Here is a 144,179-nt window from a genome sequence, read left to right as displayed (position 1 = left end):
CTGTTTTTATTTCATTGTACTCACCACATTGCAACCCGTCTGAAAGGATTATGAAAGAAATCAATAAGCTTTGCAGACTTTATTGTCACAGAAAGCATCAGCATTGGGACAGATATTTACACTTATTTCAAAACGTGCTGAATGAAATGCCTCACGACTCCACTGCTTTACCACCTACTCTTGTACTGAAGAATGAAGAACCACCGAACAGAATCAGAGAGCTTGTACCTTTCCCGAATACACGTAATCTTCGACACAAAGACATAATTGATTTGGCTCTTAAAAATATAAAATCTGCAGCAGACAAAAGGAGAAAACTACACGGTAAAGCAAATGCAAAGAAATTGTATATTGGTCAGAAAGTTCTCATTAAAGCTCATTCATTGTCACATAAGAAGAAACACTTGAGTCACAAATTCTTTCTAGTTTACAATGGACCTTACAGAATCCGACGTATACCACATGATAATTGCGTTGAAGTTGAAACTCTGCGTACTAGGAAGAGTAAAGGTTTACACCACATTTCTCATGTAAAACCATTTATTGACAGATAATCTGCCTTTTAACTTTGTCTTTGCCATAAAACTTTTCGCTTCACATTACTTAAATGCTTTGTCAGACTTAAGAAACTGTTAACATACAACAATGTTTGAAGTACAATATCCAGTCTAGAACCTAGGGAACATTTTAAACAGAAATTACGAATGCATTGTTATAGTGAACAGACGACACAGTATTGTATTTGTACATTCTTGCTTGTTTGTTGCACGATTACGTAACGACTATAAGGCTCACATACTTAGAACATTTACCAGTACTGCTAATGAGATTTTAAGGCAACATTTTGGTTGACCTGAAAATGTATTCTGGATTTAAAGTACTTTCTGTGAGATACCAGATGACACAGTGTTAGTTTATGTGACAGTTACACGATTTTATCACGACGCTACTAATGAGTGACAATTTACAATGTTGCTTTTGCAGTGTTTCTGTTTTATATCCGCACAGTTTTTCTGAATTTCTTCTGGAAAGCAAAACATGTTTTAGTAGTAAGCTACAATGTGAGGCCCTTTTCTTAGCACAACAATACTTTACAGTATAGTATTTTCTTGATCATAGTAATGTGCATAATAATTATGATATCTATACACAAAGCATTTCACTTTCGTTTCTGATGGGGTAAGTACATTGACTTCTGCAGAACTTAGCTTTCGGAGGACGATAATTACGACACTTCCACAGAATTATCTTACAGCAAGACGCACATTTAGCGCTACAGGACACGCATTTGAGAGATTTTGTACTTAAAACATTTATTTTTAAAGATTTTTTAATTACAAAGAAAGTTTTCCGTGATATATTTCATTTCATTGCTGTAATCTGTAACACCTGAGGGTATAATTACATAAATCCTCAGGGGGGTACACGCCTACTTTGTGTACCATGTGTGTGGCAACCACAAGGAACCCTAGCTAATATGGTATTTCCTTATACGACTTTACACATCGGTACCATATTTCTCTAACACACAAATTACACAGCTATCTGATCATTTAACTGAGAGATAAACATTTTTTTATTACATCAGTGACAGATGTTTACGCAATACACAGTTGGGTAACTTTATACTTATGAAACTGTATTTTGTCTGTGCATTGTAAACTGTTCATATTTTTTCGGAACCATTGTGATACTATGAGAGCTTTGAATGATGTATTTGGTAAAGGGATTATGATTTTTAAAGTACGTTTGAGGCAGATGACACTTTTGACATGAGCAGAGAATTTTTTTAATTATTGGAGGAAGTTACGACGATTTTAAGATTTGACTGAAGTGTTATGAGGTTATTTTTACGACGACGATGTGTATTATGCTGCTGAGGTATGTTTATGATTAATAGGCTGAGGCTATACGAGTTATTTGAATATGCTTCATATTTATAATGACGAAATATTGACGAGTGTCGATGGATACGTATATGTGTAATAAGGTAAGGAGTAATGAATAGTGGGTAGGGACTCTTGACTTGTGAAACAGGATGTTGGAAACCAAAGTGACCACCTGCACGTAATGCGTCGCGGGCACCCAGCTGTGTCAGACGCCTGGAGAAAAAGCCATTATTGCGAGCCCTTTTCAGCGGCACAGGTAGAAAAAAAAAGAAAGGGAAGGCCATTGTCCGCGCTACTGACATCTCCTTGTTGAAAGCATACTGTGGAGCTCGTAATTTATGATATTTACTGAAATGCCTAATGAAACGATGAGAAACATTTCACAGCTATTGCCTTGCTAGTTAAGAAAAATGCCATATGGCTTGCTTAATGTATTTATTTACACATTTTGTTTAATATCAAGTTTCTAGCTGCACTGCAGCATTGGTTAAAATAAAATTTAATATATGTACCAATATAAATATTTTATGCCTACAGATCCAGTAAATAATTTTATGATCTATCCAAAACAAATGAGGGAGCACAAAAAAAAAAAAAACATTTCCCTTCACAGGAATTGCATAAATATTTTTTTTACGATTTGGTAACTTATCTACTAGCGTAAGTTTTTGTGATGCATCACTCTAATGTTAAGATGTGACATAGGTATTAGACATGGCCATTTTAGTGTAATATTTTTTCTGCTTGCGCTATGTCATGTTTAGGTATAAGTTGCTGCTGTTTGCCAGGCATAGTGTTATTGAATTTGACTTTTGCTCATTTATGCTGCTAGCTTTGCCAATTTGCATTTTTTGCATTGCTGTTGGTGTTGATTTGTTATGTGATGCTGCATTGCCTCGTCCCTTAGTTTAGCATCTGAGCTCAGTAGATTTAAGTTAGCTTAAGAGGGGGTAGCCTCTAAGAGAATGAGTTGCGATGAATTGGAAGAAATGCATTGAGAAAACAGGTTTAGGTAGGATTTTCTTGGAAATAAATGATGAGGTAAGATAATGGAAAATAAAAATGAGGTAAGAAATGTGTGAACATATAAACACAGAAAGCATGCTTAGTTAGAATTTTTTTTGGTGGAAACAAAGGATGAAATAAGAGGAAAGATATATGAAGTTTTGGGTTGGACTGCAGTACCAAATGTTACACTGAAAACGAACCCTGTCCTTTCCTATTGGTGTTATCCCACTATGTGTGTGTGTACCCTTGTGTATTTGTTTTCTTCCTGTCTCTGTGTAGTTTCATAGAATTTTTTCTTCTTTTAATATTAAGCTACATTCACTATGATGAGGAATACTGTTATCCTCGAATATAATTGGCATTAATAATATGTTATTTACTTTGTAAAGATGTTAGACATTAATTCCGTTCTGTTTAATGCTCATGTGTGAAGTTGATGTTTCGAAAGTTATTCTGATCTTTTATGTATTTACTAATGTCATAATTCCTGGAACACTGATGTATATGTTATATCGATTCTTTTGTAAAGCCTGTAATACAATTGTTATCAATATTGTTATGTTCTTTAATGATGTATTTTGTACCTTTGTTATTGTATTCTTCTGTTATAAAATTGTAATTGTCACCAGTTCATGATATTAGTAACTTGTAAGTTCCATTTCACTGCACACATTTCTGTTGGTCATAGTATATGGACAATATGTGAGAAGTAGGGACTGATAGTGTTTGCACGTGTGTTGGTAATTCAGCAAGGGACTGGATAACGGCATTGCTGGTTCTAAGGACATGTCAAACAAATTTTTTGTGAGTGGACAAGTGGTGGTTTATGGACTTGCTATATTCTCCGCAAGAATCTTCGATGGTGATTGTGCACCTGCACAGTCGCAACGGATGGCTGCTGGCCGTCTCTACAAGGACTCCAGTGGGTCTGCACCTCTGGTGGCCCACCAATACCATTATCTCTACAAGGACTACAGTGGGTCTGCATCTATGATGACCTACCAACGCCATTATTTCTACAAGGACTGCAGTGGGTCTGCACCTCTGGTGGCCCACCAATACCGTAATCTCTACCAGGACTCCAGTGGGTCTGCTCTGTGATGACCTACCTACCAATATTCTTCCAAACTTCGAATGACTCTGCAGTGGGTTTGCTCTGTTGTGGCCCATTACCTGTCTGCATGTCGAGAGTCAGCACTGTCTTTCCGTTGGAAGGTCAACACTACTTCTTCAAGACTGCATGGAAATCCACTACTTCTATGTGCATTTTCTTTTACTGCTTGGACTTTGAGAAAAGCTCTGCATTTTTACTGTGATGAACAATGTGGACTGTCTTTATGGACTGTGAGAAATTTCGATCTTTTGACCAACATAATATTAATAAGTGTGTGCATTTTATATCTTTGTTACTGTAATTGTGAAAAATTTTTGTCAAATCTGTATTGGCCAGTGCCCAACACCATTTGTAAAAATTTTTGTGGGGAGCATGGGGGCTATGTAAGTAGGCTGTTTATGTTTTCTCTATGTAAGTAGGCTGTTTATGTTTTCTCTATGTAAGTAGGCTGTTTATGTTTTCTCTATGTAAGTAGGCTGTTTAGGATTTCTTATTGGTAACGCCACCTCTGTATGACAATCACTGGCTGTGCTGTGGGCAGTCTGTGTCTGCTTTGCATTGTTGTAATACTCGCCATTGTAGTGTTAGGCAGCTGGCTGTGAACAGCGGGTAGCGTTGCGCAGTTGGAGGTGAGCCGCCAGCAGTGGTGGATGTGGGGAGAGAGATGGCGGAGGTTTCTAATTTGTCATGAACTGATATATATATTATGACTTGTGATGATATTAAGGTAAATACATTGTTTGCTCTCTATTAATATCTTTCATTTGCTAACTATCCCTATCAGTAGTTAGTGCCTTCAGTAGTTTGAATCTTCTATTTAGCTGGCAGTAGTGGCGCTCGCTGTACTGCAGTAGCTTGAGCAGCGAAGATTTTTGTGAGGTAAGTGATTTGTGAAAGGTATAGTTTAATGTTTGTCAGAGCCATTCTTTAGTAGGGAATTTTGAAAGTCAGATTGCGTTGCGCTAAAAATATTGTTTGTCAGGTTAAGCACAGTCCTGTAGAATTGTTCAAAGGGGAAGTTTCAATTAGAGCGCGCACGGAGGCTTTCAGACAGTCGTTCTTTCCGCGAACCATACGCGACTGGAACAGGAAAGGGAGGTAATGACAGTGGCACGTAAAGTGCCCTCCGCCACACACCGTTGGGTGGCTTGCGGAGTATAAATGTAGATGTAGATGTAGATGTGCCGTATCAAACGCTTTTCTGAAATCTAAAAATATGGAATCTGCCTGTAGCCCTTCATCCATAGTTCGCAGGATATCATGTGAGCAAAGGGTAAGCTGAATGTACAATGCGGCAGGAAGTATGCACGGCTGTACAGGCGCATTTTATTCGTAGCACTACAAATGTATTTTTATCAAAAGTTTCGTACAACAATGGCCAAATTAATATTGTAACTTTTGTTGGTATTAACAGGGAAATTCAAAATTTTTCTTCCCTTGTCACTTGCCGTCAGCATGTTAAAAACAGCAAATGATGTGCATCGGCCATAAATGGAACACGCTTTACTAAATGGGTTTGTAATAGTGAGCTGCAGAATTAAAGCGCGGACTGTGTAGAAATATTCCAAAAGCGCTTGGAGTGTTATCTTCCATAACACCCAAAATTAAATTTCAGTGGACGTACGCGGCGAACAACGGTAGCCGCAACGAAAATTCGCAGAGGTTAGCGGTTCAGGCGCGCTGAGAGGCAAATCTGTGTGCAGGCCAGTGGCTGCCACGGACGGCTTGGAACAGCCGTTATTTAAAGCAGAAGCACGGCTGCAGTCATCGAGACACTGCAGCAGGGCAACATTACGATTGCAACATCAACCCTGCTTTACTTCTTAAACTTGTAAACGTCCCGTTTGTTATATCGTCCTCTTTAGGGCAGGTTTTTCTACGCATATCACCAGTTATCAAAACTGCTGCGTCCCACTTACATTACTCTTCAGTTACGTGTTTTGTTTTTATTTCCAGAAGCACGCAGCGACGCCTGCGTAGCGTTAGACTGGCGCTACCGCGACTCTCATTTCTGCGAACTTTATTCTCTCCGTTTATCTTTGAAGGGAGCAGAAACTTGGACAGGCACAAAGTAAACACGAAACTTATAAAATTTTGGTCGCAATCTTCTGCGCCTTCTTTTGAATGTTTATAAAAACACTTTAGTCGGAATTAAAGTTCGCTGTTTATTTTGAGCTAAGGGACGTTATTGTGGTTTGAATATTACTCGTTCTTGAATATCTGCGTCGTTTCACGTCTGTCACAGTCCAAACTGCTTTTGTCCCCCAATACTATCTGAAAGTTTATGAAGCACTTGAAGGGATTCATATGGCAGTGAAGTTTGGAGCTATCTCAGTTGGAGTTTCTGGTGCGTAACAACAGCTGCGCTATTAAACTTGCATCCTGGACGTCTGTGAGTACGCTCGCCGTGATACGGCGAGAGTTCTATAAGCTACACTGGGACTTAAATAATTTCCGTGCTGGAATCACCCTCGACGGAAGCCTTGTTCGATCACTACAGAGCTTTACTAATTATTACAATGTTGGTATTGCCTCATTCTGACGTGGAAATCGTCAGCTATCAGTTCAGACAGTTAAAAGACGACCGATATTTCAGAGTGCTATTCAGTTCGCTTTGAGACCTTCTCAGACACTCAAAGCATTAACCAAGAACCGTACTGAACCCGAACCGCACGATGAAGCAGATACCGAAATATGTGTCTTCTGCTGGAAACATTGATATCTTCCGCTAAATTGCCAAACTTTCATACACTAGCCAGTAAAAGGTGCCCTTATTATAGATCGCAAATTGCCATGTGTCACTGTGACAGATCACTACAAAACGTCATTTAAAACGACGCGTTCGTTGAGACATATAAGAAAAAGAAAGGTATAAATTACGTCAACATTCCGGAATGAATATTTCACTCTTTAGCGTAGTGCACTGTTGAGAAACTTCGTAAAACTATGAGCGAAACCGCGTCTCAAAACCTAGCCTCTATGTTAAGGTGTAGTTCTAATGGTCGACTATGACAAGCAGTAAGGTTAACAGTACAACTACCAGCTCTACGCGAAAGAATCTGTCCGGAAGTTTTACTTGTGTGGAATTATTTCTTTCAGGAATGTCAGTACGTAACGGAAGACTGACAAGGACATAACGTACAAAAATGTGAGGAAACAAATCAACTGAATGGAAAATTACTTTCTTTCAGCTCAGGGCTATAAAACCGCTCCTATGGAATAAAAAATAATGAATTGGAACAAAAACTGCAGCCTTTCTTGCTCTGTGTAGCGCTTTTTGCCTAGAACTCTATCGTTCAGTTCTCTGAATTAGTCCGGCACTATAAATACTAACGTTCACCATGACGGACACGTATAACCTAAGCATGATGCGATGCTTCGTGTACTCCAGTAGTACCTTTAAACTATGTTGATATACAGAACGGTATGCAAAATTTTACTGGGAAAGTTTGGCAATGTATGGATCCTGATGCAAAACACGCTACCGTGAAGACTTGGGCTTGTCCACGCGTTCATTGTGGTCAAGAGTTCGTGCTTCTCATATAATTTTTGCTGTAGCCGTCACTCAGCATTCAGAGATATAATGAAAGGATTAAGCGTGGTGAGTAGTCTGGTGGTTCAGAGGTTTTTGAGGGACGACAAAGCTTGGGGAGGTGTATCGAGTGCTTGCAGGTGACAGGGCACAGTGCTCTGCCACGTTCAGATTGTTCAGAGTGTTTCAGAGAAAGAACTGCTTCAGCCTCGAGGAAGTTTTCCACACAGGTTGATAGACATCGCCCACTGATCCTGAAGATAACGTCACGACAGTGCGGAAACAGGTGAGCATAATGACTCCTGGTATAAGAATTATTAGGCGTGCATGTACTTGTGATACATGCTAGTCTAAAATAATGAAGGAACATTTATCTTTGTGAATGTCACATGTCACACTCGTTGACAGAGAATTGGATAGCACATTGTGCCTTTTAGTGGGTTGGGTTGTTTTTAGGGAAGAGACCAAACAGCTGGGTCATCGGTCTCATCGGATTAGGGAAGGAAGTCGGCCGTGCCCTTTCAATGGAACCATCCCGGCATTTGCCTGGTGAGATTTAGAGAAATCTCGGAAAACATAATCAGGATGGCCGGACGAGGGATTGAACCGTCGTCCTCCCGAATGCGAGTCCAGTGTGCTAACCATTGCGCCTCGCTCGGTGTGCCTTGTAGTGAAAAGAAAGGCTAAAGCAATTCGCGCCTAACGTACATCGGTGTGCGGATGAGCTTGTTGCAGGCGATAGAATGCTTTTCTTTCATTACGAGTCGGAATTGTTATAAGTGAAGAACTAACCTAAAATGGTGTGTCGGTTATGACAGTGAGAATTTTTTTTCTTTGACAGAGAAAATAGTATTTCTTATATGGTTGAGAGTGTTGAAACGCGTTGTCATCAACTATAAACAAATAATACCCTTCCTACGACCAAATTATTGGCCCATGAATGTCTCATCGAGACTTCTTTAACTACTATACCAGTTGGAATCTTCTCCCATATCTAGTTTTCTTAATTTCCGTAAAGAAATCAAAAACTCTTTGTATCTGTAATGACTTCGTTTTTAACACTTTCTCTCTAATTATTACAGAATTTCCACAATACTTTAGTTCCTATTCCAGTACTTATAATTACAAAAACGCGTTTACCCTGTACCTCACCCGGAATTTTTATTCTGGAAGGAAACTCTCTTTGAGCATGTGCAAATCGTTAAATTTCTGGCTGATGCGAATTTACTATACACGGGACAGTACTCTAATGCTTATATTATTCATTCGGTGGAATCTGAACACAAGATCAAGTACTAGTTTTTCGTCCCCCTAACTAGTCTGTTAAACTAAAAATTAAGAAAAATTGAAACTACAAGGACTTCATTTGTTCCCGTTTCTTAGGGAGGAGCGTTTGTCACTGCTCAGTGCGACATTTTATAAGCGACCCGACAGTGGCTGATGAAGAAAAGCCTACTGGACTCCTTACAGACAACTCTGCTCCAACCGCGTCACGCATCTGACTCATTCGTTTGCACGCTACTCACCTCACTTAACGCACCAAACGGTGTAGTAATGTCTTGTGTTGATTACCGTTTCTTCTGGTATGTTGTGTTACACTTGTAATACCAGTGATCGACAGGTTAATGTATAATCGGTTTAAGTTATCTGCTACTATTGTACACTAGTGTATCTGCATAGTCAAGATCTTTGATTGTGTAAATACTTATAATTAGTTAATTATTTTGGCGTTTTAAGAAACTATATTGTAACTGTACCTCTGGTTTTATACATAATACTCTGTGGACGTAATAATTTGTAAAAGCTCTATATATTTTAATGGTCTATAAGTAGGGGAGCTAAACGTAAAATCTGTAGCAACGCCCCGCCGCTACGGAAGTAGTTTGGCGAGACTGGAGAAGGTGGGCTTGGCGCTCAAGGCGCTTGATTCCTTTGTGGCGACTGCCATATTCGAGTTCTGACTGTGATACTGAGTGGTTAGCGGCAGCTCTGGGCAGCTGTTGTGGTAATGTAGAGGTATAAATTGAGGCAAGAAGAGCTTGTAAACATGTAAATTAGTCTGTGATAGAATGGAAAGTGAGCTATAGACCAAGGTATCATTACTGACCCTTTTTGGTTAAATTTACGACGCCAATAAAAGTTAAATCACAGCGTGGCTAACATCAGGAACCATGGTTGCTTTACCGCCAATTTTATAGCCACTGAAGTTTGCCACAATTAACACCACGATCAGCAGAACTGCATTTTAAATATGTACACCCAATGAAACATGTATTATGTACGGAATAACAACTTTTTGTGGAAATTTTAACTCACATCTGCACACCCGTGATTATGCCCAGTCACATTACTAGACAGGGTCCTTTCCAAGCGAATTAAATTCGAGTATGCCGGTTTCATTAAACAGAAAATCTTGGCAGTAAAACGTTTTGCAGTTTTTCTTAACTTTGTGGTGTATGAAGTTTGGTTAGTTTTCTGTACAGTAGTAAATGATTTATTCCATATAATTTTTCGTCTTAAAATTTCCTAAAGAGTGTTCATAAAGAAAGATTCCCATTAAATAAGAAGCTGTCATTAAAATAATCAACGAAAAAATATAAAGTGATTATAGCTGTCTGTAAGCAAAAGTTATAAAAAGACAGCAGTGTTATTTCACTCTCAATAGGTTTGTAAGCTGGGAATTGTTTGTCTCTTTGTATATGTTGTTTTAAAGTTATTTTTCAAGTTGGGTAGTCATTTACAAAGCCAGTTTGACTTGGAGTCCAATGAGAGGCTAGTTGCTAGGTGTCCTTGTTAACTGTTGAACTAATTTTGCATTATTCATTATACTTAAAGTTGTTACTAAAGTTATTTGCCATTTTCTTAATTTTATGTATTATTATTTACAATTGACTATGGTTCTTCAAACCATACCAGTTTAAGGGAGCCCATAAAATACTTAACTTTTGCGATAAATAAAAGTAAAGGCTCCTTCTGAACAAGTGTACCAATCAGTTCAATTATTTATTCTGTAACAAAAAATTTCTTATAAATAATGAATGTACTGCCGGTTTGTATAGAGTTGCTGCGTGTGGATGTATCTGAAATCGATTGTAAACAGTACTTTCAAATCATGATCGTTTTTTGATTGTTAAATAATATAATAGTAGTTCATGCCATTGCCAGTCAGACTTTATTAGTAGGTTCATATGCTCTCCTGCATTTGTTCATTATACTGAGCAGTAGTTCTTGCCAATAGTAAGTGTTATTGTGAGATAGCGTGTACTGCTGTATTTGCTGGCCATTCTGTGTTCTGCGTAAGGATTAGCTGTTGTGTTGTTTGCTTAGGCAAGTTGCTGTGTAATTTGAGAGTAACTGTGTTAGAAGAGATTGATTAGTGTATCAAGGGAGATTAGTTTTCTTAGGTGAAGTTTATGTCCGCTTCGCCATAAAACATGATACTGCATTGTGAAATTAGGCTGGCGACCGCGTGTAAATACACAACTGACCATTAAAATTGCTACACCAAGAAGAAATGCAGATGATAAACGGTTATTCATTGGACAAATATATTATACTAGAACTGACCGTGATTACATTTTCATGCAATTTGGGTGGATAGATCCTGAGAAATCAGTACCCAGAACAATCACCTCTAGCCGTAATAACGGCCCTGATACGCCTGAGCATTCAGTCAAACAGATCTTGGATGGCGTGTAACAGGTTCAGCTGCCCATGCAGCTTCAACACCACATCACAGTTCATCAAGAGTAGTGACTGGCGTATTGTGACGAGCCAGTTGCTCGGCCACCATTGACCAGACGTTTTCAACTGGTGAGAGATCTGGAGAATGTGCTGGCCAGGGCAGCAGTCGAACATTTTCTGTATCCAGAAAGGCCGGTAAAGGACCTGGAACATGCGGTCGTGCATTATCTTGCTGAAACGTAGGGTTTCGCAGAGATCGAATGAAGGGTAGAGCCACGGGTCGTAAGACATCTGAAATGTAACGTCCACTCTTCAAAGTGCCGTCAATGCGAACAAGAGGTGACCGAGACGTGTAACCATTGGCACCCCATACCATCACGCCAGGTGATACGCGAGTATGGCGATGAGGAATACAAGCTTCCAATGTGTGTTCATCGCGATGTGGCCAAACACGGATACGACCATCACGATGCTGTAAACACAACCTAGATTCATCTGAAAAAATGACGTTTTGCCATTCGTGCACCCAAGTTCGTCGTTGAGTACACCATCGCAGGCGCTCCTGTCTGTGATGCAGCGTCAAGGGTAACCGCAGCCATGGTCTCCAAGCTGATAGACCATGCTGCTGCAAAGGTCGTCGAACTGTTCGTGCAGCTGCTTGTTGCCTTGCAAATGTCCCCATCTGTTGATTCAGGGATCGAGACGTGGCTGCACGATCCGTTACAGCCATGCGGATAATATGCCTGTCATCTCGACTGCTAGTGATACGAGGCCGTTGGGATCCAGCACAGCGTTCCGTATTACCCTCCTGAACCCACCGATTCCATATTCTGCTAACAGTCATTGGATCTCGACCAACGCAAGCAGCAATGTCGCGATACGATAAACTGCAATCGCGATAGGCTACAATCCGACCTTTATCAAAGTCGGAAACGTGATGGTACGCATTTCTCCTCCTTACACGAGGCATCACAACAACGTTTCACCAGGCACCGCCGGTCAGATGCTGTTTGTGTATGAGAAATCGGTTGGAAACTTTCCTCATGTCAGCACGTTGTAGGTGTCGCCACCGGCGCCAACCCTGTGTGAATGCTCTGAAAAGCTAATCATTTGCATATCACAGCATCTTCTTCCTGTCGGTTAAATTTCATGTCTGTAGCACGTTATCTTCGTGGTGTAGCAATTTTAATGGCCAGTAGTGTGTAATCACAGTTTACTATCGTATTAGTAGAACATCAGTTCAAAACCAGTTTGCTGTGCCGTTGTTACTGTTTCAGTTGTTTCGCGATTACGAAATTATATTCCGATCCATTGTCAGTAGGTACAGTGACGGCCCTCACAGAAGGTTCGCATTATCGGTGATTGCTAATTTGGTAAGGGCCGGTAGTGTTACACGCTGTTCACTCACATTCATGCGACCATCTGTCAAAAGCCTGCGGACCGCTGCGAGACATGCAGGAAGAGAGTCAGTAAGGTTCTGGAAGGTAAGGAGAGGGGCCACCAGCACTAGGTCTCTGGGCTTAAGCCGTCGGCACACGGACCGTGCATCCGAACGTTGAGCGTTGAGCGTGCCGAGTTTCTGACGTCACAGCATGGAATAGCACGCTCGGGAGTCTTTCCGAACGTGCAGAGCAATATCTAGCATGTCAGATATTCTCAGCGTGCGTCTGAACGTTGACCAATGACATGGCACAACGCCACCTACGTCACACGCACGCCGTCTCCCTTCAGTACAGAGTTGTGACGCGCCATATTGGCATTCATTTCAAGCCTATAAGTATATATGCCGTTCCGAGCACCAGCAAATTGAGAATCACTGCAAAACTCATTGTTAACTGTGTGATTCGTTCCAATAAAATAATGAGAAACATCATATTCGCGGAAAAATAATTATTGTAACTTGCGTATAATGAGAGTAGGCTATTTGAAGGCAGCGACACACTGAAGATCCACCCAAAACGCATTGTTCTTGGTACAATGTGTTATAATTAAATTTCAGTTAGTAAAATATCTACGATTATAAAGTTTTTAGCAAGACGTAAGGTACTATTATTAGATACAGCAGATGTGATGTTGGTATAATGTAATGAATAGCATCATTGTATACTAATGAGGTTTTTTCTTTGGGGCGGTGGTTCGCGTCCTGACACGACAAATTTTTTTTTCCTAACATTCGCGTTTTTATTAGGTTCTGATACTTTATTATTAGTTAAATATAAGTATAGACTGTAATGTTTGATTTTATGTAAATACTAGTTCACCTTTTTTTGAGGGGTGACTTTGTTCGATTGGCTTAATCTAAAGGACAGCTGACGCTACTTGTATAAAGCTATTTTTTCTCCTTTTTCTTTTACGCTTCGTAATTGACATGTTGCAAAGATTCTGCTACTGGGTACGAACAGTGATCAAGTAAGACTGACCTTGGGGTTTCACTAAAATGTGGGAATGATGAAATAATGTTTATCTTATGCGGAAAGTATTCCAATTTTGTAACGCACTGCTTGTAATGGAACTTTTATAAGCCTCTGTCCTTATTGATTGGAGATGGTACTTTCCTTTTCGTGGATGATGGGGGAAATGTGCATTTTAATAGAGCTAACGTGGGAATTTTACGCGCCCGTTGAGTAAACAGTGTGATTAACGAACTAGAAAAATCCCTCAACTGTCGCTTAAGTGCGTTGCGATCGCGTATACCACGTTGGGGTCCACGTACCGTATGCACAAGTCGCATCATTCCTGAGCGTTCAGCAGCACGTTGAACTGGGCACGCTCAACGTTAGCGTTCGGCAGCACGGTCCGTGTGCCGACGGCTTTAGGATCCGTGGTGCGAACAGCCCGGTAGAGGCGGCCCCACAGATACTCGACTGGTTCTAAATCTGGGGACTCTGGTTGCCAGGAGGGTGCGCTAAAGTCATTCTGTTACTCTTCTAACTTCACTAACTAGCTTCGAACCACACGCGTCCACTGGTAGCCGTGTGCGACGTTGCATTGTCCTGCTGGTAGATGCCACCGTGCCGATCAAAAACAGGTGCCCAAGGATGTACATATAGAATGACGATATCACCCAGGGTATACCCTCCAGCGTGGACGATGCCAACGATTGTTCCAGCTGTTTGCTCCAGACGTTTCAGTCGGTAGACGCTAACGGCCTTGTTTTCGATGAAGCATAAAACATGATTCACTTGAAAAGTCAACCTTTCGCCACTCATGAACGTTTAGTTGCGGTGCTGGCGTGCAAATTCCAAACCACACAAATTAATAAGTGATGGTACTGATCCCCCCCATGGTACACAAAACGGGTCAGATCGTTGTTGCAGAAGCAACGAAAAAAGCAAGCCAAATTTAAAAGAACGCAAAATCCCCAATACTGGCAAAATTTTACAGAAGTTCGGAATATGGCACGTACTTCAATGCGAGATGCTTTTAATAGTTTCCACAATCTCGAAATATGGCAGAAAACCCAAACAGATTCTGGTCATACATAAAGCACACCAGTGGCAAGACATAATCAACACCGCGCGATAACAACGGTGAAGTCACTGATGACAGTGCCACTAAAGCAAAGTTATTGAACACGGTTTTCCGAAACTCCTTCATCAAAGAAGACGAAGTAAATATTCCTGGATTCCAATCAAGAACAACTGCCAAGATGAAAAACACAGAAGTAGATATCCTCGTTGTAGCAAAACAGCTTAAATCACTTAATAAAGGCAAGGCCTCCGGTCCAGATTGTATAACAGTCAGCTTGCTCTAAGAGTAGGCTGATAAAATAGCTCCTGGAAAATTGCTCAAGTCACACAAATACCCAAAAAGGGAAGTAGGAGTAAACCGCTGAATTACAGGCCTATATCACTAACGTCGATTTGCAGAAGAGTTTTAGAACATATGCTGTATTCGAATATTATGAAGTACCTGGAAGAAAACGATTTATTGACATATAGTCAGCACGGATTCAGAAAATATCGTTCCTGTGAAACACAGCTAGCTCTTTATACTCATGAAGTAATAAGTGCTATCAACAGGGGATGTCAAATTGATTCCATATTTTTAGATTTCCAGAAGGCTTTCCACACCGTTCCTCACAAGCGTCTTCTAACCAAACTGCGTGCCTACGGATTATCGCCTCAGTTTGTAACGCCGGAAATGCATATCCTCCTATTTCCATCTATTGTACTATTATTTTTTTCCTTGTTTTGTTACCTCAAGATATGACATTTCTGTCTCTTTATATATTGTAATTGCTTTACTGTTTGGATATATATATATATTTATGCACTTATGTCGATGTATAATTGGTTTGTTTCGTAAATATTATTTGTATTTTACGCTGGGTCTTGCCTAGGGAAAACTGCTATCGAACGATTACATCGATAGGTCGTGTGAAGAATCAAAGTGTGTAGGATCTTTGGTAGTGTTAACTCTGCCGCGTGGAGCGCGGGCAGAACAGTGAGAGTCTGGCGGGAGTAGCGAGTGGAGCAGGTGTTGTGTGACGCCCCCGCGAGTTGCCGCGCTTTCGGTGTTTGGCAGCATGTAATTGCGCTCGACTCGCGATGATAGTTCCTGACATGGTGTCGCGGACGGGAAGCATTAGCTGGCGCACATCAAGAGCCCGTTTCGCCTGGTGACCGTGTCGAGAAGAAGGCGCGCCAACATCCAGCTTCTGCAACAGCGACGGCCGACAATGAGTGACTGTCGCCACCTCCTCGATCGACGGCTTCAAACCTTCAATCAACCAACAAGGAAGACTAAAAGCACGTAAAGTTTCAGAACTGTATGGCAGACCTCAGCTTTTCAAATTGTTCCATTTGCCTCGCAAAATTACAGCAACTTAGCATGAACCTTTGTTGCTCATTGTCCCAATTGCATTGCCAAGCAGGGTCCCTTCCTTTTCCGAAATGAACCCGAGTGTCGTTGAAATTCAAACGCCAGCATTAAAATAATATGATTAGATTTCACTGCTTTAATTTCAAAGTTCAGTAGCTGGCTACAATATTTAGGTTACACGAGCACAAATTTAGAGTGCGAGTTTTGTTAGCATATTTTAGCTTACCTGTGACTGCAGCTCAGCTTGGTACGTACTAAATTTTACTATTGTTAATAGTTCAGAATCATTTAATTCAAGTTCAAAGTAAAATCTCTTGTTTCTAAATTGCGTAGAGTCAAGTTGCTTTTGAAATGATTGTTGAGGTAGTCCAAGACTAACCGTATTTTACTGGATTTCGATGTGCTTCAGAAAGAAAGCTCACTATTAACTTCAGTCACTAAATTAACTTTCGATTTTCCGGTTTCATTAATTCTTTTGCTAAATTACGTGTAGCGAAATTTATTACTTCTGACAAACTTTCAGTTTTCACACTACACGTGTCAACCTTCAGTTGCCACGCTTCTAGTGCTAATTATATGTATAATAACCTTTCTTTTTCAGTTATTATAGTAATTGTCCATAGGACTGGCGACCGTAATTTCCCCCAAATCTCAAATATCTAATTACCGCTAGTTGATTGTTAACGTAACGGCCGCACATTTACTTTCTTTATTAACTTTATCCCTATTTCAAAATTAATTTCCACCAGTTTCACTTGCATTTTTCCTTTCATTTAGATGTAACCCTTTCCTCCCTCTTTACCGACAGGTTAACTTCGGTGACGATTGCTTTTCCAAAATTCCCATTAGGTACACGCGGTTTCATTTTTCACTGTCATTAAGGTAGATAAGTGAGGGGGGAGGTTACACGTGGCGACCTGGTGACAGGACAATCTTCGGATTTGAGGTTGTTCTGGACACGAATTTTGTATGTTGCAAATCTCGTAACAAAGTACTGGTTACGTACAGGCCGTTACGTCAGCGAGAATAAGTAGTGGGAGTAATCCTAATTATATTTGAGATTTGGCAGTTATATTGAAAATTATTAAAATGAGTGAAGGCAACAATTGCCAAAATTTGGTAGACTTGGATACGGAACAATCGGTCGAACAGTGGGAAACGCGCACCGCGGAACCCATTGTTCAGGGGCAGGCGGCTAGCATGAAAGACGCGACCGCCGAAACGCAACAAAGAGCAGAAATGGAATTCCAAACTTTAGAAAATGTTTCGGAATCAGAAGTGAAAATCAAATCTGAATCCCTTGATGACGAATACGGGGGGACAATTAAAGAGGAAGCCGCTACGGAAGTAAAACCGGTAGTTTCCGGGAATTTAACTGATTAATTGAACGTTTTGATTAACGAAATCAAGAGTCAATCGGTCAAGCAAGAAGATCAGGCTGCCAAACAAGAAGCTCAGGCTGCCAAGCAAGAAGCTCAGTCTAAAAAATTTGAACGGATGCTAGACAATCAGAACAAAGCTATTAACGTTGTTATCAACAATGTTGGAGTTGTTAACACAAAAGTTGATACAATCAAAGAAGATATTGTTGTAATTAATACCGAAATCGGTAATCTTAAACAGGAAATGATAGGCGTTCAGGCGGAAATTGCGAGCATAAATACTCGTTTTGATTCCGAAATTAGCAGAATCGAGAAAAGTGTAGGAGACGCAGTTGCTCCGATCATCGAGAATAAGGTGACGGAACAAATTCAATTAGTGAGAAAAGAGGATCATCAGAAGGTGGAAACTTTAAAGGCTTTAGTATCCGAAGTAGATACCAAAGTGACGAAGCAGGCTAATACCTGCGAAGAGAAAAAGAGGGAAGTGGAAACGCTTGCGACAACCACTTGCCAAGTGATTACGAGGGTGTCGGAATTAGAAAGGAAACTTGACGAAAAACAGAGCTATGTGCCAATCTGTGCACATAGTTCGGAGTTGTTGACGAAAGAGGAGCGGTTCGACCCCTTGAAAAAAGGCGGTATACACCCGACGGATTTCATTAAAAATTGTGAAAGAGTTTTACCCAGATCATGGACTAATGAGAGAAAAATTAATGCGGTTATTGATGTGTTGGCTGGTGATGCCAAGCGTTGGGGCTTAAACCTCAACATTACGAACATGACTTTTGACGAGTTTAAAAATTTGTTTCTGGCTGAATACTGGTCAGAGCAAAAACAGCAAAGTGTCTGGCGCAAATTTGTCGTATCGAGGCCTTTCGATGCGAATTCGCGCGGCTCGATGAAGGAGTTTTGTGAGGGCTGGATCCGCAAGTTGGAATATTTGCGTGATCGCCGCTCGGAATCCGAAATAGTCTGGGAACTCTACAAGAAGCTTCCAGATGATACAAAACGATACGTAGGAAGCAATCACAGGACAATCAATGATTTCCTGGGAAGAGTTGAGGACGAGGACTATTGGCGCAGTAATCGCGACAGGGGTAGAGGCCGTGGTAACAACAACGGGTACCACAGCAACCACAACAACAATAACCATGGGAATAATGCATACCGCAACCATGGCAGCAATAACAATAATGGTTCGGACCGTAATAACAATCGGTACAATGCAAATAATAACAGGAATGACGGAAACCAGTATCATACCAACGTGATACGGGCTTCACAGAATAGTAATAACGCCAGAGGGTGTGATCAGCCGCCTCGGCAGCATCCGGGGAGCGTATCTGCTGGGACGAGACAGGGAAACCATTAGCCGCGCCGGCGAGGGGCCGACCGGGCGTGGAGAAATTTTGGCGGCCCAATAACAGGAGAAAACCCAGGTGTCGTCGTTATGAAAATTCCGTATGGAATAATCAACGGCGGGAGAGTGTGCCAGTATTAGGAGTAAGGAGTTCGCCCACAAGTAGTAGATCAGCTGTAGACACGGCAGTAGAAAATACATTCACTGTCAGTGAGAACAATTTAAGTAGTGTTCCGGAAATCGATTATAAAGTGGCAGCTGTAACATCCACAGTGGAACTGGAGATTGAGTTTAAGAATGATTCGCAAGTGTTGAAAGAAGATCAGATGTCGGATAAAACGTCCGTCATCGAGCGAGGGGATGCAGAGAGGGATGAGGTCTGGTTAAGGCAGTTCGGTCGCTTATACGACGAACTAAAAGATTATAGGGGCCTGTACGGGAGAAGTGTTTATGGGGAGCACGGGCAGGATTTGCCGCGTCTCGTCCCGCAGGAAGATAGTGATTGTGAAGTGATGGAAAGTTCTGGCCCTAACCGGCAGACTTTACTAGAAATAGTTGATGTTAACGGGGAGCACGAGCAAGATGCGTCGTGTTTCGTCCCGCAAGAGTTGGTTGTTGAAGTAGTAACGGAAAGTTCTGGCCCTAACCGGCAGACTTTACCGAAAGTTTCAGTGGTAGAAGTAGCCGACCCATCCGACGCAAACCTCCAGTTTAAACATTGCGAAAGTATTAAGGAGAAAGATTGCGAAAATTTTAGTGATAGCCGGACACGATTGGTAGAAAACCACGTAAATTACAGTGTGTATGAGGTTAGAGCTGACGTTATACGGTCAGACGATAACAGTGTGGGTTGCGCAGATCTAGAGGAAGTAATTGCAGATACTACTGGGCACATTTCTCCAGGTAGATTGGCAGATGAGATCAATCTGGCTAAAGAGGAATCAACGAAGGTGACAATTAGTGAATTGATAGCAAAGCAACACTCGCTAGTTGACGAGTTACACGAAAAGGTTTCGGTATTGGAGGCGAAGCTACAGACTATGCCTCAGGACAAACGTGTTGAAATTAAAACTGTATGTGAACAGAGGCTGAAAAAGCCGCCAGATAAACCGGATTTAGGATCAAAGCCAGATGGTTTATTCTGGAATGACCTGGATATAGACAAGGATTTACTGTGGGAAAATAAAGAAACAGTCGAGGACAAGTGTAGACAGATAGTAGTGTCTGCTAATATGCACGGCCTACAACTAAACGTGTTGATTGACACCGGTGCAGAATTGAGTGCTGTATCTGGAAAAATATTTCAGTTACTGAAAGACAGACCTGGCATCGTAGTTATGCCAGTAACAGGGGTGAAAATTATCAGTGCTACTGGGAAGGCCAGTAAACCGGTCACAAAACAGACTTTTGTCAACTTCGAGATATGTGGGGCACGATTTGAACAAGAGTTTGTCGTCGTGCCAAACTTAACTACGGAAGTAATTATCGGGTTAGATTGGCTATTAAAGTACCATGCAGTGATTAACTGCGAAAGCAAAACTTTGACATGTATGTCACTAGATAAAACAATGATAGTTTTGACGAGGCAGGAGACGGTGTGCATAGGCAATACCAGCCTATACACATTGTTAACTGGCCGGATGACATTGACGTAGGAATGAGTTTGAACTGCCGTAATGTGAGGAAGTTCGGCATTGACAAAAGTGTAGAAAGTGAATTGGAAGAGATAATCAAATTCCCTCCACGGATTGACATTAGTATTGGTGTGAAAAACGATCGTTTGCGAGAAGTAATGAAGCTAAAAGCCGATGCTCGCATACGTCGTAATGACGCTAAAGTGCGTTTTGCTAAGTTTGCAATCGGAGACTTAGTACTTGTAAAAGCTCATGAGAAATCGAGCGAGATAGACAATGAAATCTCTAAATTTAAGTTTGTTTATAATGGACCATTGTAGACCTGAAATTGTACCAACCAAGGATTGATTAGTACCACAGATAGGGTAATTTGTACAGTATGTAGATATAGAGTGTAAGATTTAAGGATGTGCCATGTGGCGATGCTTTTGCCTGACCTAGAGGTCATTAAAGAAGTTGTAATTAATAAGTAATTTATGTTGATTAAATGATTTAAAAGTTACTGAATATTAATCAATTTAAAAATCCAAGCTGCTAGTTTAAGTTTCCAGCTGAGTCACAGTAGATTAAGGAATGTAAATATGATTTTGTAAATAGCTGTAAGATTCCATAAATATGTGATTTACTAGTCATTGCCGATGTACTTAGACGCTGTTTTAAGTTTCAGGCTAGTACATGCGTGTGATGATGGACAGTGTTGAGTTATCCACTGTGATAGTATTAAGGGACTCCTTGAGATTACTCGGGAGTGAGTTTTTCCTAAAGAATTCAGTGAAACGGACGTTCTGGAAACGCCGTCACAAGGGCGAGTGAGATCAAGCGTGCCGCACACGCGGGCGCAACAATACTGGCGAGGCGAGCCGCTGTCGGCTCTTATGCCGCTGTTGGCTCTTGTGCCGCTGTCGGCATTCTTTGTACTTGCGAGTACGGAAGGCGGAATCGTTTTTCTTCCTGGACAGCTGAAAGAATTCTACTGTCAATATTTATGTTTTTTTCGATCTGATGTGTGTTATTTTCTTGTATAGCGTTTAATGGACTCCCATGACGAGAATATTAATTATGAAAGGGTTATGTAAAAATGTGTATTCTATGTAATTAATTATTAATTTGCGTATTTTGATCTACCTGTTTTTATGACCATGTACTCTGATTAATTTTGTAAATAGTATTCCATTTCATGATAGTGTTACGGATTTTGACGATTTTGGAATAGCTAAACCATTTTCTATATCTTCTATGAATTTTAATATGTTGTCAACCTGTTTTATTTTGTGCAAGATGACAGAGTGGAATAAGATTAGGAGTGTCTCCACTCAGTTATTATGGTCTAAAAATTGATTTATGATTAATTAGACGAATGCTAAATTTTGTTGATGTTTTGAGCATATGCATTTCCGCTGTTTCTTTTTTTTTTTGGACATTTTCTGAGTCTGTTTACGTTACACGAACATCCTCAGACAATGTGGGGCACGTGTAACGCCGGAAATGCATATCCTCCTATTTCCATCTATTGTACTATTATTTTTTTCCTTGTTTTGTTACCTCAAGATATGACATTTCTGTCTCTTTATATATTGTAATTGCTTTACTGTTTGGATATATATATATATATTTATGCACTTATGTCGATGTATAATTGGTTTGTTTCGTAAATATTATTTGTATTTTACGCTGGGTCTTGCCTAGGGAAAACTGCTATCGAACGATTACATCGATAGGTCGTGTGAAGAATCAAAGTGTGTAGGATCTTTGGTAGTGTTAACTCTGCCGCGTGGAGCGCGGGCAGAACAGTGAGAGTCTGGCGGGAGTAGCGAGTGGAGCAGGTGTTGTGTGACGCCCCCGCGAGTTGCCGCGCTTTCGGTGTTTGGCAGCATGTAATTGCGCTCGACTCGCGATGATAGTTCCTGACATGGTGTCGCGGACGGGAAGCATTAGCTGGCGCACATCAAGAGCCCGTTTCGCCTGGTGACCGTGTCGAGAAGAAGGCGCGCCAACATCCAGCTTCTGCAACAGCGACGGCCGACAATGAGTGACTGTCGCCACCTCCTCGATCGACGGCTTCAAACCTTCAATCAACCAACAAGGAAGACTAAAAGCACGTAAAGTTTCAGAACTGTATGGCAGACCTCAGCTTTTCAAATTGTTCCATTTGCCTCGCAAAATTACAGCAACTTAGCATGAACCTTTGTTGCTCATTGTCCCAATTGCATTGCCAAGCAGGGTCCCTTCCTTTTCCGAAATGAACCCGAGTGTCGTTGAAATTCAAACGCCAGCATTAAAATAATATGATTAGATTTCACTGCTTTAATTTCAAAGTTCAGTAGCTGGCTACAATATTTAGGTTACACGAGCACAAATTTAGAGTGCGAGTTTTGTTAGCATATTTTAGCTTACCTGTGACTGCAGCTCAGCTTGGTACGTACTAAATTTTACTATTGTTAATAGTTCAGAATCATTTAATTCAAGTTCAAAGTAAAATCTCTTGTTTCTAAATTGCGTAGAGTCAAGTTGCTTTTGAAATGATTGTTGAGGTAGTCCAAGACTAACCGTATTTTACTGGATTTCGATGTGCTTCAGAAAGAAAGCTCACTATTAACTTCAGTCACTAAATTAACTTTCGATTTTCCGGTTTCATTAATTCTTTTGCTAAATTACGTGTAGCGAAATTTATTACTTCTGACAAACTTTCAGTTTTCACACTACACGTGTCAACCTTCAGTTGCCACGCTTCTAGTGCTAATTATATGTATAATAACCTTTCTTTTTCAGTTATTATAGTAATTGTCCATAGGACTGGCGACCGTAATTTCCCCCAAATCTCAAATATCTAATTACCGCTAGTTGATTGTTAACGTAACGGCCGCACATTTACTTTCTTTATTAACTTTATCCCTATTTCAAAATTAATTTCCACCAGTTTCACTTGCATTTTTCCTTTCATTTAGATGTAACCCTTTCCTCCCTCTTTACCGACAGGTTAACTTCGGTGACGATTGCTTTTCCAAAATTCCCATTAGGTACACGCGGTTTCATTTTTCACTGTCATTAAGGTAGATAAGTGAGGGGGAGGGTTACAAGTTGTGCGACTGGATTCGTGATTTCCTGTCAGAAAGGTCACAGTTCGTAGTAATAGACGGAAAGTCATCGAGTTAAACAGAAGTAATATCCGGCGTTCCCCAAGGAAGTGCTATAGGCCCTCTATTGTTCCTGATCTATATTAACGACATAGGAGACAATCTGAGTAGCCGTCTTAGATTGTTTGCAGATGATGCTGTCATTTACCGTCTTGTAAAGTCATCAGATGATCAAAACGACTTGCAAAATGATTTAGGTAAGATATCTGTATGGTTCGAAAAGTGGCAATTGACCCTGAGTAAAGAAAATTGCGAAGTCATTCACATGAGTACTAAAACAAATCAGCTATATTTCGATTACGCGGTAAGTCACACAAATCTGAGGGCTGTAAATTCAACTAAATACTTAGGGATTAAAATTACAAATAACCTAAATTGGGTCGATGACGTAGATAATATTGTGGGTAGAGCAAACCAAAGACTGCGATTCATTGGCAGAACACTTAGAAGGTGCAACAGGTCTACTAAAGAGACTGCTTACACTACGCTTGTCCGCCATATTCTAGAGTACTGCTGTGCGGTGTGGGATTCGCATCAGGTGGGACTGGCGGATGACATCGAAAAAGTACTAAGAAGGGCAGCTCGTTTTGTATTATCGCGAAATAGGGGAGATAGTGCCACAGACAAGATACGTGAATTGGAGTGGCAATCATTAAAACAAAGGCGTTTTTCGTTGCGACGGGATTTTCTCATGAAATTTCAATCACCAGTCTTCTCCTCCGATTGCGAAAACATTCCGTTGGCACCCACCTACATAGGGAGAATTGATCATCATGATAAAATAAGAGAAATCAGGGTTCGCACGGAAAAATTTAAGTGCTCGTTTTTCCAGCGTGCCGTTCGAGAGCGGAACGGTAGAGAGACAGCATGAAGGTGGTTCACTGAACTCTCTGTCGGGCACTTTATTGTGAATAGCAGAGTAATCACGTAGATGTAGATGTAGATGTAGATTTGTCGCTGATGAGAAGCACTCAGCATGGCTGCATGAACCAGGTGCCTACCGCGGAGCCCCATACGTAACAACGTTTGCTGAAAAGTCGTTGAGGAGATGCTGCTGGTAGCTCGATTCATATGGGTGGTCAGTTGGTCAGTAGTTGCACGCCTATCCTTCTGTACGTATCTCTGCAACCGTCGTTCACCTCTCCCATCTGTGGCCCGTGGTTCAACATAGTGGACTCGGCGCCGGTTTTAGAAAGCGCCATTTTGCCATGCACAGTATACTTTAACCACGGCGGCACGAGAACAATTTACGAACTTCGCCGTTTATGGCATGCTTGCACCCTTCAATGATCATGCCCTTTCGGATGTCAGATAAACCGCTCCGTTTCCACACTACGACAACAGCTGTACTGTTTTCCGTGTACCACGACACGCATCATGTACCCTTGTTATGTTATGTTATGTTAACTGGGGACCTAGAAACGACGGAGAGGCTCCATCCCCGCCGCAGCCGCAGTGGTCCGCAACCCCACGACCACTACCGCACTCCACTTTACCCCTCCACAACCCAACAACAAACCCAGGGTTATTGTGCGCTACAATCTGTAACCGCGCGACCGCTACGGTCGCAGGTTCGAATCCTGCCTCGGGCATGGATGTGTGTGATGTTCTTAGGTTAGTTAGGTTTAAGTAATTCTAAGTTCTAGGGGAATGTTGACCTTAGATGTTAAGTCTCATAGTGCTCAGAGCCACTTGAACCATTTGAACCGGCGCTCCTTCCCGCCCGGAACAGCCGTGCGTTAGACCGCACGGCCAACCGGCCGGGCTCATATACCCATACTGGTAGGGCTGCCACCAGCCGTCTGTGAGTTGCTACTCTACATTGTCGCTGAACATCGGTGGCGGTCAAATTAATATGGCTGCAATAACCACGCTGACAGTCTTTTGTAGTGTTGCTTGTTACAAGGCGCAAATACGAAGTTTATGAAACATCGACGTTCGGAGTTTCATTACGACCTCAATATCCGTAAAATTAAAGTCGAGGCTACTGTCCTTGTTATTCACGATCATCGGACTCCAATACCGATATTCACATGCTTCACTAAAAATATTCGATACAGTAAAGTATCGTTGATATGCAAACAGTGTTATTTCATCAAATAAGAAAATGCAGTGTGTAAAAAATACTTCTTTGCAAAAGTCGGTGACAAATTCATCCTAGTTGATGACAATGCAAGAGCGCACCGTACTCTAGTAGTGTCTCAGTATCTTCAACGATGCAACATCTAGCGAATGCATTGGCCAGCACAGTCCCCAAACACGAATGCAATGGAGCACGCATGGGGGCTGTTGAAGGTGGCCACTGCACAGCTTTCGAACCCGTTTGACATTCTTCAGAACCTCACTGAAGCTGCCATTGAGGAGTGGCATCTTATAACCAAGATAAACATGATGGTCTCATGCAGAGTATGCCTCGCAGAGTGGAACAACGGCCAAGTCTCGTGGATAAGGCGCAGTAGCTGCCTGATGACGTTACGCCTAGCCAGGCGGGGCGGGCGGCAAACTCGCTGCAACTCGGAATTCATTACACAACCCCCCCCCCCCCCCCCCCCCACCGCCGCCGTTCCATCTGTGACTAACGTTTCTAATGAGATACCGTCATCTGTAGGTCAACAGCTACACTCGTTCTACACTCTGTGTCTCGCAGTTACAATCTCTTTCAGCACAAAATGCCACGTGAATGTCTCTCGGCGCCGGCCGAAGTGGCCGTGCGGTTCTAGGCGCTACAAGCTGGAACCGCGTGACCGCTACGGTCGCAGGTTCGAATCCTGCCTCGGGCATGGATGTGTGTGATGTCCTTAGGTTAGTTAGGTTTAAGTAGTTCTAAGTTCTAGGGGACTGATGACCACAGCAGTTAAGTCCCATAGTGCTCAGAGCCATTTGAATCATTTTTTGTCTCTCAGCGTCTAGGCGGTGCGGATCACACAGATCATGAAAAAAGGTCGGTCTTGTGGGCAGGGAAGGAAAACCAAACATTGTTAGCATGAAAAGAAAAAAAATGAAGTAAAATAAGTGTGAGCAGACAATATTGGTCCCTCAAATGGCCATAACTTTAGGTTTTCCTCGATTTCCTGAAGTCGGTTAGGGCCAACGCCGGGGTGGTTCCTTAGAAAGACCACAGCCGGTATCTCTCCCCGTCCTTTCCTAATCCAAGATTGTGATCCCTTTCTAAAACCGCGTCGACGGAGGGACGTGAAATGCTGTTTTCCATTTTTCTTTCTGTTTTAGTCGTCGCCGTTAAGAGACATCACGGCTAGAAATCAAGTTGGACGTCTTTCACTCACGGATCGAATCATTCGCTGCGCACGTATTGCTCGGCCGGGACATTCACAGTAATCTCTCTGCCGTCATGAACATACCGTAAATGAATTAATCATAGTCCGATAAAAAGAGAGGGAGACAAAAGAAGTGAAAACCGCCGGTGCAGAACGAGGTCCCAGAAAACAATTATTCACCCCCGACCAGTAATCAGCCGGCGGACATCTTTCATCGGCAGAATTTATCGTAATCAGAGCAGGGGTGAAGCGGAGCAGCGGGCAGCGTGGGCGGGCGCCAGCCATTGTTCCCCTCCCCCACCCGCCCCCATTAATGCGCGACTGCGCCGGCCCCTAAGCCTCTAAGTACTGCGCTGAGACTCCTTCTAAACACGACGCTCTCCTGTCTGCCTCCTGCTCCACTTGGAATACATTTTGTTCCGCTGAGCAAGATAAACTAGGAGGAAAACTTTAATCGTATGTTAGCTCCTCTAGTTTCGTTTGACTTAGCACATCACAGTTTTCTTGTGAAGGTTAACAAGGTTTCGGAGCCTCGAATATGTACTTCTCCCGTCGTCTAGGCGGATATTTGCTTGAAACAATCTTTGCTATTCGAAAGCACCGGAGGGAGATTAGTTTCACGCTGCGAGGACTAAATCTTAAGAGGTGAGCTGTTGTCTATGATTGGAAAGTGGAAAAGGAGACCGACTTCAGTTTAAGAGGGTAGATACAGTTATCGCACAGTAAAGTTAAGGTACATTCTAATTTTCGTTCCTCAAAAAATAGAAAAGATAATACCACGCAGTTCATTGTTTGAAGAGATATGTATACGGGCAACGAGAAAATTGTAGTTTGGATAAATATTTAGTCTTAATTAACAACTAAAATTGAAGCCTGTAACAATTTTGATTTACATAGTTTCTGTGATAACCTAGGATGTAACAAAGATTTTTGATTTATTCTCATTAGGTTTCATAGCTGTAGTACATGGGTGGAACATTCGCTAGCATCATCAAGTCATTACCAATGGAAATCGTTTTATCATAAACTGAGTTTCTTAACCACTTACCCGTGGTCTAGGGGTAGCGTCTTTGATTAATAATCAAAACGTCTTCGGTCCCGGGTTCGATCCCCGCCACTGCCCAAAATTTGATAAATAATCAGCATTGGCGGCCGAAGACTTCCGGCATAAGAAGTCAGCCTCATTCTGCCAACGGCCTTGTCAAAGAGGGCGGAGGAGCGGATAGAGGTTCAGGGCACTCTCTTGTCCTAGGGGCGGAAGAATCAGCAATGATCAACGACATGAGGATGCAGAAGGCAAGGGAAACCACTGCATTAAAGACACGTAACGTGTATCCACAGGACATGTGGCCTGTAATTGAAGAAGTGTCATGATGATCTCTCCATTGGCAAAAGATTCCGGAATAGTCCCCCATTCGGATCTCTGGGAGGGGACTGCCAAGAGGGAGGTTACCATGAGAAAAAGATTGAATAATCAACGAAAGGATAACGTTCTACGAGTCGGGGCGTGGAATGTCAGAAGCTTGAACGTGGTAGGGAAACTAGAAAATCTGAAATGGGAAATGCAAAGGCTCAATCTAGATATAGTAGGGGTCAGTGAAGTGGAAGGAAGACAAGGATTTCTGGTCAGATGAGTATCGGGTAATATCAACAGCAGCAGAAAATGGTATAACAGGTGTAGGATTCGTTATGAATAGGAAGGTAGGGCAGAGGGTGTGTTACTGTGAACAGTTCAGTGACCGGGTTGTTCTAATCAGAATCGACAGCAGACCAACACCGACAACGATAGTTCAGGTATACATGCCGACGTCGCAAGCTGAAGATGAACAGATAGAGAAAGTGTATAAGGATATTGAAAGTGTAATGCAGTATGTAAAGGGGGACGAAAATCTAATTGTCATGGGCGACTGGAATGCGGTTGTAGGGGAAGGAGTAGAAGAAAAGGTTACAGGAGAATATGGGCTTGGGACAAGGAATGAAAGAGGAGAAAGACTAATTGAGTTCTGTAACAAGTTTCAGCTAGTAATAGCGAATACCCTGTTCAAGAATCACAAGTGGAGCAGGTATACTTGGAAAATGCCGTGAGATACGGGAAGATTTCAATTAGATTACATCATAGTCAGACAGAGATTCCGAAATCGGATACTGGATTGTAAGGCGTACGCAGGAGCAGATATAGACTCAGATCACAATATGGTAGTGATGAAGAGTAGGCTGAAGTTCGAGACATTAGTCAGGAAGAATCAATACGCAAAGTAGTGGGATACGGAAGTACTAAGTAATGACGTTTGAAGTTCTCTAACGCTATAGATACAGCAATAAGGAATAGCACAGTAGGCAGTACAGTTGAAGAGGAATGGACATCTCTAAAAAGGGCCATCACAGAAGTTGGGAAGGAAAACATAGGTACAAAGAAGGTAGCTGCGAAGAAACCATGGGTAACAGAAGAAATACTTCAGTTGATTGATGAAAGGAGGAAGTACAAACATGTTCCGGGAAAATCAGGAATACAGAAATACAAGTCGCTGAGGAATGAAATAAATAGGAAGTGCAGGGAAGCTAAGACGAAATGGCTGCAGGAAAAATGCGAAGACATCGAAAAAGATACGATTGTCGGAAGGACAGATTCAGCATACAGGAAAGTCAAAACAACCTTTGGTGACATTAAAAGCAACGGTGGTAACATTAAGAGTGCAACGGGAATTCCACTGTTAAATGCAGAGGAGAGAGCAGATAGGTGGAAAGAATACATTGAAAGCCTCAATGAGGGTGAAGATTTGTCTGATGTGATAGAAGAAGAAACGGGAGTCGATTTAGAAGAGATAGGGGATCCAGTATTAGAATCGGAATTTAAAAGAGCTTTGTAGGACTTACAGTCAAATAAGGCAGAAGGGATGGACAACATTCCATCAGAATTTCTAAAATCATTGGGGGAAGTGGCAACAAAACGACTATTCACGTTGGTGTGTAGAATATATGAGTCTGGCGGTATACCATCTGACTTTCGGAAAAGTATCATGCACACAATTCCGAAGACGGCAAGAGCTGACAAGTGCGAGAATTATCGCACAATCAGCTTAACAGCTCATGCATCGAAGCTGCTTACAAGAATAATATACAGAAGAATGGAAAAGAAAATTGAGAATGCGCTAGGTGACGATCAGTTTGGCTTTAGGAAAAGTAAAGGGATGAGAGAGGAAATTCTGATGTTACGGGTAATAATGGAAGCAAGACTAAAGAAAAATCAAGACACATTCATAGGATTTGTCGACCTGGAAAAAGCGTTTGACAATATAAAATGGTGCAAGCTGTTGGAGATTCTGAAAAATGTAGGGGTAAGCTATAGGGAGAGACGGGTCATATACAATATGTACAACAACCAAGAGGGAGTAATAAGAGTGGACGATCAAGAACGAAGTGCTCGTATTAAGAAGGGTGTAAGACAAGGCTGTAGCCTTTCGCCCCTACTCTTCAATCTGTACATCGAGGAAGCAATGATGGAAATAAAAGAAAAGTTCAGGAGTGGAATTAAAATACAAGGTGAAAGGATACCAATGATACGATTCGCTGATGACATTGCTATCCTGACTGAACGTGAAGAAGAATTAAATGATCTGCTGAACGGAATGAACAGTCTAATGAGTACACAGTATGGTTTAGAGTAAATCGGAGAAAGACGAAGGTAATGAGAAGTAGTAGAAATGAGAACAGTGAGAAACTTAACATCAGGATTGATGGTCACGAAGTCAATGAAGTTAAGGAATTTTGCTACCGAGGCAGTAAAATAACCAATAACGGACGGAGCAAGGAGGACATCAAAAGCAGACTCGCTATGGCAAAAAAGGCATTTCTGGCCAAGATAAGTCTACTAATATCAAATACCGGCCTTATTTTGAGGAAGAAATTTCTGAGGATGTATGTCTGGAGTACAGCATTGTATGGTAGTGAAACATGGACTGTGGGAAAACCGGAACAGAAGAGAATCGAAGCATTTGAGATGTGGTGCTATAGACGAATGTTGAAAATTAGGTGGACTGATAAGGTAAGGAATGAGGAGGTTCTACGGAGAATCGGAGAGGAAAGGAATATGTGGAAAACACTGATAAGGAGAAGGGACAGGATGATAGGACATTTGCTAAGACATGAGGGAATGACTTCCATGGTACTAGAGGGAGATGTAGAGGGAAAAAACTGTAGAGGAAGACAGAGATTGGAATACGTCAAGCAAATATTTGAGGACGTAGGTTGTAAGTGCTACTCTGAGATGAAGAGGCTAGCACAGGAAAGGAATTCGTGGCAGGCCGCATCAAACCAGTTAGTAGACTGATGAAAAAAAAAAAAAAAAAAAAAAAAGCTACTACTTCTACCATATTTACAACCATCAAAAATTTGTAACTTAAAAGGTGTTCCGTTTTCTGCAGAATTTCTAGCGTATTTATTGGACCATTACAAGTGGGATATCCGACCAAAATTATAAAATGAGTCATGAGTTAAACGAAAAGGTACCAGGGAAACCATTTTGTAAGTATGCGTGGTGGAAAAATCAGCTTCGAAGTTTGAAAAATGATTTATTGTACGATAGGATGACTTATATGTACTAAGACTGTCCAGGCAAATGGTACACGCTTTGCTCTTCTTGCTTACTTGCTTCATTTTGTATTTTCAGCCTCCTTGTCGTTTTCCTTGCCTTTACTGTGGAAAATTTTGCTCGTTTTAGGAGGAGTACATACTCCCCACTTCATTGTGTTTTGCCCGTCAGATATTTTAGCGTCTCAACAACTTTTAACCTACCACCCATTGAATCATTAAAAGTAATACGACATCGGTATTCCCTAATTTCACTGCTTTTCTTCCAAAAAATGGCAGTATCTTTCATGTCTTCAACTTATGAGTTATTAGCCCTGACTGGTCAGTGCCACTTTGTAGCAATTCTGAACGTGTGGGGTGTTGCATTGTCCTGCTGGAATTACCCAAGTCCATCAGAATCCACGACGGACATGAATGGATGCAAATGATCAGACAGGATCTTACGTACGTTTCACCTGTCAGAGTCGTATCTAGGCGTATCAGGGGTCCCATATCACTCCAACTGCACACGCCCCACACCATTACAGAGCTTCCACCAGCTTGAACAGTCCCCTGCTGACATGCAGGGACCATGGATTCATAAGATTGTCCTCATACCCGTACACGTCCATCCGCTCGATACAATTTGAAACGAGACTTGTCCGACCATGCAACATGTTTCCAGTCATCAACAGTCGAAACCCGCGCAGAGTGACCGTGTGGTTTGAGGCGCCATATCACGGATTGCGCGGCCCCTCCCGCCGGAGGTTCGAGTCCTCCCTCGGGCATGGGTGAGTGTGTTGTTCTCAGCATAAGTTAGTTTAAGTTGGTTTAAGTAATGTGTAAGTCTAGGGACCGATGACCTTCGCAGTTTGGTTCCTCAGGAATTTACACACACAACAGTCCAATGTCGGTGTTGACGGGTCCAGGCGAGGCGTAAAGCTTTGTGTCGTGCTGTCATCAAGGGTACACGAGTGGGACTTCAGCTTGGAAAGCCCATATCGATTATGTGTCTTTGAATGGTTCGCACTTTAACACTTGTTGATGGCCCGACACTAAAATCTACAGCAATTTGCGGAAGGGTTGCACTTCTGTCGGGTTGAACGATTCTTTTGTCCTCGTTGGTCCCGTTCTTGCAAGATCTTTTTGCAGCCTCAGCGATGTCGGAGATTTGATGTTTTACCGGATCCGTGATATTCACCGTAACCTCGTGAAATGGTCGTACGGGAAAATCCCAACTTCATCGCTACCATGGAGATGCTGTGTCTCATCGCTCGTACGCCGACTATAACACCACGTTCACATTCACTTAAATCTTGATAACCTGCGATTGTTGCAGCAGTAACTGATCTGACAACTGTGTCAGACACTTGTTGTCTTATAGAGGTATTGCCGACTGAAGCGCCGTACTCTGCCTGTTTATGTCTCTGTATTTGAATACACGCACCTATACCAGTTTTTTTTGCGCCTCAGTATTTCGTTATTTGCTGTCCTTCCGAGTGTATAAATTTTTTTAACCAGAAATTTTTATCATCATCACAGAAAAGTATTAAAATTCCCTGGAATCTAATGTACGTAAACAGAATAGCAGGATCGAAAGAATTATCCCTTAACCGTTGGACTATTACCTAAGACGACAGGAACAAAGTATTCTTCAGAAGCAGGCTGGCTCAGTTGACGAAGGCTTACTCGAGAACCTCCACTAGTTTGAGGCAGCGGAATGTATCCTAGAGGAACTCGCTGAAACTACGGGTCTAAATAACTGTTTTGTATGGAAATGAACGTACAACACTGGGATATAAAGAGGCCAGGAGCATCTCATCAATTTCCCTGCAATAAATGATAAAAATTAAGTGAACTGTAAAAAGAGGAAATGGAAAATATTAGCAAGAGGAAAGGTCATAAATCTTTGGAAAACTCTTACTAAAAAATAAATGTGCTACTCAGTCGGTTTCAACGATATCCATAATTAGTTGGAGATAGTATGGGAGCAGTGCATGTGCAAAACGGATTCTAAATAGCGTTTCATGTAATAGCTGTGTAGAGATGAAACGATTAACTTACTACAAGAGAAGACAGAAAGACAGGCAGTTAAATGTTTAAAAAAATTCACTTCTCTTATCAAGTAGAAATTAGTTTAAAAGTCTGGTTCATGTTTGTTCCGACCCCTAAGAAAGTTTTGCAATTTTAAACTTGTAACGTAAGTGGTAACATGATTATAATTGACAGTCAGTCTGTCGTGTTACGTAATGTAGCTAACTCAAAGTGCCATGTGTGTGATCGTTCTATCCATTTATCTTATTTTTCCTGTTGCATACTTTAGCAAAAATAACAGCGCAGCTTGTTATCAGACGTAGTGCTACAGAAGGTGATACGCTGTTGCATTTCTCGGCTCAGATCTTAAGCGATTAAGGGTGGATCTATAAACGGAGTTGAATTGCAAATAGTGACTCATAAGCACTATATAATAAAAAGTATCAGGAGACCTATTAGTGGAGGTCAATACGGTGCCTTTAAGTAGGCTTGAACTCTACTGGGGACACTTTCAGTGGGGTGTCTGAATGCCTGTGGAGGAGTCGAAACCAAAGAAGGTAGCGGTGATGGACGCTGGAGTTTAGTGCGAAGTCGACGTTCTGCCCCATCCCACTGATATTCCACTGGGTTCAGGTCGAGACTCTGGGCTGGTTAGTCCATTTCAGGAATGTTTCTGTCCACAAACCATTGCCTTTGTATCGAGGTACGTCATGGCAGCACGGACAACATGAGCTCTTTCTTTATTATGTTGGAAGTTAAAGTCACGGAGACCTCGAAGATAGAACACAACCAACGGTCTTAACATGTCGGAAATGTAACGAAAGAGAAGTGATCTCGTTGTGTATCCTAAGGTTCCCCATATCGTAACGCAAGCGCTGGACTCTTATGTCGATGAAGAATGCAATTTGGCAAAGTATCTTCTCGTCGGACATCCACACACTCTTTCGTCCATCGTGACTGTTTTCGTAGAATCGGGATTCGTGCCCACACCTCGGTGCCGGCTTGGCTCACCTCATTTTGCTACACCGTCGAGAGGAACCATGCACCAGTCGTCGTCGTGCTGACAGCCCGTCGTGGTCCCAGCAGCCTCGCGCTATCTGTGTGGATAGTTATCTCGCTGCAAACATACCAATATCCTTACTGACGATACATAAAGGGCTGTATGATACTGCACAGCCGAGCGACTGTATGTGCTCTCGGACGCTAGTTGCGTAAGGGAGTAGAGCGTGGTCCCCTTAAACTCTACCGGATCCATAACTGCATCATTGTCATGGGATCCCCACTAACGCAAGCAAAAATATTTCAAATCGATAAACTGCACTCTGGATGGGCCACGATCCTGTCGTTGACGAATTCCGACACCTTCTGGTAGCCGCTCCTCCTCTTCACACGAGGTGTAACACGGTCTTCTCAAGAACAACCGACACTCAAAAGCAATGCTGCGTAATGTTTTTTTTATTTTCAGAATATATAGGATACTACTGACAGCAACATTTTGCAGTTGCGGTGAAATAATAAGCATTTATATGTCGATGAACTCATTATTACAAAACTAACAAAAAACTTAATATCTTAATAACAAACTAAAGTAGCTATAAAATCAAAATTAAAAATAGTGAACTAAAACGCAATATTAAAGAAAGCTTGGTTGAAGCTTATTGTTATACGGTCCAGTCACATTAACGTGATCACCTCCTGTGTTCGACGTCTACGTGCAGTAACCAATCACAGACTGCAGGTGGCAGCACTAGTAGTGGAGAGTACATAAAGCGTATCGCGGGGAAGCGGATAACAGTGTACTCGTTGTCTTAAAGCGGAAACGGAGCAATTAATCCGACGCCCATGATCATTGGTTTTCGGGCCAAGGCTGGAAGCATTTCCGAAACTGGTATGACTGTCAGCTGTAGGCGCACCGCCATGGTTAAGATGGACTGCGCATGGCACAATGCCACTATGCATAACAGACCCCGAGACAACTGTAGTGCACCACGGCCATAGATGACAGGGGGTGGCCGGCTGCCAGAAGAACCAAGGGGCTACTAACAGTGTCTCTACAATCATAGTTCAGCGAACGTTGCGTATTGGTCTCCGCGGCAGGAGCCTGGTTCATGCACCCATGGTGTCTGCAAGTCATCGGCGAAAAAGGCTGGAATCTGCACGCCAGTACCGCAGCTTGACGTCCACTGGGTGGCGGCAGGTGGTTTCAGATGAATCACGTTTTATGCTCCATCGGACAGATTGCCATGGCGTGTGCGGCGTGAAACGTCTGCAAGCAAACACCCTGCAACAATCGAGGGAGCGTTATGGTCTGATGTATGGTTTTTCATGGCATTCTCTGGCTGATCGCCCCATTCTTGAAGGGGCAATGAATCAACACAAGTATACATGTGCTCTTAGAGACCATGTACAAGCCTATATGGAGTTTGTAAACCTCACCACGATGCCGTCTACGAGCGGAACAATGCAACGTTTTATACGGATCGCTTTATCGTATTCTCCTGGCCAACAAACTCCCCAGATTTAACCCCAACCGAGAATTTGTGGGACCACCTCGATCGGGCTGTTCGCGGCATAGATGCTCAACCGAGGAATCTAGCGCAGCTGGCCTTGGCAGAGCTCCACATCCCTGTTGGTGCCTTGTAGAACCTCAATGACTCTCTTCCTGCACGCCTCGCAGCGGTCCACGCTGCAAATTGTGGTTGGTTAGGCTTTAGAAAGGTGTCATCGTTACCTATGGAGCTCAGTTCCTAAAGATGAAAAATAAAATACATGATAATAAAAATCTTTCTATTATTGTTTCTGTTTAGGAACCCAATTTGCCAGTTCGACGTTTGTTGTCTATCGCCTTCGTGGTGTTGCAGTTTTAGTGGCCAACAGTGCATGCTCTGTGCTGACCACTAAATTGAACGTATGGTAAATATTCCTAACGTTCGTCTAGCAGGGTTATATAGTGTGCAAACATATGGAATGGTTATGCGTAAGCACAGGCTTCCTCGGTCTTTGTCTTCTGTAATACGTTTCCGGGTATTTTCAGGGTATCTGACCATGTCGTTCTGGTATATCAATCAACGTTTCGATCACTGTTGGCAGCGGCCCTCGTCACATTGCTATAATAATGACCAATACAACAATTTGCAGACGCGATCACATACCCGCAAGATGCGATCACATACCGAGGAACATTTTATTCAAGGCTTCCTTCCTAAAATTTCCTACCATTTCCTTCATCACATCTTCGACGTACAAGTTAAGCATTAGACATTACAACCTTAATGAGACAATCACGTAAATTAGCTTTTTCACTTTTATTACTGACACTTAGTTGTTTTTTAATTACTAGTCCATCTCTGATGTAGACACTCAGTCTTCTCAAGATTTTGAATTGTTTTACACATTTTATTGTTCATTTCCCAAGTTATATTTTTTTGTTTTTGGTTTACTTACATTACGAAGAAATCGTGGTCGTTCTTTCTTTTTCCTTTCAGTATCGGGAGAAAAGTCAAACATTCTTTCTATGGTATCTTATTCGTAATTAAACCAAACTGATCTTCAGCCTAAGATACTGTTGGGCCGACGTTTCTTTCTTCTAAGGTGGCACTGTCTGTCAGCAGGAGAAGACTACTAGTGTTCTATGACCAAGTACTACCTGTGAGAGCCCTGAGTTTCACCAGGCTCGGGGAAGAGGACAAACATAACTCATCGTCCACTTTGATTCCACCAACTACAAAAAAATCTCTTACAAAACTCAAGTCACCTGCATTATAGATCTCTACAGTGTCTCTAAGCCTATCGAAAATATGTTATAAGTTGTAATTGGGCTGTGTTTAAGTAGATTTTTTCAACGGGATGAAATTTTCTTGTCCTGGAAACTGTTTCAAAATTATAGTATCATATCTCATAAACAATTGTACTCATTGAAATACTTTTTCTTTCGTTGATGGATCTTTTCAGACTTATCGCCTTGCGTTTGCTACGTGTAAGCTACAGAAGACGGTAGTTTTTGCAATTTGGTCAGTGCTTAACTCGTAATAGGTATGAAGTTTAAAGTCTCCATATTTAACAAAGACAACGTAATTTAACTTAGCATTAAGAAAACAGTCTTAATCGCGTTTTTTTTACGTGACTGGACATTGCACACCACACAGTCATCCTTATAAGGTGACGAGACTTTTCGATCGCGAAATGTGAATTCTCAATACCCCAAATGCACCAATTTTGTTTACTGACGAAGCCATCCAAATGAAAGTAGGCTTCGTCGCTAAACCAAACTATAGGCATGTGCATACTAATTCCCATCATTCCACGCAGCCATCCGTGCAGTTTGAACGTCCTAACGCAAACCGTTCAGAAGTTATGACGATTTTCTTTCATATAATTCAATAATTGTCAACCCTGTAGCTATTCAGTGTTAATATGCAGTAAGGCAAAACATGTAACAGATAGCGACTGGTAGTACGTGTGCCTGAACTCATTTGCCGTAGATTCTAAAATCTATTTAGCCGTTCCTCGCGAAATTAATATGAGTTGTGCTCCTTCTGCCCTCTCTACCCCAGCTGAGATCCCGTACACGCTCTTGCTATTGGGTTCAGTACTTCGGGTTTTTCATTAAGAAATTTTTTAAGTACATTATTACGCAAAAAAGGGACGGTGAAAGATTGAAAGTGAACGGGTCGCGGAAGTGGATGGCGAAATTATTTCTGAAGGTGAATGGGTTTGCCTTTGTCTAGCACTGAAGCAATGATGGACTTCGGCACTCCTTGGCAGCACGATCGCCGCTACTCAGGCCAGTAGATTTGTAAGACAACCGTAGACTGCCGTGGACCATTATAAGTAAGCGTAGACTGTCATAGTTTTCCTAGTAGCTTTCGTTACTTAAGATCGTATCCGTGTTATCAGTACACGAGGAGTGTTGCATACGTATCAGGTTGTACCTCATAACGGTTTCTTTACAATGCAGCCAGTGTCATACTAGATTCTTCTAAAAACTGGAAGCAGTAAACAGTCTAGAATCTGAGTGGAGATATATAAAAGGCCATATAACCTATGGAACTGTCTGTGACTAAATAATAAACTTGTCAATGTTTACTTCAGGTTTTATTCGAAAATTACTGATTTGTAATGTGAAACACAAGAATAAATAAAGAAAACAATACAGATGTATCATACAGCGCTAGAAAACGCAATTTCCACAACAAAAGATAAAATAAAAAAGTTGCAAAATAACAACATATCAAACGTCCCTTCAATACTTCGCCGAACTTACATACAACATGTTTATCTTATAAAGAAACTTTCGCATTTATGAATAAGAACAGGAAACTCTGGCCTTTGATTATGATGAACATTCTACTGAGTTAAAAAATAATAACAATTATATATATATATATATATATATATATATATATATATATATATATATATATATACACGTTCCCGCTTGTAAACTATACTTGTGTCAAAAGTAATTGCTTTGGTTATACAAAAGAGCATAAGTTAGCTGATCAACTAATTTTTATTACTTACAAGATGTAATTTATATTCTGAAAAGATGTAAAATGCAGAATGGAGCAACTATAAATGAGGTGCAGATCTAATTATGTGCAAAACAAGCAGCTAAACAAACAATAAAACAAAGAGAAATCGTCGACGACTCCCAATTTCTCTCTTGCACATTCGTTTATGTTTGTTTCCCTCCCAATGCTACGAATACTACCCTTAATCTTACCATTTACTACGTCATTTATATAGTGTACGGAAACTACCGAAGCGTAGTTGTGGTCGAGCGTAACTCTGCAGACCAATAATCCGCACGGTTTCCATCTGAATCCCAGGTATCAAGCAGACGCGCACGCCGCCCACGTGGAACTGCTCCTGGAGTGCGGTGCCCGCTGGTAGATGGACAGCAGCTGCTCGCACGTGGCCGCCCACACGTGCACGTGCACGTACCGCCCCCGCAGCCTGGCCGCTCCGTTGCACCCCCGTATCGACGCATCGACGCCACCAGGCACCATGCTGCGATTCCACGTCCGTGTTAAAAGAGAACGCCACGTGTTAACACGCCACATGCAACACAGGTGGTACCCGATATTCGTCAAAGCCAACTCAGTACTTCATTGTTCTAATGCCCCTACTGTGGTGTGATTCTTTTCTGTTCAAAAATGTGTGTGAAAATCTTATGGGACTTAACTGCTAAGGTCATTAGTCCCTAAGCTTACACACTACTGAACCTAAATCTTCCTAAGGACAAACACACACACCCATGCCCGAGGGAGGACTCGAACCTCCGCCGGGATTAGCTGCACAGTCCATGACTGCAGCGCCTGAGACCGCTCGGTTAATCCCGCGCGGCAATTCTTTTCTGTCGTCACCCTACTAGATACTGTTCCTCTCACTGACTTGCCTTCAGAAGAAACCTATATCTGGATCGCCATACAGAGAATTGAATTCCGCTTCTCCAGCAAGGTAGTCCCATGTCATTCGGTAACTGTAGTACTGTTTAAAGTGGAATTAGACAACGAGCAAGCTGCGGTGCTCCCGCCATCAGTACACCAGTTGGGGCCCGACATTGTCGGATCCGACGGTGTTGCCATTTAAACTAAACTCTGTCCGAACAGGCCTTGGAAGGCCCAGCAGTACCGACCGGCCGTCGTATCATCCTCAGCCCACAGGCGTCACTGGATGCGGATATGGAGGGACATGTGGTCAAATGGTTCAAATGGCTCTGAGCACTATGGGTCTTAACAGCTGTGGTCATCAGTCCCCTAGAACTTAGAACTACTTAAACCTAACTAACCTAAGGACATCACACACATCCATGCCCGAGGCAGGATTCGAACCTGCGACCGTAGCAGTCGCACGGTTCCGGACTGCGCGCCTAGAACCGCGAGACCACCGCGGCCGGCGGACATGTGGTCAGCACACCGCTCTCCCGGCCGTATGTCATTTTACGATACCAGAGCTGCTACTTCTCAAGTAGGTTCTCAGTTTGCCTCAAAACTGCTGAGTGAATCCTAACAGCGCTCGGCAGACCGGATGGTCACCCATCCAAGTGCTAGCCCAGTCCGACAGCTCTTAACTTCGGTGATCTGACGGGAACCAGTGTTACCACTGCGGCAAGGCAGTTGGTGTGTTGCCATTGTGCCTACCAGTTCTCAAGCAGATAAACTTTGTAGGGCTCGTTAATTTCGTCTGTTTCAAGAAAAAAAAACTTAAATGCCGCCCTAGTTAAAATGAAGAAGAAACTTTTTACATACTTAGAGACCTTATCACCTTTTTTTTAAAGAAATTACGTTGTTTGTAGAACATGTTTGTAGAGTAACAGCGATTGATATAAAATTTACTTAGTATAAAGAAAACAGTCTTAGTCGCGTTTTTTTTACTTATTTAGTACCGACCGGTTTCAGCCCATCGCAGGGGCCGCCTTCATGGTACGGTAACTACCGAACGGTACGTGAAGGCTTTGGAAGATAATTTTATCCCCATTATCCAGAGTGACTCTGATTTCGACAAGACGCGGTTCATGCAAGACGGAGCTTGATCCCATCGAAGCAAGACAGCGTTTGATGTCCTGGAGGAGCACACTGGGGACCGCATCCTGGCTCTGTGGTACCCAGAGGCCACTGGTATGGGCTTCGATTGGCCGCAATAGCCTCCGGATCTGAATACATGACACTCCTTTCTGCGGGGCTTTATCACAGACAAGGTATGCAGCAATAACCCCAAAACCACTGCTGAGCTGAATACAACAATTCAGGAGGTCATTGACAGCATCGATGTTCCAACAAATCACTGGGTCATGCAGAATTTCGCTGTTCGTCTGCGCCACATCATCACCAATAATGGCAGGTATATAGAACATATATCCGAAAATCTGTAGTGACGTTTACATGTTGAATAAAGTGTGTGAACACCGTAGTTTGTAACTAATTTACGTTTTTTCCATGTAGTTCAAAAATTGTCACCCTGTACGTCTGTGTACCTGGCAGACATAATCAGAGTTTGATTTCTAGAAATCTATTGGAGGGCAGATGTGTCACACTCCGCTCTCTCCCCCCCCCCCCCCCCCCACCCCACCCTACAACCACCACCTTCTCCCTTCTGCCCGCTGGATGAACCCATGCCCTGCAGCAGACATGTCTTAGAATGAAAATTTCTGGCAGATTAAAACTGTGTGCTGGACCGAACTCGAAATCGTGACCTTTGCCTTTCGCGGGTAAGTGTTCTACCGGCTGAGCAACCCAAGCACGACTCACCAATCGTTCTCACAGCTTTACTTCCGCCAGTATCTCGTCTCCTACCTTCCAAACTTCACAGAAGCTCTCCTGCGGGACTTACAGAACTAGCACTTGCCCACGAAAGGCAAAGGTTCAAATGGTTCAAATGGCTCTGAGCACTATGGGACTTAACATCTCAGGTCATCAGTCCCCTAGAACTTAGAACTACTTAAACCTAAGGGCATCACAGACATCCATGCCCGAGGCAGGATTCGAACCTGCGACCGTAGTGGTCGCGCGGTTCCAGACTTAAGCGCCTAGAACCACTCGGCGCCACTGGCCGGCGAAAAGCAAAGGTTCCCAGTTCGAGTCTCGGTACGCCACACAGTTTTAATCTGCCAGGAAGTTTCATATCAGCCCACACTCCGCTGCAGAGTGAAAATCTTATTTTGGAAATGTTTTAGAATATTGGATAAAATTATTGTAGACTTTTAAAAGAAGTAAAATTCATAAAATGATTCTAATGGAAATTCCTTCTCTCGTGACATATACCCCATTCCATTATAAAACGAGTATATGTCGGTAACGGAAACGTTATAATTTTAAAACTAAAACAACTGAAAATTTTCGTGATTTGAATCAGAAAGGTTGGTGACATAAACCAACGAAAAAAGTTAGATTGAACTTCAGATAGTCCGACTGTCATTTAGTCCAAATGATTATAAGATGTGCTTCAGAGGCTGAGAAGTAAAAATGGTAGAGGAAACAGTTTTGATAAATTCATTTAAGTTCATTATAAAATTTTATTTTCAAACAATTCATAGAACGTTTGCATACAAACTGAAGCATTTCTATTGATAAATATTATGTGCGAAAACTGAAGTGGAAATTATGGCCAGTTCGTTTTCAAAAATACAGACTAGCGTTACGAAAAGGTAGTTCTAGAGAATCGAGACTCGCATAATTTTGAAACATAAGTGTAATAAAGTTATAAATTTACGATCGTGAATGCTGATCGGCGTACGCAAAGAACTAGAAGTCGAGATTCTGAGAAATCAAGAAGAATGAGCGAAAGAAAATGCAACTCAGTTCTGAAGAAAGAACGACGCAACTGTAATGAGTGACCATCCGAAAATGAGCGAGACGGATCGATCGAGACAAACCGGAAACGAACGCAGCTCAAGGTTAAGGTGAACGACGATTCCTTAGGAGCTACTCCTCGGTCCTTGACTTTAGTTTTGAAACCGTTGCTTGCTAATGTCTCACCTCTACTCTGTATGGTGTACAGTATGAGTCCGGTACGCCCCGTGTCTGTAGCAAAGTAGACTTCCCACTAAGCATTAACAAACTGTCTCCGTGCGTGCACAGAGGAATGGAAAGTTCCCACGCACTTTCAGGTATTCTAATTGGCTGGAAGGCTCACTGATTCGCCGATTTCCATCACCTGATACTAAGTCTCTGTGTGTGTTCTTGTGAGTCACATTTCCGTTTTTTTTTTTGTTTTGTGTCGACCACTCTGCATTTACGAATACGTTACGGGGGCGCGAATGGATGAAAATCATTGTCGGAGGGAGTGTCGGTGAGATGTTGCTTGTAAAGATAAGTAACTCATCGTCGTCGACGAGGACATTAAAAACAGAGCACAAAGTCAAGCTGGACAAGGATAAGAGTGGAAGCGGGCCAAGTGTTTTTCAGAAGAACCTGTCCTGCAATGCCCTTACATGATTTAGGGAAAATAAAGCCTGGATAATATGTCCTTTTTTATGTTAAAAATAAGTAGTCACTAACATATCCTTGTCCCGTCATATAACCTCCTGTACGTGACTCAAATGAATGAATGTGAGTACGTCCTGCAGTTATGCCAATAGCTGCAGGCAGAGTCATCTAGCCTGGTCATCAGAGCTGGTACAATAGCGCACAAAAGAGCTAGGCTGCCACGTATCAACGTCCGTATCTTTGGCTGTGTTTCCACCACAGGGATAGCAGAACCGGTTAGGCTGGGCGCTGAAAGGATTACTGGTCTGCCATGGCTTGGTGAGTACAGTCTGATCTGTGAGTAGCACAAGGATAGTGGCATTTGAAATATTTAAGACGCAAATTTTCAGTCTTTTCATTGCAGTTTCTTTTGGAACTGGGGACTGTCATATTAGCTAGCGTGGGAATAAATTTCCTTGTAAGTTTAAATTTCATTTTTGAATTTTGGTAGCAATACGAATGAGATGGGCTCCACATGTGAGGCAGAACAAAAGAGACTTGGTTTACCACAGACCGGTGTGGAAGTGGAGTCATTCTAAAAACGTAGAGTATATTCATTAAATGGAGTTGTGAGAATTGCGATTTTGTATTTTAATTCGTTCATGAGTTTTGGTAAAAATAAAAGTGTGCTGGGCACCACGTGTGAGATAGCACAAATGAGTCTTGGTTTCCCAGACCGGTATGGTAATGGATTCGTTCTATATATAGAGTAAATTTGTAAAACGGAGTTGTAAGAGCCGTGACTTTGAATTTTAATTCGTTCATGAGTTTCGAACTTGAAAGTCTGTGGCTTTGTACAGCCAGACTGCCACGTAGTTGATGGTGTAAACTAAGCCGATTCCTTAACTCACAGTAAATGTTCACCTTCAGTGCATGAGTACTGTATGGAACATATTTTGAATTTTATTGGATTTTCTGTTGTGGATCGAAGCCATTTTATGTGGAATTTAGAGTTTCAATCACGTGTGAACAGAGTAAAAATACATTGCATTATTCAGTCAATCCGTAGTGTGACATATATTTGGTTAGATAAATTATTTGGTGTTTCGACAATCGACCAGTTTAAAGCATTTTCGCAATTTGTAGTACCTGATCACATTTAAATCATCCCCTCATGAATTTTTCGTAAGTGCCTACGCCTTCAGCGTTCGTGGATGATTTGTATGCTTGATATGTTTCTGCAAATTTTGACGTGGATATGACATCATTTCATGGTTTCGAAATTGCAACAACCCAACCTAATTTTATTTGTGGAAGAGTAATCTGAAGTATTAATTGATGAAATCAGACGTCCTATCCTATTCCCTTAATTAAGATGCGAAGTATGTAATTGTGTGTCGGATACAAGTAGTGATCAGGGCCTAAAGAAAAGATCCAGGGACAGTTAAATGGAGAGGAAAGTTAATGCTTGAAGGAACGGCTGTTGTGATAAATGTATGCCATTCTCCACACCATTAGTTGAACGTTATCCTCTACGCAACTTTAACGTAACCGTTTCGCAGTTTTCAGCCCCGCTCTATCCGGCTGCGAGATAAGGAGAAGGGAGAGGATGTTGGGACATCTGTTAAGACATGAGGGAATGACTTCCATGGTGCTAGAGGAAGCTGTAGAGGGCAAAAACTGCAGAGGAAGAGAGAGATCGGAATGCATCCAGCAAATAATTGAGGATGTAGATTGCAAGTGCTACTTAAGATGAAGAGGTTGACACAGGAGAGGACGCATCAAACCAGTCAGGAGACTAATAAATAATATAAAAAAAGAAAAACAGCGCTGACTGTGGATCTCACCAGACAGGGGAATGAAATATGTAGGGATTTTCATTCTACCTCCAGATTTTCACAAGAAGGCTGCGTGAAAATTACAAGATATACAGAAAAATAACACATCCAGCGTGTCAAGTGAAGGAATCCCTGATTTCAAAATTATATATCTCGAAATCTAACATCGATAGACGAGTGCAACAAACAATATGTTTATTGTGAAAGCTGTAAGAATTTTATAGCAAAAGTTTCGAAGAACTTCGGAAAGCTGCTAACATATGGCGCTGTAATACCAATACAGGCAGCCTACAAACAGTGTGACGAAACTCAGTGCGGTCAGTTCCACCGTTGAAACGTGAAAGGAGGTTAGCATATCGTAGGAAAAGGTTGCAGTCGTACATTCCTTTGAAGAACATACTTTTCTGCTACCGGAATACCATGTTAGAATACAATCGTATGGATACAAGGCACAGTTTTCAGACACGATGTTATGTTCCAAAAGGATGCAATGTAGAAACCATTCCCAGGCTCTTCGCCAAATTCCAGGCAGCGTAGCTGATAATCTAGCGGTAAAAGTTGGCCCCAGGCGAACCTTAGTTACTGTTGGAAAAGTCACCGCGGCTTCTGCAGTTACCCACTAAAATCCGAGGTCCGAAGAATTGCAGCAGAGACTTGTTTGAAGTGTTCCAGCAAGCATAAAATAGTGAGAGTCTACACATTTCCAAATGGTTCAAATGGCTCTGAGCACTATGGGACTTCACATCTGTGGTCATCAGTCCCCTAGAACTTTGAACTACTTAAACCTAACTAACCTAAGGACATCACACACATCCATGCTCGAGGCAGGATTCGAACCTGCGACCGTAGCGGTCACGCGGTTCCAGACTGAAGCGCCTAGAACCACACGGCCACACCGGCCGACCTACACATTTACATCAAAATTCACAGCCACCAGGCCACACCTTTCTGCATCTGGTTCCCAGGCGAAGCACACTTCCACCTGAATGGAGTCATGAATAAACAAAACTGGCTATTTTAGGGTTTTGGAAATCCCCATTTGTATGAAGCGAAACCACTGCATTCTTCTAAAGCTACTGTTTCGGGCTGCGGTACGCAGCAGAGGCATTATTGGTCCTTTTTCATGCGGGAAACGATCAGTAGCGAACGTTAAGTTGCAATTTTGGAACAGTTTGTCGCAACACAGCTAGCATTGGAGGATCGACCAGGCACCGAGTGGTTAATGCAAGGTGGAGCCAGAACACGTCGCACCGAACAGGTGTTTCGCTTTCTTGATTACAAAGACTGCTTGCAGAGGATGAGTTTAACGATGCATTCTGATGCTGTAGCTGCACACCGTACAGAGTCACCTATAGGTAGCCTTCTGAACTATTTCGAAACTTCTGTACAGCTTATGTATAAAATTCTTATTATTTTCACATTAAACATACCGTTTATTGTACTCATCTATCGACCTTAGTTTCCGAGATATTTAATTTTGAAATCAGTGACTACTCCGCTGGACATCCTGTATCAATGTTAAGATAATATCTCTAAGTTTAGGTTCGTAATATGCGCCGTGGTGTAGTTGCACTACGGGTCGAAAGTGTCAGAACATGTAGACGAATCATTCTTATTGTCGCATCGAACTATTTGTCGCTTGGAGACAGGCAATCTAGGGAACTGATTTCCAAAAGTAGCTGCCGTCGCGTCTTCCCGCGCAATTCTTGTCAGTGACTTCGTTGAATCGCGAGCACTTATTGACATTTGTCACTTCACAAACGATGCCCATACTGACTACCTGCAATGTGAGTTACAAACTAGGACAAATGTTCTATCCACCCACGTGTGTCTATTTTCTGCTTGTCCTGTAGTTACCCACCAGTCCTTTTCTGGATACCCAGAGCAGACCAGCGCACAACTGCCAGCAGCACGATAAACGAGGTGACGAAAGGCTGCAGAGCACACAGGCACCTTCCACGATGTTGTGACCTTTGCCCTTTAGGGTGCGTCACATTTATCGCCAGAGGCTACTTTCCAGACAGGAAATGCTCAGAGAGACTGAGGCTAGGTCTGCTGTGGGAAAAGTGCAGGAGCTGTAAGCGCTACGCCCCGCACAGGGCCGACACTTCACTGTGGTGTTGAAAGCGCAGCCCGCGCCCGCTGTCTGACAGTACGTTGCCGTGTAATTAGGGCGCATCTGTCTGCAGCTCAGACGAAGCGGAGCGCCTCTGCACGCCGAAACAGACCCGAGAATGCAACACGGCTGGAGTCGTCGTCGATAACGGTAAATGAATAAACAAGATTATTTAAATAAAATACTGTTCAGTATAACAAGTTTTCAAAGAGGACTAACAAGCATAAAATAGTTCTGCGTCGTCCCCATACAGATTCCCAGCTCCATACAAATAGATCTAAAAATTTGTGCTTGTGAATTTTTAATAACTATGAAAATATTAGTAGAATTTAAAACGTAAAACATGGGGCGCATGCAATAGATGCTAGTAATGAGGTGAACTATCCACGCATCAATTACGTATTCTACGCAACCCACGTTTTTCGCTTTAAATTCTACAAGTATTTTCATAGATACCAGAAATTCACAAGCGCAGATTTTCAGGACTATCTATATAAGATCAGGAAACTGTATGGGGCTTGGAGAAAGATCCTCAGAGAAAGCAGCAATCTCTATCAAAAACTCACATTAGAGGAGAACTACCACATACAAAAAGCAATAATGCAGGGAAAGAGAATCCTGAATGAAAATACAATACTGTGCAACAAAACACTGCTTGGAACACTCAGTAAACTGTACAAAGGTGACTCCCTACAAAAAAAATAACAGAAAAAAATTCTGCTTTCTTGGTTCTCTCCCCGCCCCTCTTTCCATCTCTCTCTCCCCCCTCTCTTCCCCCCATCTCTCTCATCTCTCTCTCTCTCTCTCTCACACACACACACACACACACACACACACACACATTCAAAATTAGCTCCATAACACACACAAGACCGACGATGAACAAGTGAGCAACGACAATAACATGACACATCTCACTGAGTGTATTGTTAGAAGTGTCTGCTCAGATCACATTTCGCCACATTTTGTGTAAGTGCATATGGGGTGGAGCAGTAGCGGAAATTTATGAATAACTGAGTGAAAGCAATCCACTAAACGGTAGCTGATAGAGACACCAAACAGGGACACAAAACAGGACGGAAAATGTAAGTACAGAAACGTATATAACCTCTAACCTCGAAACAGCTCTCTACAAATACGCAATAATTTTCTTCATGGCTAGTTTGCAGATGACATGCTGTCAAAAAAACGACGAAAACGAGCACTAAAATCGACGTACAATAATGCAGTTCAATTAGCGATGTAATTTTAAGGTGAGTGTCCAAACAAAACGTAGCAAATGGCAAATATTGTATTTTTGGGCCTGCTACTACTACTACTACGTGATCAGGCCCAGTGGTAGTAGTAGTCGTAGGCCCAAAAATGTGGTATTGTACTTTACAGAAAATAAAAATTTAACCCACAGAAGATGACACATAGGTGTCTAAACATGTCTGGGGAAATATGAAAATAAGCTAATTGTGTTGGCATGAGGCTGATTTCCAAAACAACCCAGTTTTTTAAATCCCAAACATGGAAGAACGAAAAGAGGAGCTTCAAACCTTAGTAAAATGAGTATTTTATACGTTTTAGTATGTTTTAAAAACGTGTTATACTAAAACGGTTTTTAATCAAAAATTTATTTTCTGATTTTCAGTCTCGTGTGTGTGAAATTTATAAACTGATTTCAAACGTTTTGAAGCGATTACAACAGAGACTTCTCGCAAATTTCAGTATTATTTCAGTTTTTCTTCGTCTGAGTCAAACAATAGGTTGCTTCCTCTTACTATTATGTCACGAAAAGTAAAAGTTGGAGAGAATCGGTGTCACATGGGGACTTACCATCAGTCATCCTACCACGCAACTTTCGCAAATGGAACAGGAAAAGGGAGAAGTAGCAGTGGTATACAAAGTATTCTCCGCCACAAAAATGGCTCTGGGCACTATGGGACTTAACATCTCAGGTCATCAGTCCCCTAGAACTTAGATCTACTTAAACCTAACTAACCTAAGGACATCACACACATCCATGCCCGAAGCAGGATTCGAACCTGCGACCGTTGCGGTCGTACGGTTCCAGCTTGTAGCGCCTAGAACCGCTCGGCCAACCCGGCCGGCTTCTCCGCCACACACCAGACACGTAAACGGGTTAATATTGCATTGCCATCGAGCTCTGGGCTATGTTGAAAGTTTCAACTCTGTAACTCAACGGGAAATTGGCTAAAAATCAATTGCAAAATTTGTAGCGAACAAACAGACGACGTGACCTTTTCGTTCCTTCTTCTGTCACTGTTTTCCATATATGTATTCCTTTCCCCAAAGATATTGCCGACAACTTCCTCTTTCCATACCTCATTAGTCCACCTAATTTTCGACATTCTTCTGTACCAACATGTCTCAAATACACTCCTGGAAATTGAAATAAGAACACCGTGAATTCATTGTCCCAGGAAGGGGAAACTTTATTGACACATTCCTGGTGTCAGATACATCACATGATCACACTGACAGAACCACAGGCACATAGACACAGGCAACAGAGCATGCACAATGTCGGCACTAGTACAGTGTATATCCACCTTTCGCAGCAATGCAGGCTGCTATTCTCCCATGGAGACGATCGTAGAGATGCTGGATGTAGTCCTGTGGAACGGCTTGCCATACCATTTCCACCTGGCGCCTCAGTTGGACCAGCGTTCGTGCTGGACGTGCAGACCGCGTGAGACGACGCTTCATCCAGTCCCAAACATGCTCAATGGGGGACAGATCCGGAGATCTTGCTGGCCAGGGTAGTTGACTTACACCTTCTAGAGCACGTTGGGTGGCACGGGATACATGCGGACGTGCATTGTCCTGTTGGAACAGCAAGTTCCCTTGCCGGTCTAGGAATGGTAGAACGATGGGTTCGATGACGGTTTGGATGTACCGTGCACTATTCAGTGTCCCCTCGACGATCACCAGTGGTGTACGGCCAGTGTAGGAGATCGCTCCCCACACCATGATGCCGGGTGTTGGCCCTGTCTGCCTCGGTCGTATGCAGTCCTGATTGTGGCGCTCACCTGCACGGCGCCAAACACGCATACGACCATCATTGGCACCAAGGCAGAAGCGACTCTCATCGCTGAAGACGACACGTCTCCATTCGTCCCTCCATTCACGCCTGTCGCGACACCACTGGAGGCGGGCTGCACGATGTTGGGGCGTGAGCGGAAGACGGCCTAACGGTGTGCGGGACCGTAGCCCAGCTTCATGGAGACGGTTGCGAATGGTCCTCGCCGATACCCCAGGAGCAACAGTGTCCCTAATTTGCTGGGAAGTGGCGGTGCGGTCCCCTACGGCACTGCGTAGGATCCTACGGTCTTGGCGTGCATCCGTGCGTCGCTGCGGTCCGGTCCCAGGTCGACGGGCACGTGCACCTTCCACCGACCACTGGCGACAACATCGATGTACTGTGGAGACCTCACGCCCCACGTGTTGAGCAATTCGGCGGTACGTCCACCCGGCCTCCCGCATGCCCACTATACGCCCTCGCTCAAAGTCCGTCAACTGCACATACGGTTCACGTCCACGCTGTCGCGGCATGCTACCAGTGTTAAAGACTGCGATGGAGCTCCGTATGCCACGGCAAACTGGCTGACACTGACGGCGGCGGTGCACAAATGCTGCGCAGCTAGCGCCATTCGACGGCCAACACCGCGGTTCCTGGTGTGTCCACTGTGCCGTGCGTGTGATCATTGCTTGTACAGCCCTCTCGCAGTGTCCGGAGCAAGTATGGTGGGTCTGACACACCGGTGTCAATGTGTTCTTTTTTCCATTTCCAGGAGTGTACTTCTGTTCTCTTCTGTTCCAGTTTTACAACAATCCGCGTCTCACTGCCACACAACACTGAGCTACAAACGCACATTCTGAGAAATTTCTTCCTCAAATTCAGGTCTATGTTCGATATTAGCAGACTTCTCTTGGCCAGGAGTGCTCTTTTTACCAGTGCTGCTCTGCTTTTTACGTTTCCGTGGGTTATTTTGCAGCCCACTTCGAGAACACTAACTGAGATGTTAAATTTCTTGGTGTACTCCTTTCTGCTAATTCTCACTACTTTCGTCTCTATTCGATAATTCTGAATCCATATTTTATGCCCATTAGACTGTTCATTGCAATCAGTAGGTCCTGTAATTATTCTTCACTGTCACAGAGGATAGTAATGTCATCAGCAGATCCTGACATTGATATCCTTCCACCTTGAATTTTAATCCCACTCTAGAACGTTTCTTTTATTTCTGTTATTGCTTTTTCGACGTGCACACTGAACAGCAGGATCGAAAGATAAGACCCCTGTCTTCTTAACCCATGCACCTCGTTCTTGGTCTTCCACTCTTATTGCTCCCCCTTGTTTCTTGTACATATTGTATATTACCCGTCTTTCTCCATAACTTACTCCTATTTTTCTCAGGATTTCGAGCATCTTGCTCCATTTTACACAGTAGAACACTTTCTCCAGTGCGACAAACTCTGCGAAAGTGTCTCGATTTTCCTTCAGTCTTGATTCCATTCTGAATCGCAACGTCAGAACTACCTTTCTGATGCCCATACCTTTCCTAAAGCCAAAGAGATCGTCGTGTAACAATCCTCAGTTGTCTTTTCCATTATTCTGTATATTATCCTTGTCAGCAACTTGCATGATTGAGCTGGTAAGCTGATTTTGCGATAATTCTCTCACTTATCGGCTCTTGCAATCTCCGCTATTGTATCGATTATGTTTCCCCGAAATCGGATGGTATATAGCCAGTCTCGTATATTCTACACACCAACGTGAATAATCGTATTGTTGCCACTCCCCCTAATGATTTTAGGAATTCTGATGGAATGTTATCCATTCCTTCTGCGCTATTTGATTTTGAGTCTTCCTAGAAACGTGTTAATAGCACCGGATGCTGCTGCATCTTGCTACATGAAACTATTCAGCTGGAGCCCCGCATACTCGCCCGATGGGGCACTTAACACCGACCAGCCGTTGCGTCATCCTCTGCTCATGACGTTATTCGAACGCGTGTGGAAGATCATAGGGATAACACGCAACTCCCTGGGCCGTTGTCAGTTCCCCAGAGCCGCCAGTTCCTATTCAAGCGGACCCTCAATTGACATCGCTAGGCTGAGTGGACTCCGTTTCAGTCCTCCGAAGAAGAGAAATCCTCGGCAGTGCCGGGAACTGAACCCCGACCCTCTGCATAACAATCAGACTTGCTGTGCTACAGAAGGGAACTGCACTGTAATATACGAATAGTAAGCTGAAAATTAACTATGTGAGATGCGGGAAATTTTCATTAGTCAGCTCTGTGGGACGAATGTGGTTCGAAGCTGACGAAGAGAAACAAAAGCATATTCCTGTGAAACAAGGGATGGTGGGCGGGTGGGGAAAGGGGGGTGGAGGGAAAGAAAGCAGACATTCCAGAGAAGATTATCTGGCATGTGCACGTAGCTGAAGCTGAGTGTTAACAAATTACTTGAAAGTTGTATGTCGCATTCACAACTTTCAGTGCTAAATGATGGGTGGGTTGCGCAGAAAGTGTCGCCGCTTCTTTCGCAAAGCGTTTTTTTGGAGCATCATATGCGATCAGCTTTGCAAAAGAAGCGGCGACACTTTCTGCACAACCTACCCATCATTTAGCACGACAAGGCGCGGACGCATACGGCGCGAGCTGTGGTTGCTCTGTTCAGTCGATGGGACTGGGAAGTACTGTAGCATCCACCATACTTCCAGAACTTAAGTTCAAATGGCTCTAAGCACTATGAGACTTAACATCTGAGGTCATCAGTCTCCTAGACTTAGAACTACTTAAACCTATCCTAAGGACATCACACACATCCATGCCCGAGGCAGGATTCGAACCTGCGACCGTAGCAGCAGCGCGGTTCCGGACTGAAGCGCCTAGAACCGCTCAGCCACAGCGGCCGGCCCGGAATAAAGTCCTTTTGACTTTGATTTGATTCCGAAGATGAAGGAACTACTTCGTGACATTCGCATCAGAACTGTTCCAGAGATTCGACAGGCAGTAGACCGCTCCATTCGCACCATCAACAGAACAGGCGCTGCTAACGGTATACTACGCCTTCCACATCGCTGGCAACGGGTCCTAAGCAACGCTGGTGACTACTTTGAAGGACAGAAACAGGTGAAAACATGAAACTCTCTTGTATCTGTTGTGAGTAAATAGGTGCCACTATTTAAGTTCCAAATTGATAGCTCGATACAGCATATATCTTTGGAGAGCAGCTGTGGTTTAAGAACAGGCAAACTAAACTCATTACTGATAGTTCTGAATATGACGTACAACAAAATGTTCAGTAAAGTGGCAGAAGCATACACTCTGAGGTTTGGGTACATGAGAGCCAGTGTGAAAGGTACGTTGATTGTTTCAAAGAAGACAGCAAGCGGTCACAATTGTGTCAGCCGGCCATAGTGGCCGAGCGGCTCAAGGCGCTCCAACCTGGAACCGCGTGACCGCTACGGTCGCAGGTTCGAATCCTGCCTTGAGCATGGATGGGTGTGATGTCCTTAGGTTAGTTAGGTTTAAGTAGTTCTAAGTTCTAGGGAACTGATGATCTCAGATGTTAAGTCCTATAGTGCTCAGAGCCATTTGAACCATCTTTTTGTAAATGTCACGATGGGTTAAGAAGCGTAAGTGGGAATCCAGGGCGGATTCTGTTCTGTCTAGCACATGGAATAAAAGAGAAAGTTGCCAAAAGAATGGAGTTTTATTCTCCTTCTCCTGTTCTACAGGGTGCATTTGGTCTGTCGTCTGCTACGACCACGGAGGGAACGGGGCATGGTGACGGAGAGCATTCCGCCCTCAGTGGGAGGATCAGGGGGACGCGTCCATAGGGTAGGAGGGCTGGTAGACAAGAGACCGATCCGCTGCTGCAGCTGCTGTCTCGCCAGCCAATCTGCACACACCACGTGACCAATCTGTACTTTGCCATTGGTTGTCTTTGAACCTTCTGAAGGCGTTACTTACTCAGCAGCCCTGTAGATAGCCTCCCTAACTCAGCGGAACCGAGTGTGGGATCTATCCCCGCTGCTGCGGAGCTGCGTAGTAACCTACATCACGTCACTGAGGCGCAGTGATAATCACAAAAAAGTACTGCAAAATTTGAAAAGGAAAATAATGCTCTTTTCCATCTCTATCATTGACAATAATGCCTGGTTGCTGTCTCCTGCTTCGAAAGAATCTGTCTATACAGTTGTTGTTGTGGTCTTCAGTCCTGAGACTGGTTTGATGCAGCCCTCCATGTTACTCTAACCTGTGCAAGCTTCTTCATCTCCAAGTACCTACTGCAGCCTACATCCTTCTGAATCTGCTTAGTGTAGTGATCTCTTGGTCTCCCTCTACGATTTTTACCCTCCACGCTGCCCTCCAATGCTAAATTTGTGATCCCTTGATGCCTCAAAACATGTCCTACCAACCGATCCCTTCTTCTAGTCAAGTTGTGCCACAAACTTCTCTTCCCCCCAATCTTATTCAATGCCTCCTCATTAGTTATGTGATCTACCCACCTTATCTTCAGCATTCTTCTGTAGCACCACATTTCGAAAGCTTCTATTCTTTTCTTGTCCAAACTGGTTATCGTCCATGTTTCACTTCCATACATGGCTACACTCCATACAAATACTTTCAGAAACGACTTCCTGACACTTAAATCTATACTCGATGTTAACAAATTTTTCTTCTTCAGAAACGCTTTCCTTGCCATTGTCAGTCTACACACAGGGTGATTCAAAATTCCTGTTACAGACTTTAAGGCGTTGTAGAGGGGACTTAGTAGATGAAGTTTTGACAAGGAACCCATGTCCAGCAATGTACCGTTTGTATACAAAATAAGTTTGAAGATGGGATCATTTTCAAGTCTCCAGCTTCACGGTACGGACACAAACTGAGAAGAGAGCGCCGTATCAGTCCCTCTAGCAATTGTGACGTGAGGTAGTAATTTGGTCCAACTACAACAACGGCTACGAAAATTTGGTCTGTCCGAAACTAGGAGGGTTGGTGGTGGAGCTCCACGGATGCGTTGCACTCTCGACTTTGAAGAGGACGTCCTCCGTCACGTAGGAGAGAACCCGAGGACAAGTACTCGAAACAGTGCCCATGCCATCTGCTCCTAAGCACACAAGTCAGACTTATTGTCTCCGCTGTGTGCACACCTGAAACGGGAGATTTGGAATGTCATCTGCAGACTTTTTTCGTACGAACGGGACATTTCTGGACGAGTGTGCCTTATCAAAACTTATTAAGTTCCCTGTACAACCTCTAGAAGACCCTAATGGCAATTTTACCGAGCAGGATAGCGCAGTAATTAGCACACTCGACTCGAATTCGGGAGGACGACGGTTCAAACTTGCGTCCGCCCATCTTGGTTTAGGTTCTATGGGATTTCCCTAAATCGCTTGAGGCAAACGCTGGGCTCGTTGCCTCGAAAGAGCACGACGGCTTTCCCTTTTCACTCTTCCCTAATCCGAGCTTGTGTTCCGTCTCTAACGACCTCTTTGCCGACGGAATGTTGAACACTGAACTCCTAATAGGAATTTTGACAATCACCCTGTATTTTGTACACAGCTACGATTTCTAATTGTCAGGTTACAATTTAATAGCAGTGTGAGAAAACAGCGCAGCATGTGGCCTGAGAGAGTTTGGTGTGTTTGTATGGGCAATGACTAAGTCTTAGATGGAGAGTGTGGTTGGGCGCAGCGACGGGAGGTGCACATGTATGCTTTCACGCTATATAGTCATCTAAAATTTGAGTACATTTGGACTTAAAGAGTCTGCCATTCAATAGCTGATATCGTGTTATTAATACGCGCATTTTTGTCTGGGTATACGAGTGAATATTACTACAATTTTCCACTGACCTATAAGGTTACTGTGTTAGCTGCGAGAAGGTTCAGACTGCAACTAGCAGATCTAAAGTGTGCAGCTATGGCCCTATCGCACTTTCATGTGACAATTTGTCTTTCTTCCGTATGTGTGTGGTAAATGTTAGACAAAATTTATTTGACACGGTGTAGAATCCTCGTTTTGAACTGGATTTAGTATTGCTAGCCGTCGTCCTAGTTCGTAGCAAGAATGAAATACAACACAAATTTTTCTTACCGCCCAAAAAATTAAACTTTCTATCACACACAACCTACAAAAAGCATAAATTATTCCAATAAATTAATCACTAATAAAAATCTTGCACAATTCAATGGAAACACGTACATTACCACCGCTGTGACCTCAGTTACTACACTTACAATTCGCCAAAAACGGGAAAATGTCATACACATACCAGCAAATTCCCAAAAAGTAGCACGCATCATGAAACACGTATGACAATACACGTGAAAATTACAAAACATTTCTTTCACTAATATTAGCCAGCAAAACAGCGCGTGCGCAAAAATGTGGTTGTTACAGCTTCACTATCAAGCTTTACCTTGATCTGAAAGTAATATTACCAAAGATTTAAAAACTCTCTCTCTCTCTCTCTCTCTCTCTCTCTCTCTCTCTCTCTCTCTCTGTGTGTGTGTGTGTGTGTGTGTGTGTGTGTGTGTGTGTGTGTGTGTGTGTGTGCGTGTGTGTGTGTGTGTGTGTGTAGTGCAGAGTATATATACACGAAACTAATTATTGTAAAAGGTGATTACTGAAACCCTGCATTGCGCAATCGACTGAACAGTGGTAACTCAATGTAAACTATCTGACGTCATCACTGAATTAACTGTGTAATGACATTGCTCTGTGTGTGTAGTGTAACTGTGTAACTGTGGCCCTGAACTGTTCTCTCACTTACCTCCTTACAGTAAAAGTGTTCTGTCGAAAGTGGACCACAACAACCAACGCCGCAGAAGAGCTAAATTAAAATGGTAGACTAGAAAAGACATTCAAAAGCCTGTGTAAACGAGCAATGCAAGCACAAGCAACATAGTATTGGTTACATGGGAATAATTGCGGGTGTTAATGTTCTACAAATAATTTTTCTGAAACAGTTTTATAGCAAAGAAATACTTTATAACTTCAAGATCGTGAACAATATTCACTTTATATAAAAATGCCTGGTTTTGGTAACAATTCTAGCAGGCTAACTTCCCTAGCTGTGAGCAATCCATGAGATATGTTTCAACCAAATTTCTGTACGACGATTAATTTTACAAGAGAGTGCTAACTACGTGTAAGTATGCAAAGCTAGAAATTTACCTTAAATCAGTTCTTCACAAAACTCTTTTCGGAATCCGTAAATACTCTTATCATTGTCTTATTCAATTATTTCTATCGAATCCGTAATCAGTATTGAGGAGCTCAGTTCCAGATAAAAATTTGGTGACATTTCAGTTCTACGTCTGCTTCCCAGCACAATCCGACAAATAATAACACTCTCTCTGTTTGTGCCCTCAGGCAGAAATGGCGTTAACAACATAACCGAAGATCAAGATACCTTGCTCTCAGATGTGTGCATATCGATACATAAAAGTGAGAAGTGGATAATTCTGTATTGGCTAAGATGACATACACACTTCACATGTTTTCTACCGTGCAGGTCGAAAACCTTATAAATTGCGATTCTTATATGCAATTATGCCTTGTAACAGCATCATATACAAATAATCAACATTGTTTTTTTTTAATTAAATTCCCGCCATTTGATTCTACTTGTCTACACGCCGTGACGCTCAGTTCACTAGACCTTGACGATGACTTCACTTAGCAAAGTATAATTATACCCAGTATTGTTGTATTTGATAATGGCTTATGGCCGAAAACAAGACAGTAATATAAAATAAAGAAGTCTGTAGAGTCAAATGGCGGAAATATCATTCAGACATTATCACATGACCGTGACCCAAAAATATGATGAGTTTATCATTGTTTCTTTTAATCGTGACTATCTTAATTATGAATAAAATATTCATTTCACAAGCTGGGACATGGTCACGAATTGAATGGTGACCTGAATACAGAATAAATTGCCTTTAATTCACGTCTATTCTCACAATATTTTTTTTTTCATTTTTTCATCAAACTACCGGTTTCGGTCTATAATGAGCATCTTGAAATCTACAGCAAAATATGGGAATAACACAAATACATTATTAGATTGTCTACAGCTTAAAACAATAAAATAGACCGTAATGAAAAGTGTTATTGACATACGTGTGCATTTATGCGCTTTAAATATGAAGAGGCATATCTGTTTTATAAAAACATGTCCTAACATACAGGAGCCATAGTGGCATCGTCAAATGCTAAGCACAAAATCAACGCCAGCATCGTCAAATGTAAATAAATAATGGTGTATACAAGAGTCATCTTGTCAGCAGTACTACTGCGTAGGAGGCATTACAGCAATAAAAAGTAATGAAATAAAAGATGACAGCACACACTCCGCTGCAGAGTGAAAATCTCATTCCGGGAACATCCTCAGGCTATGGCTAAGCCATGTCTCCGCAATACCCTTTCTTCCAGGAGTGCTGGTTCTGCAAGGTTCACAGACGAGCTTCTGTGACGTTTGGAAGGCAGGAGACGAGGTACTGGGAGACGAGCTGTGAGGACGGGTCGTGAGTCGTGCATGGATAGCTCAGATGGTAGAGCACTTGCCCGCGAAAGGCAAAGGTCCGGCACACAGTTTTAATCTGCCAGGAAGTTTCAAGATGACAAAAGCTAGATTATTAAAAAGGAAAACTTACATACGCTCAAGAGACGATATTATAGATAATGACATAAACAATAAAAAGCCCTCCGAGTGCACAGAATAATATAACAATTAACAAACAAATAGATAAAGAAGCTGCTGACAAGATGACTCTTGTATACGCCATTATTTGTCAACATTTGACGACGCTGGTGTTGATCTTGTGCTTAGCAATTGACGATACCACTATGGCTCCAGTATATTAGAACACGTTTTTATAAAACAGGCATGTCTCTTCATATTTAAAGCGCACAAATGCACATGTATGTCAGTCTATTTTATTGTTTTAAGCTGTAGACAATCTGACGGTGTATTTGTGTTCTTCCCATAGATCTCAAGATGCTCATAATAGAACGAAACCGGTAGTCTGATGATAAAAAAACTGTGATCATAGACATGAAGTAAAGGAAATTTAAAATATTCATTACTATGTGCAGACATATTACGATAGCTGCCGGCCGAGAAGATAGGTCGGGATGGGACAGTTTCCAGCCACTCAGCAAAACCACAATATTCCCATTCAGTCCACACAGACCGCAATTTGCGTCGTTCTGCTGCACGCGGACTCAGCAGGTCAGATTTATCGGATCTTTTTTTCCCGGACATCGATCGCACAGCTAGCGGCTGCTTCCATCACTAATTGCTTCAGTGGCCGCCCTATGGGATCGTAAGCCAATCAGCGCTTATTTCATTTGCAGGCGTCCTACAGTCGTTAAAGAGCTTACGAATATCCACTAGCCACGAAAATCTTCCGCAATTTAAAGAAAGAGCCAAGTGCTGGAACATCCGGAAGATAGCCTTCTTGTCCGCATCTGTGTCTTGTGTACATAATACCAAGCGGAACTGCTCGGGGGCGTGGAACTGAAATCCCTGCCCGGCGACCCCTGCTACATTTCTTTCCATCTTAGCTTATTATCCATTTCTAACGCTCTCGATGCCGACTGGACGATTTAATACTTTTTGTGAAATTTAACATAGCATGACATTGATAAAAGGCTGAAGGTTAACGCGTGTATGTTCAGAAACATAGAATGCTGTGGGTCGTGACGGTTAGACTGGGTTACGTACTGCTCGTGTAGAAAGTCACCGCTCCCCCCCCTTCCCCCCCCCCCCCCGCCCACCACCCCCCGTCCCACCCCAAATCACTCTCCCTCACTCTCTCTCACTCTCTCTCTCTCTCTCTCTCTCTCTCTCTCTCTCACACACACACACACACACGCATTCGGAAGAAATACAAATTGTCACATGAAAGTGCGATAGGGCCATATCTGCACACTTTAGATCTGCTAGTTCCGGTCTCAGCCTTCTCACACTTAGCAGCGCGTGATTAGCCGAGCGGTCTAGGGGGCTGCAGTCATGGACTGTGCGGCTGGTCCCGGCGGAGGTTCGAGTCCTCCCTCGGGCATGGGTGTGTCCTTAGGATAATTTAGGTTAAGTAGTGTGTAAGCTTAGGGACTGATGACCTTAGCAGTTAAGTCCAATAAGATTTCACACGCATTTGAACTTTTTTTTCTCACACTTAACACTGTAACCTTATAGGTCAGTGGAAAATTGTAGTAATATTCACTCGTATACCCAGACAAAAATGCGCGTGTTAATAACACGATATCAGCTATTGAATAGCAGACTCTTTAAGTAAAAATGTACTCAAATGTTACTTGACTATATAGCATGAAAGCATACATGTGCACCTCCCGTCGCTGCGCCCAACTCCACTCTCCCTGTAAAACTTAGTCTTTGCCCATACAAACACACCAAACTCTCTAAGGCCACATGCTGCGCTCTTTTCTCACACTGCTATTTTGTTGAAACCTGACAATTTGAGATCGTAGCTGTGTACAAAATCAATAACATGGTCGAAAATCTTGAAAACAGCAATGACGTGGTGGTTCAGATTAATCCGTATCAAACCAAAGTACTGAACGGAACAATGTCAGTGGAAGCTAATGTTTCGTGGAAGAATCTATGAGAGACGAGAGACCACAACACAATTTGTAACAAACTCAAACAGCAACAGTAGATTTGCGTCAACTTATATTGTGCGAACTGTACCCACGTTGCCTTCTGCTGGCACTAATGTTGGATCTAGTAATGTGAATATAGTAGAATTTTTGCTAACTGTGCAATGGTCAAATGAAAAAGCACAGGAAGAGTTGATAATACATATGAAGGAAGAAGGTACTAGGACATGCGAAGAAAATAAACGATTACAGGAAGAAAATACTAGGAAACTGGAAAGGAAAAAATGGTTCAAATGGCTCTGAGCACTATGGGACTTAACATCTGAGGTTATAAGTCCCCTAGGATTTAGAACTACTTAAACCTAACTAACCTAAGGACATCACACACATCCATGCCCGAGGCAGGATTCGAACCTGCGACCGCAGCGGTCGCGCAATTCCAGACTGAAGCGCCTAGAACCGCTCGGCCACACCGGCCAGCTTGGAAAGGAAACTGGGTAGGTTACGGGAAGAGATAAAAAAAACTGGAACATAATACTAGGACACAAGAAGAGATATCACAGATGCGGAATGTGTTAGTTCAAATTAATGATGATTTTCAGCCAACAATAAATGACCTAGAGACTAGGCTTATAGTGCCGAGACAGAACAGCATCAACAGAGCGAAATGCTTTTAGAGATAAAGGGTTAGACGAGAGGAACTCAAATATTGAAACAAATCAGCTTCAGGATAAAGAGGAATTGCTAGCAACAGTAAACAGCGCAGTACCGAGCTCTACGATCATCGAAGTAAAACAGCATAATGAACAATTCTATGCCACTATTCGCGAAATAGCTGGACAAGTAGGAGCGCTAAAATTACAACCAGAAACAGAGAAAGAACAGCAGGGTGCTGTTTCTCAAACAGTCGATGAACTTAACACGAAAGTGACGAATTTGTCAACCAACGCAGTCAAAGATTCTGACAATACTTCACCGGTTCATTTTTCGGAAACAAATGGATACCAAGCTCTGAAACGATTTACGGATGGTCAAATTGATATCAACCAAAAACAGAAACGAGAAGTATACACGATACGCGATAAGCTCAGACATATCGAAAGAAAACTTACACGATGTGGCGATGTCACCGACTTCGCTTGTTCTCATTCAGACAGTTTTGAGGATCATTAAATTTTATGGCGTTTGGTGAGTATCCCTGAGAACAAAATTACTTTCATAGACAAGATTGTGAACAATCAGTTTTGTGCAGTAAGAAACTTTCGAATACACGGATGACTAATAATTTCGATTAAAAACATTTCTTGACAGTTAGGAGATTCACACTCAAGGTTGGCTTCGTCAATTTCAAATCTCATTACCATCCAATTGGTCTCTAGGCCACAAATTAGAATCCATGTGCGGATACCTTGGGAATGAACCAGCTATGAGGATGCGCTTTATAGTGAATTTGTTTAAAAGCTTTGATCAGTCAGAATTTTCAAGCCCTCCACGCTATCTTGAAGACATCGTGCGGAAGAATCAATATTTGTCGAACACGTACAGCCCATATAATCTCATACATATTTGCTTGACAAAATTATAGGCCCATCCGGAAGCATTTCAAGGTTTGTTGCAGGAATTGGAACTAGATAATGATGATAGCCTTGGAAGAAACTGCTACGATAGTTACAAACAAAATTACTATAAACAAAACTATCCTGCACCAAGCCAACAGAGAAATAATTGCCATTTGCCTAAGAATTTTGACAATCAGGGTAATTTCAAACAAGAAAAAGAACATCAGCCATATGATACACAGAATTCGCATGGATGACATGATTCTCACAATAGAGGTAACTTCCGCGGCAGAAACAGAGGCTGAGGAAAGAATTCACAACACAGCGGAAATTATAATAATGAGAATCGCTTCGAGCAGAAGTCAGAGTAATTACAGACAGAACTCGACCCCAAATTGGTATAATAACTAAAATCAAATTAATCAAAATAACCAAGGCAATTACTGACAAGATTCGGGCCCAAATTGGCATTGCAGTGGTAGAACGAGCCCACTGAGACATGTGGAACTGGTTGAAGTTAGGCTGACTAACCTTCGCGATGATAAGCAGGACGAACGTCCAGCGGAACATTGATTGCAATACCGGTATCAAACAGTGTGCTGGGTCACACTGAAAGTACTGTTGCCAGAACGTTAAATTTTGTTCGTTTGGAAGACATAAGAGACATCTTACTAGACGAATACGAAACCGATCAAGAGTCTGTTGTCCACCCTGTTAACATCATTTCGGTAGGAAGCACTACTGTCTCTGCTGTTTTAAATCCAGGCAGTCCCGCATCAGTAGTGAGTGATTCCGCAGTTAACAGATGTAAAAAGGCAACAGGGCGTCCATCTTTACCGTTACAGAAGACAAGAGTGAAAGGTGCGATTTCTGGAAAAGGTGTAGATGTCAATCAACAGATTTGCTTTGATTTTCGGTGCCAAGGTCATAAGTTTTCTACGAATTTTATGATTGTATCTCTTTTGTCCACTGAGGCAATTTTAGGAGTAGATTTTTTGAGTGAGTTTTAAAGCTGTATTGAGTTTTGATGAAGGTGAAGCAGGATTAGAAGTGGATGGTTTGAAGTTTGATTATTGCATGTCTAGCAGGGAAAGAAGTAAGTTGTTTGTGGTTTCTGATGGAGTAGACATGGCATTTTTCGTAAAGATGTATGTCGTGTACGTATCTTTTGACATACAAAGCATGAAACAGGAGAAAGTAGACAAAGCAAAAGAGTGTTCTGAAGATGACAAAAATGACCTTTCCTACATTTTATATGCTCATTCACTTGTTTTCACTCATCGTCCAGGCACTATTAAAGGTTTTCGGTATCAGTTCCGAGTCACGGAGCACGATAAATTTCGCGTCCCAGCATATGTTATTCTATTACACTACGCAGAAGCAGCAATTCAAACAATGTTGGAGCATGAATTATTGAACCAGCAGTTAGTTCGTACAACAGCCCTCATCATAGTGTAAAGAAGAAAGTAAGTAGGTTATCAGACTTGTCCTTGACTCAAGGCAAATACTACTACTATTTTACCTGCGACTGACAGACCACAAACTTTAGACGAACTTCTTCAAAACTTCTTTTGTGTAAGGCACTATGTTGATTTACGACCAAATTTTTGGCTGACTGAATTGCATGCAAATTGTCGAAAGTTTACTGCATTCCTATGCTTTGGAGTATGTTACCAGTTTTGTAAACTGCCTTCTGGGCTTAACATTTCTGCAGCCACCTTCATTCATTGTTTAAACACCACCATACCTGTTTATTCAAAGGGGCATGTTATATCTTATGTCGACGATATACTGATCGCTGAAGACTTGGTCAGAAAACAATCGTATTTTGAACCCTCTGCTGCAAGTTACAGTCAGTTTTGAAAAGTTAGAGTTTGGTAGGCGGAAAGTTAAATTTCTCTGACATATCATTTCACCAGGATGGATCGGTCCTGATCCAGAGCAATTAGAAACTATCAGAACGATGTCTCCGCATCCTACTAAGGACAGATTTGCAGTTTCCTCGGTTTAATAAATTTCCATTGTCGTTTCATAAATTTGAAAATTCTTTAGACTGCGATATTACAAGAAACTTACTGGAAAAAATGCTGTGTGGTACTGGGGTGAACTAGCTACAATGGAATTTCAAAGTTAAAAAGAAAACTACTCCTTGCTGCTCATATATTACCTCATCCAGACCTATCTCGTGGTTTTTTGCGTGTGCATGGATTCGTCAAAGATTGGTCTCGGTGCTCAGCTATAACAAAAAGTGGAAGGGAATGGTGTATAAAATATAGCTCTTGCTGGCCATGTTTTGCCGAAGTCGGAAAGAAATTATTCCGTCACTGAGTTAGAGGGATTGACTATCGTATGGGTATTTTCAAAATTTCTTTGCTTTTTATATGGAAAGCACAATAAGGTTTACACAGATCACCGGGCACTTCAATTTTTGATGTTATCTAAATTAACTCAGGATTGTTTGAAGCGTTGGGAATCGCACCTACACGAATATTACTTCAATGTTGTCTACATTTCTGGTTCATAGAACGTCGATGCCGTTACTTTATCTCGCGATCCCATTGGTTTTGTTCAAAATCGTAGGGAAGTCACTCAAGAAAACAATTGCAGTTTGTTATACATACAAAAGGTAGCTTTTGAAAATTTCATCTCCTCCTCTCTTCGTGATATTGCTAAAGGATAAGACAGAGACCCGATCTGGAAAGAAATAAAAAAGAAATTGTATGGCAAATATTGTATGACAATATTATCTGGTGTGTAACAACATTCTTTTCAAACGTTGTTCTGTGAATGATTCCCTTTAGGTTATATGCGTACCTGATGATTATGTGAATAAACTTGTTTGGTATACACAACTACGCTTAATTTAGTTCAAGAAAAGGTCTTCATAAACTTCGCTTGTTATTTTAATAACAGAGGGAAGAAAATACGTAAGGTTTCAAACAGATGCAAACATTGTTAAAAGGCTAAACCACCAACTATTTCACACTGTACTCCCTTGTTACCCACTATTCTTGAATTAACTTCTAAATTTATTCCACTCATTCCTTTGTGGAAGGCTACTGCATGGATTGTATCTGCTGCTTTTCTCACAATTTTCTGAAAGAAGTTGAACACTTGGTATAAAGTGATTTCAGACAGTAGTACCCAAATTCTTTCTCGCATTTGGTCACATACTTCTCGTCATCATACGGTTAAAGCTGTATAATGAGTTGCCCCATGATTTCTCTTCGCTGCCTCCTATACTTGTATTAAAGAACAAACAACCTCCAGGTCGTATAAAAGAAATTGCAGCATTTACAACGTCACAAAGATTATATCTCAAGGAAGTAATTGAAGTTACATTGAATAACACGAGGAAAGCTGCACAAAAATGAAAGAAATTGCAGTCTAAGAGGCTAAAAGTAAAGGAATTTGATGTTGGACTAAATGCGTTAGTGAAATCTCATAAAGGTAAAAACTTTAATCACAAATTTTTTCTTGCTTATAGTGGTCATTCTTATTTAAACTTTGGCACTTTCGGTATTTGTATGTGTTCATGGCATTTGGGTGACATTTTTCGAGAGCCGAATTTCACTCGCACTCGAAACACTGGTTAGCTTTGGCGGCATACCAAAGAAGCTTTGTGGATACAGAACGGTTACAGTTATATTTACAAATATTTTCATACAGTCAACTTAGCCGATTATTTCCTTGTACAAAAATGCACTTACATTCAAGCCAGTGAACAAACTACGCCTTACTTTACTAATGCATTTTCCTACGTTCAAATGTAAGTAGGGGATCCATCATACTCGTAAGTATATTGAGCGACGAACGACGCCTCCTTGAGCCGGGTGTTACTGTTCTTCTATTATCCTATTTAGTCGATAAGTATAACGAATTTTCCTCTACTACATTAATGTAAATACGTTGAAAGTAGTTTTAGTGATTTGTGCTTCATGATTGTGAATGTGTCTTATTGGCTACAAGCTACATTTGGATACTGATGAAATCGAAAACTTCGATTACATACATTTCGTGACTAACAAAAATTCACTCAGTTAAAAAAAAAAAAACACGGAAATAAAAAATGACTTGTATTTCGCGACTATGTTAGAAAAGATGTAAGGACCAATAAGCAGTATTCTATTGAATTTCGACTGTGGTACATACGTAACAATACACGACAAGAATGTACTACAGAATAGTGACTTGCAATTCCGGCAGTAAACAATACCTCACATGACACAATATACCGCTGCTACAAAACTAACATTTGTTCAGTTAGAGAAATATCTGGAGCATTTTACTTATCAGCCCAGACATGATGTTAAACTGTCGACCACAAAAGACAGATGTAAGAATTTTACTCTCGAAATTTTTGGAAGTGAAACACATATTGAAGATACTATTATGCAGCTTTGAAGACCATCATTTGTATATACAGCAGTAGCGGTCATGAAGTGTAAAATGAAAGATTTAGTGCCAGTTCTGATGAAATATACAGGGCGGAGAAAAATTGTGTCACGAAATTTTAACCCTGGATAGCTGATGCCAGTAGGAACCAAAATTACCAATGTTACGTAGGTCGACAACGCACCATTTTTAAACTATGGAAACTTAGCGCCATGCCCTCAGATTGGCCGTGGGACGGCCCTGTTGCCGATCGTAGGTTGACGGGCAGCGGTATGGTTGTCGGCTCAAACATACGAACGTCCCTCGCCCCGTCACTGCCCCAACGTGATATGCATACGCGTCAATAGGTCTTGTGTTTATCTCCACCTCACATCAGAGCCATTCACACGTAGGCTTGGCTTCGGAGCACACACACATCACCTGCGATTTAGTCATACAGTAAGCATGGTGGCACAATATTCGTTTGAAGAACAACGAGATATGGTTTCTGTGTATGGACTAGCCGACGGTAATGTGCATGAAGCTCGACGGTTGTATGAGGAACGGTACCCAGCAAGACGCCATCCACATTCAAAAACGTTTACAGCAATTCACCGGCGACTTGGCGAAGCAGGCTCGTTAGCGGGATATGATGCTGGAAGACCTCGGACACGACGGGGTGCTGCATTTGAGGACTCTGTTCTCGAGCGCTTCGAGAAAGCATTTACGACAAGTACTCGAGCGTTTGGACACGGCATGGGGGTCACTTATCCGTTAATGTGGGAGGTTTTGAGTTTCCACCCCGTCCAAGATCCAAATCCTATGGTAGACTATGAACACCGGCTAGGGTTTTGCCGGTGGTTTCTGCAACGTGTTGCACGAGATCCTGACTTCCCCGGTATTGTGCTGTTAACCGACGAGTGCACCTTCAATCGGGATGGCCTTTACAACACTCTAAACGTTCATTACTGGGCAAGGGGAAATACGTCACGTCACGTACGCCCACGGACACCAGGGACGATTTTCGCTCAACATTTGGGCAAACATTGTGGGTGACCATCTGATTGGCCTGGTCCGTCTACCACCTCGACTTACCAGGGCAAATTACCTTCACTTTTTGCAAGAAACTCTACCCGGCTTGCTTGAAGATGTTCCCCTTGACATACGGCTACGCATGTGGTTGTAGCATGATGGGGCGCCCGCACGTAACAGTTGTGCGGAGAGCAGATATTTGAATGAAAGCGTCGATGGCCGGATAATTGGCACAGGTGCTCGTAGGACATGGCCCTCACGATAACCATGTCTCACGTCACCGGACATTTTCCTGTGGGGATTCTTCAAGGTTCTACTCACCCGGACATGAACCAACTAGAAACGAAGAGGAATTAATAGATCGCATTCACCATGCCGCCAATCACATCAGGGCAATGCCAGGAATTTTTGAAAGAGTTCGACAAAACACAGTTCGAAGTTACCAACCTTCTTTCGCGTCAGAGGGTCGCCAGTTCGAGCACCTGCTTTAAGTAAACAATGTCCTAGCTACAAAAAAATGCCCTTTTCAGGACCGACACAATTTGTAAAAGACTTTCTGTATGCGAACTAACAGCTGTTGACGCGTTCATTCCCGGTACGTCTTATCATGGAATTACAATGGATGCGTCGGGAACCAGGCGGATTCGCCCCCAGGCTACCAGAGTGGAAGGCTGACGCGTTACCGCCGAACGTGCGGGCCGCCTTGGATACATCGCGATCTCCTGCAGGCAAATCATTCGCGGTCATGCGTTGTCCAGAGCATCCGGCAACAGGGCAATCTCGCGGCCACACAACATTAGTAATTTTGGTTCCTACTGGCATCAGCAATGCAGGGTTAAAATTTCGAGACACAATTTTTTCCACCCTGTATAAGTTGTTGAGACATGTTACTGATCGTCCCAGGCACAGCATTAAACTGCTCACTACAAAAATTAGGAAGAGTGAAAGGTCTCTGTTGGATTCCTTTCATGTTAATTTCTTAAATCTGTTGTCATTTACGGCATAAATTCCTCTTCTAAATTTACTGTGGTGTTTCTGACTATCTGGGAGGAGGCTGAGCAGTGGAACGTGTTTCTTTTACACATAAACAAGAACGATCTGTCACACTACTACACTTTAAAACACAGTTTATATGTAATTCATGTGACGCAGTCTCATACGGAACCTACATCCGCTTTCTTTTATATACTGTATATGATAAGATACTGTCATCCCCCTTCCCTTCTGTGTGAGAGGATGAATGAGCAAATGTATTTCTAGTTGCATGCTTGGTGGTAGCAGACAAGCCTGTCTGCTGGACCAACGTCGGAACAGGAAGCTACGTTTTCTAAAAGCAGAGAGGTTTCTATTCATAGTATGGTCCTGTCCGTCCCTTGTCATGTTGGTATAGGAAGCTGCCTCTCTGGTCAGTTCCGTTTGTATCTGTTAAGCACGCTGAGTAGGGGCCCAGGTCAGTCTGTCCGCGGCGAGCGTCTGAAGATCTCCAGCTAAGCGCATATCTGCTAAGTCCGTAGGACAATGGATTTCTTAAGTTCAGCCCAACTGAAAATTTAATCACCTTTATTTCAGGTTTAGCTCTAAAATATCTAATGTTATCTTAAATTGTAACGCAGTGTAATTCGAGTGAGAAGTTCAGAATATATTCCGGTAGTTGCTTTCTCACTACTTTGTGAGTGAAGTGGAACCACGTGTTGATCAGTAACTCTAACTAAGATCATCAATCTTAAATGCGAATGTGCGTGAGATTATAACATCTCGTCTTGACATTATTTTTCAATATAGCAACTTTTCTTTATGTTCAACCCACGTGGGGTGTACTTTGTGAGACCAGTACCACGTGCTTATACAATTCTTTGACCCATCAGGTTAATAGTAAGACGATAGTAACCTGTTTGAGGTTTTTCTTTTGTAAATTGCGTTTCGATGTAATTTATTTTAATTATCAAAATTATTGTGGAGTTACACTCTTTGTGTAAACCAAGTTGACCACGTGAAGCATGTGATGTAAGCATCAAAGTAGCCCACAGCTATTCTTTTCGGGAAGATTTCGCAGAGAGTTAGTATGAATTTAGTATACCAGTGTGTGGTAATTTCATGATGGACAGGATTGCGCTACAAACGTTACTTCTTTGGGTGAAAACTGAATCGGTTAGTTGTGGTTAATTTCCTCTTGGATATGTTTCTACGTTCTTCGTGTGTTATTTTATGAATGCAGTGTTGTATGTAGTCTCCCAATCTTGGCTCCCTATTTGATGTGTCACGTAAGATTACAAACTCACATTTTCACAATCCTAAATAAGGCACCAGTTTAGTTATGAATCAAGTTATATATGCTTATAATTAATGTTAGTCTGCTTGGGAATTTGGTAAGCTAGACTAGATACCTGGTGAAACAGTTGCGCAGAAATGCAAGGTTAACTTCCTCAGATAGCTCACAGCTTTTAACCCACTTTTATGGTCTTGAATATCAGCACCGCTTTCAGAACAAATTAATGCAACAACATTACAACAGGAATTGTACTGTCAGTAAGAATTTTCTAAGACGAGATTTCTGGAAGTGAAAACTTGTTGACAAAATAAATTTATAGCTTTGAATGGCATTACTTTTTTACACATAGCAGTAGCCGTCATGAGTTATAAAACAAAAGATTTAGTATCAATTCTGATGAGCTATACAGATTATTGAGATTATAGTTATGTTATCTATATAGAAAGCCTGTTTTGCGAACAGTAGGGTATTGATGAATTACGAGTATGTGAAGGAATTTCTACCAGTTCAAGAAATAATTTCAGGTTGTTAAACGCAAGGTTGTGTTGTCTGAAAGAAAATACCAGTGTTCTGGATAAAATTAATTTTTGTGGAGATTTTCTGTTCATGATCAGTTGTGCAGCAATGAAGGTTTGTTTTCTCAGTGCCGTTATTCATGAAGTGTGACGGTGGAGATTTTCTCGTTTAAGGATTGATTAATGAAACCGAGTACGGCATATTTGATACTGATTATTTATCAGGCATGAGAATATTATAATGATATGTGTTATGCAAATTTTATGATGATATGAATCATGATGTTATTATGATGATGATGATACAGTAGAGAGAAATATTTTGAATGTATTAGTGACTATTACCGATGATTCTTATGATGATAATATGATAGGAAGATGCAATGGCAATGAATTATGAGGAATGAATGGATAATGGTTAGGGCATGTGTTAGTGACTCTGTTTTTTGAAGTTGATTGTTTTTTTGCATGGGTGTATTTCATTAACCTGCATGTAGTAAAAGGAAAGTGATGAACAGTTATATGGTTAGCAGCTTAACAGAAATCTGAAATGGTAACACTGATATGCTAAAAGGCAACACAATTATTATTCTTTTTGGGTGAAGTTTTCTGGGTCACCAGGTATAAATCATATGAATACAGTGGCAATCTTGAAAATACTAAATGGAGAAAAGAATATTCACCATCAAACATAGTTATACACTACTGTTGAGGGATTTTGAGAAATATACCAAGCGTTCAATGACAGTTCTTTTTTAAAAATTACGAATCTCCTTGAATTGCAATGAACTTCGATGACTAATGCAAAGTGATGATGTGACAAAATTGTCCACGCAGTTAACATGACACAGTTATCTTAGTACAAAATGGTTATTTGAATATTTTGTGGCTAATTTCCGTCATGAGGCATATTTTCAACATGTACAGACGTGTTAGCCTGTTCAACAACATTTTTATTGTTCACCCTTATGACACAGTTTTTTTTTCAGTGCAACAGGTCTCTTTGAACATTTTGTGATGCATTTTAATGAAAATGTCTATTTACCTTTAATCATTGTATGTAGGCACGTAATTGCTGAACTTAATCTTTTATTGAATACTGTGGGATTAACGAGGAAACTTTGGTTCAACAGATGATAAAACATCCAAAGAGATCTGTGCTGATAGTAAGAAATTATTTTTGTTGTCTATTCATTTAAGGAACGTTTTGAAGAAAAATAAGAAACTCAAAGTATCACTGAAATAAAACGATAGAGAAATAGTGAAACGATAGAAGCTGATCAGACAGTAATGAAGTAGTAAAAGACCACCACCGAATTCTTTGATCACCATCATCTAATATCTATCCAGATTTTCTATTACAGCATTTTTTGGATTGCAGTAGCATTGATCTGATCATGAATGAGTATTCTTGTATTAGCTTACGAATTTCTATGTTTGTGATAATCCATATGTAAATATGTTGTTACAATTTCTCACAATTTTTCTGCATTATATGATGATATTTTATTTTCAGATCACAATAATATTATGTAGACCACAACAGATACTTTTCTTGACAATTTTATTACGTTTTTTTTATTATACTCAAAAGTCTTCCTCTAGAGATGTCAGTGTCCTCATTTATTTGTGTTACTATAGAGCAGTAGGCAATGGCCTTGCCGCAGTGGATACACCGGTTCCCGTGAGATCACCGAAGTTATTACGTTTTTTTCTGTGTTATTATACTAAAAAGTGTTACTCTAGAGATGTCAGTGTCCTGATTTATTTGTGTTATTATAGAGCGGTAGGCAGCTGTCTTGCCGCAGTGGATACACCGGTTCCCGTGAGATCACCGAAGTTAAGCGCTGTCGGACGTGGTCGGCACTTGGATGGGTGACCATCCACGCCGCCATGCACTATTGTCATTTTTCGGGGTGCACTCAGCCTCGTGATGCCAATTGAGGAGCTACTCGACCGAACAGTAGTGACTTCGGTCAAGAATACCACAATAACGAGCGGGAGAGCGGTGTGCTGACCCCACGCCCCTCCTATCCGTATCCTCCACTGAGGTTGACACGGCGGTCGGATGGTCCCGGTAGGCTACTCGAGGCCTGAAGACGGAGTGCTTTATTGTAGAGCAGTAGTGATAATATTGTATAGAAACATTTATTGATCATAAGTCTTCAGATATTTTTAGTGTTACGACTAAACAGAATATGACTGACTTTGGCAAAACCTTCCATACAGTGCACTCAACTCCTTTTTTGCAGTTGTATGAACCATGGTTACCCTTTTTTAACATTTATCCATTGCCCTTATGTGTTAATATTTTCTCCTGCCTACATGTCCCTGCTTTCTTGATGTATGTGTGTTTCTCATTCTTATATATTTACGCCAGCAATGCTCTGCATGCCTATGAATATTTCTATTTAGTAATTGGTGCTGGTACTGATTCTAGTATATTGGATAGACTAAGGTTTTTCTGTTGTAGTGCACAAACAATACTGTAAGTCATGATTTCCTTGTTTTCAAGAATTCTCTTGTAATTATCACTTCGTGTTTACTATTTTTATTTACTTTATCTGTCTCAGAATTATTTTCTTTGGTGTATCATCTTTGTAAACATCTTAGTTTATTTGATCATTACATTTTCTTTTCCTCTGTGCAACACATGTCCATAGTTAACATGTTCTTATTATCATTCCTTTTCTTGATATTACTTCTCGTTGCACAGTGTCAGTATTATAGATTGTAATCTTTTCTATATTTTGTTTCATAACACACAATATTGATGACTGGGATCTATTAGGGAAAGACTTATCACTTACTGCACAAGTACTTGTCCTGCATTCTTTGGATATTTTAATAAAGTCCAAGGACATATAATGAAGCTATGACGATTTTCAAGACTATACAAAATGTACATTCATCGCCATTTTCCTCAAGAATCGGGTGGATTGTCAATTGAAAGCATCAGTATATGGCACTCAGTCTGCCTCTGATTTGTAGACCAAAAAGAAATATTACATTCATCTAGAGTACTGGGTCATCAGTGTGAACAAATAGACACTGCGTCTGCGTACTATTCTTATATAGAACAATATTTGCTACGCAATTTCCTTTTTTACAGTGTTCTATTTGCTCATCTATGTCGTGAAGTGTTCGCAAATGGACAAACTATATAATGAGTGTTAGGTTCTATTCAGCCAGAGGTTATATAACATGAAACTCACCCGCATGTTACTTGCTACATAAATTATCTAACCCGTAGGTTTTTCCTTGTCAATCTATTTTTTGAAAAATCGTATAACTAAGCATCAACAAAACCTGTGAATCATTTCTTCGTGCTGTTTTGAAATCAGACTTTTGTAGTACAATTTTCTCTACATTTTTCCGGCTTTGTTGTGGCTCACTTGTCATTTGTAAATAAGCCCCTAACAAATTCTGATTGGGGAAAGGGGGAGAATGTGTTAGGTGTGCATATTCTCTTGACCATTACAAATTTGTTAACTCCTTACTTTCATGTATCTATATTTACACATGTGAGAGCAAGCCATCTTGACCTTTGATTCTGTTGTTACGCCGTCTCTGCCTGAGGACGCTCACAGAGAGAGCTTTATTGTTAGTCGAGCTGTTTTGGGAAGCAGACGTGGAACTGAATGGTCGTCATATGTTTATCTGGAACTGAACTCCTAAATATTGAGTATCGATTTGATAGGAATGATTGAATAAGGCAATGGTAAGAGTATTTATGGATTTTGAAAAGAGTCTTGTGAAGATTTGATTTACGGTAAACTTGTAGCCTTGCGTACTTGGACGTAGTTAGCACTCGGTTGTAAAAATAACTGACGTACAAAAATTTGGTTGAAACGTATCTCACAGATTGCTCACATCTAGGGAAGTTAGTTCAGCTCCCAAACATATATATTTTTGTGAAAGACTAGAGATCATTTTGTATAGGCTAATCTTTCGTAAAGTAAAATTTTGAATAATCAACATGTTAAAATTGTTACTTAGACCAGTCATTTTTATATAAAGTCAACATAGTACACGATCTTGAAAGGGAAATTACAAACTAATTCTTTGACCGTTAAACTGTTTTAGAAAAATTATTTGTAGAACATCAGCACTCAAAATTCTTGCCATGCAAGCAATACTGTGTTGCTTAAGTCCATAATGGTCATGGCGGTACACAGGTTTTGAATGTCTTTTCTAGTTTACCATTTTAATTTAGCTTTGCTGCGGCGCTGCTTCAAATGGCTCTGAGCACTATGAGACTTAACATAGGAGGTCATCAGTCCCCTAGAACTTAGAACTACTTAAACCTAACTAACCTAAGGACATCACACACATCCATGCCCGAGGCAGGATTCGAGCCTGCGACCGTAGCAGTCACGCGGTTCCGGACTGAAGAGAGAGTGGGCAGGTGACTTACCGAAAGACAGAGACGTCCTGAGCCATGTCGAAGACTGCAGTACATTCAGTTCTGAGTGAAAATTTAGCTGAGGGAAAGATCGGTCCCCGGTGGACTTCACGCAACTAGACAGAAACTCATGAACTTGTTCGCGTTAATTGTTGTAAGCAAATTCGACGGAGAAAGTGCGAAGACAGTATACAACGTAGTAACCGAGAGGATATTTGGAAATATTGTACAAACCGGGATCTAAGGGTCAATCAGTTTTTTGGGTATTCCATGGCTTGTTCGCAGAACACTTCGAAGAAAACAATCACATGTTCCTCTAGAGAATAGAAGAACACTAAGTGCTGAATGATAAACAGTAATGTTTTACCACAGGTCATAGTGATAAGATAATATCAATAGGTAAGTGGTCTGTCAAACAGTTGATTATTTGACGGGGAAAAAGGATCATGTCTTACTGCCCGTTTTCATCTGATTAGACACCTAACGCTTGATCACAGCGGCCGGCGCGCCGCTGCTTGCTGTGGTTCACTTTCGACAGAAAACTGTTACTGAAACGAGGTAAGTGCAAGAATAGTTAAGTGCCATAGTTATGCAGTTACACTGTAGTTACAGAATAATGTCACTACACAGTTCATCAGTGATGACGTTGGGTAGCTTACATTCCGTTTGGAAGTTATTTTCTTGTTCTACAAAGAACATTTCAGTGAACAGTGTGACATGTCCATGTGTGAAACCTTTTTTATTCTGAGATTGGTTTCGCAAGTTAGGTACGTAAATCAGCAGTGGACTTTAGTTAAAGTAATTTGAATAATTTATTCATCCAAAATTTTGTAAGTCATCTCATGTGTAATTTTTATTGTTTTTATTTTGGCGTATTTTTGATGTGTTGAAAACCATCCACTGTGACGTCAGGCAACATGCTACTGTTCACTCCACTGTGCAATGAGGGGTTTATAAGTAATCACGTTTTACAGTAATTAGTTTCGTTAACACATACTCCTCACTACACATACACAAGCTGATTAAATCTGAATTATCTGATTTTGAATGTTACGAAATAGCTGGATTTTGATATTCTCGTTTTTTATCTATTTTATGTGAATCCAAGCAGAAACACGGTTTTGTAATGTTCCAGTAGTTTCTTAAGGTAATGAAAGTCGCTAGTGGAGCATTTTTTGTTTGACAGGTGGAATTTAAAAAAGGCGTGAGGTGTCTAATCAGATGAAAACAGGCAGTAAGACATGATCCTTTTTCCCCGTCAAATAATCAACTGTTTGACAGACCACTTACCTATTGATATTATCTTATCACTATGGTAAAACATTACTGTTTATCATTCAGCATTTAGTGTTCTTCTATTCTCTAGAGGAACATGTGATTGTTTTCTTCGAAGTGTTCTGCGAACAAGCCATGGAATACCCAAAAAACTGATCCCGGTTTGTACAATATTTCCAAATATCCTCTCGGTTACTACGTTGTATACTGTCTTCGCACTTTCTCCGTCGAATTTGCTTACAACAATTAACGCGAACAAGTTCATGAGTTTCTGTCTAGTTGCGTGAAGTCCACCGGGGACCGATCTTTCCCTCAGCTAAATTTTCACTGAGAACTGAATGTACTGCAGTCTTTGACATGGCTCAGGACGTCTCTGTCTTTCGGTAAGTCACCTGCCCACTCTCTTCAGTCATGTTGCTCACAGGATTGAAGTTTTTGAAACGATACCCGTTTTTGGTCGACTTTCACGTAATTCAGGAACACGAGCACGAAAGATCTCTGCAAACCAATGGTATAGTCTTTAATGAAGGCGATAACCCGAGTGCTGAACGAAGCGATTAGAGATAATGTAGTTAAATCAGGCATTTGTAAAAATGGTAAGAAGTCATCCAACGACAATCATCAACTAAAATTTCAATTTCTTTCAGTACGCAGTATTTTTAAAATCTTTCTGAACGCAAACCATCCCACTCATTTATGAGCTGCAGTTGATTTAACGATAAAAACTGACAAATTTTAAAACAGTGGTAATGTCACAAAGTGCCATCGAGTTGTTTTTTATGTTAATTGACACTTTTGAAAACTATCTTAAGCAACGATGTCATTTCGCAAAGAAAATCCCTTACGAACTATAAGATGCGTGAAAGTGTGTTATAGGTTCCTTAGAATACCAATTCTTTCCTGATTTACAAAAATATGTCTACTAACGACAGATAAGCGTTCTATAACACAGGTAAAATACCTGTTCCAGTGACATAACTGCACGTGACGTGGATCAGCGTGGGACATATGAAGGAAATAGCGAAGGCTTATCGGCAGCCCCTTTAACAAGAATAATTTTGCGGCAGGTATAGGCCATATTAAGTATTGCTACGGTGGACTGTATGCTACGATAGCAACGATACGGTCTTTGATCAAAAGTACCCGGACACCTATTAGTAGACGTTAATATGGGATGCATCAACCCTTCGTCTTTATGATGGCTTCAGCTGTGCTGGCATCACTTTTAACGAGGTGCCTGAATGTCTGTGGAGTAATGACAGCCCATTCTTCTTAAAGAAGCGAAACCAGAGAAGGTAGTGATGTTGGACGCTGGAGTCTGGAGCGAAATCTACGTTCTTTCTCATTCCAAAGGTATTCCATTGGATTCAGGTCTGGACTCTAAGCAGATCAGTCCATCTCAGGAAACCATTCCCTCGCAGGTGCTTCTTTACGACAGGATGCACTGTCGTACTGATACAATCAACCATCGTCTCCTAACTGTTCGTCTACGGTACGTAGCATCAAATTAAGTAAGATGTGTTCATATCTTTTTCCATTTCGCGTTTTCTTAAGCGGAATAGGACCACAGCCTAACTAGTGGTACACATCGTTCTTCGAAGAAGACTTGTAAATTCCTTGCCACAAGCGGTCGGGTGTTATCCTGATGAAATGTGGCATATGGTACGGTCTGAAGGAGTGGCAGTGTGTTGCACTGGAAATCCTGTCCTCAGAACGTTTTAGGTGACATCTCATGTTACAGGCAATGTCACCCCAGCCATCACACTTTGCGTTTGTCCTCTATGCCACTCAACAATATAGGTTGTCCGAATACATTCACCACTGCGGTGTCGAACGTGTATGCGGTCATCACTGTATGACAAGCTGAAGTTTGACTCGTCCGAAAACACTATATTTTACCACTCTGCACGCCAGTGTCGGCGTCCACGTGTCCATTGCAGTCTGCGGCGTTGGTTGGTTCTGGTCAATGGAAGCTCACACAATGGCATGAATGGCATGGGTGTCACCAGTCCAAACCGCAAAAGGTAGTGTTGAACCGTCGACACAGATGTGTCAACACCTGTTGCAGTGCTCTAACTTGGCGTTAACACTCTGGGTGAAACTGTTCTGTACGTTATGGCCAAGACGTCAAGATGGCGGTTATCTCGCGCTGTGGTCACATTGTGTCATCCAGTAACCTGTCGGCGCTGGGTACGTCCCTATTCTCTCCCTGGTTCCATATACGCCGCACTGTTGAAGCACCGTGTCCTGTACGAGCCGCAGCGTAATGTTACGACAGACCCGTCATCCGGAGACGAATCATCCTGACCCTTCGGATGCCTCACATGCCGATATTCCACCGTGTGATGGCGGAGAGGCAAAGTAGCGTTTGATTACACTTTTCCGCTTCGTATGTCGACTGAGCAGTGCGTAACGCTTCCTGTCAGATCCCACAAAAGAGTGCGCTCTTGTGTCTACGTACAAGCCACCTCTCTGCCATTCATATATTATGGTTCCGCTGTCCTGCACGTCCTCTTGTCGTGGCGTGTTGTAGACCATTGCTTCCTTACAAATAGTAGTGTATATTACAGAAATATATCTGGAATCATTATATAATACAATTCCTGTACACATAAAACAAATGTGCGTTCGGGTCACTGAAGTCACTTCAGAAATAAAAAGAGTTAATAAGTTAGTTAGTTACGTGTTCCATTGATCAATCTTACGGTAACCATTCTGATGTGGAACGTGTCAAGTCTATAAGAAATGCACACATCAATCAAGGGTTTTTTTTTTTTTCAAACATAAAATTTTTATTGCCCACCCCATTACGTTAAATGGCACAAAATGCGTATATTATTCCTATATATTTATTTATTTCTATTCAAGAATTCATCTATAGTATAGAACGAGTTGTCAAAGAGATATGATTTCAATTTATTTTTGAATCTATTGCTGCTGTCTGTCAGACATTTTATTTCATCCGGTAATTTATCGAAAAGTTTTACAGCAGCATATTTTACATCTTTCTGTGCCAAAGATAGGTTAAGTAGAGAATAGTGTAAGTCTTTTTTTCTTCTGGTATCATAATCATGAATGTGTCCGCCCCAGTAGCTGAGTGGTCAGCGTGACGGATTGCCGTCCTCTGGGCCCGGGTTCGATTCCCGGCTGGGTCGGAGATTTTCTCCGCTCAGGGACTGGGTGTTGTGTTGTGTTCATCATCATTTCATCCCCATCCGGCGTGCAGGTCGCCCAATGTGGCGCCGAATGTAATAAGACCTGCGAAATGGCGGCCGGACCTGCCCCGCGAGGGGCCTCCCGGCCAATGACGCCAAACGCTCATTTCCATTTCCATCATGAATGTCACTGTTTTACTCATCTATGTTGTTCAGAACAAATATCATTACTGAGTAGATGTACTTTGAGGCTGTTGCAAGATTTCCTAACCTTTTAAACAGATGCCTACAAAATGTACGACTCTGAGCCGCACACTTTATTCTAACCGCTATCTTTCGAGCAGTGTATACTTTTTGCCCAAGTATTGAGTTACCCCAAAATAATCTTCCCTATGACATCATGGAGTGAAAGTATGCGAAGTATGTTAGCTTGCTAATTTCTACATCCTCAAAATTAGCAATTATTTTGATTGCAAAGTTGCTGAACCTTGCCTCTTTAGGAAATCGAAATATGAATTTTCCAATTAAGTTTCTCATCTATATGTGCACCCAAAAACTTAGTATGCTCTACCCTGGTACTGACTATTTTTGATGTGTTATATTTGATGGAGGAACTGTACTCCTTGCAGTAGAAAATTGGATGTACAGTGTGTTTTCGAAGTTCAGAGCAAGTTCATTCGCAGGAAACCATTCACTAACTTTTTCAGAGTCATTATTTGTATCATTTTCTGTAGGAGCTTCTTTCACTGAATTAATAATTATGCTTGTATAATCAGCAAACTGTGTCAGTGTAGCTTCTTGTTTCAGATAAGAAGGGAGGTCATCCACATTTATCAAGACCAGAAGGGGACCCATGATCTAACCCTGTGGAACACCTAATGTAATTTCAGCTCAGTTAGATGAAGTAGGAAACTTCCTAAAATCACTTAAACCATACAAAGAAACTTTAACCACTTATGTGCTGTTCCATTTATACCGTAAAATTGTAAGTCCTGTGACATAATGTCGTGGTTCACACAATCAAATGCTTTGGCTAAGTCACAGAAAATTCCTATTGGTGACGTTTTACTATGTAAAGACTCCATTACGTAAGTAGTGAAATTGTACATTGCTGTTTCAGTAGAACAGCATTTTTGAAATCCAAACTGTGATTTACTAAGTATCCCATTACTGTTGAGATGGCTGACCATTCTTGAGTACATTACTTTCTCGACGATTTTTGAAAATGCTGTAAGCAACGATACTGGCCGGTAGTTATTGACAACTGTGGTGTGAAAGCGAAACGCGTTTGGCACAAAACAAAGAGCCTTACCTTTAGTTTCATAGGCGGACCATATCGCCAAGAACTTTAGTTTCTCATCTTGGGGTCAGGTATTCTGCCGTACGCCAGTGTCGTTCTTGAATAACATTTTGACAGCGTGACTTGTTATCTTCATCGAGTCACGAGTTACGTTATCGAAATATCGTAAGTGGACGACGATGATGTCCGGCTGAATACCCAACACATGAAATGTCAAAACAGATCGCCGGGAAAATATGAAGAATTGCAATTTCAGTTTCACTTCGTCAGTTAGGGTCTCAAATTTATCCACATTTCTTTCTACATTCACGTAGATGTAGTGAAATAGGATGAACATGTTTGAAACATTCGGTATTTTTCAGAAAAAATAATTGTGTTTTTTTTAAGGCTTAATGAATCGAATAAAAGTTACAGTAGCCTTTATTAAGCAACGAGGCAACTAAGAACACAAATATGGGCCTTACCACTTCGTGCATACTGTTCAAAAGGACTTGAAATAGTGCGTCGGAGGTGCTTGAACATTGTAATGAGCGTATGTGAAGTATTGTGTTACTGTACATACAGTATGAGACAAAGTAGCCATCGGTGACAGAGATTTTTTTTTTCATGCAGCCATCTGGTCTAGATAATTTCTTTATTTGCAACAGGTATGCTGCATAGTGGAACAGCAGAGACAGTGTGGACGAACCGCCGGATAAGCGAAGGAAACACAAGTGTACGACCAGGTAACACTTTCAGCGACCGCTGATATTTCGGCGGGAGAACAACCCGCATATATGTTTATTTAAAACAACGGTGGCATTGACCTTGTCCGCAGGTAAAATAACAATATCAGGATCAACTTTGATCTCAACAGCTCCGAAGTTTATCCAACTTACGTAAACACCGATACATTTCCTCCCCGTAGAGGTAAACAATGTGAGATCTGAGTTTATCCTGTCGTAAACAACTTTCAAATAACTTCCGGGAATTAAAAAAGATGCAACGTTTACTATCTGATTCAGCGTACCGCAGAATCGATGCTGAACCCACAAAAAGTGTTGAGAGAAATACCAACAGCATCCTGAAGAAAAGTGGTTTGTCGAAGGACACTATCAACAGTTTTAACACCTATAGTGCTGTTCCTCCTAAAATATGGCCTTCCGAAGGTTCACAGGGAAGGAGTTCCTTTCCGTCCTATAGTGAGCAACATCGACGCTCCGACATATCGTGTAGCCAAGCATCTTGCTTCCCTGTTGAGTCCACAAGTAGGTCGGTGTGAACATCATATCAGGAACTCAGCTGATTTTTTACGTCGTTTGGAGGGACTGCGGTTGATTGACTCTGATATTTTAGTGAGTGTCGATGTGGTGTCTCTCTTCAGTCGTGTTCCTCTGTCTGAGTCGTTGCGGTTAATTGAGACCAGGTTTGGTGCTGAATTAACTAATCTCTTTCGGCATGTGCTGACATCCACTTACTTTTTATTCAGTGACCAGTATTACGAGGAGACAGATGGAGTTGCGATGTGTAGTCCGTTGTCTCCTGTGATCGCATATTTGTTTATGGAAGACTTCGAGGAACGGGCATTGGAGTCGGCGCCTTTGAAACCCGCCTGTTTCTTTAGGTATGTTGACGATACCTTTGTTGTTTGGCCTCATGGTAGGGAGAATGTGAATGCCTTTCTAGAACATCTGAACTCGATCCACCCGAACATTCGTTTTACGATGGAGGTGGAAGAGGATGGTTGCCTTCCCTTTCTTGACGTGTTGGTTAGGAGGAAGGATGATGGATCATTGGGACATGCAGTCTACAGGAAACGTACTCACACCGACTTGTACTTACAGGCTAATAGTTGTCACCATCCGGCTCAGCGTGATGGGGTACTTAGTACCTTGGTACACAAGGCACATGTCGTTTCTGACGCTGAGACTTTTCCAGCTGAGCTGTTCCATCTTTAAGTTACATTTCGTCAAAATGGTTATAGTGATAGACAGATTGAACGTGCGTTGCGCTATCGACCAACTGTACATCGGGTGATTGATGAAAATTCTGAATCAACACCTAAGTATACTGCCTTTTTGCCTTACGTAGGAAATACTTCCAGCAAGACCGGTCGTATTTTACGGAAATACGATGTGGAATGTGTTTTCCGGCCTCCATCTAAAATTAGAGCGCTTTTGAGTTCTGTTAAGGATGATCTTGGTCTGCTTAAGGCGGGTGTATATCGTACTCTTTGTAGCTGCGGCTTGACATATATTGGTGAAACTATCAGGACCGTGGAGGACCGATGTACTCAGTATAAACGGCACACACGATTACAGCAGCCAAGTAGATCTGCTATTGCCGAGCATTTCTTGGATACTGGTCACCCCATGTTATATAATAACACCGAGATGTTGGCATGCACGTCCAGCTATTGGGACAGTGTTATTAGGGAGGCAGTTGAGATTAAATTAGCGAACAACCTCGTTAACAGGGATTGAGGTTTTTGCTTAAACGCTGTATTGGAATCCGGCTCTCTCCCTTGTCAAAAAACAGGGAGACAGAGTCAATGCTACCTCGCCTGCGAATTCGTAGTCTCACTATCGATAGCTCTGACTTTGGTCATCTTTGGTGGCACTAGTGTTCAGTGTGTTGTTATCTTTCCTGCTTCAGTCCCAGAACCGAGGTTTTAAATTTGCATGTATGTCGTCTCTCCGTTGCAGTTTGCCTTGAAAATGGCGGGTTGGTCTCCCGCCGAAATATCGGTGGTCGCTGAAAGTGCTACCTGGCTGAATTCCCGGAATTTATTTGAAAGTTGTATACGCCAGGAGAAACTCAGGTCTCACAGAAGTGTACGATTTTTAAAGTAGTTGTACCACATACTAGTAAGCTTCATGGGAGAGACAACAGGGCGAAATCGTTGATATATGGGTATGATCATTAAGTAACACAATGGATAATGATGATGCTATATGGCCGAGGGTGCTAAACAGCAAGGCCATCAACGATAACACATTGGATTCACTGGGCACAACAAAAGATGGGAATGCAAAACAAAAATGAAGGATGGAAAATGAGATGTTTGCCGAAATATACGTAAATATCGAATGCTGCTGCTAATTGGACGTTAATCGGTTTTGGACATTTATGCAGACTGTTTATTGAGAGATTATCAAATAAATAGTAAAAATCAGTAATATTAGGAATAACAGAAACCAAAGTAGATCTGCAAAAAACAGTTTTAAAAAATAAGAAGCCAAACGGAAAAACTCTTTTACGACTAAAGTCTAAATATAAAAAGGAGTTTATGAAAAAACAAATATCAGGAGGAGTATTAACAGAGGAGAGAGAAATACGATATTGTGACAAAATGAATGAATACTTGAAACGAAGTAAACAGGAAAGTAATTAGATACACTGGGTTTGGCATTGGCTAGGTTGTCACTATGTCAGTAAGTAGAAAAGATAAAGATATATATCATCTTCCCATCAGGTAGGACGCTTGGATACATGACGTGTTGAAAACTCTGTCCTCGCTGATCAGTAAATGCATTACTTTTACATTACTTCCACTCATCCTTTGAGTGCTGCTACAGCGATAGTTATTCATAACGCATTACATTTCTTATATTCTAAAGAAGAGTGTTATTAGCCTCCTCGTTACCAACGTCATTACAGACCACTCACTAGGTAAGTTGGACAGCAAAATATAGCTAATTCCCGGAAGGAGGAGAATTCGTATGCACCCATTTGCTGGATGATCAAAGCGGAATTCTAAAACTATCGAATTACTTGTGTTCTACACTTTCTTTAAAAATCACTTTTTGAAGAACTTTTGCGAAGAAGAGTAACTTGCATAAATCTTCTTCCTTTTGCCACGAGTGTCTTGTTTTTAATGCATAGGTAATGAAGCGAACACCGCTTCTGCTAATTTCCGTGCTTTTTAATAGCTATGAATAATTAAAGTGGCAACAGCGCGAGCTTTAGAGACAAGCTTTCTGTAACCATGTCTGGAGCTCTAGACTGTTTGTAATAAGCGAATATTCATTCCTGTAAGGATCCAAAACCCCGCGTTACGCTATAATGTGTCGCATGTCTACCGCGTGAAAAAAGCGTGCACACGCATGCCTGCTGCAGACGCAGCGAGTCATATTTATGTTTAGTTGATTTAAAAGTTTTCTGAGGATGGTACCACGTCATACTATGAAAAAAATTATCATTAGTGAAAATAATGATTCGGCCTCTGTAACTGTAGCCGAATCGTTGGTTTCACCAGCAGTACACGGGAAAAAAGTGTGACACCATAAAATAGTTAAGTTAGTCATGAAATTTCGTCAATACATTCGTCTAGGTCACATATTTAAGTGATTAACATTGCTAGGTCACAGGTTAATACCGGCGCGACGTAAGCAATTGCAAGTGTGAAATGCTGGTACAATAATAACTGGTGTAACCGCCAGAATATTTAATTCAAGTGTGCAAACGCACATGCTTTGTGCTGTACAGGCGCTGGATATCAATTTGTGGGATGGAGTTCCATGCCTGTTGCATCTGGTCGATCAATACAGGGATGGCTAATGCTGTTTGTGAGTGACGCTGGAGTTGTCGTCCGATGATGTCTGAGATGTGCTCGATTGGAGACAGATCCGATGATCGACCAGGCTTAGGCAACATGTCGATACTCCGTTCAGTATGCTGGGGTACAACGGCGGGAAGTGTCCGAGAGTTATCCTGTTGGAAAATACTCTTGGAATGCTGTTCATGAATGCACTTTGGTGTTGGTAAGGCGGGTACCAGGTTGAGATTCATTGGGAGAGTGCTTAGAAAATGTAGTCCATCAACAAAGGAGGTGGCTTACAAAACACTCGTTCGACCTATACTTGAGTATTGCTCATCAGTGTGGGATCCGTACCAGGTCGGGTTGACGGAGGAGATAGAGAAGATCCAAATAAGAGCGGCGCGTTTCGTCACTGGGTTATTTGGTAACCGTGATAGCGTTACGGAGATGTTTAATAAACTCAAGTGGCAGACTCTGCAAGAGAGGCGCTCTGCATCGCGGTGTAGCTTGCTCGCCAGGTTTCGAGAGGGTGCGTTTCTGGATGAGGTATCGAATATATTGCTTCCCCCTACTTATACTTCCCGAGGAGATCACGAATGTAAAATTAGAGAGATCAGAGCGCGCACGGAGGCTTTCAGACAGTCGTTCTTCCCGCGAACCATACGCGACTGGAACAGGAAAGGGAGGTAATGACAGTGGCACGTAAAGTGCCCTCCGCCACACACCGTTGGGTGGCTTGCGGAGTATCAATGTAGATGTAGATGTAGATGTAGATGGTCGAATCACCAGATTAACATACAAATTTACAGTTAGGTTGCGTGTGATGACCATGTGAGTGCTCGTGCTGTCATGCGAAACCGCATCCTGGTCAGTAACTCCATGTGTAGATCGAGTGTGTCCAGCACACAAACGGGTTGGTTGCGCTCCCTCGCTTCTTTCAAACCGACACATGGCCTTCACTGGCTGCGAGTCAGAACCAGCTTTTCTAAGAAAACGTAACAGACCTCGACCCTGCCCCAGCGTCAGCTCTCGGTTAACACCACTGAAGTCGCAAATGGAAGTAGTTTGCGACCAATGGACTGCACACTGCAGGGCGTTTGGCTCTGAGCTGTCCTTGAATTAACCGATTTGTAACAGTTCGTTATGTCACTTTGGTGCCAACTTCTGCTCGAATTGTTGCTGTAGATGCACCAGAGCCATACGCCGAACACGATGGTCTTCCCTCTCAGTAGTCCCGCGTGGTAGTCCAGAGGCCGGTCTTCTTGCGACCGTATATTCTCGCTAAACCAGCTGCCAGCAATCATGAAGAGTGACAGTGATCCAGCCATACCTTCCAGCAGTATCGCAGAAGGAACGTTCAGCTTCTCATAGTTCTACACTAGTGGTCATTAAAAATGCTACACCAAGAAGAAATGCAGATGATAAACGGGTATTCATGGACAAATATGTTCTACTAGAACTGACATGTGATTACATTTTCACGCAATTTGAGTGCATAGATCCTGAGAAATCAGTACCCAGAACAACCACCTCTGGCCGTAATAACGGCCTTGATACGCCTGGGCATTGAATCAAACAGAGCTTGGATGGCGTATACAGGTACAGCTGCCCATGCAGCTTCAACACGATACCACAGTTCATCAAGAGTAGTGAATTGTGACGAGCCAGTTGCTCGGCCACCATTGACCAGACGTTTTCAATTGCTGAGAGGTCTGGAGAATGTGCTGGCCAGGGCAGCACTCGAACATTTTCTGTTCCCAGAAAGGCCCGTAAAGGACCTGCAACATGCGATCGTGCATTGTCCTGCTGAAATGTAGGGTTTCGCAGCGATCGAATGAAGGGTAGAGCCACAAGTCGTAACACATCTGAAATGTAGCGTCCACTGTTGAGAGTGCCGTCAATGCGAACAAGAGGTGACCGAGACGTGTCACAATGGCACCCAATACCATCACGCCAGGTGATACGCCAGTATGGCGATGATGAATACACGCTTCCAACGTGCGTTCGCCGCGATGTCGCCAAACACGGATGCGACCGTCATGATGCTGTAAACAGAACCTGGATTCATCCGAAAAAATGACGTTTAGCCATTCGTGCACCCAGGTTCGTCGTTGAGTACACCATCGCAGGCGCTCCTGTCTGTGATGCCGCGTCAAGGGTAACCGCAACCATGGTCTCCTAGCTGATAGTCCATACTGCTGCTTACGTCGTCGAACTGTTCGTGCAGATGGTTTTTGTCTTGCAGACGTCCTCATCTGCTGACTCAGGGATCGAGAAGTGGATGCACGATCCGTTACAGCCATGCGGATAAGATGCGTGTCATCTCGACTGCTAGTGATACGAGGCCGTTAGGATCCAGCACGGCGTTCCGTATTACCCTCCTGAACCCACCGATTCCATATTCTTCTAACAGTCATTGGATCTCGACCAACGCGAGCAGAAATGTCGCGATACGATAAATCGAAATCGCGATAGGCTACAATCCGACCTTTATCATAGTCGGAAACGTGATGGAACGCATTTCTCCTCCTTACACGAGGCATCACAACAACGTTTCACCAGGCAACGCAGGTCAAGTGCTGTTTGTGTATGAGAAATCGGTTTGGAAACTTTCCTCTTGTAAGCCTGTTGTAGGTGTCGCCACCGGCGCCAACCTTGTGTGCATGCTCTGAAAAGCTAACCATTTGCATATCAAAGCATCTTCTTCCTGTCGGTTAAATTTCGCGTCTGTAGCACGTCATCTTCGTGGTGTAGCAATTTTAATTGCCAGTAGTGTAATACACGACCTCGCTCAAGCTCAGTGAAGTTATGATAATGGCGTCTTTGTCACCTTAAAGGCAGTCTTAACTAACACCAACTCACCACGTTCAATCTCAAAGGTAACCAAGTATCATGAGCGTTACAGCGAGACTAAAAACAAATCTGATTTACAATCTCACAACGGCGCTGCTAGCACATCTCTTATGCCACTGGTACGAAATCTGAACAGACATTGTCTTTCACGAAAGTTGGTAAACTTTCGTATCACAACCAGAAAACTTTAATGTCAACTAATTCTGGCGACAGAAGGCTACAAAATTATAGATTTGTGTTTATTCTGCAGCAGATTATATGCCGATGTGAATATGTATGACAGATTAACACTGTAGTTCAGATCAGAACGCGAATTAGTACCAATGTATAAGGAGTAATCAAATGAAAAAGAAAAAAATGGAAAAAAGTAAGTAAACTATCTATTATTTCAAAAGTAATCGCCGTAACTGTTAATACATTTATCTCATTGTGCGACAAGACGGTCAGTGCCTTCATGGAAATTTTTTTGTTGTTGCCTACGGAACCTTAATTGTACGCAGGCGTGACCCTCTTCCCTCGAAGCAAATCGACGGCCACAAAACAATATGGGAATCTCATGGGAAGCTACCACGATTTATGAAATATGTGTAAGTGCTTTCCAGTGAAACTTCTGCATCGTAGTCGAAACAGCCTTGGCTACATGTGGGCCCGCTCACATCTTCCATACAGTCCCGATCTCTCCTCATGCGCTTTCCACGTTTTTGGAGCCCTGAAGACATGCATTCGTACCGTAGATTTGCTGATCGGATCGGACACTGACTTTGGGATGAATGAGAGACATTTGGAAAAAGAGGCTTTGGTTTATTGACAAAAGGTGGCTACACTAAGTAGGGACTACAGAGCAAGAATTAAGGGGCTGAATCCAATAAGCAGTTCCTATGGGGAGGAGAAAACCTCAACTATGAGCGCCCTTAGACGCTGACGTCTGAGGCTCAGTAAGCTTTACTGCTACGCCATAAGCATCTGGGAACCTACATCCACCATGTGACACACTTACCGTAGTAAAGCCACGGTCTTCCTCTAAAATTTCGCTCCCCAGCACACTCACCTCCAGTCCCAAAGTAATGACTCTTTGACACGTCCAGATGTGTTCCACTACCGATCTCTTCGCTCAGTCAACTTACGCTATAATTTTTTTTCTCCCTACTTCGATTGAGCATCTTTTCATTCGTTATCTGACTTTCCCAGCTAATTTTCACCATTATTTTGTAGCACCACATCTAAAAGCTTCTATTCTTTCTTTGTCTGAACTACTTTGTCGTGCACATTTTACTGCCATACAAGGCTGCACTCCAAATATTTCCAGAAAAAAACTTTCTAGCTCTTAAAATCTATTTTATCCGTCAAAGAATAAATCTTTTTTAGATAAGATTGTCTTTAGATAAGATTGTCTTATTATTAGCATTTTATATCCTCTCAGTTCCGACCTTCGTCAGTTATTTTGGTGCTCAGATAGCAGAACTTACATCCTACTGTTAGTGCTAAACTTGAATTTCGTTCCATATGATGTTGTTAGCCATCCGAATACCTTAATTCCTGTTGGTACGGCAATAATTATTGTTGGTGATGTAAAATATACTTGTCTATCAACATCCTTTCCTACTGTAAATATATGATGTGCTCATACAATAAATCTAATCTAATTCCCTCACCATCTCCTGATTTGACTTCTCTCTGTAACCTTTGTTTCACTTTTGCTAATATTCATGTTATAACCACTTTTCAAGACACTGCCCATTTCCTTAAACTTAGCGTCGAGGTTCTTTGCTGTCTGTGACAAAATTACAGCGCCATCGGTAAACATCAATTTTTATTTCCCCTCCCTGGACTTTTACTCCTTCTCCAATTTTTCTTCTTTTACCGCTTGATCAGCGCACAGGATGAATAACATCGGAGACAGGCTACAACCCTGTCTCACTCCTTTCTCAACCACTGCTTCCCTTTCGATTCTTATAACTGAAATCTGGATTCTGTATAAGTTGTGTATAGCTTTTCGATTCCTGTGCTTTACCCATACTACCTTCAGAATTTCAAAAAGTATATTCTAGTCAGCACTGTCTAAGGCTTTCTCTAAATGCACAAATGCTGTAATTACAGATATACCTTTCATTTTACCTGTCTTCTAAGATAACTAGTTGGATAAGAAATGCCTCGCGTGTTCCTACATTTCGACGGAACCCACACTGATCTTCCCTGAGATTCGCTTCTCGACGGCGTACCTGTCACCACATCTATTGCGGGTGCATTGATTCCACTTGAGTTTTTCAGTGCTCTGTGAAATTCTGCTCACAGTGTCGTACATAGTATCTGATCTCACATACTTCGTATTCCGTTTCTGTAACATTCTCTTCAAGTTCAAACAGTACAGATGGATATACATGCAGTAACATTTAGATTTTATCCAAATGTACAACAGAAACAATAGAAAGAGGTTAATTTCTATGTCGGAATTCCACGCAGGAGGAAGACGCAGATACGGGTTTTGACTGGGTTGCGACAGGGGGAAGGGGTCTGACTGTCTGTTGCTGTCTACCACCCCTAAGTAGACCTTACCTTCACCCCTTCCCCCTCGATTTAAGTGTCCCTCTGATTTTAATAATAAATAATAATAATAATATGAAAGGTTTAAATGTAATAATAATAATAATAATAATAATAATAATTGTAATAATAATGAAATTTTGTTTCCATTAGTTCTTATTAGATGTCTGTAGCATAACTTCCCAGAAATGGCAGCTCACAGGAACAAAGCATCTGAGAAGGACTCATTCGAAAATTTTAGAAGTACATGTGTCATGAAATTTATTTAAGAAATATAATACCAACAAACTCTCAAAACTTTGACAACGTAATGAACTGGCAATATAAAAATGTAGAGCACCCCTCACATCACGAGTACTCCAGTTAGCGCTATGATTGTGAACACAGGTCTGCAGACTACAGTTACGCGAACGTGTAAATTAAAGGAATGCTTGGTCTTTCAGTCTTTTCCAGCTACGTTTAGGAATTCAGTCTATGACACATTTCTTCCTTTGGGGAAGGCCTTTTCCTTACAGTTTTTCCTTGACTTCCAGTAGTTCGGCGTTTCTACATGTGGGCTCACGAACCATGTCCGATTTTTTGTTGTCAGTGGTTACAGCCAGTTGCTCTGGAGGGCTGTCTCCACGCAGTTAGTCCACAAATCCTTTTTCGTGGGCTCGCCCTGTAGTAAATCGAGATCTGACGGTGCATTTGTCAGTTAACGATCTATGCGATACCTCCTAAATTCTGGACAGATTTGGATTCGTTTTCAATCGTAAACTATACATTCCATAATGTGGATATTCATAGTGTTTTCCAGTCGTCGGAGGCAATTTTTCCGTAAATATAAATATTCGTTTATGTGTGGAAATGTCATACTTCGATCTTACAGTATGAAAATTGAGACCTGAGTTTCTCCTGGCGTGTACAACTTTCAAATAACTTCCGGGAATTCAGCCAGGTAACACTTTCAGCGACCGCCGATATTTCGGCGGGAGAACACCCCGCTATTTTCAAGGCAAACTGCAACGGACCGGCGGCGTACATGCAAATTTAATACCTCGGTTCTCGGACCCAAGCAGGAAAGATAACACACACACACTGAACACTAGTGCCACCAAAGATGGCCAAAGTCAGAGCTATCGATAGTGAGACTATGAATTCGCAGGTGAGGTAGCATTGAGTCTGTCCCTCTGTTTCTTGACAAGGGAGAGAGCCGGATTCCAAACAGAGTTTAAACAGAAACCTCCATCCCTGTTAACAAGGTTGCTCGCTAATTTAATCTCAACTGCCTCCCGAATCACACTGTCCCAATAGCTGGACGTGCATGCCAATATCTCGGTGTTATTATATAACATGGGGTGACCAGTATCCAAGCAATGTTCGGCAATAGCAGATCTATTTGGCTGCTGTAATCGTGTGTGCCGTTTATGCTCAGTACATCTGTCCTCCACGGTCCTGATAGTTTGACCAATATATGCCATGCCCCAGCTACAAGGGACACGATATACACCCGCCTTACGCAGTCCAAGATCATCCTTAACGGAACTCAAAAGTGCTCTAATTTTAGATGAAGGTCGGAAAACACATTTCACATCGTATTTCCGTAAAATACGACCGATCTTATTGGACGTGTTTCCTACGTAAGGCAAGAAGGCAGTAGACTTAGGTGTTGACTCAGAATTATCATCAATCACCTGATGTACAGTTGGTCGATAGCGCAACGCACGTTCAATCTGTCTATCACTGTAACCATTTTGACGAAATGTAACTTCAAGATGGGACAGCTCAGCTGGCAAAGTCTCAGCGTCAGAAACGATATGTGCCCTGTGTACCAAGGTACGAAGTACCCCTTCACGCTGAGCCGAATGGTGACAACTATTAGCTTGTAAGTACAAGTCGGTGTGAGTACGTTTCCTGTAGACTGCATGTCCCAATGATCCATCATCCTTCCTCCTAACCAACACGTCGAGAAAGGGAAGGCAACCATCCTTTTCCACCTCCATCGTAAAACGAATGTTCGGGTGGATCGAGTTCAGATGTTCTAGAAAGACATTCAAATTCTCCCTACCGTGAGGCCCTACAAAGAAGGTATCGTCAACGTATCTATAGAAACAGGCGGGTTTTAAAGGCGCCGCCTCCAATGCACGTTCCTCGAAGTCTTCCATAAACAAATTTGCGATCACAGAAGACAACGGACTACCCATCGCAACTCCATCTGTCTGCTCGTAATACTGGTCATTAAATAAAAAGTAAGTGGATGTCAACACGTGCCTAAAGAGATTAGTTAAATCAGCACCAAACCTGGCTTCAATTAACCGCAACGAATCAGACAGAGGAACACGAGTGAAGAGAGAGACCACATCGAAACTCACTAAAATATCAGAGTCATTCAGCCTCAGTCCCTCCAAACAACGTAAAAAATCAGCTGAGTTCCTGATATGATGTTCACACCGTCCTACTTGTGGATTCAACAGAGAAGCAAGATGCTTGGATACACAATATGTCGGGGCGCCGATGTTACTCACTATAGGACGGAAAGGAACCCCTTCCTTATGAACCTTTGGAAAGCCATATAACCTAGGGGGAACCGCACTATAGGTGTTAAGCCTCTTGATTGTGTCCTGCGACAAACCACTTTTCTTCAGGAGGCTGTTGGTCTTTCTCTCAACACTTTTCGTGGGGTCAGCATCGATTCTGCGATACGTTGAATCAGATAGTAAACGTTGCATCTTTTGTACATAATGATGTTTATTTAAAACAACGGTGGCATGGCCCTTGTCAGCAGGTAAAATAACAATACTGGGATCAACTTTGAGAGAGCGTAAAGCAGCCCTCTCTGCTGCTGTTACATTACTCTTGGGTGGACGAGCCCTAGTCAAAACACGGCATGCCTCCCTCCTAACTTCCTCTGCAGCGTCAGGAGCTAGTTTGCAAACTGCCTGTTCAATTGAACTAATAAAATCAACTACCGGCAAATTCTTCGGAGCGGGTGCAAAATTTAATCCCTTCCCTAGCACGGATAAGGTTGCGTCGTCAAAAGATTTCTCTGTGAGATTTATCACAGAACGTCGAGATATAACATCAGACCCCGCGCGATGAAAACGTTCAAACTTTGCCAAAGGCCGGGCAGTAACGGAGTTGTACTCCCAGTCAGCTTGGGTCCATGAGGCACCTTCCAACCAATCCCAAATGAAATCAGACACTTCAAATGCAACCATTAAATGAAAACGATACAATTCTTTGGAAACAGAATCCAAACGTCGACGAGTAAAACGAATCCTTTGGCGAACAAGAGCCAAGCCAGCACGTTGCTTAATTCGATTGGCGGCAGGAGAATTAATATGGTGCACAACCTTAGCAAATGTTGGGACATGATTTTCATCACGACACCTCAGTAAAAACGACAAAGCACATTGCAGTCTAACTCGACAGCTACGAAGTTTATCCAACTTACGTAAACACCAATACATTTCCTCCCCGTAGACGTAAACAATGTGAGACCTGAGTTTCTCCTGGCGTATACAACTTTCAAATGACTTCCGTGAATTCAGCCAGGTAACACTTTCAGCGACCGCCGATATTTCGGCGGGAGAACACCCCGCCATTTTCAAGGCAAACTGCAACGGACCGGCGGCGTACATGCAAATTTAATACCTCGGTTCTCGGACCCAAGCAGGAAAGATAACACACACACACTGAACACTAGTGCCCTTACCTGCTGACAAGGGCAATGCCACCGTTGTTTTAAATAAACATCATTATGTACAAAAGATGCAACGTTTACTATCTGATTCAACGTATCGCAGAATCGATGCTGACCCCACGAAAAGTGTTGAGAGAAAGACCAACAGCCTCCTGAAGAAAAGTGGTTTGTCGCAGGACACAATCAAGAGGCTTAACACCTATAGTGCGGTTCCCCCTAGGTTATATGGCCTTCCAAAGGTTCATAAGGAAGGGGTTCCTTTCCGTCCTATAGTGAGTAACATCGGCGCCCCGACATATTGTGTATCCAAGCATCTTGCTTCTCTGTTGAATCCACAAGTAGGACGGTGTGAACATCATATCAGGAACTCAGCTGATTTTTTACGTCGTTTGGAGGGACTGAGGCTGAATGACTCTGATATTTTAGTGAGTTTCGATGTGGTCTCTCACTTCACTCGTGTTCCTCTGTCTGATTCGTTGCGTTTAATTGAAGCCAGGTTTGGTGCGGATTTAACTAATCTCTTTAGGCACGTGTTGACATCCACTTACTTTTTATTTAATGACCAGTATTACGAGCAGACAGATGGAGTTGCGATGGGTAGTCCGTTGTCTCCTGTGATCGCAAATTTGTTTATGGAAGACTTCGAGGAACGTGCATTGGAGTCGGCGCCTTTAAAACCCGCCTGTTTCTATAGATACGTTGACGATACCTTCGTTGTTTGGCCTCACGGTAGGGAGAATTTGAATGTCTTTCTAGAACATCTGAACTCGATCCACCCGAACATTCGTTTTACGATGGAGGTGGAAAAGGATGGTTGCCTTCCCTTTCTCGACGTGTTGGTTAGGAGGAAGGATGATGGATCATTGGGACATGCAGTCTACAGGAAACGTACTCACACCGACTTGTACTTACAAGCTAATAGTTGTCACCATTCGGCTCAGCGTGAAGGGGTACTTCGTACCTTGGTACACAGGGCACATATCGTTTCTGACGCTGAGACTTTGCCAGCTGAGCTGTGCCATCTTGAAGTTACATTCGTCAAAATGGTTACAGTGATAGACAGATTGAACGTGCGTTGCGGTATCGACCAACTGTACATCAGGTGATTGATGATAATTCTGAGTCAACACCTAAGTCTACTGCCTTCTTGCCTTACGTAGGAAACACGTCCAATAAGATCGGTCGTATTTTACGGAAATACGATGTGAAATGTGTTTTCCGACCTCCATCTAAAATTAGAGCACTTTTGAGTTCCGTTAAGGATGATCTTGGACTGCGTAAGGCGGGTGTATATCGTGTCCCTTGTAGCTGCGGCATGGCATATATTGGTCAAACTATCAGGACTGTGGAGGACAGATGTACTGAGCATAAACGGCACACACGATTACAGCAGCCAAATAGATCTGCTATTGCCGAACATTGCTTGGATACTGGTCACCCCATGTTATAAAATAACACCGAGATATTGGCATGCACGTCCAGCTATTGGGACAGTGTGATTCGGGAGGCAGTTGAGATTAAATTAGCGAGCAACCTTGTTAACAGGGATGGAGGTTTCTGTTTAAACTCTGTTTGGAATCCGGCTCTCTCCCTTGTCAAGAAACAGAGGGACAGACTCAATGCTACCTCACCTGCGAATTCATAGTCTCACTATCGATAGCTCTGACTTTGGCTGTCTTTGGTGGCACTAGTGTTAAGTGTGTGTGTGTTATCTTTCCTGCTTGGGTCCGAGAACCGAGGTATTAAATTTGCATGTACGCTGCCGGTCCGTTGCAGTTTGCCTTGAAAATGGCGGGGTGTTCTCCCGCCGAAATATCGGCGGTCGCTGAAAGTGTTACCTGGCTGAATTCCCGGAAGTTATTTGAAAGTATGAAAATTGTTTGCCAAATAATTAAAAGAAAATGCTGTAAAACAGGACCACACTATTTTTGGCATTTTTACCATTCAGTTTTAATGCAGATAAAGCATATGTTTCTGTTTCAATTTTTTTAAAATTTTTTTTACTGGCGATTTTTAATCTATATTGCAACATAACAGGAAGTTTTCAATTTTTGTATGTGCAAATTTTGTAACCTTCTTTAGCACCCATTTTTACTAAAAATCCTCACGTAAGTACATATTTTCTGGAGACTTTCTTTAAACTAAATATGGTGTATAATATGAAAAGCAGAAGTGGCCTTAGTTCTATTCTGACTTACGGAATGTTCGGGAAGATTCGAGAACAATTATTGGGTTTTGTATTGTCATTGCTTGGCGCCTTTTGCGTCAGATTCATTCAGATTTTTTTCATACTGTTTTTGGGTTGCATTAAGACCTTAAATGCTCTTTGCAGTAAGTGCGACAGATAGGAAACGAAAAGATCTCTATTTTTATGTCTTGGGATTTTTATGTGGAAACGTGAAATTACATGTGAAATTTTATGTGGAATGATAAATAAACCACATATTCTGAGAGAATAACGGCTAACTGCGTGCCATGTTATTTATGGTCGTGGACCTCAAATATGATATTACGCTGTGTTTCAACGGTTCTAGACGCTGGAGCCATTATAAAAAAGGCAAAGCGATCTTTTTATGACAGTTTGATGTCACCTTTCTTGCACCTGAAAATACATCGACTACTGAACATCGAAAGTATTTACGCAATATCAACTTCAATTATGAACACGAATTTCTAATTGGTAAAGTAAAGGAGGGGCGTCATATCCCTCACACAAGACACTGAAAAGTGTGAGAGGTGGCATGAGCCCCCTCTCATATTTCTATCTTACGATTTTCGTCTCTAATTGCATGCGGTGAAAAGTTGCTATTCCTTCACACGCGGACTTCCCACGCAGCGTCTCTCGTCACCCAGGTGGTCCGGTGACAGGCGGGCTCTGCGGATCTCGAGAGGGTTAAGCCGACGAGTGTGAGGGAGTCGAGTGAATGCTTTCCAGACGCCGACATTGTCAAAAGACATGCCCGGAGGGGCCTGAAGTAGTGGCTGGGCTAGAGGTTCCGTTACTTTGCAGAAACTTAGCGAAAACACTTTCTGGCGGGCTACCAGCGAGGCGTGAGAATGACTTGTGTACCCAGGCAGTTGTGGTGGGAAAATTCCCGCGCTTTCTGCAAAATAGTAACTGTGATTGGCTTGCTCAGGGCATAGCTCCGTGACGTAGCAAAATCAGCGCAGAAATTGGCGCCAAGAATCTCCATTGGTGGAATGGTAGTGCTCCAGCAATGGAGTGGAATTTTCCGCCGGTTTTCGAGTTGCTGATTGGAACGTTTAACCACGGCCACTGTCGTGGGGGCGGGAATGTTGTGTGTTCGGCCTGTATGGGTGCTCTAGGTAGTCGGCTCTCGCCTTTCGGTAGAGGACGTCGAAGCAACCAGCCATTGCCTCCGGTACGCCAGATCGTGTTCTGGCAGTTAAGAAGACAGTTTGGTAATGTATGTCCGCAGCACCGGCAGATAGGGATTTTCCTAGGTGATAATCAGAGCTCAGCAGGGTGCGCCTGTTCGTCTTTTTCTAACTTTGTTCTGTCTTAAGTAGCGGCATTTAATGTTGGGTTAGCTGTGTGTCTCTCTTAAGATTTGAGTGGCAAGGAATTGGCTCCACATACCACTTCGTCATAAATTTCACAATCTAGTTTAGGGACAACTTCACCTTCACAGCATTTGTTTGAGTATCCAATTTGAGCCAATTTGATTGCAGGTGCCAAACTCTTTTCTACTCCACTTGCAGGTTTGATTACAGTCAGTTCGCCAGTTCGCGTATATTTTTTAATCCTTGTGCAACAGCAAAAGTCGGAGTTAGAATAGCGGGGGGGGGGGGGGGGGGGGGAAGCTTAGAGCATCATTTACATATGTAGATTCTAGAATTTAGTGTTAAATACACTGCTAGCCCCGGCACCTCGCAAGTGCCCTGTGTTAATCATAGATTGCAATCTTTGAAATTTCCTGGCTTTTTAGAGATTCGGCGTTTCCATTGTATTTTATTCACCAAAAGTTCGATGATGGAGTTGGATATTTGTACACGTGGAAATATATACTGAAAGAAAAAAATCTCAACGCCAAGAAGGAATTTTGCTACATAACGAAAGTCAGTAGGCCTGTTTCCACATCCGAAAGATGACGTCTATTCGAATTTCGCACCACACGCATAAGACAAGCTGGACCAACAGTGCCTTGATGTGGGTAGTATGCCACGACGCATACAGGCGTGCATCAATGCTAGAGGAGTGCTACTGGGTATTAGAGGTATCGCCGGCCGCTGTGGCCAAGCGGTTCTAGTCGCTTCAGTCCGGAACCGCGCTGCTGCTATGGTCGCAGGTTCGAATCCTGCCTCAGGCATGGATGTGTGTGGTGTCCTTAGGTTAGTTAGGTTTAAGTAGTACTAAGTCTAGGGGACTGATGACCTCAGATGTTAAGTCCCATAGTGCTTAGAGCCATTTGAACCATTTATTAGAAGTATCGGTATGTACAGCTGTCTGGACCACCACCTCTGAAGGTTCCGCTGTATGGTGGTACAACATGCAACGTGTGGTTTTCATGAGCAATAAAAAGTGGGGAATGATGTTTATGTTGATCTCTGCTCCAATTTTCTGTACATGTTCCGAAACTCTCGGAACCGAGATGATGCAAAACTTTTTTTTTGCGTGTGTATTAACAACAGCTCACGGTGTTTAAAACGATGTCGTGTAATAGGGCTACGAGAATCTGCATGTTCCTTCTGTGACTTTGCAGAAAGACTTGGCAGGAATGTAGCCATTGTACGTAACTGCTGGCAGCGGTGGTCATGAGAATGTACTGCCGCAAGAAGAGCGGGCTCCAGATGGCCACGTGGCAAAGCCCAGAGGGAAGACTATTGTGTTCGGCGTGTGGCTCTGGCGCATCATATTGCGTCTGAAGCAGCAATCTCAGCAGCAGTTCGCACCACACTGACACAACGAGCTGTTAAAAATTGGTTACTTCATGGACAGCTCCGAGCCAGATACCCTGTGGCGTCCATTACATTGATTCCAAACCGTCGCCATTTGTAATATCAGTGGTGTTATCCGAAAGCCCATTAGAGGGCAGATTGGAGGTCTATTGTGTTGTCTGATGAAAGGTGGCTCTGCCTTGGTGCCAGAGATGGCTGTATGATGGTTAAAATGAGGGCCTGCAACCAATCTGTCTACGTGCTAGACACACTGGAGCCACACCTGAAGTTATGGCCTTTGGTGCGATTTCGTATGACAGCAAGAGTACTCTTGTGGTTATCCCACGCACCATGACGGCAAATTCACGCGTCAGTGTGGTGACTCGACCAGTTGTGCTGCCATTCATGAACAGCACTCCATGGTATGTTTTCCAACAGGATAGTCCTAGCACACATGCAGCAGTTGTAACCCAACACTCTCCACAGAGTGTCGACATGTTGGCTTGGCCTGCTTAATCACCGTATCCATCTCCAATCGTGCACATATGGGACATCATCGGACGAAAACTCCAGCATCATCGAAAAACGTCATTGTGTTGACCGTACAAGTGCAACATGCGTGAAACTCCATCGCATAAACTGACATGTTCATTGTTGTTGTTGTAGTCTTCAGTCCACAGACTGGTGTGATGCCGCTCTCCACGTTACTCTATCCTGTGCAAGCTGCTTCAACTCCCAGTACCTACTGCAACCTACGCTACCCTCCAATACTAAATTGGTGATCCCTTGATGCCTCAAAATATGTCCTGCCAAGCGATCCCTTTTTCTAGTCACGTTGTGCCATATTTCTCTTCTCCCCCTCTATTCAATACCTCCTCATTAGTTATGGGATCTACCCATCTAATCTTCAGTATTCTTCTGTAGCACCACATTTCGAAAGCTTCTATTCTCTTCTTGTCCAAACTATTTATAGTCCACGTTTCACTTCCATACATGGCCACAGTCCGTACAAATACTTTCAGAAACGACTTCCTGGCACTTAAATCCATACTCGATGTTAACAAATTTTTCTTCTTCAGAAACGCTTTCCTTGTCATTGCCAGTCTACATTTTATATCCTCTCTACTTCGAACATCATCAGTTAGTTATTTTGCTCCCCAAATAGCAAAACACATTTACTACTTCAAGCTTCTCATTTCCTAATCTAATAGCCTCAGCATCGCCCTACTTAATTCGTTTTGCTTTTGTTGATGTTCATCGTATTTCCTCCTTTCAAGACACTGTCCATCCCGTCCAACTGCTCTTCCAAGTCCTTTGCTGGCACTGACAGAATTACAATGTCATCGGTGATCCTCAAAGTTTTTATTTCTTCTCCATGGATTTTAATTCCTACACCGAATTTTTCTTTTGTTTTCTTTACTGCTTGCTCAATATACAGATTGAATAACATCGCTACAACCCTGCCTCAATCCCTTCCCAATCACTGCTTTCCTTTCATGCCCCTCGACTCTTCTAACTGCCATCTGGTTTCTGTACAAATTGTAAATAGCTTTCGCTCCCTGTATTTTACCCCTCCCACCTTCAGAATTTGAAAGAGAGTATTCCAGTCAACATTGTCAAAAGCTTCCTCTAAGTCTACAAATTCTGGAAATGTGGGTTTGCTTTTCCTTAATCTATTTTCTAAGATAAGTCGTAGGGTCAGTATTGCCTCACGTGTTCCATTTCTACGGAATCCAAACTGATCTTCCCAGAAGTCGGCTTCTACCAGTTTTTCCATTCGTCTGTAATGAATTCGTGTTAGTATTTTGCACCCGTGGCTTATTAAACTGATAGTTCGGTAATTTTCACATTTTTGCTTTCTTCTTGAAGTCTGAGGGTATTTCGCCTGTCTCATACATCTTGCTCACCAGATTGTAGAGTTTTTAGGGCTGGCTCTCCCAAGGCTATCAGTAGTTCTAATGGAATGTTGTCTACTCTCGGGGCTTTGTTTCAGCTTAGGTCTTTCAGTGCTCTGTCAAACTCTTCACGCAGTATCATATCTCCCATTTCATCTTCATCTACGTCCTCTTGCATTTCATGTACATCGCCCTTGTACAGACCCTCTATATACTCCTTCCACCTTTCTGCTTTCTCTCCTTTGCTTAGAACTGGGTTTCCATCTGAGCTCTTGATATTCATACAAGTGGTTGTCGTTTTTCCAAAAGTCTCATTAATTTTCCCGTTGGCAGTATCTATATTACCCCTAGTGATGCATGCCTCTACATCCTTACATTTGTCCTTTAGCCATGCCTGCTTAGCCATTTTGCATGTCCTGTCGATTTCATTTTCGAGACGTTTGTATTCCTTTTTGCCTGCTTCACTTACTGCGTTTTTATATTTTCTCCTTTCATCAGTTAAATTTAATATATCTTCTGTTACCCAAGGATTTCTACTAGCCCTCGTCTTTTTACTTACTTGATCGTCTGCTGCCTTCACTATTTCATTCCTCAAAGCTACCCATTGTTTTTCTACTGTATTTCTTTCCCCCATTTCTGTAAATCGTTCCCTAATTCTGTCCCTGAAACTCTCTACAACCTCTGGTTCTTTAAGTTTATCCAGGTCCCATCTCCTTAAATTCCCACCTTTTTGTAGTTCCTTCAGTTTTATTCTACAGTTCATAACCAATAAATTGTGGTCAGAGTCCACATCTGCCCCTGGAAATGTCTTACAATTTAAAACCTGGTTCCTAAATCTCTGTCTTACCATTATATAATCTATTAGAGTATCTCTAGGCCTCTACCATGTATACAAACTTCCTTTATGAATCTTGAAGCAAGTGTTAGCTATGATTAAGTTATGTTCTATGCAAAATTCTACCAGGCGGCTTCCTCTTTCATTTCTTACCCCCATTCCATATTCACCTACTACGTTTCCTTCTCTTCCTTTTCCAGTCACCCATGATTATTAAATTTTCGTCTCCCTACACTATCTGAAGAATTTCTTTTACCTCATCATACATTTCATGAATCTCTTTGTCATCTGCGGAGCTAGTTGACATATATGCTTGTACTACTGTAGTAGGCGTGGGCTTCGTGTCTATCTTGTATCAATAATGCGTTCACTATGCTGTTTGTAGTAGCTTACCCGCACTTCTATTTTTTTTTTATTCATTATTACACCTACTCCTGCATTACCCCTATTTGATTTTGTGTTCATAACCCTGTATTCTCCTGGCCAGAAGTCGTGTTCCTCCTGTCACCGAACTTCACTAATTCCCACAATATCTAACTCTAGCCTACGCATTTCCCTTTTTAAATTTTCTAACCTACCTGCCCGATTAAGGGATCTGACATTTCACGCTCCCATCCGTAGAACGCCAGTTTTCTTTCTCCTGATAACGATGTCCTCCTGAGTAGTCCCCGCCCGGGGATCCGAATAGGTGACTATTTTACCTCCGGAATATTTTACCCAAGAAGACGCCATCATCATTTAACCATACAGTAAAGCTGCATGCCCTCGGGAAAAATTACGTCTGTAGTTTCCCCTTGCTTTCAGCCGTTCGCAGTACCAGCACAGAAAGGTCGTTTTGGTTAGTGTTACAAGGCCAGATCAGTCAATCATCCAAACTGTTGCCCATGCAAGAACTGAAAAGGCTGCTGCCCCTCTTCAAAGGCAGGGTCCATGGTTGATGGGGGAGGGGGAGGGGGGTGGGGGGGGGGGGAATTTCATTACTCTATATTATTTTTTGATGCTGTAATTTTTTCCGTCAGTGTAAACTTTTTAGCAAATAGTGGTTTATTTGGGAAGAAGGGACGCTGTAATCCTCATAAAAGCAGCCGGCCTCCTTGCATCTTAGACTGGCTGCAGTCAATGCAAGTGAAGTCAATGATGCAAAAGTGGACATGTCTGGTTATTGCAACAGTATCTTCAATTCCTGTAACATCAGTGCCAGTATAGCACATTTTAAATTATTCAGAAACAGTATTTGCTCGGTAAAGTTGTCTTTTAACTCGACACTCTGAGAAAAGCACGTAGAGATGGCAAGTGAAATCCCCTTCGTTTGTAGTTGGCGATTCGCCCCGAGACGCGGAGTGCATTCCCGAGTTGGTGGCCAGACTGTGGCGATGCTGCGGGAAGCGGCGCGGCTCGTAAACCGCGCGACCGCCAGCGGCGCCGAACAATACAACCGCGCGCCTGAAGTTGGCTGTCCTCGCAGCCGGCAGAGAGCAGTCCGTGACGCGAGGCCGTAAATTAAGGGCGCGCCCGCCGCCGCTTTCACTACCGGTGTCGGCGCTGCCGGCGCCCCGGGCAACTGGGGCCGTATACCGCACCTCCCGGCCACCACGGAGCGCAGTGATCGACGGCCCACCTGCCTCGCGCTGCTCCCACAACACCTGGGCACAGGTTTCCTCGCCCTGGTACGTCTGCACGCTCCCTGTAACGGCATGGTCACGACACCACGTACTTCGTCACTAGGCTTGGTGAATTTGAATGGAACGTGTGTGTTCAGTGCAGGCACGGATACAACGGGAATGAGGGTCTCGTGGAAGTCAGGACTCCCCCTACCTCCCCAGAATATTGTAGTGGACGTGACATGAAATAACAGTTTCTACTCAGTTTGGGCCAGTGCACGCCTAGGTTACAAACGGGCGCTCGCCATAGTCCGCTGTCACTTGCTGAGCAATGGGCCTCGGCCGTTAGAAGCGGTCGATTGTTTACGTGCTGATTTTTTTGTTTCATACTCCAGTCAAAAACATGGCTCCGAGCACTATGGGACTTAACTTCTGAGGTCATCAGTCCTCTAGAACTTAGAACTACTTAAACCTAACTAACCTAAGGACACCACACACATCCATGCCCGAGACAGGATTCGAACCTGCGACCGTAGCGGTCGTGCGGTTCCAGACTGTAGCGCCTAGAACCGCTCGGCCACTCCGGCCGGCATACTCCAGTCAGAGAACACTTAGAGAGGCTGGTAAACACGGCTAGAAATACATGTTTTAATATAAGTGCAGATACTATTGACACTGAAGGTTGTATTTGGCCATAAAGGACACCAGTACGATGACCTCGATATATTAGAAGAGTCAGTCAGTCGTCAGAACAATGTTCTGTACAGTTGTGAGAGCATTATGTCGGCGTTAAGTTGCTTCGAACTTCGGCAAATTGTCGGTGCTTCTGTTAAGAGCAGCCAAAGTGTTTTTGCTGTTTCAAGAGGAACCAGATTTACACTGAAGCGGCAAAGAAACTGGTATGATGATGATGAGGTCCCATACCCCGGGGAGCGTAGGGGACGAAGCGGAAACCCGCACCGCTGTACTAGGCAAGGTCCTGTTTGCCATTGCCTTCCTCCGACCATAATGGGGATGAATGATGATGATGAAGACAACACAGCAACACCCAGTCATCTCGAGGCAGGAAAAAACCCTGACCCCGGGAACCCGTGAGCGGGAAGCGAGAACGCTACTGGAAGACCACGAGTTGCGGACAAACCAGTATAGGTATGCGTATTCAAATACAGAGATATGCGCCGGCCGCTGTGGCCGAGTGGTTCTAGGCGCTTCAGTCCGGAACCGCGTTGCTGCTACGGTCGCAGGTTCGAATCCTGCCTCGGGCATGATTGGGTGTGTTGTCCTTAGGTTAGTTAGGTTTAAGTAGTTCTAAGTCAAGGGGACTGATGACCTCAGATGTTAAGTCCCACAGTGCTTAGAGCTATTTGAACCATTTTTGAACAGAGATATGTGAACAAGTAGAACAGGGCGCTACGGTCTGCAATGCTAATTTAAGACAGCAAGTGCCTGGCGCAGTTGTTAGGTCGGTTACTGCTGCTACAATGGCAGGTTATCAAGATTTAACTGAATTTGAACGTGGTGCTATAGTCGGCGCACGAGCGATGGAACACAGCTTCTCCGACGTAGTGATGAAGTGGGGATACTTCACGAGTGTACCGTAGATATCGGGAATCCGGTAAAACATCAGATCTACGATATCGCTGCAACCGGAAAAAGATCCTGAAAGAACGGCTGAAGAGAATCACTCTACGTGACGGAAGTTCAATCCTTCCGCAAATTGCTGCAGATTTCAAAACTGGGCCGTCAGCAAGAGTCAGCGTGCATACTATTCAAAGACACATAATCGATATGGGCTTTCGGAGCCGAATGCCCACTCGTGTACCCTTGACGATAGCACGACACAAAGCTTTACGCCTCGCCTGGGCCCTCAACACTGACGTTGGACTGTTGGTGACTGGAAAGATGTTGCCTGATCGGACGAGTCTCGTTTCAAATTGCACCGAGCGGATGGACGAGACTACCTCAGGAATGGATGGCCCCTGCATGTCAGCAGGGGACTGTTCAAGCTGGTGGAGGCTCTATTGTTGTATGGGGCGTGTGCAGCTGGAGTGATATGGAACCCTTGCTACGTGTAGATACGACTCTGACAGGTTACACGTACGCAAGCCTCCTGTCTGACCACTGCATCCATTCATGTTCATTGTGCATTCCAACGGACTTGAAAATTCAGCAGGACAATGCGACACCCCACAGGTCCAAAATTACAACAGTGTTGCTCCAGGAACACTGTTTTGAGTTTAAACACTTCCGCTGGCCACCAAACTCTCCAGATACGAACATTATTGAGCATATTTGGGACGCCTTGCAACGTGCTTTTCGAAAGAAATCTTCACCCCCTCGTAATCTTACGGATTTATGGACTGCTCTGCAGGATTCATCGAGTCAGTTCCCTCCAGCACTACTTCAGGCATTACTTGAGTCCGTGTCACGTCGTGTTGCGGCACTTCTGCGTGCTCGCGGGGACCCTACAAGATATTAGGCAGGTGTAGCAGTTTCTCTGGCTATTAATTGTTTTTAATCGATGTGACTTTGCCAAGCAGCACAGTACTAATGCTTTACATGTTTGTTTTTCCTCATTAACTTTCACTTTTCTTCGTTTAGAGCTGGCTGCCATCCATCACACCAGCTAGATGATTTGTATAAGAGATCTTGTATTCTCCTATTCACTGAACGACGACACTTTCCGTATACCATAGCTTCATCAGCAAACAGCCGCACATTGCTCTTCGTCCTGTCATTCAAATCATTTATGTATATACAAAATAAAAGCGCTCCTATCACACTTCCTTGAGGCACTCTTGACGATAGATACCCTTGTCTCTTTTGAACACTCGCCATCGAGGACAACATACTGTGTTTTGTTACGTAAGAAGTCCTCAAGCGACTATCTTACCTGTGAAGCCGTTCTGTATGCTTGTACCTTCGTTAACAGTCTACAGAGGGACACTGTGTCAAATGTATTTCGGTAATCTAGGAATATGGAATCTGCCTGTTGCCCTGTTTCCATGGTTCGCAGGATATCATGTGAGAAAACGATAAGCTGGGTTTCACACTAGTGAAGCTTACCAAGCCGTGCAGATTCGTAGACGGAAGCTTTCCCATCTCAAGCAAATTTATTATATATCGACTGAGAATATGTTCAATAATTCTGCAGCCAACCGATGTTAACGATACTGGTCTGTAATTTTGCGGGTCCGTTCATTTACCCTTCTAGTATACAGGAACCACCCGCACTGGGCGAGAGACACGCGACAGGTGGAAGCTAAGTAAGGGGCCAGTACCGTAGTGTTTGTAAAACCGAATGGGATTCCATCCGGACCTGGCGACCTATTCGTTTTCACGTCTTTGAGTTGTTTCTCTACGCCATTATTACTATTTACTATTTCCTTCATACGGGATTCTGTGCGGTGGTCAAACGACGGTATGTCTGTACGATACTCCAGCAGAAACTATTTGTTAAACGCGAAATTTAGCCCTTTGGCTGTTCTTTTGCTACCATATATTGCCTAGAAATTCTAGAAATTACAATCTACGTTTAACTCAAGACACTTTTCAGTTTCTGGCGTAAGGCCTATGACTACATTAACAATCAGAAATTCGTTTTCATAATTGAAGCTGATATTGCACAAATACTTTCAATTTTCAGCGATCAGTGTATATACACTCCTGGAAATTGAAATAAGAACACCGTGAATTCATTGTCCCAGGAAGGGGAAACTTTATTGACACATTCCTGGGGTCAGATACATCATATGATCACACTGACAGAACCACAGGCACATAGACACAGGCAACAGAGCATGCACAATGTCGGCACTAGTACAGTGTATATCCACCTTTCGCAGCAATGCAGGCTGCTATTCTCCCATGGAGACGATCGTAGAGATGCTGGATGTAGTCCTGTGGAACGGCTTGCCATGCCATTTCCACCTGGCGCCTCAGTTGGACCAGCGTTCGTGCTGGACGTGCAGACCGCGTGAGACGACGCTTCATCCAGTCCCAAACATGCTCAATGGGGGACAGATCCGGAGATCTTGCTGGTCAGGGTAGTTGACTTACACCTTCTAGACCACGTTGGGTGGCACGGGATACATGCGGACGTGCATTGTCCTGTTGGAACAGCAACTTCCCTTGCCGGTCTAGGAATGGTAAAACGATGGGTTCGATGACGGTTTGGATGTACCGTGCACTATTCAGTGTCCCCTCGACGATCACCAGTGGTGTACGGCCAGTGTAGGAGATCGCTCCCCACACCATGATGCCGGGTGTTGGCCCTGTGTGCCTCGGTCGTATGCAGTCCTGATTGTGGCGCTCACCTGCACGGCGCCAAACACGCATACGACCATCATTGGCATCAAGGCAGAAGCGACTCTCATCACTGAAGACGACACGTCTCCATTCGTCCCTCCATTCACGCCTGTCGCGACACCACTGGAGGCGGGCTGCACGATGTTGGGGCGTGAGCGGAAGACGGCCTAACGGTGTGCGGGACCGTAGCCCAGCTTCATGGAGACGGTTGCGAATGGTCCTCGCCGATACCCCAGGAGCAACAGTGTCCCTAATTTGCTGGGAAGTGGCAGTGCGGTCCCCTACGGCACTGCGTAGGATCCTACGGTCTTGGCGTGCATCCGTGCGTCGCTGCGGTCCGGTCCCAGGTCGACGGGCACGTGCACCTTCCGCCGACCACTGGCGACAACATCGATGTACTGTGGAGACCTCACGCCCCACGTGTTGAGCAATTCGGCAGTACGTCCACCCGGCCTCCCGCATGCCCACTATACGCCCTCGCTCAAAGTCCGTCAACTGCACATACGGTTCACGTCCACGCTGTCGCGGCATGCTACCAGTGTTAAAGACTGCGATGGAGCTCCGTATGCCACGGCAAACTGGCTGACACTGACGGCGGCGGTGCACAAATGCTGCGCAGCTAGCGCCATTCGACGGCCAACACCGCGGTTCCTGGTGTGTCCGCTGTGCCGTGCGTGTGATCATTGCCTGTACAGCCCTCTCGCAGTGTCCGGAGCAAGTATGGTGGGTCTGACACACCGGTGTCAATGTGTTCTTTTTTCCATTTCCAGGAGTGTAGATATGCAAGGAAGATTACATCAGACAATCGTAAGAAGTTCACTTAGCTGCCGTGTCGACAGGCATTGAAACATTGCGTAGTATCACATCTGAGGTCCACGGCGTTAAATGACATGGCATGGAATTAGTTGTTATTCTCTCAGAAAAAGTGGTTTATTTATCATTCGACATAAAATTTCACACGTGGTTTCACATTTCCACACGGAAATCTCAACACACAAAACATAGAGTTCTTTTCATTGTCTATCTGCTTGACACAGTGCAAAGAGCGTTTCAGGTCTTAATCGCCCCCCCCCCCCCCCCAAAAAAAAAAAAAAGAAACAGTGTGAAGAGAATCTGAACGAGTCTGACGCAAAAAGGCGCCAAACAATAATACACAACACGGTAATTATTTCGAGCCTTCCAGAACGTTTCGTAAGTCGGTAGTAAGCCTAAAGAACAGAAAAAAGAAAGCCTCAGTGAACAGCTGTCTTGATTGACGATTTACTGACTTACGAAATGTTTAACTTGAAGCTTTGGGAAACCAACGAAAGCATTCCAAGATAGGAAACCAGAGAGTAAAGGAATAAGCTTGTGAACTGCAGAGGTTGTGTGTCCCAGGACATAAGGGAAGCTGGTAACTCCATACTGTCTAGACGCTCCTGTAAGGCGCCTCAGGAGAATGTAGTCTTAGCACGTGCAGGAGCTTTATCCCCGCTCCTGAGAAATACAAAGTCGGTCGGTTGATGCAGGCTAGTGTGAGATGGGAAATGAGTAAAACTGCTAAAACAATGATCCCTACTGCCTCAGGGCAGAGCAAAATGAAATAAAACGTTGTTGTTTGTAGCCAGGTATGTATGTGTGTGTGGGTGTGTGTTATTTCCAAAGTACCACCATATGTGTGGCTGGACTTCTACAGTGAAGGTAAATGGGTCAAGTGCTTGAGTCTGTAGATCCTACGAGGTGGTGGTTCCTGATTTATTTATTTTAACTTTCTATTTTTTTTTGTCTTCTCTTGGCTACAAATCGATCTCATTGTGGATGATCTTCCACTTTAGCTTGCATATTGATCCTGTGACACCGTGCAGGTGCCACAGAGCCGACAGACTCAAGATGCCTTTTTCAGGAGTTTCATAGTGGATATACAGATCTGTTCCCTGAGGAATGACATGTCAGGTTCATGGTGGAGGTCCTGGATCTGGACCGAGTGAGATGAACGGAGTATGGGCCGAAAGCACCGATTCTGGACTGCTTGGAAGAGGCGTAAGGATGAAAGCATGAGGAGCAAATGTTGCCTATGTCGAGCAGCTGTAAAGAAGCGCTGGGAGGCTTATTGTAGAATGAAGTTTGATTCTGGTTACGTGCTGGCCAGTGTAGACTGTATCTGGTGGAAAAGTTGTAACAGTGTGATTCCTTCCTCTCGTACATGTATGATAAAAAGTAGCTTCTTTTCCAGAATCATACCAAGATATTTAATTCTGTCCGTCCAGAGTGGTCGATTGTGAAGAACCAGGAGATCTCGGAGATCGGGGCGTCATAGTGTAAACATCACGGTTTTCGTCTTTTCTGCATTGAGTTTAATTCTGTTTTGCGCTGCTCATTGTTCAGTCAACGTCAGTTGTCACTGGAGGTGGTTGATGATAGCATTAACTCGTCAACTACTGGTCGACAAAGCCGTATCATTAGCAAACTGGACAAGCACCATTCGCGACAGAACTGGAAGGTAGTTAACATCGATGACAAGGAGAACTGATAACAAAACCGATCCCTGTGGAATGCCTTCTGAGAGGTGTTTGAGACTGGAACATAGTCCTTGTATCTTGGCTGTTGTCTTCCTGCCCTGAAGAAAGGTGATGATCGATTTGATACAGTAATTAGGCAGGACGCAAAGATCATACAATTTGGTGAGCAGTTTGTCAAGATGGACCCAAAAAAATGGCGGTGGCGTAGTTAGATATATTCATGTTATAGGCAACATACGCTGAGATGGGTGGAAGCTGTAATTCCGACGAAAGCCGAGACTGAAAGGCGAATGATCCGGCCTTATCACGTCCTCTTAGAGGACAAGTGGCTCTGAGCACTATGCGACTTAACATCTTAGGTCATCAGTCGCCTAGAACTTAGAACTAATTAAACCTAACTAACCTAAGGACATCACACACATCCATGGCCGAGGCAGGATTCGAACCTGCGTCCGTAGCGGTCGCTCGGTTCCAGACTGTAGCGCCCAGAACCGCACGGCCACTCTGGCCGGCTTCTTAGAGGACAAAAAGGTCGTATCCTGTAAAGTACCTGCCATTCATGAAGTTTTGGCATTGTCGGCAAGAAACTAATTGGGGCTCGCTTAAGTCTTTTCTAGGCTTCGGAAGAGACACCACCTGAGCAAACTTCCAATGTTGCGAGAAGCACCCCAACGACATGCAGCTGTTGTAGAGGTGTGAATCAGTGGCTTCTGGGGAGTGGACTTTAGTTGGTCATGAGTGACACCATTTGGTCCTGGAGCAGAGTGAACAACAAGTGCCAATTATTCGTCGGATTTCCGCCAGGGTCGTGAGAAGTGGTTCCGCTTGCTGGACACTCTCCCAAATTATGTGTGCTCTCTGCCTGAGCCCGTCCGTGTCCCCATCACCTTCTGAGGTATTCACATCTTTCTGGGATCTGTAAGTCGAAGCAAAAATTTTGCTTTAAAAATGGCTCTGAGTACTATGGGACTCAACTTCTGAGGTCATCAGTCCCCTAGAACTTAGAACTACTTAAGCCTAACTAACCTAAGGACATAACACACATCCATGCTCGAGGCAGGATTCGAACCTGCGACCGTAGCGGTCTCGCGATTCCAGACTGTAGCGCCTAGAACCGCGCTGCCACTCCGGCCGGCTAGTTCTGCTTTAGATAGCAGGTTGTTCATCAGTCATCAGTTTCACGGGACTCTGAAGTCCTCAGTTGAGTTGTCGTGGATTCTGTAGGGCGCGGACACGAGACCACCTGTTATGGAATTGGAGCAGGAAGGTGTTCTAATGCACATCGGTGAAGTTCGCGCCAGAGACGTTTCATCTCTCTCCAATATTCTGGGCTGCTATAAATCTGCGAGTGACACCTGGCCGTATTCTTGAGAGTTTACAAACCTTGAACGAGTGGAGAGACCCTCATGATAAGGTATAAATAGGTAGTGGTGACTAATGTTTGTCAATGGCTTCATCAATGCAGACAGCAGATGAAACGTCTACAGTAGGTCAGACATTATTTTGCAGCAACCGCTAAAATTGATCCGAATTCGTGAGTGTTTTTGATGGATGCCACATTATGTGCAAAGACTATGTGATCACATCCAAGACAGGTTGGTGGTTCGAGGTCAAGTCGCTGATCATCTGCAATTCCAAATTCGGCCTCAAATTCTTAAGCTTGGCGGTGTACAGAACATTTGGTCTACGATTTGGGTTTGCCAGAATGTGCGTTAGATCCTCAGATGCGAACTTTATGATATCATTTCTTCCAAAGAGTCTCTCAGGCTGCTGGTTGTTGCGTCTAGAGTGTCACGCGAAGTGCATTGCTTTGAGGTCACCACGTATCGAGATTTTATCAAATCGGTCAAATATCGCCAGGAAACCTTCTTCAATGAATTGTCTGTTGGCGCTGAGGTACGCAGATATAAGCATGATGTGGTCACAGGGAGTAGAAATGGTGATGACTGTGGTTTCTAGTGTTTGTAGTACTAGGAGAGTCGCTGATGCATGTGTGACGGAATTCTTGATAAAAATGGCCGTACCTTCCCCACAGCCATTTCACAGTCTGTCCTACAGGAGACCAACGTTGTGCAACTTAAAAGTTTGTGTGCTATGGTGGTGTGTTTCAGTAACAAACAGAATATCCACGTGATGAAGAATAAACTGCTCCCATTCAACTCCTCTGGCATTAAATATCCAAAATGAAAGATCCCTTAGCATGGTGAGTCTGTGGGGCATAGCCAGGGGCAAACACTGCCATGACACTTTCGAAGACGGCCATCACTTTTGACATGATCGTTGTTGCTTCGTTAAAATTCTTCAGTGTAGTCGCAATTGCGGCAAAAATGTTCCATTGTTATAACTTAGAGAGGAAGTCAGAAGTACTTGAGAAAGTCTTCAAAAGTTCTGTGCTGGAGAAAAAGGATTGTTCGTGTGGAGATGCCATTGGTGGTCATCGTACTTGTTACCATGCCGATTGTCTCTTCAAGTAGGCCGAAGAGCCCATCGGTTTGGAAGTCTGGGAAGCTAGTGGTGGAGTTGTTTTCGTCGCTTCCTGTTCTCGTAAGTGTGCGGCTTGGCCTTGGCCCGAGTAGGTGTGTAGAGCTTGTTGAAACGTGGTGCAACATCTCCAAGTGGCTGCGTGTTCTTCACCGCAATTTGCGCTTGTTGGTGTTTGAGTTGGACATTTCGTGCAGTTCTGTGCGTGGTGGGGGCAGCCTCATTTTAAGCACCTGGCGCGAACTGAATAATAATTTGCAGTAGTCCCTCGTTTTGTATTGATGCACAAGAGCATCTGTAAAATGAATGGCTCTTAACTCAGTCGCAAGTTGCTTCGCCGTAATATCGGCCGAGAGGTTTTTGATGACGACCTTGAGCGTCTTCTCACATGGAGACCGGCTTGTATACAACGGGGTTTTTGCGTTCTGTACGAACTACAGTGCTGTCAGTTGGTCCACTATCTATTGGAAGTGGTATTTGATCAATTCCCCTTTATAGATGGTCTTCGTCGGTCCAGCCACATGTCTCTTCAGTTCAGAGTTTTGCGAAATATATTTGCCCATGAACTTAATGATTATCGGAGGAATTTTCGTCGGTGCAAGTTTAGGTGGTCGTCTTGCACCAGAAGTGGAAGGTGGTTGTGCGTCTTCCATTCCTGGTTGATGCATCACTTCCACTCGTTCACCCTCCACTTCCACAGGGGCACATTGGTTCGATGCTGGCACTGGAATTTGCCGCTTAGTGGCATTCGTGATGTCTTGTTAGTTGTTCCTCTTTCGTCCGGTTTGTTTGTTACGGACAAACTGAGACCTTCGTCTTCGTCGTTGCCAGACTGTTGGGGAAGTACCGAATCAGATTCAGTACCTGGTATTGGTGCGTGGTCAGAATCAGAAGAGTCACCGTCGAAGCGTTTGGCAACCATAACACGCGCCAGTTGGCCTCATCTTCTTGATTGCCGCTTGTTATTCGCTGTCCTCGATGATCTTCAGTCAGTGTAATGCTGGTAGGTGGTGAGGTGTGTGTTGCTAGAGTGACTGCATTTTCTGTGGGGCTGTGGCGGGTTCCTGACAGCGTTGGTTGACGTGGAGGGCATGAGCTTACCGGCCGCGGCCAGGGTCAGGTGCTCCGTAGCTGTCCTTTCGCGCCATTCCAGTAGTTACCCTGTCCTCAGCCTTGGTTGTCGTAGCTGAACTTCCTTCCTCTATGGCTTTCGTCGCCGTAGATGGGGAAACCGATGGAGCCCCTGAGGGCGCAAGCACCGCCAGATGCCGCACCCTCGCATCGATTCGCTCCCGTGTGCTTAGTGTATTCGAATGGTAACCAGGCAGTGACGCTTAGCTTTCAGTTGAACATTGTTGTCCCTAAACAAGGAATTAGCTTTCGTAAAGGCCAGGAACACCCCATCTACGGAATATGAGAACGGGACGGGCCAAACTTGGTCGGCTGAAGGAGTCATAGAGGTGCAGAGCCTCACGTCAGATTGGCCGATGACTTATCGTTACGGTTGGTGAGCGGACTGCAGAGTGGGAGAAGTGTTGTGCCGCCAGGACCTTTTAAAAGCCCTGGATTTTCACAGCCAAAGCAGTCATCAAGCCGAGCCTATGGACGCCAACTACCGGTCGCCCAACTCGGGTAAGCTGTGATTTATATCTGTTTTCTCACTTGGAGTGCTGCCCTCAGATGTTTGGAGTTTTAGATGCTGATAGTGATTGCTACAATTGTGAGCTCCCAGCCCTGTACTCAAATACTGACTTCTGTTGTATCAACAGTCGAACCCTTCGCTTTTTCTCATGTTTAGAAGAAGTTAGTCTAAATGTAAGGAACAAGTCTTACTCAGACTCGAACCTCCTGCAAGGATCCTCATCGAGTCTCAAAATGCTCGCCTCTAGCTGGTGCCCTGTGACAGGTTTTGGCGCTGCCTCCAGCAGCCATCCACCATCACAGGAAGTTGTATTTCTGCATTTGCTCCCCACCGGTCGGAAATTGCACCCTGACCTGAAACCCCCTTAATTTCTGGTACACTTCATCTAGCATATGTCCGGACACGACTCATTAAACAGAAAAAACCTAGACATACTTCGACGATATTTTGTTGTCCATTGTCAAAGAAGTATGCACCACTATGCTGCTTTCATCTTCAACAGATTTCTAGTGTGGCTCAAAAATTTGAGTGATAAACCTTAGATATGAAAACGTAAGTTAAAAAGCTTCCATATCGCACACTCCTTTTATTAAATAGTGGAGTTACTCGCAGTAATTTAGAGTCTTTTTCTCTATTTATTTAGGGTATGGCAAGTACAAATCACGTTTATAGAGAAATAAGCTGCTACAATAACTTTTTAACTTTGGCACTAAAAACAAGACATAAAGAATTAAATACAGTTATGTCATGAACAACATATATATAATTACAAATTAACATTTAGGTTTTTAATATACTGAACTGCACTTCGAGTCGCATCCAGGAAGTCCGTTGTTTGACCTGAGTAGGCTCTCAGAGGGCACTTTGCAGTGATGTGCCGGATCGTCTGCTTCTCAGCGCCGCAGTCGCACTTAGGGGATGGTGCTCTTCCCCATTTGTGTAGAGAGCCCGCACATCGACCGTGGCTCGTCCTGATCCTGTTGAGGATGGTCCAGGTTTTACGTGGTAAGCCAAAGCCTGGAGGTCTGTTCGACGGTTTCAGTAAGGTGTTTACCTGTGATGGTGCTGATTCTTCCCATTCCACTTTCCAGCGTTCTTTAAGACAGAAACCATTTTCCTCCAGATCTTTGGCCCTTATAAGAGGTGGGTGTCTAGAGCGCAATCTATCTCTGTCAATGCCATTGCTCAAAGCGTGAATCGGAAGTTGCGGGTTGTCTTGAATTTTTTTAAATTCTCTGAGAAGCGCATGTTCTCTTCGTAAGTGAGGTGGCGGTATGTGGCTCAGTACAGGTAGCCAGTGAGTGGGGGTTGATTTTATTGTACCTGAAATAATCCTCATAGTTTGGTTCAGTACTATGTCCACCATCTTGGTGTCAGCGCTCTTTAGCCAAACAGGGGAACAGTACTCTGCCGCAGAGTAGACAAGTCCCAAAGCAGAGCATCGCAAGGTAGAGGCAGAGGAGCCCCAGCTGGTACCACATAGTTTCTGAATGATATTGTTCCTAGTACGGATTTTTGCAGCAGTGTTGATGTGTTGTTTGTAGCTCAGGGTTCTATCTAAGGTCACTCCCAGGTATTTTGGATTTTTATTATAAGGCAGAATATTGTTATCAAATATATCTTAAGGCATCTGTGAGCCAATTTATTATTCAGGTGGAAACACATAGCCTCAGTTTTAGTTGGACTAGGTTGTGGTCTCCATTCACGAAAGTACGTTCCCAGCAGGACAAGTCGCTTGTCAGGACAGTCTCAGTATGCTCCATATCTCGATGTTGTGAAACTATGGCCCAGTCATCTGCATATCCAAACTTTTCAGATTTAGTATTAGGCATATCGGCTATATACATGCTGAAAAGTAGCGGTGCCAGGACTGATCCTTGGGGCAAGCCATTATTGAGCTTCATTGTTTTGCTCCTATAATTTCCAAGTATCACCTGGAATGGTCTGTTGCAGAACATCTCGTTGGTAATGTTAGCCATTTTCATACATGGCACGATGTGGAGTAGTTTGTAAATCAGGCCTTGCCTCCATACAGTATCATAAGCCGCTGTCAAGTCTATAAATACCACGGATGTTTTTTCTTGTCTTTGGAAGCCTGCCTCGATGTAGGAAGTTAGTGAGAGGACTTGATCTGTGCAGCTCCTGTTTGGCCGGAAGCCTGCTTGTTCTACAGGGATACACTTTAGGATATCTGGACTTATTCTGTTACATATAAGTCTCTCCAGTCGTTTGTAGATCATGCTAAGAAGGGCAATTTGGCGGTAGCTGTTTGGTTGATCATTCGGTTTACCTGGTTTCAGTATCGCTATGATTTTTGCTTTCTTAATGGTATTTGGTATTCTTCCAGTTTCCATCATGCTGGAGAAGAACTGTGCAAGCCATAATTTTGCAAATTTACCGCAGTGAATCAGATACTCTGGATGAATTCCATCAAAACCTGGGGCTTTCCGTGGCTTGATGTCTCTCAGAGCCAGTGTTATCTCTTCGATTGAGAAGGGCTGCGAGTGTAGTGAATTGTTTCCTACTAAAGATTTCAACTTTTTAAGTTCCTTTTTAACTTTTATGGTACGAGCTCGATCCCCTGGAGCTCTAGAGACTTTACTGATGTGCGCCGCAACTGTGTTTGGAGAAATAGAACTGGTTGGCGTCGGTTCCTGCTACTGCCACCAAGCTTCCGAAGTAGCGACCACGCCTTTCTGCTTGATTTTGTGAAGGCCATTTCCTCAACAGTCTCTATCCGTTTAGTGCCCCTGGCAGCGTCCAGACTGTGCAATAAGTCACCCGCAATCTCCCTATCCCCATGCTCTATTGTGTTACTTATACTTGTATAATATCTCTAATCTATTGTTCCGGTAATTTTCCTGGACTTCAGTTCGTCAAATTATGGATGCAGAAAGTCATAGCATTGTAATACTTCTTGATTATACAGCCACTGATGCATCCGTTATTGAGACTTCATTAAAAGACTTCATTAGACAGGCAGCTTTGACGCATGACTACAGGGTGAGTCTGCGCTCATGAGAGACGGAATAAGTTTGTGTAAGTGCTTAATCTTTCAATAAAATTCTTCAGGGTATGTGACCGCAATGTCAGTATGTAAAATTCTCCGACGTCTCGATTACTATTGCAAATGGCCTCCCTCAAGTGTTTTGCTGACCGCTGAACGAGAAAACTTAAGTTCTTATGTACTGGTGGAAGAGACTGTTACCGTAACGTAATAGGGTTTTGAGGATGGGGAGGACTTTCAGCGTCTTGGCTGTCAGCAGTAACAGCGCTGAGGGACGACAGTTCTCGCAAATCGACCCACTCAGGTGCGCGGGAGGCCACAATGGACGCAGGTACGCAGAGTACTGGAACGGTTCAGCTGGAGATAGACAGCAACTAAACACAGCTATACCGTAACTGCCGCCCATTTCTCATTCGCCCGTTTTCACCAGTGGCAAAAAATAAAGCAAACACAAGCGAAGGGCGAATTGACTCCCCTCTTCCTAATCCTCAGTACCCTACCAGACCTAACAGCCTCTTCCACCGATATACAAGAACTGAAGTTTTTCTCATTCAGTAGTCAGAAAAACATCCTGAGGATGGCGATTTGTAACAGTGGCCGAAACGTCGGAGAATTTTGCAGATTGGCAATACAGTTACTTACGCTGAAGAATTTTATTCACAGGGACAATGGTCGCAGAAATCTAAGCTTCCAAATGCTAGAACTGTTATGAACCAGCTATTGACTTTGTCTAAGTAACAAAAGTGCTGATGATTGTTAACTGTTTCAAAAATGGATCAAATGGCTCTAAGCACTATGGATGCAGAAAGTCATAGCATTGTAATACTTCTTGATTATACAGCCACATATGCACCCATTATCGAGACTTCATTAAAAAAATTTCATTAGGCAGGTAGCTTTGACCCATGACTGCAGGGTGAGTCCGCGCCCATGATAGACGGAATAAGTTTTTATAAGTGCTAAATCTTTCAATAAAGTTCTTCAGGGTATGTGACCGCAATGTCAGTATGTAAAATTCTCTGTGATAAGTCCCGTAGACTTAGAACTACTTAAACCTGACTAACCTAAGGACATCACACACATCCATGTCCCAGGCAGAATTCGAACCTGCGACCGTAGCAGGAGCGCGGCTCCGGACTGAAACGCCTAGAACCCCTCGGCACAACTGCCGGCTGTTAACTGTTTCAAACTTGCCTGTTAGTTCAGAACGAAGCTGTGTGCTGTTAGTGTTAAGCAACACTGCTTTACATGTTTTGTCAGTGACTCCTAAGAGAGCTCTTCGTCGGCGCCATAAACAAATTTGATAGTATCCTTAGTACATAACACCAGTTTAAAATTAGTAATACTAAATTTCCGTAAGCCAGATCGTAAAACGTTGTGTCAGTCCCGATCTAGTCAAAGACAGCCCAAACGGACGACATCTGGTGCTCCCCTCCGTTGCATCTATGACAGTGAGACTCATACGCTGATTTGTGTTCGGCCGTTCTAAATAAGATACCTTACTGTCTCTGTCACAAACGGAAGTTAAATCATGGCTTCGGACAGCGTATATCGATGTGTCGTATCGTGACTAATACAAAAATGGCCCTGAGCACTATGGGACTTAACGTCAGAGGTCATCAGTCCCCTAGAACTTAGAACTACTTAAACCTAACTAACCTAAGGACATCACACACATCCATGCCCGAGGCAGGATTCGAACCTGCGACCGTAGCAGTTGCGCGGTTCCGGACTGAAGCGCCTAGAACCGCAAGACCACCGCGGCCGGCTGACTAATACACTCTAGCTCAAAATGGTCCAACGAATTCTGTGAAAACAAATTAGGTCAAGAGCAAGATCAAATCTGAATACTACCTCGCGGCAGAGCAATGCCGGTGATACGTGATTAGCAGCCCGTGGACAGCACTCAGTGAGTAACTTGAGAACTGCTGTATCAGCAACAACTGGGTAACGTCTGCTTTTACAGTAACTGCTACGAGCAATACTTTGAGAAAACAGCCGTGTAGGTGGGTTCCGAGTCGTTGTGACCGCTAGGACACAGTGACGAACGTCGCTTGTTACGTGACAGAGGTGGATTGTTTTAGTTATCTTTATGCGTACTTTGTAGTTTAAGCCACGCTCATGTGACAGCTACATAACATATGGAAAGCTCTGCACGCTTGTTAATAAAAGCGATAGTTCACACTCTTGAATAACTGAAATTTTTCACGTCTACATATACACACATATTTCCCATGTCACATTAGAGTGCACAGCGGAGGGTACTTTGTAACAGTGTAAAAAATTGCCTTTGCTTTTCAGCTCACTATTGAAGCGAGGAAGAAATGAATACTTGTGGGCCTCTGTAAAAGGGGGATTAGGATTTAACGTCCCGTCGACAACGAGGTCATTAGAGACGGAGCACAAGCTCGAACTGTGTCAAGGATGGAGAAAGAAATAGGCTATTGCCTTCAGAAGAATCATCTCGTCGTTTGTTCGGTGCGATTTAGTCAACCGTTGTTCAGATTCCCGTCTAGCGCTCCTGATGAAGGTTTCCTATAGTTCCTCAAGGCTATTAGGCGAAAACGCTGGAATGGTTCCTTCAACCATTTTCCTCACCCCCCCCCCCCCCCCCCCCCCGTCACACGGTCCGGCTGAAGTAGCCAGCAGTGAGCAGTGTGCAGTGTGTATAGAATGTTACGCCCTTGCCCTGTTTCCTTCCTTCGTTTCCAGAATACGATGATGCCATTTCATTCGAGCAGTGACATATTTGAATTTAAGCCAATGCATCAAACCGTAAGGTTTCTGTAACTATTTAATAATTTCAAGATTTCTTTTCCAGTGAGGACAATATTGAGCGTTGTGTTAGTTCTCTCCACAGCGCTCCCTCTTTGGGCATTTTCCGTGTATCTCCACTTCAACGCCAGCCGGCGATCCTACTCTTAAAGTAGACGTTTCTCATAAAGTTAGCAAGAGCGTGTGAAAAACAAAATACATCGCCACTCCTCCCCCTAAACCAAATACTCTTACGTGAGTACTGCTTCTGATTATTCATTAGGAAAGAAAAACACGGCCTTTAAAACACAGGCATTTTCCTGTGCCCTCTTTCGTGCAGCAATCCGAATCGGCGACGTGCGGCCGCATCGCCTGTAGCAGACAACGCCGATGACTCACAACGCTGGTGATTACAACCGGCGGACTTGGAAGACCCTCATTAAAATCTTACGCTCACCTTGCGTCGTGTTTTTAATTAGAGGCGACCTGCGTCAGCGGAGCTCCGCGTCGAGACGCAGGTGAGACGGGCGGACTCCTGTAGCTGTCAGCCGCTGCGGGAAACACAGGAGACGTTTCTCACGTTCAGGCGCTCCTGAAGCAGCGATGTATCGCAGTGAAACAAGTGCAGCTGAATTCATGCTGAATACGTTTTCGGAATACTCTTTTTTGTGTCCGTTCTGATTCACGTATGTTGTGAAGAAAATGAAGCAAGGAATACGAACTGTAAAGCATTAAGATTTGTCTTGATATAAGGTTCTTTAAAGGGCGCCTACATTTCTCTTGTTGCCACGTTAATTTTTTCTTGTTTTCACAAAACGCAGAGGAGTTAACACAACTTCACCTCACTAGTATGCTACTGCAATTGCAACTGCGTCGGGACCCTGAAACGGAACGTATTACTAAACAATCAATTGAGGACAAGAAAAGCTTACGAAAAAGCTAATCGTTTATACAAAAATAAAGTTTAATGTCTTTCTTTAGGTTGTAGCAAACCCTCACAAATTATTCCTAGTTATAATGGTCCCTTAAAAATTACGTTATTCTATTGAAACAATCTAAAGTTATTTAAGGCTGAATAGCAAGTCCTCTGTTTTTGTTCTACTGATTTTTGTATATTCCGAACTAGTTTAGGAGACAAATAACGAGCTTCTGCAATGGGCACTACTCGTTAGGTAATCAAACATTATAAGCAAAGATACAATCCACTTGCGTAGAGTGTTGTGCATCAAACTTGCTTCTTAACGCTGAGATTACATTTTACACAACGGAAAATGTTAAGCAGAATAAATAATTAAACAACCCAGCATTACAGAGTAAATGGTTGTAATGCAAAATTTTATGTGCTCTTGACATTGGCCGAGAAACTGCTAAACTGTGCACTATTCATTTATGTTGTGCAACAAACATGTTTTATAACACTGAAACTAAACTTTAGGCAATGGACAGCACTATAAACAATAATTAAAAAACGCAATCTTATAGTTTACAGCGTATATGTCTATGATGCCATATTTAGTGAGGTCATGACCTCTGTTGAGAAATATCTAAATGAACACTAATAACTTACGTTGTGCAACAAACATATACCTATTGTAAATTATATTTTTATGCAAGGGGCAGTATTAAAGACGGTATATGATTAAAATACACAATGTTATTGCATTACAAGTTAAACTGTTGAAGTTTATGGGGTAATGAAAGTAAGGAATAGCAAATTCTATTGTGCTTTAATTTCGTGTAGCAGTACGTATCACTGTGGCGGTTTTTGGGTATGTAGCTGGTTGATGGCATCATGTGGAGCTTAAAAGTGCGGATGTGCTCAGATGTAATTGATCGGTTAGAACCATCTGGGGATTTTGGGCTAAATGCCTGTTTAACTCAAGTGCTTCTAACAGGCTTAGTTCTATCCTTTTGTTGGGCACATGTAGTACTTCTGTATGGACTTGGTATTGTCACCTTCCTTCAGCGTATGTTCAGCAAAGATGAAGTCTGACTTGTGTGATCTCCAGATCCGTTCGTGTTCAATCACCCTAGTTCTTATGGCCCTGTCTGTCTCACCAATATACAATCTGTTGCAGTCATTGCAAGTGATTTTCTAAACACCACTCTTACTTAATAAATCCGTTTCGTCCTTGCTGTTCAATAGGATATAAGCAGCAGTGCCTCTTACATAAAATGAGCTTTTGTAATTGCAGGATTTGAGGATTTTGGCTAATTTGTCGATACCTTTCATAACATGGGATAGAACACCAGTTGATTTTATTTATGACTGTTGCTGCAGAGGGGGTATACACATAGGGCAACATTTTTCTTCTTAATTTTTTGTGCAAACTTAACTTTGTGTTCTGCCTTACGGCAGGTCTTCTCAGGGGGGAAGCCTCGTCAGAGAGGTCCACTGCGCGAGCGTCTAGGGAAGTGATTCCACCGGTGGTTTCCCGTTGCCTTCCACTGATGACGATGATGAAATGATAGTGAGGAAAACACAACACTCAGTCCCTGAGCGGAGAAAATCTCCGACCCAGCCTGGAATCGAATCCGGGCCCCATGGCGTCACAGACCGCCGCGCTGACCACTCAGCTATCAGGGCGGACTTTTGTGCAAAATATTGAATACAGGATTATAGCGAATGTTTGAACCAATACAGTTACTTCTATACTGTGATACGTGAAGTTTCGCATGTTAAATGGTTCAAATGGCTCTGAGTCCTATGGGACTTAACTTCGGAGGTCATCAGTCCCCTAGAACTTAGAACTACTTGAACCTAACTAACCTAAGGACATCACACACATTCATGCCCGAGGCAGGATTCGAATCTGCGACCGTAGCAGTCACGCGGTTCAGGACTGAAGCGCCTAGAACCGCTCGGCCACCGTGGCCGGCTTTCGCATGCTAACGATGTGCTAATATTTTCTTCTCTTTTTGTGGCGTCATTTGCCAAAGCTCGGTCTGATTTGTTGAACTGTTTAAGTTCAAATGGTTCAAATGGCTCTGAGCACTATGGGACTTAACAGCTGTGGTCATCAGTCCTCTAGAACTTGGAACTACTTAAACCTACCTAACCTAAGGACATCACACACATCCATGCCCGAGGCAGGATTCGAACCTGCGTCCATAGCGGTCGCGCGGCTCCAGACTGAAGCGCCTAGAACCGCGCAGCCACTGCGGCCGGCAACTGTTTAAGTAATATAATGGATGTCATATGTAGTTCACTCTTACTGTATTGTGGCTTGTGGGGGCAGAAGTGAGTGCATTACAATCCATTTTCACGAGACTGAAGAGGATTAGAGATATCCCACATTAAAGAAGTCAATAAGTTACCTACATTTCATTTGCAACAATTTATAACCTAATTCACACCAAGTGTAAAGTAATTATAGTGACTCCTATTTTTTACTGAAAACAATTTCTTGTAGTGGATACATCATTCAAACATACCACAAACACTATGACCGTTAACGAAAACATAGGCGGTTGACAATGAGACTGAAATATTGAGCTGTAAGTCATGAAATAATAATTTTTTTTCTGAATGGTTCCTTTAAAATCGTTTGAGAAAGACTGGAGAGTAGCCAGCATGTGCACGAAATTCAACTTGTACTGATGCTGCTCCATCTTCACCGTCGCGTTAACCATCGCCCTCTGCGTATACCTGCAGGCGTCTATAGCTCCTGCTCTGGTCCGCATTAGGAGCCCACAAGCCGACTACCGGCTGTTCATATGTTCTCTTACTGAGTTTCCACGTCAGTTCGACGTTTGTTGCAGGCCACCATCCTGGTGTCGCAATTTTAATGGCCAACAGCGTATATCCAACACTGAGACGTTATTACACTTCATCACATCCTTTGTAGGACACGAGTGAGAGGTTGCAGTAGCTGAGGCATTGAACTCTTGGTCGTAAGGAGCCGCTCATTCAGGGTTTCCTCGTTTTTCCCACATATTTAAGTTGAACAGTGGGATGGCTTGACCAATGTGATCTATCGCCCCGACTGAAATGAATTCGCCGTCGAGGCGGCCTTACACTCCAGTAATCGTCCTTTCTTTTTTGATTGGTGGAACAAATAAAATTCGATAAACCGATATGGAGCAAGCCTTCCATTTTACCCTTCCATTTTCTCCACCAGGTAACCTAATTATATAATCCAGGAGCGTCTTATTTGGCATTATGAGATAGAGCGGACCCCTTTAAAGCGTTCCCGCCACAGAAAAAGTAGTGGTAGTTATCAGAAATCGAAGCCGGCACTTTGGAGTCGCAAGGGAGCTAGGTAGCTACGACCTACCCGTTGAGTAGGGGTAGCGTCTTTGATTCATAATCAAAACGTTTTAGGTCCCGGGTTCGATCCCCGCCACTGCCTAAATTTTTATAAATAATCAGCATTGGCGGCCGAAGACTTCCGGCATAAGAAGTCAGCCTCATTCTGCCAACGCCTTGTCAAAGAGGGCGGAGGAGCGGATAGAGGTTCAGGGCACTCTCTTGTCCTAGGGGTGGGAAATTGCCCCCAAAGGCGGAAGAATCAGCAATGATCAACGACATGAGGATGCGGAAGGCAATGGAAACCACTGCATTAAAGACACGTAACGTGTATCCACATGACATGTGGCCTGTAATTGAAGAAGTGTCATGATGATCTCTCCATTGGCAAAAGATTCCGGAATAGTCCCGCATTCGGATCTCCGGGAGGGGACTGCCAAAGGGGAGGTTACCATGAGAAAAAGATTGAATAATCAACGAAAGGATAACGTTCTACGAGTCGGGGCGTGGAATGTCAGAAGCTTGAACGTGGTAGGGAAACTAGAAAATCTGAAAAAGGAAATGCAAAGGCTCAATCTAGATATAGTAGGGGTCAGTGAAGTGAAGTGGAAGGAAGACAAGGATTTCTGGTCAGATGAGTATCGGGTAATATCAACAGCAGCAGAAAATGGTATAACAGGTGTAGGATTCGTTATGAATAGGAAGGTAGGGCAGAGGGTGTGTTACTGTGAACAGTTCAGTGACTGCGTTGTTCTAATCAGAATCGACAGCAGACCAACACCGACAACGACAGTTCAGGTTTACATGCCGACGTCGCAAGCTGAAGATGAACAGATAGAGAAAGTGTATGAGGATATTGAAAGGGTAATGCAGTATGTAAAGGGGGACGAAAATCTAATAGTCATGGGCGACTGGAATGCAGTTGTAGGGGAAGGAGTAGAAGAAAAGGTTACAGGAAAATATGAGCTTGGGACAAGGAATGAAAAAGGAGAAAGACTAATTCAGTTCTGTAACAAGTTTCAGCTAGTAATAGCGAATACCTTGTTCAAGAATCACAAGAGGAGGACGTATACTTGGAAAAGGCCGGGAGATACGGGAAGATTTCAATTAGATTACGTCATGGTCAGTCAGAGAATCCGAAATCAGATACTGGATTGTAAGGCGTACCCAGGAGCAAATATAGACTCAGATCACAATATAGTAGTGATGAAGAGTAGGCTGAAGTTCAAGACATTAGTCAGGAAGAATCAATACGCAAAGAAGTGGGATACGGAAGTACTAAGGAATGACGAAATACGTTTGAAGTTCTCTAACGCTATAGATACAGTAACAAGGAATAGCGCAGTAGGCAGTACAGTTGAAGAGGAATGGACATCTCTAAAAAGGGCCATCACAGAAGTTGGGAAGGAAAACATAGGTACAAAGAAGGTAGCTGCGAGGAAACCATGGGTAACAGAAGAAATACTTCAGTTGATTGATGAAAGGAGGAAGTACAAACATGTTCCGGGAAAATCAGGAATACAGAAATACATGTCGCAGAGGAATGATATAAATAGGAAGTGCAGGGGAGCTAAGACGAAATGGTTGCAGGAAAAATGCGAAGACATCGAAAAAGATATGATTGTCGGAAGGACAGACTCAGCATACAGGAAAGTCAAAACAACCTTTGGTGACATTAAAAGCAACGGTGGTAACATTAAGAGTGCAACGGGAATTCCACTGTTAAATGCAGAGGAGAGAGCAGATAGGTGGAAAGAATACATTGAAAGCCTCTATGAGGGTGAAGATTTGTCTGATGTGATAGAAGAAGAAACAGGAGTCGATTTAGAAGAGATAGAGGATCCAGTATTAGAATCGGAATTTAAAAGAGCTTTGGAGGACTTACGGTCAAATAAGGCAGAAGGGATCGATAACATTCCATCAGAATTTCTAAAATCATTGGGGGAAGTGGCAACAAAACGACTATTCACGTTGGTGTGTAGAATATCTGAATCTGGCGATATACCATCTGACTTTCGGAAAAGCATCATCGACACAATTCCGAAGACGGCAAGAGCTGACAAGTGTGAGAATTATCGCAAAATCAGCTTAACAGCTCATGCATCGAAGCTGCTTACAAGAATAATATACAGAAGAATGGAAAAGAAAATTGAGAATGCGCTAGGTGACGATCAGTTTGGCTTTAAGAAAAGTAAAGGGACTAGAGAGGCAATTCTGACGTTACGGTTAATAATGGAAGCAAGGCTAAAGAAAAATCAAGACACTTTCATAGGATTTGTCGACCTGGAAAAAGCGTTCGACAATATAAAATGGTGCAAGCTGTTCGAGATTCTGAAAAAAGTAGGGGTAAGCTATAGGGAGAGACGGGTCATATACAATATGCACAACAATCACGAGGGGTATAATAAAAGTGGACGATCAAGAACGAAGTGCTCGTATTAAGAAGGGTGTAAGACAAGGCTGTAGCCTTTCCCCCCTACTCTTCAATCTGTACATCGAGGAAGCAATGATGGAAATAAAAGAAAGGTTCAAGAGTGGAATTAAAATACAAGGTGAAAGGATATCAATGATACGATTCTCTGATGACATTGCTATCCTGAGTGAAAGTGAAGAAGAATTAAATGATCTGCTGAACGGAATGAACAGTCTAATGAGTACACAGTATGGTTTGAGAGTAAATCGGAGAAAGACGAAGGCAATGAAAAGTAGTAGAAATGAGAACAGCGAGAAACTTAACATCAGGATTGATGGTCACGAAGTCAATGAAGTTAAGGAATTCTGCTACCTAGGCAGTAAAATAACCAATGACGGACGGAGCAAGGAGGACATCAAAAGCAGACTCGCTATGGCAAAAACGACATTTCTGGCCAAGAGAAGTCTACTAATATCAAATATCGGCCTTAATTTGAGGAAGAAATTTCTGAGGATGTATGTCTGGAGTACAGCATTGTATGGTAGTGAAACATGGACTGTGGGAAAACCGGAACAGAAGAGAATCGAAGCATTTGAGATGTGGTGCTATAGACGAATGTTGAAAATTAGGTGGACTGATAAGGTAAGGAATGAGGAGGTCCTACGCAGAATCGGAGAGGAAGGAAACATGTGGAAAACACTGATAAGGAGAAGGGACAGGATGATAGGACATCTGCTAAGACATGAGGGAATGACTTCCATGGTACTAGAGGGAGCCGTAGAGGGCAAAAACTGTAGAGGAGGACAGAGATTGGAATACGTCAAGCAAATAATTAAGGACGTAGGTTGCAAGTGCTACTCTGAGATGAAGAGGTTAGCACAGGAAAGGAATTCGTGGCGGGCCGCATCAAACCAGTCAGTAGACTGATGACCAAAAAAAAAAAAAAAAAGGCAACTACGTTAAGCACCACGCAGCGTAGGGTGTGGGTCGTTAAGAGACAGTGACGGGGCGATCTCACAGGGTATGTTGAGTAGATGTGTCTCACAACGACGCCAACATTCAGATTACGTGCACTCAGCGAACTTGCCGTAGCACTGCCGTGGTTGTAGGGCACTGCGTACTGACTTGACTGATCGTTGAAAATGGTATTTTTAAGGTCAAATCGGTATTCCATGTAGTGTTAACTCACTCTGTGGGGAACAGACTCTCCCCGGGCATGTCTGCAAACTACATCACCAGAGACACACAAGCCAAACTGAGAACGGATGCGCAAAGCTTTATGGAACACTCAGAGTTGTTTTTCGTGACGTAGAGGGGTAGAGAGAATGGGGAATCACGTGCTCGTTCTTCATGTTGCAGACCTATGAAGGAGGGAAGAGCATGACCACAAACCGGTAGTCTACCTTCCCTCAGGTTTCAGAACTCAAGCCTTGCGTTTTCACCTTATTAACCACCATAACGCAATTTATCTCTTAATACGTTTATGTTTCTACAGCCCTTAGATGTGGTAAACACAGTAAATAATATTTGTTCTTGACCTATTTCATCTCACAATGAACATTAGTTTTATACCACTGAAACATCATTTTTAAACACAGCAAAAAACGTTTTGCAACACCTCGGGTTCCGAGAGTTCCGGAACCTGTACAGAAAATTGGAATAGACATCAACATAAACATCATTTCCGCCCTTTTTATTGCTCATGAAAATCACTCATTGGATGTCCTACAACCATACACCGAGACCTTCAGAGGTGATGCTCCAGATTGCTGCACACACTGGAACCTCTAATACCAAGTAGCACGTCCTGTTGCATTGATGCATGCCTGTATTCGTCGTGGCATACCATCCACAAGTTCATCAAGACACTGTAAGTCCCTATTTTACCTTTCTTCAACGGCGATACGGCGTAGATCCCTCAGAGTGGTTGGTGGGTCACATCGTCCATAAACGGACCTTTTCAATCTATCCCAGGCATGTTCGATAGGGTTCATGTCTGGAGAACATGCTGATCACTCAAGTCGATGTAGCTATCTTGTAGGTAGTCATTCACAAGACGGCATGATGGGAGCGCTAATTGTCGTCCGTGGAGACGAATGCCTCGCCAATATGCCGCCGATATGGTTGCACTGTCGGGCGGAGGATGGCATTCACGTATCGTACAGCCGTTACGGCGCCTTCCATGACCACCAGCGGCGTACATCTACCCCATGTAATGCCACCCCAAAACATCAGGGAACATCCGCCTTGCTGCACTCGCTAGACAGTGTGTCTACGGCGTTCAGCCTGACCGGGTTGCCTCCAAACACATCCCTGACGATTGTCTGGTTGATAGCATGTGCGACACTCATCGGTGAAGAGAACATGATGCCTATCCTTAGCGGTCCATTCGGCATTTTGTTGTGTCCATCTGTACCGCGCTGCATGGTGTCGTGGTTGCCAAGATGGACCTCGCCATGGACGCCTGGAGTGAAGCGCATCATGCAGCCTTTTGCTCACAGTTTGAATTGTAACACGACGTCCTGTGGCTGCACGAAAAGCGTTTTTCAACATGGTGTCGGTGCTGTCAGGGTTTCTCCGAGCCATAATCCGTAGGCAGCGGTCATCCATTGCCGTAATAGCCCTTGGGCGGCCTGAGCGAGGCATTCATCGACAGTTACTGGCTCTCTGTATCTCCTCCATGTCCGAACAATATCGCTTTGGTTCTCTCCGAGACACTTCCCTTGTTGAGAGCTCTTCCTGGCACAAAGTAACAATGCGGACGCGATCGAACCGCGGTTTTGACCGTCTAGGCATGGTTGAACTACAGACGACACCAGCCGTGTACCTCCTTCCTGGTGGAATGACTGGAACTGATCGGCTGTCGGACCCCCTCCGTCTAATGCTGCTCATTCATGGTTGTTTACATCTTTGGGCAGGTTTAGTGGCATTTCTGAACAGTCAGAGGGACTGTGTCTGTGATGAAATATCCACACTCAGCGTCTATCTTCAGGTGTTCTGGGAACTGGGGTGATGCAAAACTTTTTTTGATGTATGTAATAACCTGCGACTTTTCCATTCCCTGCAACAGGGAAAGCATTATTCCTAGAGAAAAATATGAGCAGGAAATTTTTTATAGAAAATTTAATGTAGCTTAATTTTGTACCACATTTTCGGTAGATGTCGCGATTTTCGAGATATTCGCGAAAAACCTAAGAAGTCACCTTCACAACTCCCTCCCCTCCACGCTCACATCCTACCGGTTAGGACTTTTAGAATGCTGTTCATGAGAGTCCCCCTTACCAGTGCACAAACATTTGCGACCACCCGTTTTTTCCTCTAATTTTCCTTTGTTGTCTGGGCTACAATGGAGAAAGACTCCATTGGAATCTTTATGCTGAAAAAACTTTTTGTGGTCGTCAGGAGCAAAGCCTAGGAAAAAATGAAGAAGCTATAAAACAAAATTTTTGACCTTTCCAAAAAATCAAAACAAGACCATTATGTTGTGTTTCTTTCATTTAGAGGAAACCTAACCACTTTATGCTAGGGAGGAGTGTGTTCTAAATAAAAAGTTTTTTTGACAAACTTAATGATTCGGTAATTAAGAGCGCAAAATATCATAGAGATAAACACTTAATATTGGGAAGAATCATTCTCCTTACTATAAGCAAAATCCCAGAGATACTACCCATCTGCGGATGCTTTTCTTCGGCATAAAAGTAAACTGATACAAGGGTTCGGACTTTCCAACACACAAAGATCTAATCCAGAAAAGCTTCGTTAACAGTCTATGAGGTACACTGTACAGTTGGAATATGAATTTTTATTGTAAACATTGTTTCCGATAGAGGACGATAATCACAGGCCTAAAGCCCGCTAATGCATTTCAGTCAGTGTCACACCAACGCATGTTAACGGAAGCACAATCATTACTGCTATCGAATGAAATCTGTGACTGGACTGAGGATTTCTTGGTAAAGAGGATGGAGAGTCATCAACACATGTAGAGATAACATCAGTGAAGTGTGCCGGGATCCCTGCAACTTATTTTTATATCAAGGCAGAAAACATCACTCTGGCTGTAAACCGTTTTAATAAACGTTCTGGTTTTAGTAAACCGGGATCGGATTTTAATTTATCAGTGATGTGATGGAAGGGAGAGGCTTTAAGAAAGTGTAAAATAATCTTGTAGATAAAATTTATATCACCTGAGGATGTGTCTAAAGTTCTGTGAAACCGATCATGGTTTGCATAAACTTTATACAACCAGAGCCGTGTCTTTTGCCTTCATATAAAAATGTGGGCATTTGGTTGTTGTTGCCCGCAGTTCAAGACAATATGTAGTTGCTACTTGTGATGCAGCCTGTGTCATAGGCCTGTTAGACAGTAGTAATATTCACCTCAAACTGTTTGCATATGATGCTGTTGTCTGTGATAAAGTACTATCGGGGAAAAAACTGCACAAATGTACAGACAGAGCTTGATAAGACTTCGGAGTGGTACAATATTTGATGGCTTGGTTTAAAATCACAGGTCCGTAAAAATGTGCACTTCACAATACGCAGGAAAGTAGTATATTGTGACTACAATATCAGTGTCACAACTGGAATGAGTCAACTTGTACAAATACGCTTGTAAATGATTAAAGGAATATGAACTGGAATGATCACATAGGCTCAGTCGTAGGTATGGCAAGTGCAAGACTTCGATTCGTTAGCAGGATACTCAGAAACTGCCATTAATCTGCGCCGACCGAGGTACCCGCGCGGTCTTCGGCACCTTGCCACGGTTCGCGTAGCTCTCCCCGTTGGAGGTTCAAGTCCTTCCTCAGGCATGGGTGTGTGTGTGTGTGTGTGTGTTGTCATTAGGGTAAGTTAGTCTAAGTTAGATTAAGTACTGTGTAAGCCTAGGGACTGATGACCTCAGCAGTTTGGTCCCATAGCAACTTACCACCAAACAAACATCAATCTGAGCAGGAGATTCCTCACAAAACCTTTTTGCAACTTAGGCTAATATAACCTCCAGTGTGTGGGACTCAGAGCAGATAGGTATAATGGAGAGTACTCAGGGTGTACAAAGAATGATATCACCAATCATCAGAGACCTCTTTCTCTCACACGGGAGCGTCACAGTTGTATTGAAACACCTGGGATGGTAGACTTGAATAATGATAATTGAAACCAACGGCTGTATTGTAACCCAACGTACTTTATTCAAAACATGCTACGAGTCTCGACGCCAATGAGCGTCATCTTCAGGCCCTTGTGTATGAAAACAAGCATAGCACAATAGAAAAATGTGAGAGTACAGAGCCGGCCGTAGTGGCCGTGCGGTTCTAGGCGCTACAGTCTGGAGCCGAGTGACCGCTACGGTCGCAGGTTCGAATCCTGCCTCGGGCATGGATGTGTGTGATGTCCTTAGGTTAGTTAGGTTTAATTAGTACTAAGTTCTAGGCGACTGATGACCTCAGAAGTTAAGTCGCATAGTTCTCAGAGCCATTTGAACCATTTCAGAGTACAGACAACCAAAATTATAGTTTGTGACTAAAAACGAGATAAACCACATCATAAAAATATGCTATCGTTAACCATATAAAACAAAATTCAGTATCTAACTTATATTGCTCTTTTTTTAATCAAAAAATGACATATTCCAGAGACGTAATATACTTGAGCGAAACCCACGTGTACGAACGAAATACACCAGCAAGACAGTCGTAATCACGTACATCCCTAACCCGGAACACCTACGAGTATGGGCTGGCCGGAGTGGCCGAGCGGTTCTAGGCGCTTCAGTCTGGAACCGCGCGACCGCTACGGTCGCAGGTTCCAATCCTGCCTCGGGCATGGGTGTGTGTGATGTCCTTAGGTGAGTCAGGTGAAAGTAGTTCTAATTCTATGGGACTGATGACCTTAGATGTTAAGTCCCATAGTGCTCAGAGCCATTTGAACTATTTTTGAACTTACGAATATGGGATGTATCAATAATAAAGGAATACGAAACAAACTAACATAATACCAAACGGCTGGAGTAAAGAAACACAACAAAAGCTAATGAAGAACCGTTCATTGGATAATGCAACCCCACCGAAATAGTAACATATACACTAATGGCTTCGCCGGCCGCGGTGGTCTCGCGGTTCTAGGCGCGCAGCCCGGAACCGTGCGACTGCTACGGTCGCAGGTTCGAATCCTGCCTCGGGCATGGATGTGTGTGATGTCCTTAGGTTAGTTAGGTTTAATTAGTTCTAAGTTCTAGGGGACTGATGACCACAGCAGTTGAGTCCCATAGTGCTCAGAGCCATTTTGAACCACTAATGGCTTCTAATACATAAATCATGTATTACACTGTTTATGTAATGGACGGTATTATTGTATATGTTATTATTTTGGCGGGTTTGCATTATGTAACGAACGGTTAGGCAACGTCCTCCGCCGACGAGGTTTCAAACCGATTTTTCGAAGTAGTCACAGGATCCAAGAAATGATAGGTTCCACCAAGGATGTAGTCAACAATCTTAACACTGCAGATGTTTAAGAACTACGGTGTGAGTGCGGAGCTGCCTACATAGGAGAAACAGGGAGACCTGTCAGCTTACGAGTAGCAGATCACGAACGCTATGCACGATTACAACAACATAATAAATCGGCGATAGCGGAACACCAGTGTGACTGTGGACAACCTATCGGGTTCCAGGAAGCCCGACTACTGGCGAAAGAATCGTGGATGCAAGAACGGAAAATACGGGAGGCGATGGAAATTATTAAGCAACCTGACAACATCAACAGAGAAGATGGCTACAAACTCCCGGCGTCCTGGCTGCCGGCCATCCCAGTCCAACGGGCCCCGAGCGGTCGCGGGGCGGAAGCTACACGGGACACGGACGTATCTGCACAAACAGCTGTAGAGCAACTGTCAGTCCACTTCCGCGCACACCAGGAGGAAAACTTGCCAACCAGAAGCCGAACGCTGATTGGCGGACAGCTACCAATCATTGACGACATGGACATCCACGAATAGCCTCTTTCCTTCCATCTTCCCTTACATCATGACTAGCCAATCATGGTAGAGGGCCAATTAAATGTTTTACAAAGTGACGTCAGACATCGATAGTCGGTAATAAATAGAAGCACCTATCCCCATGCAAAACCAGTCGTGCCCTGAGGAAGGCCGCTGCAATTCGGCTGAAACGTCGGTTTTGGTTTATTATTGTTGTTAGTTTTTGGCAATGACGCGGCATAATACCCAGAAGAATTTTAATCACAATGAACGGTTGTTCATTAGGTTCCTGTTGCCCTTGTTTACTGCAACCGTTTGGTATTATGTTTGTGTTTTTTTTTAAATTATTGGTATATCCTACATTCATAGATGTTCCGGCTAGGGATGCTTTGCTGGTGGAACTCGCTGTACGCGTGGGTCCCCCTTGAGTACATTACGTCATTGAAGTCTATGTTTGCTGGATAAAAAAGTAAAACAGTAACGTAAGTGGGCTGCAGATTCATCGACTTGCGCCATAGGGTGGTGGGGTTTCGGGTTCCGCTGGATAGGTCAGGAGTCCACTACACGCAACAAGCGGCTACACGGGTAGCAGGGGTTGTGTGGCGTGGGCTGGGCGGTTTTTTAGGTTAGATGGCCTTGGGCAAGTACAGAAAGGGCAACAGCCTCAACGGGTGCGGGGCAAAGTCAGGACATGCGGGGACCAAGCAGCAATCGGTATTGTAATTGTCAACTGTCGAAGCTGCGTTGGTAAAGTACCAGAACTTCAAGCGCTGATAGAAAGCACCGAAGCTGAAATCGTTATAGGTACAGAAAGCTGGCTTAAGCCAGAGATAAATTCTGCCGAAATTTTTACAAAGGTACAGACGGTGTTTAGAAAGGATAGATTGCATGCAACCGGTGGTGGAGTGTTCGTCGCTGTTAGTAGTAGTTTATCCTGTAGTGAAGTAGAAGTGGATAGTTCCTGTGAATTATTATGGGTGGAGGTCACACTCAACAACCGAACTAGGTTAATAATTGGCTCCTTTTACCGACCTCCCGACTCAGCAGCATTAGTGGCAGAACAACTGAGAGAAAATTTGGAATACATTTCACATAAATTTTCTCAGCATGTTATAGTCTTAGGTGGAGATTTCAATTTACCAGATATAGACTGGGACACTCAGATGTTTAGGACGGGTGGTAGGGACAGAGCATCGAGTGACATTATACTGAGTGCACTATCCGAAAATTACCTCGAGCAATTAAACAGAGAACCGACTCGTGGAGATAACATCTTGGACCTACTGATAACAAACAGACCCGAACTTTTCGACTCTGTATGTACAGAACAGGGAATCAGTGATCATAAGGCCGTTGCAGCATCCCTGAATATGGAAGTTAATAGGAATATAAAAAAAGGGAGGAAGGTTTATCTGTTTAGCAAGAGTAATAGAAGGCAGGTTTCAGACTACCTAACAGATCCACTCCAAGTATAAACGCTGCCAAAACCTCTCAGACAAACAGAAGCTAAACGATGTCAAAGTTAGCGTAAGGAGGGCTATGCGTGAAGCGTTCAGTGAATTCGAAAGTAAAATTCTATGTACCGACTTGACAGAAAATCCTAGGAAGTTCTGGTCTTACGTTAAATCAGTAAGTGGCTCGAAACAGCATATCCAGACACTACGGGATGATGATGGCATTGAAACAGAGGATGACACGCGCAAAGCTGAAATACTAAACACCTTTTTCCAAAGCTGTTTCACAGAGGAAGACCGCACTGCAGTTCCTTCTCTAAATCCTTGCACAAACGAAAAAATGGCTGACATCGAAATAAGTGTCCAAGGAATAGAAAAGCAACTGGAATCACTCAATAGAGGAAAGTCCACTGGACCTGACGGGATACCAATTCGATTCTACACAGAGTACGCGAAAGAACTTGCCCCCCTTCTAACAGCCGTGTACCGCAAGTCTCTAGAGGAACGCAAGGTTCCAAATGATTGGAAAAGAGCACAGATAGTCCCAGTCTTCAAGACGGGTCGTCGAGCAGATGCGCAAAACTGTAGACCTATATCTCTGACGTCGATCTGTTGTAGAATTTTAGAACATGTTTTTTGCTCGAGTATCATGTCGTTTTTGGAAACCCAGAATCTACTATGTAGGAATCAACACGGATTCCGGAAACAGCGATCGTGTGAGACCCAACTCGCTTTATTTGTTCATGAGACCCAGAAAATATTAGATACAGGCTCCCAGGTAGATGCCATTTTTTTTTACTTCTGGAAGGCGTTCGATACAGTTCCGCACTGTCGCCTGATAAACAAAGTAAGAGCCTACGGAATATCAGACCAGCTGTGTGTCTGGATTGAGGAGTTTTTAGCAAACAGAACACAGCATGTTGTTATCAATGGAGAGACGTCTACAGACGTTAAAGTAACCTCTGGCGTGCCACAGGGGAGTGTTATGGGACCAGTGCTTTTCACAATATATATAAATGACCTAGTAGATAGTGTCGGAAGTTCCATGCGGCTTTTCGCGGATGATGCTGTAGTATACAGAGAAGTTGCAGCATTAGAAAATTGTAGCGAAATACAGGAAGATCTGCAGCGGATAGGCACTTGGTGCAGGGTGTGGCAACTGACCCTTAACATAGACAAATGTAATGTATTGCGAATACATAGAAAGAAGGATCCTTTATTGTATGATTATATGATAGCGGAACAAACACTGGTAGCAGTTACTTCTGTAAAATATCTGGGAGTATGCGTGCGGAACGATTTGAAGTGGAATGATCATATAAAATTAATTGTTGGTAAGGCGGATACCAGGTTGAGATTCATTGGGAGAATGCTTAGAAAATGTAGTCCATCAACAAAGGAGGTGGCTTACAAAACACTCGTTCGACCTATACTTGAGTATTGCTCATCAGTGTGGGATCCGTACCAGATCAGTTTGACGGAGGAGATAGAGAAGATCCAAAGAAGAGCAGCGCGTTTCGTCACAGGGTTATTTGGTAACCGTGATAGCGTTACGGAGATTTTTAATAAACTCAAGTGGCAGACTCTGCAAGAGAGGCGCTCTGCATCTCGGTGTAGCTTGCTCGCCAGGTTTCGAGAGGGTGCGTTTCTGGATGAGGTATTGAATATATTGCTTCCCCCTACTTATACCTCCCGAGGAGATCACGAATGTAAAATTAGAGAGATCAGAGCGCGCACGGAGGCTTTCAGACGGTCGTTCTTCCCGCGAACCATACGCGACTGGAACAGGAAAGGGAGGTAATGACAGTGGCACGTAAAGTGCCCGTTCTTCCGCGAACCATACGCGACTGGAACAGGAAAGGGAGGTAATGACAGTGGCACGTAAAGTGCCCTCCGCCACACACCGTTGGGTGGCTTGCGGAGTATAAATGTAGATGTAGATGTAGATGTAAGCTAGACGCCGAATTTCGTTTTTTATGGATAACGACAGTATATTTTTATAATGTTATTTTACGATATGATTTGTCCCCTTTTTAGTCAAAAACTGTGGTTTTTGTTGTCTGTACTCTCATACTTTTCTATCATACATTGTATGTTTCAATATACAGTGGTCTGACGGTGACACTTTTAGGCGTCGAACCTGGTAGCATGATTTGAATAAACGACGTTGGATTACAACACAGTTGTTAGTTTCAATTTTCGTTATTCAAGTACTTCATGTCCGACAGCTGCCCCACTACTGTCCTCTATGGATTACCAACATAAACTTACTACAGCGCGCACAGACATTTAACAAGTCTGTGGTCTGTTTATGGACTGAGTCCGATACCTTTCCGTCAGATTGCTGACTCCTGATCTAAATTTGGGCAAAAGGCCAGCTGTTAATCACTTTGGGAGGATGACCTGTTTTGTTTCATACTCGATGCCTTTCCACAAAGAGCACAACGAGCCAATCCAGCAGATGGCTCTGCCAATAAACGCCTGTAATTATTTGATTGCTGGCAGCGGGGCAAGGCCGAAATATTAATTTCATTAAAGCCAACTATGATTGGAAACCACTTCGGTGCAGATATTTATTCTCAGAGGCACGATAATTTCCTTTTTATATTAATGGATGAGCCATTTCTGCAATTCAGAATGAAACAGAATGTTAACAGACTGGCGGATGCTGTTCTGCACGCATTTTGTAGCGCATAATGAAATAATGAAGAATAATTCCTATGGCGTAAAACAGATTTTGTCCAGATTGAAAATATCTCAAATCCAATGTTGACGTTACATCTCAATTACATGTGCATTGTAGCCAATGATTAATTTCAGAATGTAGCTCACACACAGCCTATACGCAGTAGAATGAGTTTTGAAATGTATTTTGAAGCAACATTATAGCCATGTGAGGGCAATCCTTGTAAACGACTGTCCATTCTGTCGTGAGTACCGTTTTAAGTTGAGTCTGACTTGTGAAATCTGATCTATACGTGTGCAGAAGGAAAGTCACAAATACAAAGTCGACACAGAAGAGCTACGTATCGCCAACGAAAAAAGCATGGCCTATTAGAAGCACATGAGGTACAGAAACATTTGGCTTGAAGTCATTTCTAAAAGATCAGTTGCAGCTGAGTACATTCCCATTCTGAAGTTCCACGTGATTCAGTCAACCAGCAACACATTCCCTGACCTCAATCACACTCATTTCCGATAGCTTGTACCACCATGAATTGTCACTGTATCTTATTTCGTTTTTTCTTACATACTTCAGTACTACATTCATACAGCTTATATAACATAGTATTGTGTGTTTTCTATGTGCATTTTTTGATACTCTCCATCTTGTAAACTGTAATTTGACAGTGTAGTCTAAATAGTTCGGCTCATGAATAGAGTGATGTTCGGTCGATTTGTCATTTTGCACCTAATGTCGTGGCCAAACATTATGTGTGCGTTGATTTGATCCTTGTTGATAATCATCTTAGTTTTCTAACACTACTGTCTCTTGCGTTGGCTACTCAATTGTTTCCTGATGATGGAACACTAAGGTCAAAACCGGTTAGAAACAAACAAATAACAGAGGAATAAAAAAACAGTTTGTTTTTATCAATTTTAAATGTGAAATATCTATTTTAAATATGAAATTATTCTGCCAAACAGTAATAGAAAAATCGATAAATATGACAATTTCATCAATAAATGTTAAGAGTAGGTTAACAGTATGACAAAAATCAAGCGAATTGTTTTGCCGAACAGTGACAGAAGAATCCATAAATATGACAATTTCATTAATAAATGTTAAGAGTAGCTTAACAGTATGACGAAAATCAAGCCTCTGTGTCTTCGTTGCTACCTCTAGCGTAGCGTGGAGGTTCTTTTGCCTCTTTCTTGCTCACTTTCATTTTCTCGTAAGTTTCAGCACTTCTTGTGTGTTAGTTTCTGTTGTTGCCTGCGCGGTGGCTGTTGGTTGAGTGACCTGCCCTAGTTTGGGCATCCTTGTACTCACTTCGATGCAGTTCTATTTGTCTGTTAAGTGATTTTCTTGTCTGACTACTAAAGGGACGCACTACAAATATCTTCACAGTGATCTAAGTAAAGGGCACAATTAGTTACGACTGCGAGTACAAGAGGAGGTTGATAGCTGTTCACGGTCGGAGCAGGACACACTAGAGCAGATCATTTTGGCAGGAAGAGATTGCTACAGAAAGGGGGTGGGTGGGTTACATCGGTTGTTGTTGGATTTAAAGACCCCTCCTCGTGTTCGTCACGCCTGATTTGGGAAAACAGAGAAAAACTAAATCAGGCAAATATTTCACCTCTGCTCCAACCGAATGTGAATCTAGTTGTGACTCTCTGGTCATACCAGTTAGTTCCGTTTTCATTTTCAGTACGGGTGCACTGAAGCCGGTTATTCATTTACTATATTGCATTCAGTGAAATGAGCTCAAAGGCGACGAGTGGCTGGCTTTTGACTCGGGTCAACACTGGCTAGCGCTCCTGTAAGGTGAAGGAAAGTGGGGGCTGTGATATCTGAGAAATCACTTGTCTGTCTGGCCCCACATCAAATATGTACAACCGGAATATATGGATTGTTTTCTTGAAAAACCTGAACTACTACTTGCAATAGATTCTTCGTTACACAGAAACCGCCCTCTATACAAGGATCTGGAAATTTTCGCATATCAGCTTGACACCGAAGTAGGATAAATAGAAAAAAAAAGAAGAAAACAGAGAGGAGAACCTATCGAAAAACTCTGGAACCCACAATAAAAGATAGTGTCAATTACGGTTTAAGACCCAACAAAGAACTTTATCAAAAATTCTCAAACTCACAGACGCTCTCCGGAGAACGGACATGTGAAATGAATGGAAGACAAAAGATTACTTAAGAGAAACCTCCAGTATTTCAACTGCAAAAAGAACAAAAATTAGTGGGTCGAAGATATTAAAAAGACTTAGAAGAACATAAATGAAGAAGACATTCAAAAAGGAGAAAAAAATTTAGAAAAGTAAAATGTTTTGTGGAATGTTTTGTCTAAAACTAAAAACTAAAATAGGGATACTCTGCTCAAGAAACATAAGAGGAGGAGATATACTTGGAAAAGACCCTGAGACACTACAAGATTCCAACTGGATTACATCGTGATCAGACACGGATACCGAAATCAGATATTGGATTGTAAGACGTACCCAGAAGCAGATATAGGGTCAGATCACAGTTTATTGACGAAAGAGTAAATATTGAAGTTTAAGAGAATCATACGGAAGAGTTGGCGTCGAAGGAAGTGGGATACTGAAGTACTCAGGAAAGATGAGACGTGTTTGAATTTCTGTAAAGATGTGGATACTGTGATAAGGAATACCAGACCAGGCAGTTCAATTGAAGCAGAGTGGACATCTCTTATAACAACAGCTGTTGGGCAGTCAAACATAGGTAGAAAGTAAGTGACTCAGAAGAAACTCTGCGTAACAGAAAAACATTTGTCGACGGGACATGGTAGTACAAAAAGTTTCAGGGACGGCAGGAATATGGCAATATAAATCACTGAGAAATGAAATAAATAGGAAGTACAGGGCACCCAAGGTGAAATGGCTCCAGGAAAAATCGGAATAAATACAAAAAGTGATGATCGTCAGAAGGACTGACTCACCATATAAAAAATCAGAACAACCTTCGGTGAAATTAAAAGCATGGGTGGTTACATTAATACTGCAATGGCTCTGAGCACTATGGGGCTTAACTTCTGTGGTCATCAGTCCCCTAGAACTTAGAACTACTTAAACCTAACTAACCTAAGGACATCACACACATCCATGCCCGAGGCAGGATTCGAACCTGCGACAGTAGCAGTCGCGCGGTTCCGGACTCAGCGCCTTAACCGCGAGACCACCGCGGCCGGCCAGACTGCAATGGTTTTCCACTGTTAAACGCAGAGGGAAGAGAGGCTAGATGGAAAGACCACAGAAAGGCCTCTATGATGGGGAGGGCTTGTCTGATGATTTGATGGAAGAATAAACTGGAACTGATGTAGAAGACATACGGATTCCCGTAATACAGTCAGAATGCAAAAGAGCTCTGAAAGAGTTGAGTTCAAATACGGCAGAACAGATGGGTAACGTTTCATCGGAATTGTGGATAATGGCAACCAAACAGCTATTCAGTTACTGTTTAGAGTCTATGAGTGGCGACGTGCTATCAGCCGTCAGGAAAAATGTCATCCGCGCGTTTCGGAAAGTAGGAGGGACGCATAAGTGCAAGAACTATAGTACAATCAGCTAAACAGTTCGTACATCTAAGCTGCTGACAAGAATAATATATAGAAGGATGGAAAAGAAAACTGACGGTCTGTTAGTTGACAATCAGTTTGGCTTTAGGAAAGGTAAAGGCACCAGAGAGACAGTTCTAACGTTGGTCTTCATAATGTAAACAGGACTGAAGAAAAATCAAGACACGGTTATAGGATCTGTCAACCCAGAAAAAACCTTTCGACCATCTAAAATGGTACAAGATATTTGAAATTCGGAGAAAAAAAGAACTAAGCTATTGGAAAAATGGGTGGTGTGCAGTATATACACGAAACAAAAGGGAACAATAAGACTGGAAGACCAAGAACGAAAAGCTTGGATTAAAAAGTTTGTAAGACAGGGATGCAGTCTGTCGCACTCCTGCTCAGTCTATACATCGAAGAAGCTACGATGAAAATAAAAGAAATGTTCGAGAGTGGGATTAAAGTTCAGTATGAAAGTATATCAATGAGAAGATTTGCTGATGATATTGCTATCCTCAGTGATCGTGAAGAATTGCGGGATCTGTTGAAAGGAATGAGTACAGAATACAGATTGAGAGTAAACCGGAAAAAAATGGCTCAAATGACTTTGAGAACTATGGGACTTAACTTCTGAGGTCATCAGTCCCCTAGAACTTAGAAGTACTTAAGCCTAACTAACCTAAGGACATCACACACATCCATGCCCGAGGCAGGATTCGAACCTGCGACCGTAGCGGTCACGCGGTTCCAGACTGTAGCGCCTAGAACCGCTAGGCTACCCCGGCCGACAAACCGGAAAAAGACAAGAGTAATGAGGAGTAGCAGAAATGAGGGTAGCGAGGAATTTAATACCAAAATCGGTGGTCAATTAGACGAAGTTAGGAAGTTCCGCTCGCTGCCTTGGAACCCATGACAGACAAAGCAAGTAGCACACAAAAAGCCAGCTAGAGGCATTCATGGCCAGTTGGGAGACGTTTCTTAGAATGTACGTTTGGAGCACAGACTTGTATCGCAGTGAATCATGGACTGTGGAGAAACCGAAACAGAAGAGAATCGAAGCGTTTTAGATGTTGTGCTAAACAAAAATGTTGAAAATCAGATGAGCTGATAAGGTAACAACTAAATTAAGAACAGTAATGATAGCGGCATGTATCAAAAGAATTTATAGGTGTACAAAATAGATGTTTTCTGATATATCAAGTCCTGGGGAAAGGAAATTTAAGGAGACGGCACCAGCTAAGTTTAATGTGAAATGAAGATCTGTTAGGAAAGAAGGATGTTAAAGAGTAACGAATGCTACAGGGACAATGGTAACCATTACTGTAGCTTTGGTAGATATGTCAGTAACTGCCCTCTGCAGCTGGAGTGTTATCCGGCATCGTCAGTGAGACAGGAGGCGATCTTCTGTACATGACAGTTTAGAATCCTTTTAGAATACTTAATTGCTTAGATCGTAAGTTTTGTTACATAGATAAACAGTTTCAGCCAGTTCAGTGGTCATGTTCAGATCTGCAAAGGTTTACAACGAAACGCAGGTCAGACATCTTACCCAAACCAAAAATTGTGTAATACAACTAAGTAGAGCATATTACGTATACCATAATATCAAAACTTAACAACATTCATATTACAGAGCAGCTGCTCGTGAAATATTTCAATTTTCCCCTCAATTGACAAAATAAGTTTTTCTTAAGTGCCATGATATTTTTAATCATTTTCTTTTTCGTTCAGCTATGAGAAATCGAGCGAAAATCTTCTGTAACTTCCCCTCAAATCAATAATGAATTTTTCTTAATTTCCGTAATTACTTCAAGCAGTTAAATATATCTTGCAAAACTAGGTCTGACGTTGGGCCATTTGATACCACAATTGTCCAACTGTCACTTTTCGTTTGGCTATGAAAATTCGGACAATAGACCACTGTGTAATTTATAGAGAGTCATCATTTCCCTCCTCTCAAACATTTGACCAACAATTCAGAATTAAAATTAAAAATAAAAGCTTCAAGGGTTTTCATGAAAGAATGAATGAAAAAGTCCTGGGAAGGTATCAATGGGAACCCAATGCAAAAGAACAGTTCCTCTGAATTATTATTTAATCAGATCCACAGCTGACAGTATTCGAAACAAGAAGAAGAAAGACCAGTAAAGCCTGGGAATGAAGTAAAGAAAACCTCGCGATCCAAGAGGGCTGAAGAGCGAAAAATAGTCCATGGAGATAGAGAATCAGATCACAAAAATGAATCTAAAAGCACAGCTTGATCGAACAGCGTCCTTACGTAAATGATAATAATAATAAATTGGCATCTACTACATAAACGAAAATAGCTGAATAGGACTGACTGTAAGCAACTTTCGCCAGTAGAATGTAACATCATGAAATGTAGCAAGTCTACTTCAATCCTTTGTAACAGTGGTGGAAAGAAATACTTGAATCGTTTACACTTCAGTATTTTGGTTTCATACGCTATTAA

The sequence above is a fragment of the Schistocerca americana genome, chromosome 1 (assembly GCF_021461395.2).
Source record: "Schistocerca americana isolate TAMUIC-IGC-003095 chromosome 1, iqSchAmer2.1, whole genome shotgun sequence".
Lineage (NCBI taxonomy): Eukaryota > Metazoa > Arthropoda > Insecta > Orthoptera > Acrididae > Schistocerca > Schistocerca americana.
Note: the sequence above shows the minus strand (reverse complement) of the source record.